At 33.6% G+C, this 126,657-nt stretch overlaps 2 protein-coding genes across 9 annotated transcripts; one reads left to right on the plus strand and one right to left on the minus strand.

The window, feature by feature from the left end:
• Nucleotides 1–358: 358 nt before the first annotated feature.
• Nucleotides 359–60,832, plus strand: LOC143235368 (uncharacterized). 8 transcript variants are annotated; one of them, XM_076473472.1, is made up of 10 exons: nucleotides 508–647; nucleotides 9,299–9,448; nucleotides 16,462–16,621; nucleotides 21,423–21,595; nucleotides 30,387–30,572; nucleotides 35,328–35,447; nucleotides 37,482–37,568; nucleotides 39,976–40,117; nucleotides 52,177–52,290; nucleotides 56,429–60,832. In XM_076473472.1, exons 2-9 carry the CDS (start codon nucleotides 9,302–9,304, stop codon nucleotides 52,266–52,268), a joined length of 1,107 nt encoding a protein of 368 aa, XP_076329587.1. In that variant the 5' UTR covers nucleotides 508–647; nucleotides 9,299–9,301; the 3' UTR covers nucleotides 52,269–52,290; nucleotides 56,429–60,832. The 8 variants fall into 8 exon arrangements, with proteins under 8 accessions (XP_076329582.1, XP_076329583.1, XP_076329587.1 ...); XM_076473473.1 differs by having other exon boundaries at nucleotides 528–660; XM_076473467.1 differs by lacking the exons at nucleotides 508–647; nucleotides 52,177–52,290 and adding an exon at nucleotides 359–498 and having other exon boundaries at nucleotides 56,429–58,363.
• A 32,462-nt stretch (nucleotides 60,833–93,294) lies between these two features.
• On the minus strand, nucleotides 93,295–120,738 carry LOC143235370 (heparan sulfate glucosamine 3-O-sulfotransferase 1-like). Its single transcript, XM_076473474.1, has 2 exons — nucleotides 120,719–120,738; nucleotides 93,295–97,801 (listed from the first exon to the last, which is right to left on the minus strand). The coding sequence occupies exon 2, from the start codon at nucleotides 97,783–97,785 to the stop codon at nucleotides 96,718–96,720; it is 1,068 nt and encodes a 355-aa protein (XP_076329589.1). The 5' UTR covers nucleotides 97,786–97,801; nucleotides 120,719–120,738; the 3' UTR covers nucleotides 93,295–96,717.
• Nucleotides 120,739–126,657: the final 5,919 nt, after the last annotated feature.

Here is a 126,657-nt window from a genome sequence, read left to right on the forward strand (position 1 = left end):
TTTTACTAAACAAAACCTGAGTGATAAGTTGAATAACCTAAAGTTTTTGTTTCAACTAAATATCACCCTAAAACTTTGAGTGTTATAACTGTCTTACCCGAGGTAATTAAAACATTATCATACAAAATTATCCTTCGTAAAATATAAAACTCATTTGCAATTGATATAATTACATTTTTAAATCACGTATTTTGGATATTTTACTTATTGTTGCTTCTTCCAACTCTTCTGAATGTCCAGCTCACCCAGCAACTTTTTGTCTTTTACTGTATTTTTAATGTTATTTCGCTTTTTATAAGAAAGTTTATTATTCTCATTTTCCCCATGTTTTATGTTTATTGTCGTACAGTATGTCGTCTTAGGTTGCCTCCAGTGGCTTAGCGGCATGTTTACGGACTTACAACGCTAAAAACCGGGTTTCAATACCCGTGGTGGGCAGAGCACATATAGGCCAGTGTGTAGCTTTGTGCTTAATTAGAAAACAACAACGTTTTAGGTGTATGTGTTTGGAAAATTTTAAATATTATTTTTTTACTTATTTTGACCTGCGTGATTGCATTGTAGGTCACCTGCCGGAATTATATAATATTAAAAAGAATATTGGGGAGTATTAAATACAAACTTGTAAATTTATGTTTCTGAACGCTGTAAGTGTTTGAGGTATTAACTTGTTACAATGGTGCAAGATATGTATATATATATATATAATTAAAAGTTAGAATTCAGTACCAATAATTTATTTAATTTATATTATTTATAATGTAGTAATAGTGATTACTTTTTATGTCAAATAATATTTTACCCGTATTAAAAACACAAATGTTACAACATGATAGTATTAAGTTTTTACTGGGTTATCCGAAGCAGTAGGCCTAGTACTATCAGAGACATTTCAACTATTACTGAATAATGACTCCTGTTAAAGTTAGCTTCTAATAATATTACATGAATCGATCAAATAATAATACTGATAATATTGATCAGAGTCATGCCTTTTTTAAATGTAACTAGTCTTTAACAGTTGAACTTAAAGTTAAATGCCTCAAAAAATAATAATTCTACTTTCTAGTTCCATTCATAAAATTTAGAGTAGAGGCAGAGTGGCATAACTTATTTAACTATAACTTGTATTTTAATTTTTAAAAGAATTAAAATACTGCCAAATTATTAATATTATGGAGCTCAATAAATATCATAATATATATTAATATATTACTAATTAATGAATTATGCAATTCACTGCAGGTCCCTGTGTGTCTGGATAAATGTTCACAACAAATGAAGCCTTGGCTAAATAATATATGCCTATTAACAGTGTTTATTGTAGGCTTGCACACCTGTAACTGTCTGTGTCATTCCAGTCCAATGATTATGGATCTATTACTATATCTAATTGTGTGATGTTTAATTACTAAAGTAATAAAAAAAATCATGTCGTACAAACATCAGGTGGGTCAACTTTTTTGAAACTGGTTCAAGAGTACAAAGCACCTACAAGTTTAACCATAAATCTATAACACGTAATAAAATATTATTGCCAAATGAATACCGGATGCTTTAAGTACACTAGACATGATCAACATCCAAGTTGCATTGTTTTGTATTATACAAATAATTTAGCCTAACATATTGTAGAGGCAGTTAGGGGTGTTGGTTTTACATTAGTATGCTATTATAAAACTCTCATTTTTCAAGTACATTTAATATAAGTTTCATCTGTTAGTTTTCAGTATGTTTATAAAATATCAATAAGTAGGAATAGGTTCACATAGACCTGCTGCTTTGTGATTTGTGTTTATGTGCACCATTTATCAACCCAACTCTCTGCTTGCATAAGCTAAAGTCTGAAAGTTTTCCAATATGTACAGCTGAATGAGAACACTATTCATGTAAAGAAAAATACAGTATCAGGTCCTATATAAAATAAATGGTGAGATTTGCAGCCACTGCTATCATTATTATTGTATGTATAGCAACAGGCCAGCTGTGCATTGCAAATTATAATGCAAATGTGGCCAGATTTAGCCCTGGTCTTGTCAACTAAATTGTTTTTTTATGATGAAGTTTGGTTTGCCTCTTACTGTAGTTTATTTATTTATCAGAATATTTCAGATGTACTGTAAGTAACAAATAATTGTCATTAATGAAGGTGGAATGCATAATTGATTATATGTAATATTGGAGCATGCTTCTTGAAACTGGCATAACTAATTAAGAGTTGACAATGACATTAGAAGTTTAACTGTTCATTATACTTTTTTTGTAAAATGTTGAGTGGCCTATATTAAGTTGTTAACTTAGTTTTGTTTCACAATGTTGGTGTATACATGTAACTATGTTCTGTGTGTTTTTTCTGACTTAATTACTGTTACATCATTATTTTTTTTTCATTTCATAGAACACTTGTTTTTAAAACGTGATCAAAATATTTTGATAGCCTTTACTTTAGAATGTACTTTAGATTCTGTATTGATCATGGAAAACTTAGCAGAGTTACAGTTAACAATTATCAGTTGCCATGCACTGATGATGCTCATGACTTATTTAGCAGATATAAATTTATTAGCACTTTAGATTTATCTTCTGATTTTTGCCAAGTGTCTATTAGCTTTAATATATAAACTCATTTGTTTCTGTTTAAAGTATTTGTGTTCACTCTTGAGTAATGCACTTTTAACATTTTAGAGAGTAATGAAAAGTTTTAGAAGGATTACTGTACAAATGTGTATCAGCATGTGTGTGTGTGTGTATATATATATATGGATAGATATAAATAAATAAATAATTATAATGTCATGCAAAACATTAATTGTTCATGGATTAGCACTATAAAAAAATTAATGAAATTAATATAAACCTTCACTGCCATTCCATACTGTTGTCCTTAAATCGTAACTTGTACCTTAAAACTTAAGGATGACAGCAAGGAGTGGTAGTGGAGGTATGGTTTTGAATTTCAATTTTATTATGTTGTTTGTGGCTTGGTTTACATGTATATAGGTAGATAGATGATATAGCTGCAGTTTTTGCATTTAAGCAGTATTTGCCAGACATTCCAACATTACTTAATAGGCTTGTCTCAGCAGGTTTAACAGTTGAGTTTGTTAAATGTTATATTTGAAGATTTGAATTTCTTGTACTTGAACATATCATAACTTGTATAAATGAATATCCTGATAAAGTAAGAGCTGTTAAAAATTTCTCTGTACCTGAGAGAATTAAAGAAGTGAAAGAATTTCTTAGTTTAACTGGATATTATCATATGTATGTTCCAAATTGTGCTATTTTAGTTTAATCATTAACAAAACTAGCTGGAAAGTCTTTTTATGGAGTTTTAAATTGTCCAAGTGCCTTTCAGGTGTTCAACTGTTTGTTTTAAACAACTAATCTTGACATTTCCTGATTTCCAGAAAAATGTTGTATTACATACTGATGCTTCAGATGTGGGTTTTGGTTCTATCCTAATTTAAGATGCTAACAATTCTTAGTTCATGTAAATTTTCCGTAATTGAAAGAAATGTCTAGTTGTAGTTCAGGCCCTTGGATATTATCTTTCCTATTTGTAATGATGTAAATTATAGTATTTTCTTATCATTGTGCTAAACTTGTGTGTTTAATCATCTAGAACTTGCAAATTACTTGGTGAAGTGGAGTTTAAGAGTGCAAGAATTTGATTTCACAGTTATTCATAAACCTGGAAAGTTGGATTTTGTATCAAATGTCTTGCATCAGAATCCCGTTAAATGTGACATTACTGAAGGCAGTCTTGCTGCTCTTTTTGGAATTGTATTGACTTCCACAAGTCTTAGAAAATAATTTATTAATTTTGAAGGATAAAACTCATGTATGAATCCTGCAAGTGGCTGATCGAATAATTAGTCTGATCTTCAAATAAATAAAAAATAAAGCCTGCAGGATAAAGAATTTTCCATAAAATGTAAGATAAGAGAGGGTCTCTTGTATGTTGTGTGTCAAGAAGAAATAGATCTTCTGCTACTCAAATGCATTTAAGGTTACGTATTTGTGAATTTTTATTAGCAAGAGAGATGAATCATTACCTTGATCATCCATTAGCTGGTGACCTTTGAATAGCTAGAACTATTTATCATACACAACAGTTTTCTGATGTAGTAGTTGATAACAAATAAAACAGTATGTTTGCTGTTGTTCTCTATGTCAGACTTCTAAACGGTCTTAAGAACTTGCTGATGGTCTTATGATACCTGTTGTTCCAAGATATCTGGAGCATTTTCTTGTCCTTCATTCTGGTGGTCAATTATCATGCATTACAAAAGGATACATTCTCTGTTCGTGGTGTATAGAATGAAAAGCAGTCATATAACCCCCAGTAACCTTCATAATCCATCACTTCCTTCTAAGAAAGTACCTTTGGAGCATTTAGCATTTACATGATGAATTTCCTGTTGTTTTACATTGTGGGAGAAATTTTGAAGTTTCCTACAGTTCAGTTATGTAAATTGCCATTGCTAAAATCATTATGAGAATATTAATTTTGAAAAAAATGTTACAATGAAGTTTCAGATCTTACCATTTCTTGTCTTTTAGAGATACTAATTTCAGTGTAGAATTGGTTGCTATTTATTATAGTTCATTTTGAGATATGATTTCTAAATTAAAGGGTGTACTGGATAGTATTTCTATCAGAAAATGTGGTATTATTCATGTTATAATAATACTTTGGATAATTCTAATATTGCAAAAGATACTGTTTTTGAGCAGTTTAAAGAGTGTATTTTTAATTAATTTGTTGCCTTATATTTAGATTTTTCAGCTTGTTTGATTGTGAGACTCTTGATACAGTTTGATGCAGGAACCTGAAGATGATTGTGCAAAAGATTCACTTAACATGATAACTAATTTACTGTTTCTCACTTGAATGGAAAAGTACCTTTGCTTCATATATTACCAACATGTGATCATTTCCACTCTGCTTCAACTAACCATGATGGTTACCATCCTTATAACCATTCTCAAATCTCAACTGAATTGTCCTCTTATTATTGAATATGACCTAACCATTATGATTAGTTGGATTTGTTGCTTGTGTTTGAGGATATAATATATCCATCTCTACTGGCTCATGGTCATCTGCAGTCAGACAACAAGATCCATAAGGTATTCTTTAATTTTTGAATACATTTCTTAATGTCATCAAATGGTCTGTATTCTTCCAAGTTAAGTAAGACTTAGAGGTTTAAACACACTAGAATAAAAAAAACACCACTGGATAGCTGAAGAACAAAATATCCAGAATGGTCAGAATTCAATCATGAATAACAAAAGAGCAGATTAAAAGTGCAAGGCCAGGTGAATTCCCATTGATCCAAAAATCATCTTGGTTCATAGGTTAAAAAGTGGTCATAACCCCCAGTTACCCTCATTACCCATCACTTCCTTCCAAGAAAGCACCTTTAAAGGCTGAGTAACTGATGGAATACCTTAGTCAATGAAAATATATGTGGAGTTTCCATGTGTTCATGCTCTTTTTGTCCTTAGAACACGTATTCCTGGTACCTGTGAATATTTTGGTGTACAAGTCTCATTGAGTCTGTGTTTGGACCAATACTGTTTTAGTCATACTGCCATCTGTCTGTTCTTATTTCTGAGACAATGATAAACATGCTAATCTTTTGATCCAACCAAACCAAATTTTAGTGGAAGGAATAAATAACCACAGTTAGTACAATTTATAAAATTTCACCGTGTGTGTTAATTTTCATGCATTTCACACTGCTCTTTACATCAGAATAATATTCATAATATATTTAGGAAAGTGTTTGTTTTGCTAAATATTTCAATCTGCATGAATGTCGGTGCAGCTTCCACCACAGGCCTCTTTCTATTTTGTAAACAGCTCAAAGTTACTTCTTCATAATGCATCACAACAGAAAGAGTGAAGAGATCTCTCACATCCAGATTTTGCTGTATTATCTTGCTGGGTAACTCTTACACAAAGTGAAATGCAAGGGAATTCTCATGTCACTGAGGTTATTGAGGGGTGTAGTCATACCATTCAAATGGTGTAGATTATCTGGTCAAGTGTTCTGTGATAACCTTTTTTGGAACCTTGAATTGTGCTTGATTGATTGCTGTTTTCACTTGTTCAAACCTTTGTAATTTGCAGTATCTTGCCTTTCCAGAGTTTTTCCTCATTCATGCACTTGATGGAGTCTAGGAGCAGTCTAAACTTGAAACCAGGCATTGTTAAGAGAGTCCAACCATTCCAGGGAAATGTTGCTATCACTTCTTCTCAATATATTTCCATTGTTGGCAGAACATGTTAGGAACTCTCAGGGAACTCATTGCTCTGACAAACAGTTGGTCCTTTCTTTAGCATGGCAGAATGATATGGTAAGATGTGCTTGACAGTTTGTATGTCAGTCATGTTCAGTCCCAGAGAAGCTCACCACTGCCCTATGGTCCACCTCACTTTGCCATTTGGTACAGTCATCTGCTGGGGTGATAGCTTTTGTTGATGGATAGTTTCTACCTCCAGTATCTTATCAGTGTTTTTATTTAATTTTGACCAGAGCTAGGCTTCTGTATGCTGTGACACCCTTCTGGCACAAAACTGCTCCTAACTCAACATTTGAATTATTAGTATGCAGAAAACAGAGTTTGCCTTTTTTTGGAATTTTTCAGATAGGGGATTCGTATAAAGCCTGCTTTAATTTCTGGAATACATCCTAACTTTGGGGGTTCCATTTCCATCTGATAAGTTTCCTTCCTATTTGAAACAAATGTTCAGCAATTGCAGCAAAGTTTGATTGTACCAAGTACACATACCCAAGAATATGTTTAATTCTTTGCAGTTTCTTGGAGTTGGGAAGTCTGTGATACTTTTCACATTGTCATCATTTGTATGTATTGTATGTTTGTATTTTCCTTTGTGGTTATAATACTGTTTTCAGACAAATCTTTGATGCCAGATTTATTGTTAAAACTGTTGGCATATTTCAGCTCAAGGTGTTTTAATTGTTGAGTCTTTATTCTTGAAATGTGAATATTGTACTTCTTCAGTCGGTATCTTTTCAGTTGTAGAGTCGTATCTAGCAGATTGCACATTTAATTCAAGAACATTTGTGAAGAAGTCTAAGGTTGCATTGTTTTTCTGAATGAAGTCTAATCCAGTAAGACAAGATACAATCAAATCTTTGACAACAACAAAACTTTGGTCCACAATAATATTTGTTATTAATATTTTGCTTCAAATTATCCTAATGGTTCACAGTTCATCATTTTACTTGCAAGAAATGTTACCTTTACTTGACAAAAAAGTGTTGGATCATTTCTCTAGATTTTTTGCCATATATTTTCATTTAGTACTGATTAAGTTAACACACTGTCCATGTGACTTACTACTTTCATGTCAGTAATGTGTATGGTTAGATGTGGCAGATCTGTTTTAGTTATTGTTAAAAAGCTGATAGAGGGTTTTACCTTCACAATACCTAAAACCTCCTCCTTTGATCCCTGCTCTTGTTTCTTGTCTGCTGTCCTTCATTTCTCTGTTCCAGGTTTATATATTTTCTTTTCTTGGGACAATGCTTACCCTGTTGATTGCCAAGTATTTCAGCTGCTGCAATACAACTCTAATGCTTCTTCATTTTGTAACTTTTTCATTATGCCATTTGGATTGAAAGTGAAACAATTTGTAAGTAGGTCAAATGCATGTATGGTGCTGACATCTAGCGTTGAAGTTAGGTATTATTGAGAACGAACTAACTCATCTGTGGCACTGTGTTACCAATCGGCTTGGACGCGTTATCTCATCTACGGCACTGAACAGGTTAAAGAAATGTCTTATTTGATTACAATTATAGCATCACAAAGGTCTATTTTGGCATTTAGTTTTAATGATTTCACTCTTAAAAGTTATTATTTTGATTATGCTTGTATTGTTTTGTAATTTTTAGCACATCAGCAACATATTTAACAGTGACATTCCAAGTATTTTCATAAAGAAACATAATTGTAATTGCACACTTCACAATTTCTCTTTCTATAGCTTAAGCATTCCATATTTTATAAGTTATCATATTTTTCCTAAATAACATCTCAACTCGCTCCCCTACATTACTGTGGCACTTCATACTAAAGAGTTTCATAGTCAATTTGATATTATTTAACAGTGCTGGGTACCAGTTGGTCAATGTTTCTTAAAATTCTCCCTTGTGTTCAAAAGTCATTTTTTTTCCAAAAGCCATCAACCATAGTAGTGGCCCTCCCTCAACAAAAAGTACAAGTTTACACTTATTATTTTTAGGTACTTGATGTATATAAAAATGTCTTTCTAAACTTTTAAGAAACTTCAAGACACTAAAATCTGACTTACTATCAGACTTCTCAACAAACAAGGGTAGTGGGTTGGCTACAATGACAAAAATAATAAATCAATGAATTTTCCACAGTTTTGTAGGTAGAATGGACTTTTGACATTTGTGATTTAGGTTAGGTGTGTATCACAGCACCCAATTTTTGTCTTATTTTTCCACTCTGTGGGGTATCTTAGTAGACTTGAGTCAACTTTCAAGCTTTTGATCATGAAGTTGTATTAAATTTCTTGCAAACTGAGTTGTGATATCAACCAGAATAATTGGATCAAACATGAAGTGAAATGCAAAATGAACAATTTTTATAATCACAATAAAAGTGTGTGTGCTTTTGTTGTTACTTACGTAGGACAATAGCTTTTTTTCTAGATACTCTATTTAATTGTAGAAGATGAATCCGTGTATCAGACTTGCCTTAACTTGAAAGAATCTTCACATTTATCCAGAGCAACTAGCACTATCCAAGAGCCTGATCATTACCATTACAACGTGAGTGAAGTGTTAACCTTGACATATCAAACAAACTACTATCTAAAGATGCTGCTATTTAACATCCTTGCATAATGTGCAGTGTATTGTAGTAATATCTTCCATGAAGAACACGTACTATCTATATAAGAATAGTAAAGGAACAAAGGTAGCTAGAACAAAATTAACTTAAAGGATTTCACAACCGTGTGCTACATGAAACCTACATATAATCAGAGGATAAATTCAGAATATAACAAGAAGATTGAAACAAATTTGTGTATTCATGTATCATGTACTTTAATCTTATTTCATAATTCAGAGAGATTATTGTTTGGAAATTACAACAGTTAAACACTTCCAAAAGTAGAAAACATGGTAGAATAGCAATTTATTGAATATTTTATCACTTTTTACTAGATTTTCTTTTTTAGTTGCAAAATGTAACAGTTAACTTTTCTCTTTTGTTCCTGCAGTAAATGGAGCATAACAAAGAAGAAACATCAAGCCCCTTTTGGCTTCCTTCCTCAGTTTCTACTTCACCTCAAGAATTAGACAAACCTATAACCTATGCTGACTTAGGAATTCCTGTAAAACACAAAACTCAACAGACAGTTTTGGGAACAGTAAGTAAATGTAAAACTGTATATAACTTACTTTTCTAAATATTGTAAAGCAATGAATACTCACAGTTTTGTGAAACTTTGCTTAGTGTAAATTTTATAAGGCTGCATGCACTCAAGATTTTTTAAAGATGTGTATCACATGGCTTACAATACAAAATATAGACTTCAGGTTGAGCAATTGAAAATGACTTCATGTATAGCATCATCTAGTTATTGAGAGACTAAAGTATCACTACATTTTCTTTCAGTTAGTCATGGTTAGGGAAGGAAATGCTACATGTTAGCTACGGTAATCAAGGTTTGTCATTTTATGCATTCATATATTATTGTTACCTGATGTTCCATAACTTTGTACAGCTCAAAGAATAAGATTATTCATAACCATCTCAGAAGAAGTACAAGAATGTGGGTCCTATAGCATCACATTTAAAAGTTTCTTTGAGTAAAGACAAGGAAGTGTCAATTACAACTGAAGCAAAACAGTGCATTTGTAATATAAACATTGGTAAAAATTCATGTGTGTTTGACAGATTGCTATTTCCACATGCTGATTTTAATTCAGGTGCTTTTACTTTGAAAGAATTTTGGTGCTCTTGTGAAAAAAAAAACTTTTGGGTTTAGGTTTTTGGTTTGGCTTCTGTTGCACTGACTATGATTTGATTATGTTGTTCATACTGTAGGCCTTTTGTAGCTATGTATGATGTAGGTTTTAAGAACTTTTTTATCCATAAGTGTTATCTTTTTAGATATTTTTCACTCGTATGAATTTTAAGTACTAACTTTCTTTGGTTTCCTTTTAGTTTGTTTTAATTTCAGTTTGAAACAGTATTTCTACTGAAAAACAATTTTTATCTGGTGAATTGCTGCAATAACCAAGGTTCTGGTATTTTCACTAACATTGCCCCTGTTCTGTGATCATTGATATTGAATATATTACCACCATAGTTTCTTGTGTCATATCTTTGTCCCTGCATCTGAAGTGTATTCCTGTTTCTGAACCAAACCATGAGGATGATGAATCTGATCAGCTCTTTCCCCCTCCTGTTTTCCCGTTTCTTGTCCTTTTACTGCTTCTCTCACCTCTCACTGCCACCACATTTAGGTTAGCCATTGCACAACTTATTGGTGACTCCTTTCTTTTGTATCCAGTTATCTCAGACCCTTGTCTGTTTTTATTTGAAGAAATAAAGTAAAGCTGATACAATTTGCAGTAATAACATGTGCTAATGTATCATGTGATGTACAATCACATTAGCAACAATGGAAAGGTAACAGTAATAAATGTATTACAAGACTATAATCATAGTGAAGAAAGGTTTCATGAAAGTATGAAAACAAATGGTGGCTCATTTGAGCATTTAAGCCAAATAACTATGTTTGTATGAACAGTAAATTTAGTTAAAACCACATACATACATTATTAAGCAAGGAATGAAGTGAAATATATTAAAATGTTCATTCATACATTAACCTACCATTTATAGTGGCAATGCTCTATTTATGCTAATTAGTCTTCCCAAATCTGAATAGAAGGAACACCTTGTACTTCCTGCCCAAGAAAATAAACCATGGCATTTTCTTTCTATTTTAATCTTAAAAGGGTAATCAGATTTAGGCAGACTGCTCATTAATATCATTAATAAAATATTTCCACTACTCTTTTATCAATATCACCCATCAAACACTAAGATGTTCAGTTGAACACACTTTTAAAGATCACTCAGTTTCTCCAGTATATATTTTTGCTACAAATACCACAAGAGATTCTGTAATTTTTTTCTCTACATTTCTTCAGAAGCCCTAAATTATATGCTACAAGCTGAGGTATCTATCCTTTGTTTGGGTTATGAACTTCAAAAAATGTTTAGGTGGATGCTGTGATAAGTTACACAAAAATCATAACTTTCACATAGTTGATTTATAACACAATATATTATTAACTGACCAAAAGTTTTGTATAGGCGAATTCAGTATGTATATACTTAACCCTTTCATAACAAAAGTTGATTAATGAATTTCTCTTTTACAACCATACATATAGTAACTGAATTTTTTTTTAATGTATCCTTTCAAAAACTGGTAATATTTTGTTAAACATCATAAGTATCTTGTAAACAAATAATAATGATTTTATAATTATTTTTACAAAGAATGTTATTTTTCTGTTGTATTTATTTGCACTCCAACAGTTAACAAATCAAGTGCAAGGTCATTCTCATTTTAAGTATGATAACACTTTTCATTATCTTATAGTTTTCATATTTCCTTTGTGTAATCTATAGAAATTTTTAACGTAAATATTCATATTTTCTTTTTCTCTGCCACATCACTAACTCCAGCTATCATCATCAGTATAAAATGCAGCAAAATAATTAAAATTAGGAACTAGAAAAAATACATAATTTTAATTTTTGTAGAATATCTTTAAAGATTTTCCATTTGTTAAATTCGTAATTTAAGGTATTTTCCTTTTCACATAGGCCCAGCATTGCCAGATGGTTAAGGCACTCGACTTGTAATCCAAGAGTTGCTGGGTTGAATCCTGTCACACCAAACATGCTTGTTTTTTCAACCATGGGAGCATTATAGTGTGACAGTCAATCTCAATTGGTAAAAGAGTAGCCCAACAGTTGGCAGTGGGTGGTGATGGCTAGCTGCCTTGTCTCTAGTCTTACACTAGTAAATTAGAGATGGCTCGATAACCCTTGTGTAACTTTGCATAAAATTAAAAACAAATCAAACCTTCTCATATGCATTTAATTTTTAATGTTTTTATTTTTCTTTTCTCATCATTTACATGCTATCATTCATCCTTACACAAGTCAATGGTGCCATCAAGGCATATTAAAATTCCTTTGGGACACATGCACAACCCATTGGCAAAATTTTCATTCACTTCATAATGTCCTAATCTTTGAGAGTGGAAGCAAAGTCTGATGTATGTTTAAAAAAATGTTTAAAACTTTTAATTATGCATTTTAAAACATAACTAAAATATAATAGTAAAACCTAAATACAATTTAAACTATATCTCTAATTATAACATATTTAGGTAAGAAACATTCCTAAGTACTATGGTATGTCAAGTAGCTAACAGTACTATATTCAATTTCATGTAATCTTTGATGCCAACTGTGTGCCACTATCAGCATTTCTTGTGCACAATGGTCAGGTGTAGCAGTTTGGGTTTTTTACCTTTGAACTGGCATCAGCATAGAATATGGGATCTGCTGATTCATACAAGCTATTTCTCATTACTTACATTCTCTAGTTCCATGCACACACCATTCACAGATGCTAACTATTTAAAATGACTGAGTGTAATGATTGCAGACAGAGCCCTTTATCATTTGCAGCTACTAGGCCTGACCAATGTCTCTGAGCTATTTATTATTATATTATTATTATAACTATTATTATTTATTACTACTATAGATTGCTTATTTATGACTGTGTTTTGTGTATTTAATAAATAAATTAAAAAAATTATTTTGAAATTCTTTTTCATATTCTGAATTCTTTCTCATAAATGTCATTATCTCCATTGTTTTTGTCTTCACCTCAGCCTTTTGTTGGTGAGATGCTGATTTTGTTTGTCTGGAACAATCGTTTATACCGCCATGCACCACAGAAAAATTGATGTGACAAACTGTACAAAACGCATGACTGTCACTGACTTTTGATGCAATGACTGGATATTTTGCACTATACTCTTTCCTAAATCTTTGCATTCAGTAGATGACTTCATTACTACTAGTACCATTTCGCCAGTTGCCAAAACAGCTTATCTGGATCATCTCTTCCTTCATGAATGGAGATACTTGAAGGCTGTATCACATTTCATCAAATCTGCCACTTGACTCTCTCTCTGAACTTGCACTGTTAGTGACACTTGGACAAGATCTTCTAGACTGAAAAAGTAGGCTATGCCCAACATATTTCTTAATTGCCTTCACCATCTGGTGATTTTGTGTCCATTGAAATTTTTTCCCTCCACTTGTCATTGTTTACCAATCTGTAATTGGTATGTACCTTTTTAATTCCTTACCTGTTTATAATGTATTGCCATTCACTTCTTATAACCCATCAAATGATTGGTGCTGTTTCTCAGGGTATAGATGCTTCCTCAAACCTGCTTTAAGACAGGGGTGGGTAATGAAAGGCATTAAACCCATCTGCCCTGATTCTTGCTATGTCAACATAACTTCCATTGATTATCATGGAAAAAGACAGTACTGAGGAAATATCTGCTCCTTGCTGGCTTTTCAAGTTAGCTCTCATGGTAACCCATTGCACATTCACCAGGGAAAGATCTTTATGGGTTTAGGCAACTCTCCAGTGTATCTCCTCCACATAAAGTGCTGCCCACCCTTGGTTGTTGAGTAAAATACAGGAGACCCTTCACTACCAGTTCCTTGCTGCTTTGATAGTAAACTTGAAGAGTTGCTTACCAGTTGTTTGATCCCTCCAGAGAGAGTCTGACAGGGCAGCAGAAAGCCATAGGAAGTAAGGCAGAAATGTCCATCTTAGTGTTGTGCATGTCTCTCTTGTTTATACAGTATGCCAATTTTCCAGTGGTTTGACCAACTGGATGAGGCAAAATGTTTTTCTTGTGTGACAGAAAGAGATTTAGTCTCTGTTTCTATGTGTAAGGTGTGTAAATTGTACAACAGAATACATACCAAACCATACAATCTGGTCATTATTCAAATTACACTACACCACATCCTACTGGTCTGTTGTGTGTAAGTGTTCATTTGGTCATATCTTCCTCTTCCCATCTCTAAAACACATTGGCTCATTTTGTCTTTTTTTCTTTCATCCATCCATCCAAGTGAAGACTATACCCAGTGTGGAAGGATATGGTTTCTCACAAATGTTATCCCTGTATAGGATGTCACACATCATGGGCTTCCACCTTTAGTTTTCTTCTCTGAAGAAAGGTAATCTAGATTTTAGCAAATTACACTGCCCTTTCTTCACATCAGTGAAGGATTATGGCTACTGTGTATAGAGGATAAAGGTAATTCTTGATCACGAGAAACCCACTTGAAATAAAAATGTATATCAGAACAGCTGGTATGAGTATTAACACTTTTATTGATAAGCAATTGCTTATTTTATTGCTTATCAATAAAAGTGTTAATACCCATACCAGTCATTTTGAGATACAGAGAACAAAAGTATTGTTTTAGGAGTTAACACTATCCTTACCTGAAAATATATTCCCAATTGATACTTACCTCTCTCACACCTTCCCAACATTCCTCACCACTACTGGTGCATTCTGTTTATGCCTCACCTAAGAATGAAGTTAATTTTGAGTGCAAGTCTAATGGGAATTTATTGTGCATGGAGGATGTATTACTCTGTTATTGGTATAAGAGCTGTTGTACATTATGTACTGGTACAGTTCACACTATAACACGTTTTGGGTGAGAAATGCATCAAGTAATATGTGCAAAATTTCAAAGTAAGATGTGAGGAATAGCTGCTGTGTAAAAAGGTAAGTATATGTCAGAAATACAATTTCAGGTAAGAAAAATTTGGTAACATTTGTTTGTTCATACTTTTGGATAACTGTACATAATTTTATGTATATATGTGAACATAATTTACATGCAAAACCTGTGGGTAGATATTTACAAGTTTTTCATTTTTCATATGATTTATATGGTTACTTGATAAATCCAATGATATTGGGTATGTCTGGTGACTAATGGAATTTACTAATTGATTCATTATCAGACTCATTAATTGATGATAATCTCCTAATTGGTTATTTGATCCTATTTGAAATAATTACAAATATTAATGATTGGTAACTAATTTACTTTAGTTCATTATTTTTGTCAGTTAAGACTAATCAGTGAATATAAACTATCTTAATCAAAAATCATAATGACATAATTAGTTGTTTAATTAGAATAATGAAAAATAGTAATAACTGGAAATACTAATTTCAATTAGTTGATTATTTTCATGACACTAATTGGCTTGAAAACAAGTTTGGTGGAATAATTATTTTATGTGACATTTTTCTACGTAAAATCGATGTTCATGGATAATTGATTGTATCATTCAAACAAGCTTTATTACTCACCTGAAAACAACATTGGAAGCTAGTATGTATGAGGTCACTGTAAATCATTTATATTTGACAAAAGTTTTGGTTACAAGTAATTTTATTTTGAAGATATTATTCAACATAAAGCTTTAAATTAATTGAAACATATCTGAAATCCTTGCTTGCTTATTCAAAACCTCAAGTAAAATTACTGCTGTTTTCAAAGAGAAGAAAAGTAGTTTTGTTGTAACTATATGTTTCATGTTTTTATAGTATATTTCTAGGTTTTCATAATAATTCTTATTCGTGCATATGGCTTATATAAATAACATTCCAACCACTGGTATGTTTGTTGTACTTCTGCCAGCCTTATGAGATCTGCTGGATAAGGTGTCATTAACAATATATGTGGCAGACATGCTGTTGTTGAAATACTAGTAAACACTTTTTACTGTAAAAAGATCCTTTTAAGGACTGAATAAAGAATGTAGTGTTTAATAACAAGTTGAGCCTAACAGATTTTATTATCTAACAAGTATACTTGTTTATATTTCTTTATCTCAACTCCCCTTTTTTGTCTGATAAATTTCCTCATGTATAGTAACTATTTATGAAAATGTGTGTATATATTTGTAATACTTATCCTAAAAAAAAGATGTAACTCTAAAGAGTTTTGAACATAGCTCAAAGAATAACATAATAGCAGTTATATGAATTTTGTTTTATTTGAGTACTCTACATGTTTTGTATAAATGTTATTAAGATATATCATTTGCATTTTAAATGATAGTTTAAAAGTAAACAAATTCTCTTTATTTCTAGTTTTTGATTAGTTGAATTCAGTTTAATAAGAGTTCTATGTTGTATAGATTAATTTGTTAGTTCTGTGTTACTTTGTTACTGCATGTAATAAATAAAATATTTAATTAGTTGTTTTTTTAATTAGACAAGAACATGGAACAGTCTTTCTAGATTGGAATGGTTATATCTTGTGGTGTCTTTGCTTGGTCTTTTTGCATCTTTGGGTGTGACAGTTGAAAGGCTGGTGGCTTTAAAGAAGGATTCTGATGACTATACTTTTGCCATGGTCTTGTTTCTAACACTAGGCAAGTTTCCATGACTTCATTAGATGTTTTATCATATGAAACTAGTATTTTTATTTTTTGGAAGAACAGCATTTGCTGGTAAAAGGAATATCGACTGTTGACAGTTAATGTTTGTCTGTTGTGAGAACCCTGTTTCAAATATAACGTGTTTCTAAAATTCTAAGAAACTATTACCTTTTATCTATTCATTGAAAAAGTTTAATTGGAAATGTTTCATTTTGTTTTAGTTGAAAAATTTAAATGTTAAAACTGATTGGATAGGTCCAGTGTAATAATTTTAATAACTGAAATAAAAACAAACTTTTCTAATATTCAGAGTAGAGATCATACTGGAGGTAATTGATTAACAGTACCATTAATAACTTTTAGCTAATTTTTATAGGCAAAAGGTTTATAAAAATCGTTTTTACTTGAGGCATCATAGGAAATGTTGTAAGATGTTTCCTTGCAGATTCATTTAGTATCATTGAGATTTGTCTGTTGTTTTAACTGTACTAATATTGATTGTGTATCATAGTGACATCATGGTAGAAAACTAATAAAGTTATATCAAACATTTTCTATTCTCTAAACCTTGTTCTTTTGTGTATTGTTCTATAATTTATGTATTGAACTCAAAGCTAACTATTATTACACTTGAAAACATGTAATAATTTCTGTATCTCTGATATATATATATATATATTATCTATATACATACATGTAAACAAAATATATTTGTATTATTTATTTTCTTGTGTAAACCACTTGTGTTGAAAATTAATGGTATAAAAAACTAATAGCCATTTTGGATTTTGTTTCACAACTCTTTCACCACAAGTTTGGTCCCATAGACTGATTTCATAACCATTTTGTACTAATAATAGTTTATAGTTTTCATACTATAACTTTTAAATAAGTAAGCATTTATCTCTTCATGAAATTTTGAAATTATCAATAACTATAACAAGGCTTTTGTATGCAAAATATCAGTTTTTATATTGAGTTTTAGACTTTTAAGTTGTGTTTTTCTTGTGCCTTTTTTAATGTTGACTTTACAGCATGCAAAGTAATTTTGATTTTAAGATTAAAAGTACTTTTATGTATCAGAAAATTTTAATATTTCAAATGCAAAATATTTATAACCTCTAGATAATTATTAAACACTTTTTTAAGGAAAACTTTATATTTTATCTGTTATTTTCACTATTGAATCTCTGTACAATTTGGTTGTTCTGACTGATCTTATAACCATCATAAAAAATTAGGAAATACATATAAATTGTGCTTTTTTCATTCCAAAATTACTACAAATTATAACACAAAGCATGAATATTTAGTCTAAATAGCTTAAACCTCATAAGCCCACTAAAATTATGGGCCATCGATTTTCCTCAGTGGGCTCAGCAGATAGCCCCATGTGGCTTTGCTATAAGGAAAAGCACAAGTTTAAACCTCATAAAATTAGACATTGCATATATATTTTTTATTATATTGACTTTTCAGCTGTGTTTGGCTAACATTACAGAAGTTGCAATGATGTAATGTACATGCACTTGTTACTGTATCTATTAATATAAAATTGACTTAATCTTTACAAAGTCACCTATCTTGGTTTTATGTCAGTGGAATAGTACTGTGTAAAAAGACAGTCACATTTCAGTTATAATGCATTATACGTGTATATACATTATTGTTATTTGCAAATACATTCTTAAATTTATGTTTTCTAAAACATACAGCAGTAAATAAAGAAGTATAGCAAACAACTATCTTTTCTAGTTATAATCTTTGTAAGGATTTGCTGCTTGCCACAGGTTGATAAGCCTTATCAAATTTCACAAATGGAGAATGTGAAACAGAATTTTTTAGGTTTTATATAGATATTTTGAAATAATAAAACCATAAATTATGATATTGATACCACAGAATTCCAGTATAATTTATAAAGCATACTATTTAAGCTGTATTTGGGTATAAAAAAATATTAAATTTTGAGGTCACTAATGTCTTACGTTACCACTTGAAAGATAGCGTGAAAAGATTAAGTTTGCTTCTAAAGTACTTTTAAAGGCTGAGAAGGTCAGACAGACATCACTAGGTGGAGTAAGTGTATGTTAACAGGTATTTTCAAACATCAAAGAGATGGGTGGAACCACATTGGTTGATTCAATAAGTATATTCTAGGTTATCAATATTAATAACTTGAATATCTAATTTGTAAGAAATTATATACGTTGTACTTGGGCATCACAAATATCTTATTTGAATCAATGCTGCATTCAACATACCATGTGACACACAAAATTCAATATTTAGTTGTTTTTAAAGAAATGACATGGCCCTTGACTCATGACCCATGTGAATAAGCTTAAAGATGTTATGAAAATTTTCATAATGATCACCTTTTATTAACCTAATCTAGGCTTAAATGGCTCAGAACTAACTTAAACCAGTAATCATTCTGAGGAACCCTTTGACTAAAAGAAATAGTTATAATTTTCATTAAATTAAGGTTGTGTGTTATAATCCATCATGTATGAAAGAAAAAAAATTAACTAAATCAAATATGATTCAGATCACATTATTTTTACTTTATAAGATCAAATAAAAAAAATTATATGATGCATTTGTGAAACTTTGTAGAATGGATGGCAACTGCCTGTTGTGGAGACACAAATATAGAGGATGAGGATGAAAGGTGGAAGACTTTTAAAACATCGTCTTCTACACTAGTATTTCCACAACAGGCAGTTGTCATCTATTCTACAAAGTTTCATCATGAATACTCTGCCTAAACAATCTATCAAAGAATGATGCATTTAATATGGAAATCCCATATATAACCTGTATGTTTTAGTATTGAAGAAGGAAACATTATATTTTGTTGAAAAACAGTACTGCCAGTTTGCTAGTAAGTCCACGATTTCTCAAGTACATGAAAATGGCACTTCAAAATCATATGACCTGTACTGCATGGAGAATTTAGTTTATTTTAGGCTAAATTATGTCCATATTTTTAATATGTAGTTGTAATATACTTAAATTGTCACGAACTGTTCTCTTGTTAAGTGGAAAACTATACAGTGGTCTGTCTGTTTTGTGTCTACTATGGTATAGAAAATCAGTTATTAGCATTCTCACAAGTACATTCTTCTTGTAGCATCTGGACTTTTCCTGTTTTGTTGTATATGTTATATGCTGTGTGTATGTGATATTGCTTTACACTTGATTTGTCTGAGGTAAAAATTCCCTTTCTAAAATATGCTAGAGTTTGTAATTTTAATACAATATTTATATTATGTTACTTAAGGTAGTCAAAAAAAACATCTCGGTTGAATTTTTTTTATTGTTATTATATCTTTAAATATATGGTCCTGAAATTTTAATAACTTCCATTACTTTGTGTATTTACATACTTATACATTTGTATATCTGAATTTCTAAGACCATTGTTTACCTATTTCAGAAAGTCATGTATTTGAATATCTAAGTAAATAGACTATACAGTTTAATAAAATAAACTTAGAAAACTACATAAGACTGACTAGTTTACTTTAAATACCATTAAATAATATTGTAATACCATGTTAAAGTTCAGTCTATACAATGATAGGATATGACTGTTTCCAGCTGTAAAATATTGATTGATATGTTAATTCTTTCTTAATAACAGCAAATTAAAACACATTCTCTCAAAAATCATCTTGGCAATTCTGAGAAACTAATTTTTTTTAATATGAAGGGATCTAAATGTAAAATCTTTCAGAAGCCCAAACCTCTGGTGTATTTTTGTAAGAAATAAAAGTTTTAGAAATGAAAACAGTCTGGAAACCTGTTTTTCACAATGAATTGGATCATACTTATGTACACATGTTAATTTCATAAGTATGGTGCACTTTTTCACATGATTAGAAATAATGAATCACACACACACACACATATATATATATATATTGTAAAGTGTAGTGTTTGTCTGGGCATTCAGCTGTCTCCTATTCATTGTGGCTGTTTCAGCATTGTGTGTGAAAAGCTGTGCACATAGGCAGAACTTGGTGTTCAGTTTTGAAATAATGAAAGAGCAGACATGAATAATGTTTATGTCAAGTTGTATTTCACAAGCAGGATATTCTACACTAAATTTTTAGGACTACACTGTCGTTCACATTTCAAAATGTAATGTAACTTAAAGAATAAAAATGCAGATTTACCATGTGTTATTGTTGGGCAACTCTTAATGTGACTGAAATGTTCAACAATTACTTTCCATGATATAAGTACCTTAGAGTTTTGGCTCTGAATGAAACCAAGAGAGCAACATATTTAACCTTTTTTAAGTCCATGAAGTAATTTAAACTGATGTATTAATTTCAACTTTTCCTGCCATTGGGGGTTGGTACTTTTGTTTTTTAATGTATTACTTTTATGTAATTATTCAATTTTTTTACCATTATCTCTTATTTCTCATGGTTTTCTTCAGTATTCAGGCACTTGTAACATTATTCTACTTTACTCTGTTATCACACTGAGAATAAGCAATCAAGTTACATTTCATGTTTAGATCTTCAAAATACTCCATACATACCAAAATGAAAGAATGCCATGACAACATTTTCAATCAACTATATCTTTTTGTTTTCATAAAAAACAAGCTATGAAGTTAAAGATGTGTATAATCTATTTGTTTATAAATTTGTATAATATTGTAACATCTTAAACAATATGGAATATCAAGAACTATGGATTGCATGTGTGTGTAAAAGGAACTTTTTAACAGTTAATGATTTACTATTTTCTGTTGTTGTTTTTTTTCCTTTTGCAGTATTTTGTTGTTATTATGTTATCCATGGTGTCTTCAAGGAGCGTCCGTATGAACTTGGTGTTTTTATCATTAGTAATTTTGTGGTACTGGTCTACTGCATCATGAACTATAGTTCATGTATTAATGAGAGCACAAACACAGCTTGTGAACAAGATATAAAAACCATGAAATTGGTAAGTTTTTAACACTATTCAGTATTTGTTCATAAAATAAGAAGTACATATACAATGATAGTAGGCCCATACATGATTATGATAGCAAATCACACATTCATTTATACAGATAATTCAATAAAACTGGGAAATTTTGTATAAACGTAAAAGCTGTGTTTTCTTCTAGTGCAACTATGTTTAAAATATGATAATAAATTAGTGTTAAAATATTGATACAAATTTAAATTTATTTTATGGTAAAATACACCACATCTACCCCAAATTTCCTATTAGTTTTTGGTAGAATGATTTTAAGACCATAGAAAGTCCCAATTATGGAAATTTCATAATAGTGTATTTGTACTGGAATTCCCTTATTGTCTCAGTTGTAAAAGTGAAGGCTTATAATGCTAAAACCCAGGTTTCAGTACTTGTGATGGGTACAGCACAGATAGCTAATCAACGTCCATAAAATACTGTCACATCTATCCACCAGTATTGTACATTGATAAGTTTGAAGGCTTGTAATTCTAAACTTTGGGATTCTATTCTTACATTGGACACTGTGCAGGTAGCCTGCTAAAACGTTTTGGCCTTAAATTAAATAAATATGATCTTAAAACTATTTTTAATCATGACACATCATTTTTCATATGTCATAACTTTAATATGATGCAGCAATAAACTAGTGAGCATTTTGGGTTACTTTCAAGTTTGTTAACCCTTTACATTAATAATGAGATTCATTGCTGCTGTTGTTTATTTCAATTGCAGTTTCACCATCTATTTGATTTTAAACAACCATAAGGAAACATAGCCTTTTTCTTTTCTGTCAAAATACCCATTTTTATTGAGTTGTCATTATGAGTTAATAGCATATTTTAAAAACATTACAAGTACACTTTGAACAGGTTTATGTGCTACTTTAACATAAGATAATGGTAGAAGAATGCATTAATCTAAAAGTTACCATGCACAGAATAATTGTATATTTTAGTATTTGTTTCACATGAAGAAAATCAACACCATTTTAATAATAACTAATTTCTAGTTATAATTATTAAATTCAATTTTTGTATAAGAGTTCCTTCTTAAGTACTCAACAATAGCTATTAACATATTTCTATATGGAGTGAAATGCCTATAATATTGATGGAATAAAATGAAATGAATTAACTAACCTCAGTGGTAATTTAGTTTTGGTAAACAGTACTTTTTTGCATTTTAGGAGGTTTCTAAGTACTTAACTGCTGCTTTGTTTCTTCTCATATTTAGTGTAATATCATATGAAAGCATTTTTTGTTGGAATTTCTGCTGTTTATTAGGACAAAAAAAATTCTTATGAAATTATATTACACTTGTTTCAATTCAGAATAAATTAGGGTCCATTACTTGTGAGTTGAGACTATGTAGAAAACTTGACCAAACATAACTAATCTCTAGATCATAAAAATTATTCTGACTTGTAGGTACTAAAATTGCAATTTATTTTTAACCCTTCTGCTACAGGTGAGTGGAGCCTACCTATTCCAAAAGTTAACCATAAAGCAGTTTTACTGTAACTTTACAAGATATACACTCAGTTTCATGACATTTTGCAAATTATCAGTAAATATTACAAGGCATTTGTGCACAATGTATCAGATGTTTTAACTAAGTTTTAATATTTTTGAATTAATTATTTGCTGATGCATTTTTTCATTCTTGAATATTGACTACACAACATACGAAGTAATTTTGATTTTAATATTAAATATTCTTTTATGCATCAGTAAACTGTCAAATTATCAATAAAATAAAACTGTACTTTAGTCTTTATAACGTGACCTTGTTTTGGCCATGTTTTTAGTGGATTAATATTTTGCAACATATGTAGTCACATTTCAGTTATTATACATTTTATATGTATATATACATGTATACATTGTTGCTATTTAGAAATAAATTTTTAAACTTATTTGTCTCAAAATATAGAGCAATAAATAATGAAGATAAGCAAACAATTATCTCTTCTAGCTACAACCTTTTAACTTAGTTGCTGCTAGACATAGGATACAAAATAAAATAGTTTTTTTTGGGTTTTATATATACATTTTGAAATAAAAAAATAATAAATTACTGTATTAATAATACAGAATTCTGACATAATTTATCAGGCTTAATATATATGCTGTACTTGGGTTTTAAGAAAATATAGTTTTTCAAGCTCAGTAATGCCTTACCTTACCACACCACTTTCCTATGTAAATATTTTACAGGGGCTCAGAAAAGTGTGTGGGGGGGGGGAGACATCCTGAGCTTTCAATTGTTTATTCAAATTATAGGGTGAAGTAAGTGTATGTAAGCGTTTTCAAACATGTAAGGCATAGACAGGACAACCATGGTTGATACACTATAGATAATAATATCTCAGAAAATAGAAAATGTACGAGGTTCTTATCTTATATTCTAGCTTGTCAATATTAATAATTTGAGTTTCTAATTCATAAGAAATTATAGACGTTTTGTTTGGACATCACAAGCATCTAATTTGAACCAATGCTGCATTCAACATACCATGTGACACACAAAAATCAACATGCAGGATTTTTTTTTAATATTTACTTTTTAAATAAGAAATTAATTAATGAATTTCTTATATTAAAATTTGAATTATAACTTACACTTTAAGGCCCAACTTATTGGCATGCATTCTCGCAATAGCAGCTCAATAAAATTTTTAATGTAAGCCTATAAATGCAATGACATGGTCTTTAACTCCGTAACCACAGGAAGACTTGTTTTGCTAGGGTTAAGCAGTGGTTCAATATGTGTATGTAAATGTTGAAAAAAATGTTTTGGGACCTTCAGTAAAATTGTCGTTTTTAAGAAGAATATCGTGTCATTATTCCACCATAAATACAGTTTAGTTGTATAGAATTTTTTTTATGGCTATTTAAGAACAGGAAGAATTACACTTATGGTTAGCATAGCTGTAAGTTTCAAGCAGTGCAACTGGAATAACTTGGTCTCAACAAGTTACATTTGTTTGGGAGATTTTCCATAGGTGTCAGATTTTTAATGGTGTTTTTTATATATGTTTTACCTGTTAACTAAAGTAGATAGAGACAAATCAGCCATTAACTGTCCCTCTAATTCCATTCTTACATGTGTTGTTTCTGAAAATGTCCAAGGCTATATTCAGCTTTATTGTTACTATTATAGAGTTGAAATGTTCACAAATGTGTACCCCCTTGGTGTGGATTCCTGTATGTGGTGAGAGGTCCTTCCAGGGAAGGTTATTTTCTCTCAGTTTACCTCCTCTGGGATCTAAACATCCACCCACATGTTTGCTATGCGTGGTGACCCTTGAAGGGGAGGAGGGGATCATGGTGGTTGAGAGGTCAAACCCTAACACACCACTTTGGCCTTGAATTCCTGTTGATGGGCAGCCTTGGGGTGGCCCCCCTTTGGTCAATTGGCTGGTCCACTTGGGCTAGGGTTAACCAAGTACCAGTGTTGGATGTTCTCAACATGTGTTGTGGATATTGTATCTGATGCTGGAGTTTGGGTATAGTGCTCATGAAACCCTGCCATTGCTGCAGTGTCCTTGCTTGGCATTGTAGTGCATCCCCTCGTAGGTCTCCATGGTGGGTGGGGTCAGTGGGCTCTGAAATATTCCTTTTTTTATTATGGATCTTCCAAATAAATTCTTAAATAAAATAGTGAAAACAGTCCATAGGTAAGACCATGTTTTGAAGATATTGAGCAGCAATCTTCAACATCTGTAACACATGTTGTACCTCATTTTCGTATACTACATTCTCTTTCAAATAAACCTTTAGGGCAAATGTCTCCCTTTCTCATTCAGAAGGGACTAGACAGACATGTTGGCTCTCCAAAGTCAGTCAAAAAGCTTTGCTCTGGTGAAATATTGGTGGAAACATCCACATCTAAACACAGTGAACTCCTCTTGCATTCAAAGGCGATTGGGGATATACCTATAGAGGTTACACCTCATGCTACTTTGAATTAATCACAAGGAGTTGTTGTTGAGAGGGATTTGAAGAACATCCCCAAGTCAGAGATACTTGCTGGTTTCGTCACCCAAGGAGTTTCTGCAGTGAGGCTTATCTCCATTTGCAAAGATGGAATTACAGTGCCAACCAGTGTCCTCATTCCAACATTTACATCACCATGTCCACCTGCCACCACCAAGGCAGGTTATCTTAATTACAGGTTTTGGCCATATATTCCAAACCCTCTTAGATATTTCCAGTGTCAGAGGTTCAGTCGCTCGAAGACATCATGTTGTGGTTCCCTGATATGTGCTTGTTGTGGTGGCAAGGACTGCCATGCCTATGAGTGTGAAACAGACCCACATTGTGTTAACTACAATGGTTCTCACCCTTCCTACTTTCATTCTTGCCCTAAATGGTTGGAGGAAAAAGAGGTGCAGTATTTGAAAATGACTCATAACATTATTTATCCTGAGGCTCGGAAATTGCTGTCCAATGCTTCGTCTCGGACATGTGCTGCTGCACTTCATTCCACAACTACAGTGGGAGTGCAGACAGATCTCTCTGTGCCTCCAAGAGAATCGTTCTCAAAACAAATGAAAAGCCTTTTGACCTTAATGGTTAAAAAAGTTGATGAATCAACTTCTACACCCATCTCTGTTCCTCCCATACGTTCCCACAAACCCCAAGATCCACATCCTTTGGTTTCAGGTACAGGCATTTCTTCAGATACATTTTTTCTGCCACCCCAAGATGCAAAACAATCATTCGTTTGTGTCCTCAGACACTGGAATCCCCTTCCAACAACAAAGACCTGCCCAATTGACCCAGGGCAGAATCCATGGAGGTCAATAGACCTCCGCCAAATAAGGACAGTAAGGAAAAAAAGTATGGTCGTAAACAGAAGGGTTCTCTAGCCAATTTGCCTACATGTCATTAAAAATGGTCACCTTGATACAATGAAACTGTCGAGGTTTATGTTCTAATCTGGATGACTGATTGCTTCCTATCATCCTGTACGTCTTTCCTTACAGGAAACATTTCTGAAACCTGCCGATACAGTCACATTTAGGCAGTTTTCTCTGTACAGAAATGACAGGCTGTGTGATGGACGAGTGCATGGAGGGGTGGCACTGTTGGTTGACCAACATGTGCCCACCCTGTCTTTGTCACTCAACACACCCTTGGAGGCTGTAGCCATCTGTGTTTCCTTGGATCATACCATCACTGTTTGTTCTTTCTACCTGTCACCTGTCATTGAACAGTTGCTGTCTCCCTTTCTAATCCTGGGGGACTTTAATGGACATCATCCTCTCTGGGGAAGTGCTGTTATTAATAGGAAGGGTTACTCTGTAGAGCTTATGCTCTCTGATCACCACCTTTCTCTTTTCAGTACTGGTTCTTCCACTTATTTTCATGCACCTAGTCAGTCCTTTACTGCTCTTGATCTCTCATTTTCTCCCCTTCATTATTCTCCCATTTTTCATGGAGGGTTGACAGTAACCCATGAGGCAGTGATCAATTTCCTATACTTTTGAGAGAGACTAACCATGATAGATGCCCCCCCACGTGCCCCAATGGAAGCTGGATCAGGCAGACTGGTCCACTTTCACTGCTCTTGAAGAACTTTATCCTGCCATCAGCCATCAGTAGACACACTGTGTGGCAGCAGCAACTGACTGTATTATACAAACAGCTGCTCAATGTACTTCTAAAGCCTCGACACATTTTCCACTATATCTACGTCCGTGGTGGAATCCTGCCTGCCACGTGGCACGGAAGGCTCAAAAACGGGCCTGGATACTTTTCATAGATATCCCACACTTTCAAACCACATAGCTTTCCAGTGGGTTCGTGCACGTTAGGTGGGTAAAACCTCAAAGCCAGAAGGAATCTTGGATTAAGTTTACAACTGGCTTATTTTCTACTAGCAGTTCCAAAGTCATATGGTACAGGGTTTGAAAGGTCAGTGGGCATTACAATTCTGTCCCCCTATCGATCTTATTCTCTGATGGCCAAGAAGTAGCTGATATCCAAAGCATCGCTGATACTCTAGGTGAAAGCTTTTGCCAGGTATCTAGCACTCCTGATTGTTCCTCCACCTTCTTGGCCATCAAGACTCGGGCAGAGTATTCACCTTTTTTCCTTCGAACTGATTGTGACTATAATTGCCCCTTTATACTAGTGGAATTGAAACTGGCCCTTCATCGGTCTGGCAGTACATCTGTTGGACCAGATGATGTACATTATGACATGCTGTACCATCTACCTCCTGCTTCTCTTCATATTCTTCTGATTGTTTTTAAGCGGATCTGGCAGGAGAATGTTTTTCCTGATGCCTGGTGCCAGGCTTTTGTCCTACCTTTCTCTAAGCATGGGAAGGATCCCAAGATTCCTTCAAACTACTGCCCAATTGCTTTGATGAGCTGTCTCTGTAAGATCTTGGAGAAGATGGTTAATGCTCATCTTGTCTGGTTCCTTGAGTCAAACAATCTCCTCTCACACACCCAGGGTGGGTTTTGACGACAAAGCTCCACTGTGGACCACCTGATTCGACTTGAAACATCAATCAGAGAAGCCTTTCTCAAATATCTTGTATCAATGTTTTTTGACATTGAGAAGGATTATGATACAACATGAAGGTATTGCATTTTGCGAGACCTACATATACATGGGTTACGTGGCAATTTGCCCATTTTTATTAAAAAAATTTTTAATGGACAGGAGATTTGAAGTTTGGGTGGGTTGGACACTTTCCCATTCTTTTCTACAGGAACTTGATGTCCCTCAGGGCTGTGGTTTGAGTGTCACACTTTTCAATATAAAGATTAATGCCATCACTGGACAGCTACACTTTTCAATATAAAGATTAATGCCATCACTGGACAACTACCTCTTACTGTTGCAAACAAGCTCTATGTCAACGACTTTCACATCTCATGTCAGTCGTTGAACATGAGGTATGTTGAGCGGCAGCTACAGACTGCCCTTGATCATTTACTGAAGTGGACTACAGCAAATGACTTAAACTTCTATCTCTCTCTAAAGCTGTTTGCATGCACTTTTGCTGCCAATGGGGTTTTCATCCCCAAACCTGAACTTCGTATTGGTGAAGTTGTCCTGCCTGTGGTCCCTGAGACAAAGTTCTTGGGGCTTATCTTTGACTGTAAGCTGACGTTAGTTCTCACCGATATTCAAAATTGATTGGTCCATTTCTCTTTAACATCTACTTTTATCCAGTTTTTCTGGATACCAGCGCACGTTATTATTCGCAGGAATGAGTTTGCCGACACCACAGCTAAATCTATCTGCCATGGCACTATCACTGCTGTACCTGTTCCATACATGAACTATAGTCCTGTATTCGAGGCTCAGCTCCGGGCCAGTTGGCAGTCGACTTGGAGTGAGCAACACGAAAACAAGCTTTTTCAAGTAAAACCCTGTATTGGACTTTGGCTGTCTTGCTTCCATAAAGATCGTAAAGAGGAATTTGTTCTAACTAGACTACGCATTGATCACAGCTTTTTTAACTCATCATTTTCTTTTATTTGGGACTGATGCACCAACGTGTTGTCTGTGTAACATTCGTGTTGCAATAAGCCACATTTTACTGTCTTGCTGTTGTTATGACTCTCAACAACAGCACCATTTTAAACATGTTCTGTCCCAAGGTTTATCCATAACGTTAGACAATGCTATTGGCGGTGGTGACACTGTCCACCTTGGAAATATTTTTAGTTTTTTAAAGGCCATTAATCTTTTTAAAGCTGTTAAGTGTTTTTAATTTATGCATTAGACCTTTTTCAATGTGATTCCATTTAGAGAATCGAAGTCCATCTAGTTTGATTTGAAATTAGGAAATGGCCATAACGGCAAATAACTCGAAACCACGACTGGGATGGCCAACTTCTGGTGACTAACACTACTGTTTGAACTACCCGTTAGTTATCCCAGCGAGTTATAATTAAAATTTTGCTGTAAGTCTTTTAAAACGTTTATTACTTTACTTTATGAAAATGACCATTATGTCAAATAACTTGGAACCAGGACTGGAAAGGCAAACTTGAGGTGGTTGATGGTGGTTTTGAATGTACGTGTTAGTCTTCCTGGCAAGTTATGGTAATTACAATTATGCTGCAGAAAGTCTTTTACAACTTGTATTACTGTAGTTTTTTCTTACCACTGTAGACTTGATGTAAAAATTGGTTTTAATGCTATTTATGTTATTTTTTTAAACTTTGTTTTGTTTTACCATATTTTCCTTTTATGAATTTTACTAAATTTAGTTTTCGCTTTTTACTGGATGTTTGGCACAGATAACCTGGTTACTCTGTGTCATAAAACACCAAACCAACCAAACAATCACAAATATACAACACATTTATGAACCAGAAATAACTTTATAATTTTATTGCTTTCTTTTTTTTTTTTTTTTTGACAACTGAGGACATTTATGTTCAAAAAGTGATAAAGGTTTATAATATTTATAGAGTGTAAATGATTCTGTTGCATTATCTTCACTTGTATTGAACAAATGATATACAGTTTGCAAAATTTTAAATTTTCGAGGAATGTAAGATTGGTTGAAGAGAATAAATTATGTGTTGAATGCAAGTTTGTGGTGAGGTAAATTGTGGAATTATATTATATCTGTTTCAAATGTGTCTGTAAATGTTTTCTTTAAAAGTTTAATAAAGTTATTTGCAGTGTTTTAGCATGCTAAATATATTTCTTCAAAATCATTGTTATCAGACAAAACATAAAAATTATATTCTGTTAAAAAGCATCATATAGAAACAATATTTAATGTGCAGGTTCGACTGATTTTGGCAGCTGTTTTGTCTCCTTGTTTGATTGTTGGAGGAATATGGCTTTTCAGGAATTATTATGTTTCGGGAAACCTTATATACAGAACAGTGGGTGCTGATCTTACTCTTCAGAACATGTGTCAAAACTTATTTTTGTGTTCAACTCTTTTAAAGTTTGATTTACAACTGGAGGTAAGTCAGATATTCTCAATACCCCTGTATTGCCACAAAATGGATTTTACTGCATTAAAATGAGATAATTAAATAATTTTATAGCTATGAATGTGTAATATACCATAAATTGTTCATTTACTCTTTTTATGTTTCACTGTTTATGTAGTTCTCTCCATGTTAATCACAGGTTGTCTACTATTGCACTAAATGTTTTAAGTATGACACATTTTCAAAGTTAAGGAACTATATATGTTACCTTTGATCAAATTCCAATATGGTACATTATCCCCTCTCATGTAAAGAGCTATTCCAATTTGGTGATGCATTCTTTTTACAAACTTGTTTTCCTCATGCCACAATCATTATGCTCCCACTTGTCTTACAATGGATTGATTCAAATGCATCTCTGATGATAATCTTTTGCAACAACCTGCCCCCATAAGAGTGTAATACACTCTCTTGTCACATATGACTTTCTCTGTTTTTATTCTACTGAGCTGTCCTTTCTCTTTTGGCAGTATTTATGTCAAGATTTTTTTTTGAGTTCTTCAAATTTGTTCAACATTGTATTTTTTTTTGTGTTTTTTTTCCAAAGTGGATTTTGTTACCAATTTTATTGTCATAGTTCTCTTTTAAGATAATTTACTTTCCCAGTTTTTCAAATTCATTTTCTATTTACAACTCATGTTTCATTTGCAATTTATGCAATGAATTCTGAAGTTCTTGTTACCATTTTAGATGTCAATCCTTCCACTAATAATCACACAAACTACAGGTAGTAGTGACATAGCTTTAGATATATATTAGATAATATTTGCCTTGAAATCAGTCATTATATGAGTCAACCTGCTTCATATGATTTTGCCCTCATTCCTACTGAACATACCAAACCTCTTTGGGTCAACGAAGATTTTGACAGCCTTTTGTCACCTAATTTTGTTGCATCTTCCTACTCCTTCCTGTGAAGTCAGCTAGGCCTAATATGGCTTCTCTAGATATGATTTTTCAAGTAGGTTCTAATTTATCCCTTTCCTTGATTTTATATGATCAACATCCTTCTTTTTATGTGATAACTCATCCTCTCAGTATTTAGTTTTCCTCTCTTCTCTGGATATTAGAATACATGCTGATCATTTTTTCTCAGATGGTTAAGGGCACCAGCCTGTCTTGCCATCCATAGGTTTCAACTCACATTGCCTTGACCTACCATCCACTTCTTGAATCTCAACAGTTTTGCTCATGTAAGGGGTGGGTCCTGATTGGTCTGTTCATTTACCCCACACTTAGTTTTTATGTCTTGGTCTTATTCTATCTACTTTTCTGCAATACTTGTCTTCCATCCACCTCTTTTGAAGGAAAGCCACACAGAGATTCTGAGGGTTTTGAAGGATTGTCTTTCCATAATTACTTCCATATTGGCACTTTTGCCTTATTTGGTTCTTGTCCTACACAGGTGGTTTCCATCTTGTTGCAACCTCCTGGGAAGGGACACAACATTGGTCCAGGTTTGTTTACTATTGCTTTATCTCAGGGACTTCTGTATGGCTCCTTTTCTGCAGAGATGTGTTTCAAGTAATATTTCTGACACTTTGTAATTTCTTGTGGAGGTGGAATCCTACCTGCAGTCAGCATCTGCTCAAGGCAGAACAAGATCTTCTCTTCCAGCAAACCATCAACTCTGTCAGTCATCCTTCTCCAGGTTTTTTAATCCAGGCTGTTAGTAGTGCCACAAAAACCAGAGATTGGCAGTCTATGATTGATTTGTCCTGCCTCAGTGAATTTTTGGTTCTACCCAGATTTACCATATACAGTCTTTTCTCACCTTTAGGTGAACCTTTTCTGTGGGTTTGTGGATGAACAAGATATGCATTGCAAATGATTATCTGCATATCCCAATATCTCTTCAGTTGAGACATTATCTTCAATGAATGACATTATGAGATAGTTTTTGTTTTTTTTTCACAACATTCACATTTCCAGCAATTGCATTTTCATCATTACATGGATGACTAGCTTCTCTTAGCTCAATTGGAGTTGTCACATCACAGAAATTGACTGCTCCTAGAGACAACTTAGGTGGAATGGTTACTCAAATTGGAGAAATCATTCCTTATTCATACTCAGCCTTGTTCATTTGGGCATTTTATTCTCCTTTTTGGTTTCAGTTGATGGAGTTTTCAGTCCTCCATACCCTTACTGTTCTTTTTCTTACATCTTACAAGGTTTATTTGCTCTTGTGGTCTTCCCTTTGTAACTATTCTTCAAACATCAAAATGACTGTGACTGGGTGAGTCATCTTTTTTCTTCTTTTTTTTAAGCTGTCTGGATCCCTATCTATGACAAGTGGTGTATGACCAGGTATATTTAATGTCATAAAACCTGCACAGTACAACTGTAATGACATAATTATAATTCCCATAGCCACTACACAAACACACTACTGAGATGGGGTGTTCCACAATATTTCATTTAGGTTTATCCTCATTATATATTTGTTTCATTAATATGTCCATCCTGTACTGTACTCACCCATGAACTTTGTGGATAAAGCAGAAGAGGATAGCTGCCCATCCGTGACATGCTTTAGGCTAAATAAATCAGGTGTGGTCTACTTATCAAAATAGTGCTTTTATGGTTACCCATTCAAATGTTTTAGGTGTTGTTGATCCTCCTGATTCTCCACCATGTTTTCTCCCTCCTTTTTCTTACCTTTTCTTATTACATTCCATTTCCAAGCCACTGGGGTGATGGAGCATGGAGGCACCTTTCTGAATGCAATAATAATAATACAATAAATATATTCATTCAAAATAATTAAAACCACCATATTGAGAGTAGGGTGTTGTTCTGCTGGTGTAGATGACATGATGTTATCTACTATATATGTCATTGCAGTGAATTATTAAAATTACAATTCACCTTTCCAATTGGGATTCCTTATCCTACCCCCATGTGGAAGTTAATGCCCATTGGCTGAGTTTTTTTAGAGATGAACCAATCAACACAAGTTCTCACATATGTATTGCAGTTTTCTCTTGTTTTCTCACTCAGTTATACTTTTGTTCCTCCATCAGTATCATCAGTAATGATGAAGATAATTGATGATCCATGTGGTTCTTCCTCTAATGTTGCCTCTCAATAATTTTATTTCAATGAGGATATTCACGCACTACAGGCAGTTTGTTTCTGTTGGTTTTATATGAGGTTGTTTACACTGTAGAGAAATCTTTACTTTACTAGATGTATGGTTCATGGGTGATTAATCAATTTATTATAATATTATCAGGTGTCACATTAATAGATTGGGGAGTACAGTATTTTGTCCAGTCTGATGAACTTGAAGTGAAGATAGTATGGTTGTCTTTCCAGCTCTCACATGGATATTGGTTCCCAGTGATCTGGATTTTGGATTGTGGTTGACTTGCCAGTAATATGATCCTTTTTCCTTCCCCTCTGTGGATGTAAGTACCCAGCAGTCTGGGCTTTGGATGAAGTTGACTTGCCATGTGCAGTCTGTTGCACTCTACCCACTCAACAAATAGAAGCTCATCCTTCTATTCTCATCCATAATAATGATTCCATGGTATTGAGATTTCAACATAATGTAGTTTGGATCCCTATCCAGTCATGGTTCTCTCCCCTTTGGATATGCTTTTCCCAATTTCCACCTGTGTCTATGACACCTCTTCCACACTGGGTGAAGAGTATGTCTGGTACAGAAGTGGTTGTTTCTTGCGTATGATCTTCTACTGTGAGGATCTACTTTTTTAGGGTATCCTTTGGATGCATTTAAAGGTTGCTTTCTTTCCCTCACACTTGTCCCTCTATCTCTTCAATGTAGGAATCTAGCTGTTTATGTGAAAATATGTACCTTATCAAAGTTATCATTTTCCTATACAGAAATTTATTTTCTAATAGGGATTTACCTCTACTCGCATTTCTTACCCGTCTTCCCCATTCAAAACCAGTGCTTCCATTTTCTACCGAAACTCAAACTGATAGTTCAGTATAATTTAATAGAAGGAGTCACTTTCATCAGGAGGGTGTGACACATTCTTGTTGGTGGAGGGTTGTTGCATGCAAGATGCATTTTAATCAATCAATTATAAGACAAGTGGGAACTTCAAGGTTTGTGGCATGAGGAAGTTTTTCTTTTCTGTATAGCACTGTACAGGAATAGCTATTTATGTAAGAGGAGGTAAGTAACATCTTGGAAATATATTTTCAGTAAAAAAATTATAACTTTCATGGAAATTATTAATTCTTGTACTTTTTTGTCTTATTTGTTTAGGTAAACATGGTTTAAAGTGCACATAAAACTAATTCCAAGAATTTTTACCATTATATCATTTTCCTATTTGAAATGCTTGATGTGTAACAAATAGCTACGATAACTGAAACAGATTTTATGGTTTTCCTGATAATAGCTGATAAATTCCAAGCTATTTTTAGGATTGTAATTTGATCTTTACAAATTATTTCCTTTGAATCATCAGTAATTCATTATTCATGGATATTTTTTGTGTTATAAAAGAAATAATTTTCTCATTTACTCAGTAATTTGGTTTTCTTTATAGCTCATCCTTTCTTTTTGTATTGTTTCTAAGACTTTACAGTAACTAGAATGAGTTTTATAAATTAAGTGTTTTACCAGAATATTAACTGTTTTTTCCTGTTTCCATAAGTAATGCATACACTTTATTTATTGAGAAATATTTGGTCAATCTTTCACATTGTGTGCACTGCAGTTAGTAACTTTATTTGATATTTTAGGGTAGTATGTTAATATTAGTATTAAAGAATGGAGCCACCATCACTGACACTTTCGAGAAAGTTGTGTTAGGAGTAGGAGTTTTCTTCTCTATTCTATGGATCATCCTGGGATTTTTATCAGTAAGGATAAAGGATTTTATTCTATTTATAGATATTGTTTCAAATATAATCTAGCCTCAAAAGGCACTAATTTCAGTTGATAACTTAAAAAATTAATCTATTTTTTAAATATTATAAATATCGGTGGATTAAGAGCAAATTATACTCAAAGTTCTTTCTTTTTATTGCTTTCAGAGTATCTTGATATTACAATATTGTTTTCATTGTATTTAATAACAATCAGAAAGAACACAATTGTAGAAAGAAAGAAACAGAGTTAGTTCTATACCTATGTGAAGAATGTAAGCTGGTATTAGAGCAGGGAGATAGTGGTATTTGCAGGTCAGCTAACCAACAACCAAGTGATCAAGTAATAGAGTTTCCCTCAAATAATGGTACATATGAGCAAATAAAATAAGTTGTGTTATCAGTCATTTGCTTTCCCTGTATTCAATAGTTCAAAATTGGTGAAAATGGGAAACTAGTAATTTCTTATAAAACATTATAAAAAATAACTTGAAAAAATGTACCAACTTCCAAAATAATAATTTTTATATTATGAATATTTAAAAACATTCAAACTGAGTATTTTCTACAATCTAAATTCAGACATTTTGAACTGGTAAACAAAGCTTTCATTACATTATAGGTATTTTTTTGAAATATGAGTAAACAAGAAAAGTCTAAAATTAGTAATTAATAACAATGAATAGAGTTTGATATAAATAAGTATACAATTTATTGATTATTATTAAAATCTGGAATAGGTAATTCATTATTTTTACTAAAATTATTTGGGGTTTCGTACTTTTATGTTTGTTATTACGATAGATACAACTCGTGTTAAAGGGGCATCATTAGGCCTGGCTGTGTACAGATGTATGTTTTCACATTTTTTATCCTCTGTGGTTCAGTTGTAAATATGAGGGCTTATAGTGCTAAAAAATTGAGTTTCAATACTTGTAGCATGCAGAGCACAGCTAGCTCATTGTATAGGTTTGTACTTAATAAATAAACAAACAAAACACATAATTTTGCATTTTTAGTTTTCCTGATTGACAGTTACTCTTAAAAAAATAGACATATTAAAGACTTGGTAATTGTTTCACAAATATTTAATGTATGTCAAGTATCTTAATATTATTTATACTTAATATTATAATGTTTAATATATAACATGGTATGTAAATCAGAAAAGGCAGGAATTTTGGATTGGTAAATTTCTCTCTTCATTTAAAAAATCCCAAGAACAGATGGTACTTATATTCAGTTGAATTGGGCACTATTATTGGAAGAACCTAGATGAGATTATTGGAGAGAGGAGAGCCTGGACCAAAGCTGTTTCCATATTTCTCAAGTATATATTAGTTTTGGTTTGGCATGAATTTCACACAAAGCTACACGAGGACTATCTGTGTCATCCATCCTTAATTTTGCATAAGACTAGTGGGAAGGCAGCTAGTCATCACCACCAACCACCAACTCTTGGGTTACTCTTTTACCAACAAATAGTTGGATTGACCATAACATTATAATGCCCCCATGGCTGAAAGGGTGAGCATATTTGGAGTTATGGGGATTCAAATCTGCAACCTTCAGATTGAGTCAAGTGCCTTAACCACCTGGCCATGTCAGGCCATATATATTAGTACTAGAAGCATTTATTCTCTTTTCATATGTACGTAAAGCTTAATATATTGTATTGTCTAAAGAATTTTTCTCATGTCTGTCTTTCTTTAAATAACATGCTGAGAGGGAACCTCCAAAAGACTTAAGAAATACTTTCTTCTTATAATAATTTAAACCTTGCTAATATACAAGCTAACTGTTTAGATCATTTTGTTAATTTCAAAAAGTATTAATTTGCACTTGCACATTAATTCTTATACTCCACACACACACACACAATTGAAAACGTTTTGAGGAGAAAATGGCAGAGATGTCAATCTGTTGACATTTACATTCTATACATGGTATCAACAATTTTAGAGATGGTTATTATAAATATATGTTTTTATTTCATTATATTAAATGTTTGACCTTTTTCATTACTAGATGCGTTTTGAACAAAAGGTGATGGTCTGGATCTTCCTGGGAACAAGCTTTTTTGAACCTGCATATGTTTTATATGAAATGATAAAAGTAAGTTATAAAACTTAAAACTCCTTTAGACTTATTATTACTGAAGATTTTTTAATAATATACTAATTCTATGTTTATATGCCACAGAGATCACAAATTGTATCGATAAGGTGGATTTGTCTCACTTTATAAGAAAATCTTGCACTGCAGCCAAAACCCACAGTGCTGCAGTTGTAATGTCTAGCACATATATATTTTGTGTACTATAAACTACCAATCATTGAACAGTGTCATATCATGGTGGGTATATTTGTGGCTGGGAATATAACTCTTTCCTTGGAGAGAATTCCATATAACAAGGAAATGTAAAACCACTACTTTTAAAAACAGTTGTCTATAACATAGTGAGAAGAGAAGAACATCACATTTGGAAAAACTTACAACAAAACATGACAATCCAGCAAATACCAAATTTATTCAAAAACCAGGTACAAAACTAAAGTCCATACTATATAAAAACTACTCTGACAAACACAACATCAACATAATTTATGAAGTACAATGCAACAATAGCCACGACTTCTGTATTGGAGAAACAAACAGAAAAATGGAAACTTGATTCAAAGAACACGAAAAACACCTATACACGTTTTTGAACACTGCAAATCAAATAAACACAACATAACCATAGAAAACTCCCAGATACTAAGTAGGGAAACAAATATAAACAAACACAAAATCAAAGAAGCCCTACTTAAAAACAACTCAAACCAAAATTAAACCAATATAAAGGAACACCTTTTATACCTATACTAATTAATAACCTTACATCCAACTGCAATGCCCCCTACAATCCCATACCCATTTATACTCTTGTCCATAAGACGTGCTTGGCAACAGTCAGTTGCAAACTCTCCCTTTGTTAACCTGAAGATGACCTAGGAAGGTCGACACATTGTTCTCTGCTCATCAATGAAAGTATTAATACCTATACCAGTTTTTCTGAGATATATTTTTATTTCAACTGGGTGTCTTGTCAACAGGAGTTGCAGGTGTTAGAAGTAAGTACAAACTGCAATCAAAACACAGGGGGTTTGAATGATATAGACTGTAGTTATAAGGAGTTATGATAATGAGGAAGGTGCAATGTGTCTTGTCCACCCTTGCTCAACCTGTACTGAGTAATATAGATTTCAACTTCAGTAGGGTGAAACTGCTGTGATCTTAAGATAAAATCATTTCTTGCTATTCTTAAGGTTTCAAAGAAGTACTAAAATGGTGTTTACTCTTTGCAAAACTGATTTATTATTTTCATTTAGTAACAGATAAGAATGAACAAGATATGTGTTGAAGTGAAAGTTTCCAATCAGAAAATTGTCTATTTTATAGTTGAGTGTATTCTGTTAATACAGTAGTTAACAAGCTTTACCTTCTAACCACAAAGCTTTGTTACACTTATTCATCTTTTTGTAGATTGAACATAATTTGTAAATTTGAGTATTGTTTTTTGGTACTCATTTGTCATGTTGAAATAATAAATAATGCACAACATTAAAATAAGTGAACAAAAACTTGCTCCTGAAGATGACATTGCAGTGGCAAAACATGTAGAGTCAACTTTTTATTAATCTTAATTAAAATGTTTTTAATTGTGTACTGTTTTATGTTGTGTGTTAGTTATCATTTTATTTGTAAAGTTATTAAAATATTTTGGTAATTCATGCACATTCTCATAGTTAAAAAGTGGTGCTTTCAGTATAACATAACACACACAAAAGATATAGAAACGTTGTATTGAACAAGATAAATAATGAGGAGGACATATCTTAAATAATCTCAAGATAGAGATTCAGGTGTCCACTGCTAGTACAGCAGTAAGTCTATGGATTTACAATGCTAAAATCAGGAGTTCAGTTTCCCTTGGTGGACTCGACGGATAGCTCGAAGTGGCTGTACTATAAAAAAAAAACAGAGATGCAGAGACTCATTTCTAACTTAGTTTTATTATTGTTAATATAACCTTTTTTTTAAAGAAGTAACATCAGGAATAAGATTAATGTTTACAAGTAGTTATGAAGTTTACAATGCTCCATGACTGCAGGAATATTTTTTGTTAATGCTTCCTGTATTGTGTTTAATTTCTGTAATTTATATTGATGTAGAAGAGATATTTTGATACTTGAAATAAATGGCTTTATAACACCAGATTGTTTTTTTTTTACTTATTATACACTCAATATTTTACTTCTCTAGGAGTGTCCATTAAAACATAAGCTGTAACTAACGGTTTCAAATCTTTATAAAATTTGACAGTAATTTAAAAAATCTTATCTTTTGTGAAATAATACATTATGCTTTGTTGTGAATGAAAAAAAAAAGTGTACCTAAGGCTTGTGATTATATTGTGTGTTTTTTTTCTGAATTTCACTGACTCCTTTTCTTTTTTTTAACTTGTACTTTGATATAGGCACACACCATTCAAGAATTGGATACAAACCTAAAAAATTGTATTTATCTGTGTGGAAGTTTTGCATTGGTGGTAAGAATAGCTGTTTTTGTTTACATGGTTCTTGTTATGAAAAACTTTGGACAAGGTCTAAGACAAAAAGGTAAAGAAAATTTAGTTTGATTTGGATGATAGAATAGAAAAACTATATACTGCTGTAATGAGGTAAAAATAAGTATGTTTCAAATCTGTATTCATATACTGAAGCTAAATTAAATTACGTTTTATCCTTTAATAAGAATTTAAACAGGTTTAGCCAACCATCTTAGAAATTTTATGAGTTATGCTTGGAACTAAAATGTAGTTTGTGAATGGTCATGAAAATATGAACCAAATATAGCTACAGATAAGCATAAACATAATTGAGAACAGAAAGTGGCTGATGCTAGATAAAGGAAGGCATAAACCTTTATGATACAAAGTTTTGAATCAATAGTATATGCATTCTGAAGTTTTATAATTGTTTTAGCAACTAATAGGTGTATGTATCTACTGTATGATTTATTGTATGGCTTTGCCATACCTTTTGAAAACTGTTGACAGACAATATGCATCAAATCTTTTTGGCAACTGCTTACAAGTATATTATCTGGTTTATTGCTGCCTGAAGTGACCTTTATATTGTGTATGAAAGGTGATATAGAAAAATAATGAATATACAAAAGAAATGGTTTTATAGGTAGAGAATAAAATGAATATCTGTGATTAGAATTAGTTATAAAATGCTTATTTAGAAAAAATTTAATGTAATGTTTCATGTATTGCCTAAACATTTATGAACTTGTATAAAATCATAACTGTGAGTGAACTATTAAATCTTTCATTCTTCTGTTTAATATATACATGTATAAACACACACATTAACATTGAAATTTATTAGAATACATCAAAAATAGTAATTTTATGAGCTTCACACACATTAGTAGGTGTGTCCTGAAGCTAAAGGCCTGGAACTGATATAAATAAAACACATTATCAGCTACAGGCCATTTTTGTTATTGTCGCTGATGATGTACACTGATGTTTTCTTGTTGTTGCATAAAATGTTATGATGATCAAATTGGCCATTGTTGCATAACTTTCACCGTTTTTTCAAAATATAGTTTCACAACATAAGGAATGATAGAAAACTGATCAAATCATATGATTTTTGAAAAGCCAAAACTATCTCCTCTATATGTATGTATGTGTGTGTGTGTGTATCTAAATTACATGCAGTTTAGTTGTATACTTCCAGTGTTAGAAGAAACACATCAAGGATATTTGAGTATTCCCCTCCCCTAACCCCAAAGGCTCCATGCTTGATACAAGTTTGGAATTTTTAGTGTCCATTCTGTTTTTTTGCAGATCTATTGATCTTTCTTTCTTTCTTTCTTTCTTCAAATAAGTTCAACATTTCTTGTAAGTGTTTTGGGGGTCATTATCTTAAGTTCTTCCCAGTCAGCTTCTATCCATGGGGTATTGTATGATGGACTGATGTACTGTGGTCTTTGTGCTCACTCTGATCTCATCAATTTTGTAAAGATGCCCAACATCATTTACAAATATTGTCTCCTAAACTGGTATGAAGTCTCCTGCATACTTCATTGTTAGTACAATGCACTTCTCATATTACCTTTCATTGACTCTCTGATAAACCTTCCATTCTAGTTGGAATCAAGAGTTCAGATTTAGACCTGTCTGTATAAAGCACCTTGAACTACTGTTACAAAGATCAGGATACAAATTATTTCTCAGAAGCTAAACTCTTTGTGCAGTAAGACTTTTTTTGCTGTTACTCTTTCTCAGATTCTATTATCATAAGGAAAATTTTCCTTTGTTGTTTTCATGAAGTTAATTTTTAGATAATAGACATCTCTTTCATCTCTGTCTCCTGTCTTTTTTTGGTGTTAAAGGACTTTGTACCCCAAGTTCACCACTATGTGACAACCCCAGGATTTACACTGACTCTCTCATGTGGAGGCCAGCTGCCTTACAGTAAATAGAAAAGAGTTGATGTACTGAAGTTTCCAGTGGTCTTCTGGCATTTATTACTCTTATGATTCTCTATATTTTTATTTTCCAAACTATACTATACAGTAATTTATATTTGAGCATCTCATTCCTTCTGAATGTTAATTAAAAATTTTCCATAGTTGACATTTTGATCTTCCTCAATTAGCTTAAATGACTTCATTATAACCTGGCACATACATCCAGGTGATGGTCTTAACATGCAGTGACTTTTCTTTCTTCCATATATCTGGGGATAAACCACTTTGAATTGTATGTTGCAAATACTATGTTGGTGGCACTCTGTTTGCAATGCTAAGAAGAACTTGCTTTGTGGGTTCCAATTCCATCCTTGTATTACATGTGGGAAGTTTGAATTCTTTTCCAGCTATATATAGAATGTTGGTGCTCTGTAAGATTGTGAATGCTTGATCATTTATTGCTCTGATAGCAGGTAACTGCTCTCTGTGATATTTTTGTAGGTGCTGACAGGCTTTTTCTTCTTTACCCTTTGATTTCTTCATTTTTTGTTTGGGCTGATTTATGCAGATCCTGGTAGTACGAAATGATTCCCTAATAGTGAATGTTTAGCATCTGTCCACCTGTTATTGTCTTCTTACATGCAGTCTTTTGCTTGTTTGATGTTTGTGGGGTTGTTATGGATCTGGAATGTGGGGAGCTTGATGATGGAATTGCATGGTCTTTATACTGCAAGGTTTTAGTGAAGAATGTTGCTTGTAAGTGATATTAGTCTTCTGTGATGCTACTAACGTTTGTGAGGTGTAGTTGGGTCTTGATGTTTTGTATCTTCTCAGTATTGAAATGGCTCTGAATCACACACTCTTACTAATCAGTGTTAGAGCATAATGAAAGGTTTTGATATAGCATGAATAAGTGAAGTTCTTCAGTTCTGTTTCCTGCTGCAGTTTTTAGTGCACTGATATCTTTCATAGCTCTGGTTAACATAATATTAATATGGCTGGTGAAGTTGAATTGTCTGTCAATGGTTGCCACAGGTACTTCAGTGGTTATTCCAGAAAGATGTTAGTACTGTTGAGTAAGTACATTATGATTCTAGATTTGGCAAGATTTGTGACCATTCCTGTATCATTCCACTATTTAACAATCCTGGTAAAAGATACTTTCTTTATATCTGTCCAATGCGTATTTTGCAGTTTTCTTAAACTCTGACTAAATCATTTCAAGATTTAAATCTGATTTCATCAGATTTTTGTCTTTTTGTTTTGACATTTTAATAGTAACACCATGCTATATTAACTGATACTGGAAGATGTACCTACATGAACAACTCAGGATGTAAAAATATTAAAATGATTTTCAGTTATGGGTGGTACAGGAACTAAAGGAAATCATACATGACAGTGGTGTGCAACATTTGCATTTAGATATTTTGAACAACCTTTAAATATTTTTTCACATAATAGTTTTTGGATATTTGCTCTTTTATATATATATGTATATCTTTTATAGCATATTAAAGTAAGGAAGCCAACAATTTGCATATCTTGATGTTTTTTCCAGCATTTTAAACTACAATGATTTTCTTTAATAGGGAAAACAAATCAATAGTACAGAAGCAATGTGGTGTTCATATAAATTTGTGCACTGACTGTATTTATACTAAACTACTAAAAAAAAATTACATTTGCTTTCATCCTTACTGTACTTGGTAAATCAGCATACTGTTGATGTAAAATTTTGGCCCGTGCTAATGCAGAAAAAAATATAAACATATGAATAGAGATTAGAGAAGAAACTATAGCTTATTGAACAATTATATTATTTTGTTTTACTAGAATTAGAACTACCAATGTATGAGTTAGATACAAGATAAAAGACAAATTACAGGATTTTATTTCCCTAGTTATAATTAGTTTTCAGTAAGGTGTGATTTATCAAATTTATCTAAAGTAAACTTTATAAAATTACCTAAACCATTTAAGGACACCAGAAGGTGTTGTTTTACTCTTTACCAATGTTAGTATTAGTTCATCACTATTATTTGTGACTGTAATCTCAGGTAAAAAAATCTTTGAATTAAAAGTAAATAAAGAATAAAAACAAGAAAGTGCAATATGATTTAGTTATTAGTTGTTAGTCATCTTAGTTGGAGCCCTTTTATTTTTAAGGTTTAGTTTTGTAATTATATTCAAGCATTAATGCTGTAATATGTAATTGGACTTGCTTTCATTGCATTTAGGTTTACCAGATAGTTACTTGATATTTTACTATGTTTAAAAACATTTAGTAGTTTTAGTCATTTGTTCTGTTTAAGATTAATGAATGCTTGTTAATTAACTAGGACTATAAAAAGCTTGTGTAATGTACATTATTTCCATAAGGAAATATAATTTTTACTAGTATCTCTTGTCTGTGGTTGTGGTTTGTGTGATCTGATTTATGTAAAAATCTTTTCCAAAGTTGCATTCTTACTAAATCTGTAGGTTGATATTTGAAGTTAACTTAAAACTACATACAATGCATGTGTTTGTGAATGAAGTTGAATTATGTGTTTTGGTTTCGCTTTCTTAATAGAGGTGTAACTTTTCTTATGTATACAGAGAAACTTGTACATGTAAATAACATTTCTTTTGCATTGCTACTACCAAGCATTTTTTTATCATAAATTTTCAAAATATTAAATTCATATTGTTATTTACACATATAAGGAACATTTATGAACAACATGCATCTTTTTGAAACAATGGTTAAAATTGCTTCACTACAGTTAGGCTTAAAGTACAAAATCTACCTATTTACTGTCAAAGGTATTAGAGTGAGATGGAAGAGAAACTTATAAAATGAATTATAGAAGTTTGTCATATTACTTATGAAAACAATAAATATAATTATGTAGCTCCTGCATTTTAATTTTCTAAACCTTCTATGCATCTTGAAGAAAACTTCCCATCTGTAATTGCAGATGTTCTCCATCAGTAGCAATACACCTATACTAGTGCAACTAGTTCCCACTGCTATTCCCACTTAATCATCATTTTCCCAATTAATTTTAGACATGTTTTATCATATGTGGCTACAGTTCATGAACACGCTTCTTTGTCACTTCAGTTTTGTCCAGTAGTTTTATTTTACTGTATTTGCATTCCCTTGTTTGAACTTTTTTTTTGCACTTATTTTATGTTACTGAGTTACAAGAGATTATATATAAGTTGCTATTAGTGTATCAACTAAGGTAATCCATGTTACAGTCATAAACACTACTAGTAGATATTCCAGGAATCTGGTTCAACTTATCTGCAGGCCTTAATTCGCAGAAAGCTCACTTGGTACGTTCAACTGATGATCTCTTTTTTTTTTTTTTCTACATGACAGTATTCCTTAGGAAGGAATATGATCAATCAGTAAACACTTTTGCCTCTCTTTTTTTTTTTTTTTTAGCATATTTCACTAGCTGTCATGCCACCACTTTATTCACATTGGTGGAGAATGTTCTTTTCCTCTTCCTTTCCTGTTACTTGCAGTTCTCTCAGGAGGTCTGTGACACATTTTTCAACAGGTACACTTCACTCTTGGTTAATATATCCGTAGTAGGCTCAGTTCAGATTCTCTCAGTCATCAGTGCTCAGTTTTGTAAGTTAGGTATTGATTACTTCTGTATTTGTTCAGTAAATTTAATCATTATTCACTTTCGTTAATGTTATAAATTTTGTAGTTTCAGCAAATTTTTTGGCCTTGTTGACTTGTTATTACTAAGTACTTTACCTAGATATATTTTGACTGTGTATCAGTTACATGTTATTACTACTAGTAACATATAATTCATTGTTCTATTTGAATATATTTTTTATCAGTGCTAACTGTGTGCCTTTTCACCCCATTTTGTTAGTGAAGTTTTAATTAAGTGTCCCTTGTTGTCCAGGTTAGTTTAGAAGAATTGTAAGTTAGGTATTGGTTATAAATATGTTTTCTAAGTAACTGTCATTGGTTTGTAGGTTCTTTATTATTACATACTTTATGGGCTATGTACATTTAGATGGTTTGTCCATTTTGTATTTATAAGTACTTTACTACCTAGGCATGTTTAGATGATTTATATCTTACATATCATTTTTTACTTGTGACATGTAATTTATTTGTCTCTCTGAATAATATTTTTTCATTATTGTTAACTATTTGCCTTATCATCCTGAGTATAATGTGTAATTATTTGTTCTTTGTTGTCTGGTTTAGTTCAGATGACTAGCAAGCTAGTTATTGATTTTAACATGCTTTCTAGGTAATTTTAGTTAGGTAGCACATTTATTATTATTATTACATTCTTTGAGGACTAAATAAATTTACCTTGTTTGTCCATTTGATATTTATCAATTCTTTGTTAATTAACCCTTTCACTACTGGCTCGATATGATATACACGAGTTCATCTGCACATTTGGATGCATTGAGTACTTGCATTATAACTTTTGATGTAGCATGTGTATCTTCACAAAATTTGATAGACTTTTAGTAAAGATTACAAGTATTTTGTACACAAAAAATATTTTTACTAAAGATTTGTTTGTGAAAATAGTCTGTTTCATTACTAGTCTGAGTGCAAAATTATTTCATGTTATAATTAAAAAACCTGTTCTTTGTGTCAAAAATCTCAAATATTATTTGTGTTGTCTCTAAAACTTCCTAAATACATTTCAAATGTTTGTTTTCAGTGAGACTTTACATTTTATGTTATTTTCTATACTCTAACTATGTGGGGTGTGTTATTTAACCAACCTCATAACCATCATTAGAAATTAGGAAATAAATGTAAATTATGCTTTTTTGTGTTAGAATGGCTACACATTATAACATGAAAATACAAATGTTTAGTCTGAGTAGCTTAAGTCTCATAATGCTATATATTTATTATTTTCTAATATATTGACCATTCCTTCTGATCCTTTGATTGAATGAATTGTGGTCAGTGTGTTTTTCAGAATAGGGAATTGCAAAAACCCATTACACTTTTTTGGTGTGATGTTCTGGACTCCTCAGTACAGTTACTGCTCTCTCCCCCTTTCTTTCCAATGGAGTAGAGGAGTCATTACTAGTTCCAAATTACTGGAGTAGTGGACTATGGAGGCTTCTTCCTGAGTGACGTAGAAATTTAGTTTAGCATACATCTGATTAAGAAGAGGGCACAGCTTGTTTCCCTCTTTCCATTGCCACTGATTGGAAGGGGTCTAGCCTACAACTCCAAAGTCCAACATCTTACTTTCATTTCCTAAACTAAATTTTGTTTGAAGACTGATGATCACCAGCATCATTAATGATGAGCTAGACCTGCTGTTAGTATGCATAGTGGTTTGATTGTCAGCTTCTACTTTCATACCTACTGTTGTTGGGATTTTGACTCTCATTGGCTCCAAAATGTGTCATAGTTTTACCCCTATATTTGAGGGTTCCAACTCCCCAGTATCAGCCCTTATTCCATTGGCACTCAGAGTAGATTTTCTCCATAAAGGTTTCATTGCTATGTCAAAATGCTGCCAGCAGTGTAGGTGATTATAGTATGGCTTCAGGATCTGTGGGGCTTGTAACTATCTTAACCACTTCTTCAAGATTATATGGGTAGGGGAGTCTTCTCATTAGTACACTTGTCTCTACTTTTACTTTCAGGGTCCCTAACCCCATTTTTACAGGATCCCATTGTGGAAAGTGTTGCCTGAGCAAATGTGCTTTCATTAAACCAATTCTGCACTGGCAACCACTAATTCAGTATACTTTATACAGGTTGCAACAGGCTGTATAGAAATAAGGTGTTCTGTGAGACCACCTAGAGGCTGAGTAGGTGGTATTACTCTAGTATGGTGTCCCGTTACTTATTAACTGTCATAAGTAAAGCAGAAGAGGGATCCTGCCCATCCCTGCTGTTCATTGGATTGAATAAATCAAGTTTGGTTTGCTTTCAAAACTGTAGGAAGCTTGATTAGCTTCTTGCACTAATTCCAAAGCATTGTTCTTCAGAACTCCCAAACACATATTATCACCCAGTTTTTACTAGAGGAGTTGGAGAATCCTTACCAGTTTCCAGTCACTGAGTTGTTGGACAGGGGCATTTCCTCTGGAGTGTTAGAGTGAACTTTCTCCACATGGAAAAGAGTCAGTGTTAGAGACTGCAGATTGAGTCAGTCTTAAAAAAAGTTTTAATATTATCTGAATGAGGATCTTATATACAGAACCAGGATAGAATATCACCAAGGGGTATAAAAGACTGGAGCAAGTGAGAAAAAAAATAATGACATGTTTAGATGGGCAAAGGAAGAAACTGGCAGTTGAGTAACAGCTGTAGTGGGAATGGAGGTAAGTATTATCCAAAATACATTTTCAGTTTAAGAAAATGTTAACTTTCAGAAGTATTGCAGTGCTTTATTTTGATCCTCAAGCACACCTGCTTAGTTTAATATTTGTACATCCAAAATGGCTCCTTCACCTTTGCAGTATGCATTTTTAGTTGTGTGTGAGAGGAGGTAAGAAAGTATCACACTTTAACATTTTTTTTTAAAACACTGAAAATGTATTTCCAGTAGTTCCCATCCTCCTGCTCACTGCTGGTGTTTTCCTTTTGGAGCCTGTTAATCCTCAAAAGTGAAAACTGACCAGGGATAGTAGAAGAAGTTATACATGATTTGTATGTGTTCAGAAATGGTGCAAATTGATGGGAAATATAGACTAGTGCAGTGAATATGAAAATTTTTTTAGCAATGCTTAGGGAGCAAAAAACATAGAGATGGCTTTGTGTGAAAGAAGATAAGTACCTACTGGAAATACATTTTGGATAAGACAAAACATTATCTTCTAGTTTAGTGTTAATGTTCTATTATGCTCTGAGTGTTGATCAAAATAAAAGTCCAGAATAAATGAAATACATAACTGAATAAAGTTTCAGTCATGAAAAAAATGAACTTAATTAAAATGTTAACGGCTTGCATTCATGTTATTGAAAATGTTGAATTTTAAAGTGCCTTATGTGTATGGATGTATGTCAGAGCTTACATAATGTTATAACCAAATATAATGTTGCATATTTGTAATATTTCACACAGAATTCAAGTTTAAATATAAAATAAATACTTCCTAAGCATGATTTATGCAAAAACTGTGGTCATTTGGCCCATTCTAACACAGATATGAAAACTGTTAGTAAAATTTCCTTCATCATTGTTTTTAAAGATTTTTATGTGCTTCCTTTTTCTCTCATGAATACTTACTAACTCACGCAATTGAAAGAATAACTGAAGTTAATTTCATTTGTAGTGTAGGATGGCTGCCATGCAATTTGCATATCTTAATTTATTTAAACTGAATATTTAAGGGTTACATTAATATTTGTTTTAGGACATTTATAGAACTTGTATAGAAAGTGTGAAATGTAACTATACCAATAATCCAAATCTTAATGTAAGGTAGTTGATGAATATGCAGTTTCAAAATAAAGTGAGTGTGACATTATTAATTTTCCTTTTAACAAACCTATTTTAACATCCTTAATCTTGTGAAGAAATAGTTGAAATGTTTCTTTTTTTTTAAGAAAAATATTTTTGATTCCACTAATTTAGTTTTTTTTTTTTTATAAAGAATTGGCACAATTGGTGACCAGAAGTAGTAGGTATCAGAGTTACCATTCGTATCTCATCAAAATTTACAAACAGAATGGAATAGCTAAGCACCAATTTATTTCAGATGTACATTTTGTGTCGTTGTGTATTAAAAAAAAAAAAAGGTTTCATATGAAGTTCTATGCAAAATTGTTAGGACAAAGTTAAAAATTAGATTTCAGGTTACATCCAAAGAACAACAGAAGGTAAATCACAAGTGAAACATCAAAATTTTATTAATCTTCATATTTGGTGCAATAGAAATTCAGTGAAAGCACTTGTGTTTAGCAAACATTTAATACTTTGTGTGTCCCTGTTTTGCTTTAGTATCTGAAACTTCTCTCAGGCATTGTTGAAACATCCAGGATGACAAGACCCACCTGAAATAAAAATGTATCTCAGAACAGCTGGTATAGGTATTAACACTTTTATTAGTAAGCAGAGAACAACGTTTCAATCTTCCTAGGTCATCTTCAGGATCGAAACATTCTCTGCTTGTCAATAAAAGTGTTAATACCCATACCAGCAGTTCTGAGATGCATTGTTGCAACATGTTTAATCAAAATGTGATTTGGGATTTTTTCAAATGTCTCTAATACACTCCCATAATGTTTCTTTGGAAGTAATTTTTGATTTGTATAGTTTTTGATCTACCAAATCCCAGATCTACTCAGTTGAGTTGAGATTTTTGGCTCTGTGGAGGCTATTGCGTCATTTGAATGACTCCAGTAGCTTGTTTCTTAGCTAAGTAATTTCTACATAAGTTGAATGAATGTTTGGGGTCATCCTCTTCATGATAGCAGAATTCTTTACCAGTAATATGCAGACAAATGGGTATACCATGACAGATCACTATCTGATGATACTTCTACTCTGGTCCATTATTCCATCTATTTTGGAAGTATCTCCTGTCACCTCAGCAGAACAAACCTAAAACCATCACACTGCCTTTCCCATACTTCATGGCAGGTGCTGTACATTGAGGTATCTTTCACCTTTTTTCTGCTAAACATACAATCCACTCTTTGAACTATATATTTCAAACATAGACTTGTATATCCATAACACATTTTTTAACTGATGTGTGACTACATATTCCATTCTCGTTGAGTCTTCTTGATATTGTATATCTGGACACTTTTCTATCAGGTCATTTATCTCATGCTTAAGATCAGTGGCAGTCTTCCTTATGTTCGAATGCTGCATAAACAAAGATACTTAACTTTGGTATCATTAAACTTAGGTGTTGTGGTCTTCCTTTCATATTTTAAAATTTGCCTGTCTTAATCTCACGATCTGTGGTGTTATTTGACAGTGTTTGAGAAGCATTTCAAGTGTGTAGCAATTTGTCGGATAGTCCAATCAGCATAACATAAAGCTTTTGTACAAACTCTCTTCTCTACTGACAGTTCTTTATGCTCTTTGGATTGTGACATAACAACACATTTAGTGTTAAACACTGTTTTTATCAAGGTTTATATGTGGAGTGCTATTACAGATTTTTATACCATATACCAGTATCATGTGTTAACTTTTTTCTGTACAGTTAAAACATTGTATGGGATATTACAACAGTTATTTCAGACCCTAAATTTGATCAGTATGCTCATTCAAGCAGAACCCTTATGACATGTCTGTAATACAAGTAAATGGGAATTATAAAAAATAAGTATTCCCACCCTAGCTCAGTAAGTTGTCAACAGGGATCAGTGAAGTATTTCTATTGTGGTGAAATCTACATTCTGTAATGAAATGGAAGAATTAGCCTATAAAATGGAAATAATGACAAAATATTCTCTCTTCCTAACACTTTTGCACCAAATTATTTGCAAGACAATTCTAAAAAGTAGTTTTAGCAGTTATAACTACTAACTGTTAGAATTTCAAGTAGATTATAGTTTTTGTTATTTTTTTTAGAAATAATACTGCAGGACTCACAATGTTCAGCTAAGATCATAATTTGCATGACCTATTATTATAGTTAAAAAATGTCAAACATTACAAAATGACTTTTTATAATCTTCTTTGCCTATAGCAAAATCTCTGTTTTGGTATACTACAACACCCTCTCTCTGATCAAAGTGTAAGCATATACCATTTTCTTCTCTTGACTTGAAATACTTATTAAAAAACTTCATTTTTTATAGGTATTTCATTGAGATACAGTTTTAATAGTAACTGGTAATGACAGTTTGTCACCAGTCTTGTCAGTTCTCTTTTCAAAAAGAAAAGAAAGAAAGAACATAATTTTATGATGTGCTTAAGAATACTTTGATTTCTTGTTTTTAAGATTTAAAGTAATGATCACATATAAGATAGTTATAATCAAACCTCAGAACAATGTGTCAGATTGTGAATGTTAATAGTGAAAGTGCTTTATGTGTTGGTACGGTGAAATGTAATTTGGTATGAAACTATATCATTATGCAGTAGCAATTTTGAAAACCTTGGTAGTAATTTAGAGAGAGGTTCTGCATAATAATATGTGTTTACTTTATATCCAGTTTTTTCTGTGTATAAAATTATTTTAGTTTTAAGTCCAATTTGGATTTCAGTTTATGGTGGTCCCAGTTCTGTGCCTTTGAAGCAGCAGCGGACTTCATACATTAAGTACACAAGTCCTGACTTGGACATCTCACAACAGTAACAGTCACACTTTTGTTTGCACTGTAAGTAGAAATTTTAGTAAACCTTATCACCACTAGACCATAGTTTCAAAGGCACTATCTTTCATTTGGTGGTGATCCTCAGGCTAATAAAACTAACAAATCTCCCTTCTTTTATTATCTCTTGCTTGCATGAAAACTATTCTTTCTAAGGAGTACTAATATTTTCAAATCTTCTGCTGCTTTTTGTTTCTGAATACAGTTTGCATATGTATTATTCTGTGCATTGGTTAGTTTTATTTAGAAATTTCTATTGAGATATTTTTAAGAATTAATCAGATGTAGTACATTACCCATGTTTTATTTGTTTATGCTAATATTATTGTTTATTATATTAGCAGATTATTAATCAGACTGTTTTTTAATACCAAGTATGGTGTGTATGTCTTTTACAAGCCAGCAAATAATGAATACAAATATATTGCACACAAGTATTGGACCTGTTATACTTTTAACACTCCATTTCTTATATGGTCCCTTAATAATTGTCAAGAATTAGAAGTTTGTATTATAATAATAATAATAATGGTATTTCTCCAACAAATTATTTGTTGTACCCATTGGTGCTGATGCTTTTCACTCAATCCAGATCTCCTAAGGGCAATTGGGATGCAACACAGTAGTGATCAGAACACTATTTATCTAAGCTTTTGATGCAACAGTTTTTCAACAGTTTGCTAAGTTTTTGTGTTTTTTAGCTTTGTTGATGAAAGAATATATTTGCAATTTTACTAATGCTGTTTTTATGGTGTCTCAAAAGTCACTTTTAGTGTTCAGAGTACTGTAGTATACCAACGATATAATGTGCTTGTTATAAACTACTGGTATGTGATTTTGGATATTGGATTTTATGCTGTGTGACCATAACACACCACACAATTGGGTACACTGGTTTATTAACCGACTTTTACAACATTCTGGCTGACAATTTCCTGAATGCAGTAATCTGAACAGCAGAAGTGACTTTTGTATTTTACTATTTGAAGTTTGACACTCAAATGTTTTCATGTGACAACATATCTGAACAAGCTAGCATTGGTAATAAATGATTATACACATAATAATTAACATTTCTGTTGGAAAGAAATTTGATTTAGAATTATATAATCATTACTAGTAGAAGTGTGTTTGTGTATCAAAAGGTTATAAAACATTAAGTTTGATACATGTGAACATAACAAGGGACAGCTTCCATATTTAATTGTTTTATTGTGAGCTAAATTTTGGTTAGTGCTTGAGCTAGACCTTTATTGCAGTTCACTTAATGACTACCAGATAATTCTGTTCAACCAAAGGGGAGCATTAATGAGCAAACTAAATGCAAAGAAATTTTAACATTTTTCCAATTAAAGTGAATTTCAGACAGGTATGTACAACTGAAATACTGGAACTGTTGTTCTGTTGAATCATTCTCATTCTTTTAACAACTACATGACTTTTTGTTCAGAACATGCATCACCTCACCCAAAGTTCTCTGCTCTCCTACCTTCTATGTAACTTACTGCACATGCACCAGGAAAACTAAATAAGCTCTTGCTTTCCAACCAAAAGTCAGATTTTTTTCTTGTTGACAATCCTTTTGTAAACTTTTCACCTTTTTTGTTCTACCATACCTTTTGGTGTCCTTGGCAAATTTGTGATTGTGCCAACACACAGTTTATGTGACAACCACCTTATTTTCATGTTAGTGAATAAGTCCAGTGTTTTGATCAAGCTTATTTGTCTTGTATAAATAGAGTAGAATTTGGCTGTTAGTCCTAATCTTGAAGAATCTTCTGATGGTCTTATTTCACTCTTTTATTCTGAGGTATTTATTATTTTAGATATTTGACACCTGTTTTGCCCAAGGTTGATAGCATTTTGGGTTGTTGCTGATACATTAAACAGTTAGCATAATATTAACCATCTTCATGTTCCTCATATATGTCATGCAGATGGCCTTTTAATAGGGTTAACTGCAACACAATCTTCTGCATAACTTCTAGACTAACCCCAGATCATTCTCTATATGTGGAGTGGTTCTTTCATGTGGTCAACTTCTTTGTCTTCTTGTTTATCAGTTCTCTCCCATGTATGCTATGATTATTTCATTTTGAGACTTTGTTCTTCAGCTAGTTATTGGTTTAATCAGGGTGAATTTTCTACTTTGTAGCTTTTGCTGTCATTGGTTTCATGTAAGTTACAACATGGGTTTTTAGCTTCTTTGACACTCTAGCCCACAGTATTTCAAAAAACCTTGAAAATGCATAATTTTATTTTTGTATGTATTTCAACAGGCTTAGCTTTGTATTCAAGAGAGTTGGTCCACGAGGAGCTTATTTGGATTCTAGTCTTTAATGTTTTTACATGTTTATCATTCTGGATATCTGATAGTTAATCATTGTTGCCATGTCTTACTTTTCTTATCTGCTTTTAAATCTACTACTTCTGTTTGTTTCTGTAACCTCAGTAGAGTTGCCAAGTATACAAAACATGGGTAGTTGTACTTGAAATACTCAATAACTTTTTTTTGGTTCCAAACATATCCTTCATCTGGATCTTTTGAGGTCTGTCTAGGTTTAGTTCTTCATCTGCAGGACCCTTGAGTTAGAGACTTCAGTCTCTTTTTATCTTTATACTTTTTGTATTCCTCCTCTTTCATCTCACCTTTTATCATTTTTGGTTCCATCTGATCCAGTTTGTCTGCAAGTTTTGAATTCAGATATTTTGGACTTGTTATAAAAAGAAGTATTAGAAATTGTCATCATGCATCTCCAGGTTTCTTTCTCCCATCTTTTTCTAATTCATTGGAGTTTTGTATTAATACATTTCAGGGGACTCCTGTCTCCTATGTTGCTGTAAGCCTTGGAGTTTTATGTATTAAAACTTCTGTTTGCTACACCTACTATTATAGGTTTTGTTTTTTTTTACTTTTGCTTGCATCAGGTACGAGACACTCAGATATTTATTTCCTTGATGTGTCACATACTGCATTTTCTTGAAAGATTCTATGTTGATATCAAGGTAGAACCCTCCTGTCCAAAATAAGGAAAGGTAATGAATATTTCTCATCTGTTGTTTTGCCAAAAAATTGCTGCTTATGTGTATTTATGGCTTCCCTTAATATCTAGCACACACTGAATAATTCAAGGGTCTCATATTAGGTTCTTTTTACCTTATAACAACACTTCTTGCATCATCATACTTTGATAACATTAAGAAATTAGTTGCTGCTGCAGTTGATCCATTTTGTTTACTGTGATGTACCTAAGTGACTTGAGATTGCATATAGTGTCATTTTTGGCATCCTGTTTGAATTACTCTTTGGAGAGGATTCTGCCAACTGGTATATGTACAAATCTGAATACTTCTCTAAACTTTCATTTACATCAAAATCATCATCTCTTCAGCTTCAGGATTCTGTGTTCCTCTTGTGGTGATACTCTAAGCTAGGACAAAATAATTATAATCAGGTAATTATCAAGTTAACTCCAATAAAGATTTAGTTGGTTTTGAGAGGTTAATTTTTTTCTTCATGGACACATTAATCAGATATGCTTAAACTTGAGCACATTATAGGCTGATGAAGAAAACCCTGTAGATAAGCATTTATTTTATAAAATATTTAACAAACAAATTCAGAAATAATAGAATAATAACATTTTTAATATAGTATACATTACTTTAAAATAAAGTTGTTGTTTTTTAAGATTTCAATGACAAATCTCAAGCTGACTTCATAAAATCTGAAATACCATTTTAATGACTGTAACAAATATTTCTATGAACCAATCAGTTATACATTTTTGATTAAAGTTAGAAATATTAAAGTTAAAAATTGGCACTAAAATTGAAATTAGTGGATTTTGGTTTCTTTATTTTGTTTGCAAACTTTTTTTTTTCAATACCTTTCTTTAGCCTTTCTTATAGGTCTAACAAAGATAAAGAGGAAAATACTGAGAATGTCTAAATAATTCATTTTCTTATGAAAGGACTGATTCTTATTATTTAAATTTTACTTGAAGATTACATGGTGTTAACTGAGGTTTTTTTTCTTGTATTCACAGGACAGTTTTGGTATTTTGTTTGTAAACTAGGCAGTTATTTGTGTATTATAGAACAGTTCTATTAAAAAAAAATATAATATTTCTTTATATTTTAGTCTATGGGATACAAAATCATTTAACCAGTGATCCATCTATTGAAACACAGGAAGCTAATGAAGTTATTGATCCAAATGATCAGCCTGAACTGTAGAGTCCAGAGATTGCTTGTAAAATCAAAGTTTTTATAAACAGAACTTCATAACAAAATATTTTTCTGATATGTTTTTCAAATCAGAAAATAAAAAGATTTCTTTGAATTTAGTGAGTTATTAAATGACATTCTTTGTGTAAAAAACTCTTTGAAAAGAAATATTCTTGAGTCAAAACATCTTTGATGCAGCAAGGAAGTTTTTAAACAGGATTTTTCTGTGAATGTTGTTGTAAAGTGTTTATAGAAAAAAAATTCATATGAAGTACTGCTACATTTAAATGAGTTTAATAAAATAATTTTAAAAAAGGTTCCAAGTAAGATCTTTATATAGGGAGAAAGTTTAAAAATAAACTTTTCTCTGAATAATTCCATTGCATAAAAGATGGTTCTGTTTTAAGCAAAGACTTTGTATTATGTATATAATATATTGAATGAAGACACTATATTCTAAAGAATGTATAATTCCCTTTGAAAGTTGTCATAAATCAAATTCTGAGTAATCACAAGGTTTGAAATGAATTTGTTTTGTGAGTAATTATTTTATAAAAAGATGCTTCGAAAAAATTAAAAAGCTTCATTTATATTTTGTGGTTTTTCAACATTCATGTATAACAATTATTTCTCATCATATAGAAACATTATCAGTTAAATAATTTTATTTGATAAAAAGTCAGAAAAATGATCGACTACTAATTGGCATTGATTCATTGAAATGGAAGAATATGCTACCTGTAAAAACCATTATGAATAAATGCATTAGTGCAAAACAAAATATTTAATGAATATTAATTAAAGTGTGCAGTTATATTTTGGAAAATAAGTCAAGGTAAAGTATGCCAGTGACTTTCAAAAATCTCTGAGTGTAATTTATAGTTAATTAATATTTTGAGAATGTCATGAATAAAAGCAAAAAATATATGCAAACTCCTGGTTTCTTAACTGTGAAAAGTTGTTTTTTTTAATTTGCACATGCATATGTAAAGAGTTGATATTTGTGGCATATTACTCCCAAATTATTTGTTGTGTTTATCACTTAAAATTTTGAAATTTATTGTGCATTACTCCTAACTTGTTCCTTGTTTTTATCACTAAAAAATCTGAAATTTGTTGTGTACTGCTTCTACCTGTTCCTCGTATTTACTGCTATAAAAAAAAAGAATAAGAAAAGAAATTTGTTGCCAAAAGTGCATATTGCAAGACTGATAAAATATTGCACGGTACATTAGCTTTATTACATGTTTTGTGAAGATGTGCTCATTCATTCATTGTAACACATTGAACTTTATCTAAGACTTTATTTGATGTGATATAGTTCTGAAAATTAAATGTATTATGCAGGTATTTTCCAGTAAAAAATGTTTTAGGTATGAAAACATGAGGTAAATTGTAAATACATTATTTTTCATATATAAGTAAAATGAAACCATGTAAGGAACTGTGTAATATTGATATTTAATTTTAAAATGTTTGGTTTTTTGAGTGATAATTTTTTAATTTGAATTTTACGTATATTTGTTGTAGGAAGATCTCATTCTGTCTAGTCTGATTTAGTGATTGTTATATTTTAGACTAACAAAGTTTATTAAACATTAATGCAGATAATAAAATTATCTGGAGTATGGAAAACTGAAAGCATAAAAATGGTTTTGGATTAAAGTAAAAATAATAGGAAAAATATATATATTTTGACTAAATAATGATAATATGATAATTTTATATAACAATCTGTTTAACTGTATGCTAAAATTACTTTCAAATGAAAAACGTTTTTTAAAATTATAAGACTTTAATTTGGATCATTGGAAGCAAATTATTTAAATAAAAATGTACCTTTTTCTTATTTTACAGGTGTATGTTTTTAAGAAGGCTAAGCAATTCATAAAAATTTAAATCTGACTAAAGGAGGTTAACAAGTTTCAGAATGTTTAATTTCAGTTGAATAGGTAATGTGAATACAGTCATTATAATTTCAAATTTGATGAAAGAAAAAAATTAAACCGGATACAGTCATTATGTTTGATGAACCTTTATACAGGGTGTTTGGAAAGTCACTGTGCACTTATATATTTATTAACAGACAAAACTGCACAGTGATTTTCCAAACACTCTGTATTTAAAGAATTGTCAGCTTTAAGAAGATTATTAAACATACAGTTACATCTATATCTATTTTGGGAATGAAATGGTAAATGTAAGAGTATTTTAGTTACATTTACTATTACTTTTTTAACATTTGTGGGGCCAATAAAATTCATTAAAATTAGAACCAAATATAAATTATTCAATTATGTATTATTTTACAATTATTAATCAAATATTTGTTTTTTGGTTTTCATAATTTAAAAACAAATTGTTTCTAGAATGTGATTGAAGCTGAAACCTGAAAGACTGTAGATGGAATGCAACATCAATATTTTATTAATGCCCTTAAATTATAAACTTGAATAGTAATGTATGTATATACAAAGAAAGTATATTAAAATTGCTGTATAAGCCATTTGGTAAAAGCAAGAAACAGTCCAGGCAAGTTTTTAGATTCTGGTTGCTGTAGTTTCAAAAGCATGTATTCAGCTACAGTATTTAGTGTTTAACATCACAGAGGTTTTACCAGTACTATAAAACTGTAGTTTCAAAAGCATGTATTCAGCTACAGTATTTAGTGTTTAACATCACAGAGGTTTTACCAGTACTATAAAACTGTAGTTTCAAAAGCATGTATTCAGCTACAGTATTTAGTGTTTAACATCACAGAGGTTTTACCAGTACTATAAAACTGTAGTTTCAAAAGCATGTATTCAGCTACAGTATTTAGTGTTTAACATCACAGAGGTTTTACCAGTACTATAAAACTGTAGTTCTGTTTTTCTATTAAAGCAAATTATCATATTTTAAGAAAGACTAAATTGAATAGTGTGTATTACTTAACAATGAAAACTGATTTATTTTTCAGTTAATTTAATTCTTAATATAATGAATACAAGGCATATTATGCAATAGAACAAATATTCAATACAATGTATATTTTAAGCACTAAAGGACATCTTAAACTTATTGTTTCTGGTAGGTTAGCATAAGACTGTGTTACAAGACTGCAATTGGATGTTACTTTTCATGGACACTTAAGGTTTATTTTTATATTTAGTGGAATTGATTAAAATTCTTTTATTTTTTTCTATGTGAGGTTGCAGATATTTTTTATAGTTTGTGTGGAATATTTATGGCTAAAAATCTTGAATATATTTCTTGTTGATTAAACTCTGACAAACATCCTGTGGAAGCTTGATTCAATGAAATTACTTTTGGTTTGGTTTTTGTTTTCACTTCAGCTGTTACATATGTATAAGGAAAAATTCAGGAAATGTCGCATCTTCCCCTTCATTGAAATGTTAACATGATTATTTAATGCTTAATTTCTTACTTTCAGATAAATAGAATGAGATTATGCTAATGAATAATAACTTTAGTTATTACCATTATTAAAATAATACCAGCTACCTCACCATATTAGGATGTATCACAACAGTAGTTATAGGGACTTAACTTTGAAAGTGAAGTTTGATTGCAGTTCTATTAGTGACTTTTAAGAATAAAACCTGGTATGAAAATGTTTATGGTTGCATTTAGGGTTTTACATATCGTGAAACAGAATATAATACATATAAAACACAGTTTTATATGTGGCTTATTCTTTACGTGAACTTCTGTTATCTTTTCATTGTGATAGCACTTTACATTAGTATCTTATGTTGAGTTTGTACATGTTTTATACTACTGAATATATACTTCTTTTCAAAGAGGTACTTTTTGTACCTTCAAAGATGTATTTTTCATGATGCTGAAAGTTAGTGCTTACAAGGAAAATTTTGTTTAATCATGTTTTCTTCTGATAAAAATACAGTAACAGGGTAAAGTTATATTAGTTCATTCATTTTCTCTCTTAAACAAATGTTGAAAATAATGAAAACTATGTTATTATGTAGCTGATATTGCTCGATTTTATAGTTTTTCTTGCTTAATGCAAATAGTGATTCTTTGCACTCCTGCATAATTAGAAAGATAAATTATATCTGGATGTATTTCTCATCAGTTAAAGTTCATAAAATATTAATTTTGTCACTAATGCTGAGTCTAGATAAAGGTTTTGATAGTTTTATGTTATTGGAATTCAGTGTACTGAAACCTGTTGTGTTTTTATGATAATTGTTTAATAACTATCTGGAAATGTTGATTTATCTTTTTGAGTTGGAATTTATCTTAATTTCAAGTGGAATACTGCAAATCATTAATTAAAGAAAAAGTTTCTTAACAATTTGTTTTATTTATTATTTTATATATGTAAGTGAAATAAGCCTTACAATAGTCACTACCAAAAATCTGCAGGATTTTAATATTTTTTTCTTAGGGATTATGTGTAATTATTATTTTTCTTAAGATTTTTTTCATGACACTTAAGTTTTATACAAAATCACTTTATAAGTTTTGAATAGTACTAATAAAAGTCAGTGATTTTGTTGTTTTTTGTTGCAGATGCAATATCTTAAAGCCTACAAATAACAAAAAACTCAGGTTTGCTGTATGTAGGTGTTTATATCTTGGAAAGTACAGGCTTGGCATGGCCAAGTGGCTGGGACATTCGACTCACAATCTGAAGGTCATGGGTTAGAATACCTATCATACCAAACATGATTGTCCTTTTTAGTTGTGGGGGCATTATAATGTGATGGGTAATTTCACTATTCGTTGATAAAATAGTAGCTCAAGAGTTTGAAGTGGGAGGTAATGACTAGCTGTCTTCCCTCTTGTCTTACAGTGCTCAATTAGGAATAGTTAGCACAGATAGTTGCCACGTAGCTTTGTGCAAAATTTGAAAAAAAACAAAAAATAGAGAGTACAGCAGTTAGTCTACAAAAAATGAGACAGGGCACAGATTTGACATAGAATACAAATGTTTTGTGAAAGCCACTATAGTTTTAAGTATCTTACTATGAAATTCAAGGTAATATCACACATTACAACAGGGCAAGTGAATGTGTATGTGTATTAAAAAAAAAAGAAGCAAAAAACCATTTGATTGGCTGAAGTGTCAAAGATTTTATTAAATCAAAAGCCCGTGCTGGCTTTTTTTTTTTTTTTTTTTGTAGCATGGACTAGCATACAACTGTGTTGTACTCTATGAAAGAGTGTCCTCAAGTTAACATGAATCTAGAGATCCACATCTAATATATGTAAAAGAAAGTGATGATAAGTATGCTGAACAAACTCTGTTTACTAGCTGGTACTGTACACCCTTACTCAGTAATCTAAATTTATGGACAAATCCACCCATCCATACAAATAAAAGTGGAAATTCACTCTAGAGTGAATGGTAAACTTGCAATGTTTTCAAAAGGAAAAATTATACGAAAGTAATAATATTGGTCTTATTATCACAGAGGAATACAATAATTTTAAAACATTTCACTAACTGTTCTGAAATCTCTTCAATAATCCACAGAAAGTTAGTAAACGACATGCAACATATGTAAACATCAGTATAGACTCTGTTAAAACTCTAAGGTAAATTTTGCCTAAAGTCTTGTAGAGCTTTTTAAATGTATGTAAATATCTCTCAAAACGTTATGTAAAATCTGCCAAAAATTCATTGAAATCTGTTAAATTTACTGAAAATCTGCCCTCTTAAATACAACATATACAAATGTGGCAATAAACTCTCAAGAATCTGACATAAGAAAGCACTGTTATTATATTATTCAACAAACATGTAGTGAAGATCATGTATTGCCAGTGTCTATTGCCTAATTTGGAAATAAGAATAACTGGGCTGGCTTGCTAATTAAAAAGCATGTAAGCATTTTTTTATTTGTGACATGAAAACACCTCACTTAACTCCTGGGGAAATTTAAAGATCGGAACTGTTTGAGCAAGGCTGTATTCCAACTAAGGGACTATAGAGGAGAAAAAAGAGAGTAAACTTTTTTTTTTTAGAACTAAAAGGAATGAAAGATATGAAATACAGTCTACCCCCTCGCTTTTCAATCTGTCCCTAACTTTAAAAATAAACAAAATCTAAATCAAATTTTACTTGCATAGTGATCAAGAAGTCAAGCTTACTCTTCCACCATAACTCACTTGCCCAGCAATACATAAGACACTACAAAATAAAACAACATTTGTAAGGGATGCAATTTATATCCAATCCATCTGTGGAGGGCTGGTCTCAAAGCCACATTTGGACTTTTCTCTCTTAAAATAACAAAAAAATATCCCTTAACAGAGATAAAATAACATTAATTTGCCTTTTAAATTTGATTTTACATTGGAAAATAAAGCCTGTTAACAGTACTGCACATTACATGAAAAACCCTTTCACAAAGACATTTCAAGATTAGACCCTTAAATAATGATGTATATTAAACAAAATATTTTATCACAGTTTCTTTTCTGAAGTGACACCTGTTGAATTGCAATACTGCATATATTAATGACAAGACCTGTATGGGGGGTTGCATAACAATCCATATGTAAATCACCAAGGAACTCTCTTCATATTTAAACTTCAATTTAAAACGTATATATTTTCTTTGCTGCAAAAAGAAATTAAACCTAAGAAGCAATTTTTTATTGGTCAGGCAACTCAGAATAGTACCCAAATGATACAAAGTATACTAATGATACGGGGTTCTAGAGTCTGCCCCCAGGAAAAGTTTATAATATAGGCACTTTGATACTACATTTGGTGCTAACTTTAATTTATTAAAATTATTAATAATTTAAAAATACTTCTCTATGATTCACAAAAATAGTTGCTCATTGGCATTTAATCTCACTGCATGATATCAAAGGTGAGCACGTGTGTGATTTCTTTCGGTGAATTATCCTCATTAGGGCATTACAATGAGTTTCTTTGATAATCACTTTTCTATGATTCACAAAAACAATTGCTCACTGGAAGTTATGCTCACCACAGCTGTGAGCAAGCACAAGTATGTACACATGTAATTTATTATGCATTGTTATATTGATTTGCACATACTATTATAAGTTTATCCATTTACCTTGGAACAATATTTGAAGTGTGAGCTAAAGTTTAAAAAACTGCAGTGAGTATATAAGACCTATATACACAGTAAATTTAACAAATCTATGTACAACATAGCATGAAAGGATAAGGTAGCTCACATAAAGTATTCTGATAACATCCATGGCCCCTTGAGATGAATTCTTGTATGTGGTGAGGAAACCTCCCAGAGAAGATTCTGTACTGGGCTCTGAACATCCACCTGTGAGTTTGCTGTGCATGGTGACCCGTGAAGGGGAGGAGAGGATCATCATGGTTGAGGGATCCAACCTATACACGTCACTTTTGCCTTGAATTCCTGTAGATGGGCAGCCTTGGGGTGGCCCTCCAGGGTCAATCTGCTGGGCCACTTGGGTTAGGGTCAACCTAGTATTGGTGTTGGACATTCTCAACTGGTGTTGTGGACATAGTGTTTGATACTGGTGTTTGGGTATAATGCTCACAAAACCATGGCATTGCTGTAGTGTCCTTGTTTTATCATCTTGTATGATGGGTGTGGATGGTGAGCACTGAAATGTATTATTTTTATGGTGTATACCTCCATCCAAGGAAAAAATAAAATAAAAATGAAAAATACAGATTATCAGAAAATAATCATGCATGGACATATTTATTGTACAATCACTATCACGGTTAGATTTTGCACTTATATTTCTCATTTTGCATTAATTATCTGAGAAATTCTTCGAGCAGATGTCTCCTTTTTCATTCAAAGTGGATTAGAAGGGCTTTCATGCTCTTCAAAGTAATTAAGAAAGTTGAACTCTGTGGACATTTTAGTGAAAACATATTCACTGCAACATACAAATCTTCTTTAAATCAAAGGTCATGGGGAATACACCCCCTGAGATTACTCCTCATGATACTTTGCATTCCTCAAGAGGAGTTATAGTAAAGAGAGACCTAGAAAACATTGGAGGTCCTTGCAGGTTTCTCCAGTCAAATCATTTCTGCAGTGTGTTGTATCTTCACTTGCAAGGAACTAATAATGCTAACTACTAATATTTAATTTTGATGTTTACATCGCCCCTTCCTCCTGCCACCATCAAGGCAGGTTAATTAAATTGCAAGGTCATGTATTCCCAACCCTCTCCAATGTTTCCAGTGCTAGCAATTCAGTCACTCAAAGACATCTTGTGGATTGTTAACGTGTTCATTGTGGTGGCAAAGACCATGGCTCCTATGAGTATGAACTGGAACCACACTGTGTTAACTGCAATGGTTCACATTCGTACTTTCGATCTTGCCCGAAGTGGGTGGATGAGAAAGAGGTACAACATGTAAAGACTTAACAATATCTCCTACCAAGAGGCTCAGAAGTTACTGCCTTGTTGTCATTGTGTTTCATTGTTACAGTGGGAGTGCAGACAAATCTCTGTGCTTCTGACAGAGTCATTTTTCAACCATGTGATGAGTTTTTTTTTTTACTCTCCATGATTAAGAGAGTTGATTAGTCAACATATACTCCCATCTCTGTCTCCGTGATCCACTCCTTGTAGCTCTGGCATTTCCTCAGGTCCATCTTTTTTCTCTGGCCCCAAAATGCAGAACTTTTATTCATTCATGCCCTCAGTCACTGGAATCTTCATCCACCCACAGAGACCTGCCTTCTCAATCCAGGGTAGGATCCATGCAGGTTGAAGGCCTTCTAATAAAGAGAAAAGACATGGTCAAATATAGATGGGCTCTCCAACCATTTCTTCTCCACTTAAGTAAAAATGGCCGCTTCAATACAGTGGGAACTATCAGGATTTCTATTCTAATTTGGATGGCATCAGTATGCTGATTCACTCTTATCATCCCATGTGTCTTTCCTTACAGGAAACGTTTCTGAAACATGCCGATACAGTTACCTGTTAACCGTTTTCTTTATACAAAAATGACAAGTTGTGTGAGGAAGTGTGGCACTGCTGATCTACTACTACGTGTCCACCCTAACTTTGCCACTTGATACATCCTTGAAGGTCATATCCATCCATGTTTTCTTGAGTTGTACCATCACTATTTGTTCTCTCTACCTGTCTTCTGGATAGACTCGTGATTAGTCAAACCCTGATGCTCTCATTGAACAGTTGCTGTCTCCCTTTTTAATCGTGGGGTATTTTAATGGGCATAATTCACTCCAGGATGTTGCTGATATTGATGGAAAGGGTCGTTCCATAGAGCATATGCTTTCAGATCATAACCCTTCTCTCTTCAATACTGGTTCTACCACTCATTTTTATACACGTAGTTTTTTACTGCTAATGATCTCCCTATCTTCTCCCCTTCACTTTTCTCATACTTCTCTTGTGGGTTGACAGTGGCCCATAGAGCAGTGAAAGAGGCCCAGTTGACCTGGTCCAGCATCGATTACAGTCAGTCTTCCTCAAAATGATAAGAAAATGATCACTGATCCGTGATCCTACTGTTACCTGAAAGCTGTTAGGCAACTGCATGGCAACAGTGACTAACTGTATTTTCCAAGCAGCTGCTCAATGTATTCCTAAAACCTTGACACGTTTTTCACGATATCCTCGTCTGGTGTGGAGAACTGCCTGTTAAATGTCGCAGAAGGCTCAAACATGGGTTTGGGGTATCTTTCATAGGTATCTCGCACTTTCAAACAGCTTTGCTTTTAAGCAGACCAATGCACGTGCTCAGCAGCTAAGACATGAAAGCGAAAAGGAATTTTGGATTAAGTTCACAACCAGCATTTCTTCTACCACTTGTTTCAAAGTCAGATGTGACAAGATTCAGAAGGTCAGTAGGCAGTATACTTTTGTCCCCATTTTGATCTTGCTCTCTGATGGCCAGGAAGTTGCTGATGTCCAGAGCATCATCTATACCCTCAGTGAAATCTCTGCTCAGGCATCTAGTATTCCTGATGTATTTACGTCAGTCATCAAACATAAGGTTTATTGAATGGCAGCTTCAGACTGCTTTCAATTGTTTACTAAACTGGACAAACAATTTTACCTTTTCTCTCACTGAAAACTGCTTGCATGCACTTTTACCTCTAAGGTGGTGTTTACATTAATCTTAAGCTCCGTCTCGGTGTAGTTGTCCTTCTTGTGGTCCCTAAGGCAAAGTTCTTGAGGCATACCTCTGATCGTAAGCTGACTTTTATCCTACATATCAAGCAGCTATGAGTCAGGTGTACAAGGGCACTGAACATCCTCCATGTCCTTTCTTTCACCTCTTGGGAAGTGGATCGATGTTCTGTGCTAAAGATCTATTGTGCTGTCATTTGATCTGAAACTTCGGCTCTACACAGGGACTTTCTCTGCTTTTCCAATCCAGAATTTGTACACCTTATGAAACTCCTCTACACTTCTGCCATGTGTAACTGTCTTTACTGCATACTTCAAAACTTCGATCCTTACCACAACACCCTGCCTAGAGTTGTCTCTGTTGGCCATGCTTTCTCAGAATAGGTGGTCTGTCATTGTTCCTTTTGGCCTTTGTATCTAGGTGCAGCTGGCTGAATTGGGTCTGTCCTTGGATGATGGTGTTGTCTCCACTGGTCAGCCCATCTCACCACGGTTTATTATCATCCCCACCTGTGATCTTTCTTTGAGTCATCTGAAGAATGCGTATATTCCCGATATTAAGTACTGTCATCTATTCACCAAGCATCTTTCGAACCATCCTTCTATTCCCATCTGAATAGAAGGTTTGAAATCAGCTTACTCTATGGGCTCTGCTATGGTTTGTTGTGGTTTGGTGGTTGCACACAGGACCCTTCTACAGTTTTTGTTTACTGCCGAATTGTATGCCATTTCTCTTGCCCTAGATCACATAGAAGCTATGCAATATGCGAATTGTACTATTTATACCAACTCATTTAGCTTTCTATTGGCCCTGTAATCTCTATATGCCAGTTCTCACCCCATTCTCGTCGATATTCAAAACCAACTGGCCCATTTCTATCCAGTTTTTCTGTATACCAGGCTATGTTGATATGACACTGCATCGAAGTCTGTCTGTTCTGGTACTATCACTGCCATACCTGTACCATAATGGACTACAGTCTTGTATTCAAGGCTCAGCTCTGCACCAATTGGCAGTTGACTTGGAGTGAGCAACGTGAAAACAAGCTTTTCCAGATCAAACCCTCTATTGCACTTTAGCTGTCTTGTTTCTGTAAGGATCAGAAGGAGAAGCTGTACTAATTAGGTGACACATTGGTCATCATTTTCTTTTATCTGCACCTGGTGCACCACTGTGTGGCCTTTATAACACTCAAGTCACAATAGTTCAAATTTTACTGTCGTTATGACTCTGAATGATGGCACCATTTTAGACATGTTTTTACCTTAGGTTTACAACTAATGCTGCACAGTGTCATTGGCAATGCTGGTACTGTCTACCTTACTTCTGTTTTAAATCTTTAAGGGCCATTGATTTTTTTAATTCTATTTAAGTTTTATCTAAAATTTAGCCATTGTTTTATTTTAACATTATCTATTTTTACATGCTTTAATAATTTTACTTTTATTTTTACCAGTTATTTGGCGCAAATAACCCAGTTGATTTGCTTCAATAAATGCCAAACAACCAATCAACAGCCAAGAACTACCGTGCGCCAGGGTTATCTGCCACATTATCTCCTTGGCTTTTGCAAAAGCTTTTTCAATTTCATTCCAGATGCTTTTGGAGTTGACAAATCTATTCCAGCTACACTGGCAGTTTTTATGGCTTTAATAAATTATCTTCCTCACGATTGGCCCAACATGGCCAGGTGGGTTAAGGCGTTTGACTCATAATCTGAGGGTCGTGGGTTCGAATCCCCGTCGCACCAAACATGCTGGCCCTTTCAGCTGTAAGGGTGTTATTATGTGATGGTCAATCCCACTATTCGTTGGTAAATGAGTAGCCCAAGAGTTGGCAGTGGGGGGTGATGACTAGCTGTCTTCCCTCTAGTCTTACACTACTAAATTAGGGATGGCTAGAGCAGATAGCCCTGGTGTAGCTTTGCACAAAATTCTAAAACAGGCAAACAATCCTCACTATTATAAAGCACCCAGGTTTCTATTCACCTCGGCACTTAATCCTCGCAGTGGCACCTGATCTGTTATGGCTTAAGTCACTTACATATCTTAGTCAAGGGCTTTATCATGAGCTCTACCCTATCCAACGTCTTTTTGGGGGATGAGAATGGTGAAGTGGTTGATTCAAATGTCATAGTACTGGTCCCTTTGGTCAGTTTTGTCACAACTTAACAACCCTCATGGTTGTAGCCAAAGTGGTGACTGTCACTTATGGAGTAGGCTCTACTGGTATTGTTGTAGTCACTGCAGTTGAGGTGGTGAAAGGAGTGTTTGTGTCAGAGTCGAGTTCTTTTTTGACTGATTTTAGTAGCAGAATGCTGTATCATATGATCCCATCAAAGGTGTGCACACATACTGTGTCTATTATTTATTTCAGTGAAGCATTCTCACCAGGATATTGCAACGGCTTTTTTTTTTTTTTTTTTGGTAAACCAACTTGCATCTTTTCTTTTTTAAAAGTTTTTTCCGTCTCTGCTTTATGTCAGCTTGGGGTTCTGGGGTGGTCAGTAGCTGATACACTAGACGTCAGTGTCTCCTTCAAACTTACTCTTTGCAACTCTTTAACATCAAATATTGGCAGAACAATGGTAGTTGATATCTTAGAATGCTCCAAAGTCTGGAGAGGCCAGATTTATGATCGCTGCCTGCAAAGCACACATTTGCATCATCCAGCAATGTGTCTTCATCCATTTATTCTGAAGATATGAAAGTAGTTCCAACCTAGGTGTGAAATAAAGTATATACAACTCTTTAATATCATTAAAGTCAAAGAGAAAATACCACTAGTTCCTTACATATCACTAATGTCAGGGAAGTATCTGCAATGGAGAATATTAGTCAGTTCTAAAAGTAAAGACAGCTAGTAGGATTAAGAACTTGATCTTAAGTAGTGAAAGTCAGCATTTAAACGTCAGGGTTAAGCAATACCATCCTCATTACAAAATTTCAGTCCATGATAACCCATCAGGAAAAGTGAAAAATAAAATGGGTTGGGTTCATATCTATGAGCTAAGTGCACTCATGTGTATCTAGCCCCCAACACAATCCCTACTATCTCCAGAATCGGAAATCATTTAGTCACACACACGACCATGAACTTTGATACTTCCTTAGTCAGTATGATTTCACTGATTGTCTACAGCTATCTCACACTCCTTTACATTTCCTTCAATACTATCCGGTTGTTAACAGGGCTTGGTAGGAAACAAATGGGGAAGCGAGAGTATCCACATTTATGACCAATAAGTACAAACATGGCAAGGATGTTGACCTGATTCCTCTAGCTGTGAGAATTCGTTATCACTTGTATCTTTTCTCCATATTAACTTTGATCACTAACATAGATGTCATATCTTGCCCTTCAAAGCTTGAATTTTCATTCATAACCGAGTTCATACTGATTTATGTTGATAATATATTCAGAAAGTAGAGTTAATATTTTTCAATCTGTCAATCAAAATATTCCTGCATCATAAAACATTAGGTTGCCCAAAGTTTAAATTCTTCATGCCCAGACTTACTTTTTTAAAATTTTGCTTTTCTCGGACAGTTTAATTTTACTATTTGTGCTTCAGTAGTTCGAAAATGAAACTATCTGCAAACAGTTGTGAAGCATAGTTTAAATTATGTTAACATGCATGTATAGTGGGACACTGCGTTACTTTTGTCTCTTCTGGTAAAACTCAGTACCTGGATAACATTACAATGTAAAATATTGAATCATTCTTTCCTTGTGATAATGGAACCAGCAGTATACTTGCTTCTTCATTTAATACTTGTCAGACCAATAGCCACAGCTAACTTCATACATTGTTAACATCGTGGTCAAACTCTCATAGCTTCCAATATAGGTTTCCTACTGGGTATGTTTTCCTCTTTATGTTGGTTAACACACATGAATAATGTATATCACACCTCGCACACGCAGTTGCAAATTCACAGTTTTCTATAAATATGCACCCAACTCGAATATAGCCACATAGAATAGTAGACTGACAGACTTGTCAGTTAAGTTGTCTTACATAAACCAGAACGTTGGTGGTGAGATCCAACAGATTCTTCTGACTTGCAAAAGTGCTTCTTGGCAGAATTTATCAGAATTATCATTCATCAAATATTTACAAGTCAGCACTAAACTGCTACCACATTGCACATCAACATGTTGTGCGACACAGACTATACCATAACAGGAAATCACTAAACCTACAACAGAGCATCTGCTCGTTTGAGGATCTCGTGGCTTATTTAGGTGAACTACTGTTTCTCCAATAAAGGCGGCTATCAGTACTCGAGAGATCAGTCAGCCATCACAAAAAAAGAGTGCAACACCAATTTCGATTGTTGGTATCACAATCAGTCATCATTCCCAACTATCACACTGATGGCAAGCATACAGTGTAATGCTATACACCTTATTGCACATTACTGTTCAGGAGCTCAGAAGACAAGAACTGCTAGGCTTTTTCATTTATTGGTGGCATAGCCAATAACTATCCAAGTCATAATAAAGATTCTAAAAGTGATTGTGGAGAATCCACTCCTTCCCCATTTGGTGGTAACCTTCTATTAGAAAATTACATGGATGTGATTTTCCTTTCAGTCATTTGTTTTTCAACCAAATTACTATCCTACCTTGATCGTTACCTTAACCCCATGATTGGGAGATGCTTCTCGCCAAACAACTGCAGCCATGTGGTTGGTCCTTCCTGTAGACCACTTGACTGAGAAAGCCTAGTGCTCTATAGGTTCAGTTTCAGACATTTTACTACCTGTCCCTAAAAGAACTCATACGAGACAGTGTCCTACCTAGAAACATACAGAATATGACCCAGCCCTTTGATTGCTTTACTCTTAATCACCAGCAAAGAGATCAGACTTGCTTCCACCACAGGCTTAAATGGCTTGGCAGACTCAAAGTCTATCTAGGAACTAGATGATTCAACTTGATATGGAAGTCACAAAGAAATCACATTTTGTGATACCTGGAGTTTTCACAACAACTCCCTCGTCTCACAAGTGGTCATGCTTCACAGATGTTATTTATCACTTCATTGGGAGGTAAAATGAATCTTTTGGATTGCACTTCTGATTTCTCAGTTTGTAGAGAGGGCATATGCAATGTCACTAGATGGTGAAATGTATTACTAAGGTGGATTTAATCCACCCCAAATGTCTCTCTTCTCCCTCATAGGTCAGTTGGGTACTCCTCTTGGACCAGTACCCTACCCCACACAGTGAGGATCAAAGCATCAGTAATTATATGTCTGACAGTGAGGCAGTAGAGCTCATCCATGTTTAATGCCTGCTTTCTGACATTCCAACGTTTAACCTCAGAGGAAGAACTTTTTAAAATTATGTGGATGGTCTAGATGGCCTTCTTTTCTTCATCTTTTGAGTTGGGAGTAGCAAAGAGATGGCCTGTTGGAATCTTCAGAATAACAGCAAAAATCACATTTCCGGGTGAAGGCTTCTGAATCCGACAACACTATATACTTACCACCTTCTCTAAATTTATGTCTCAATTTCAACAGACTGTACACCATTCAATATACAGAGAATGCCCTCTCTACTCGTCTTATGCATGGCTTTGATGTCTTTACAATAAACTAGTGTAGTTTGAGCCTTATTCTCAGTACTTTACACCCTCAAGATTCAAATCATGGAACCAGAATTTTTTTTCATTCATTTTCTACTTGTAGTATCAAGAACTTCCTTTAGAGTAAAGGGATTAGGCCTGTAATAACAAAGGTTAAATGAGCTTGAATGTTGGTGTTTATTTAAATAATGCTAAACAGGCTAAACAAACACTGTCCTCACAAAGATGAACTTATCAATCTTACTCAATAAACTAAATGTATATATAAACCCATCAGTCTGTACAAATGAAACTTAATTCAGGAGTCGCTGAAAAACTTACGATGTTCTCAAAGATTAAAACTGTACAAAGATAACACGTTAACTTTGTTACGGTAGAGGAATGCAAAATATGAGTTCTCACTAATATAATTGAAGTTAATTAAGGAACTCGCAAAAACTTAATGACGATAAAATATATGCCAAACTGACAAATTTGATAGTAGAACTCTCCTAAAATTCTAAAGTAAAATCTGCTCTTAAACTATGAAATATCCTTTGAAATCTGTACATTTTTTTCTCTGAAACGTCATAATTGATTTAAATGCAACACTAAACTCAAGTTTCTTTCATACAAAAATAGTAATTGGTCACCAATGAACAGCGAAGATCATGGGCTAGTCCAGCCGCAACTGTTGCCTGATTCGTCGACAAGAATAATTAAGTATGTTGCAAGAGGATCAGAAATGGAAAGGACCTAATCTCAACTTATCCTAATTAGCCTCTGGGAAAAGTTAAAGTTGGAAACTTGTTTAGTCAATGTTATGTTTCAACTGCGAACTATAGGAAAACAGCAAACTTTACTTTCAAACTAAAATGAGTGGAAAACATAGTTCAGCCTGATATTACACTCTTGTAATACAGTTTTATACTAATTTCACGTAGAATAATTTTTCATTACATTTATTATACAATACAATAGTCTTAATGACAAATTTCTTCGCTATTATTATAATTTGCTTTAAATAATAGTTTAGTTTAACTACACGTGTTATCTACTATTCAACTTGAATATATCCGCATTTTAATTGAATAAAGTAATTCAAACACTATTACTGTACATTACGTAAGAGAGCTATCACAATGAACAACTGGGAATGTTAAGTTTCTGTATATTTTTTGTCAACTTACTGTAAGGATAGACCGTGCGCGACCAACAGTTAAGTTTATGGTGGATCTAAGATTCCATGGTTTGCGCCCAATAATGTCACAAGAGTAATCTGTCACTCTGCATTTTGAAGCTAAATTCCGCTAATATATTACAATAATCCACGCGTGGGTGGTAAGTGGTGTTGCTTTCTTCCGTCTAATCCATTATTTTAAAATTAGGGATGGCCAATACCAGAGCTGAATTAAGGGCGACTGATGCCCAAAGCACAGCCCAACAATGGTGCCCCCTTCGGCCCCTCCCTTGTTTAACTGTCAACACATTAAGACTTAATAAGTGCAAAATAAAATAAAAGTTTGAAAATTTATAACCCTTCTTGTTTTGTTTTTTCCAGGCCAGACCCTACAACTATATTAATTAAACACTTTTTATTTTATTTGTTTAACAGATAGGGCATGGATCAAAATCAAGCAATGATTGAATACTTTTGTTTAGAAATGATAAGCGAAACCACTTCTTTGATTAATGATAATTAAAAAGAATTATTTTTACTGTATATTTGTTTTCACTCTGAGTTAACAATTCCCATTTTGATGTTAACAATTTCTCACTTTGAACTTAAAACTCTATCAGCAAATTACTTGCTTATACCTTAATATTTATTTAAATTTTAAAAAGTTTTCTTCTAGAGTTTTTTAATTGCAAAGTCTTTGATCAAGTTCTCAAAACTAATTTGGCGTAACAAATCTGCTTCTATACTTAGCAGAGACAAGGCATCCAGCCTGTCTTGTCGCATAGTTCTTCTGTTGGGATTTTTAATATGCTTGAATTGGGAAAATGAACGCTCAGCTGAGCAATTTGTAACCATTAATGTTAAAAATATACGCAATGCAATGTCTACGTTTGGAAATGCACACTCAATTTTGTTTTCTGAAATCATTTTATAAAGTTCAGCATGACTGAATCTGGTTTTTACAGTTTTTGTTGCACTGAACTTATGGCGCACATACGAGTGAAGTTGCAGAAGTTCGGCAGAGATTAGTGTCCAAGTCTTCTGGGTAAATATCAATTAGCTTTTGGGAACACTGAGAGTACCTTTCAGTGTCAGCAGATGAAGTGACGTCATTTGGCACATCATTTAGGAAAGAAAATCTGTTTGCTATTTCTTTGTACACCTCTCCTCTTCTTCACATCTGGGTTTATAGTTTGTCAACAATTGTGTAGAAGGCAGTGATACCAAATTAATCTCTGGCATTCAGATCTACTTCTTGTGCATCTCCGTCATTAAGTACCTTCTTTTTGACAAGGTTTCGAGTTTGAGCTCCATTGTAATCATCTGATAGTATTTCCTTTGCAACTGCTTCAAATCTTTCAAAGTCATCCCTTAAAGTGTGTAGTTGGTCAGCTAATGGCCAGTACAGATCTGCACATGTTTTTAAGCTCACACCCTCATTTTGTAGAATTAGACTTTCTTTATGAAACTTTTTCAAAATCTCATCCCACATGATCAACATAAAAACAAATTCTAGTTCTTGCAACTTATTTGCAATATTGTCTGCTTCTCTTCTAGTGCCTCCCTTTTGTGACTGGTCTTCAGCTAGACATTCTAAAGCTTCCAAAATCTTAATGAAAGACTTCAAAATTACTGTTATTGCTATAGCATATGCCTCCCATCTGGTATCAGAGAGGGAGTTTAACACACTTTCATTTCCAAGACAAGCTTTAAGAATTTTCCACCGGCTGGTTGAGGCTGAAAAAATGTATAGAGCAAATGCGTTGTAGAGAAAAAATTAACTACCACTTGACAGCAGTCAACAGCGCTCCGGCCTACCAGATTTAGTGAATAGGCTGCACAGGGCACATATATGGCAAACGTATTTTCTTCTAAAATCTTTTGCTGCATCCCCTTATAACACCCAGAGATGTTAGCAGCATTGTCGTAAGACTGACCCCTACATTTTGAAAAATTAAGTTTGCAAACTTCACGTAAGTAATGCAATACTTGGTTTGCCATTTCCTCACCGGTATGGCTTTTTAGTCCCAGAAAGATGAAAGAGCATTCAATAGGCTGCCCATCTTTTAAGTATCGACGTACAACACCAAACTGATCTATATGTGATAGATCTGACGTCGAGTCAACTGACAAGCTAAAGTAACTAGAAGAATTTTATTCATCAACGATGAACGCGTGGACCTTCTGAGCCATTGGTTCAATAAGTTCTTCACAGATGGTTTGGACAAGTAAGAAGGATTTCCTTTTTCAGAATTTTCATATTTCGAAATGTACCCTGCTAAAAATGGATCAGACTGACTTATGAGTTCAAGCAGTGAAACAACTTTTTATTCGTTCCTCGAAAAGTAAGGCCACATTCAGCTAACGTACGAATAACAGTTATTACATGCTCCAAGACATCATCCCAGTAATTGCATTCTTCTTTAATTTGTTTCCAACTCTTGACGCAAGCCTAAACCTTGTCTGCGAGTTAAGTATGTTATCACAGAGTCTCGGTGAGTAGTGCGTCTTTCATGATGATCAAATACAATAGTATTTCGCCAGTTACTGAACCATTCTCTTTCAACAAAACACGAGGAAAATTTATGGGCAAAAAGTTTACAAACAAAGCAGTAAACTAGCCCTGTTAATGGTGAATACAATAACCACTCTCTCTTGTATTGCTCACCATTGGCTTTTACCCCAAAGCAAAGTTTTTACAAACAGTATCTCGTTGGTTTGCTACTATTGAAAATCCGGCAAGATTTGCCAAATTGCCCATTGTGGTGTTGACAGTCAATGGGCCCACAAGCAATCCAATAAGCCACATCATCAGCAGAGAAGTCGAACCACAACCCTGGATCTTTTGCTTTAGTTTCTTCATCTTTTGTGGACTAAAGCATTTTACCATAGTCCAGTAGATTTTCATTTTCAACTTCAGACTGTCTTGTATAGCAACTTGCATCATCATTAACACTAGAGATATTAGGAGAATTTACAGGCAAAGTGAGATCAGTTGTGAGACATGTGCCAGTTAAACCAGCCTATGACACCTCAACGTCATCATGATGTTCTGATCTTGAAGTGGACAAAGTGGTACTTGTAGGTGTGGAGCTTGGTTCAACTTCAATCTTGTCAGAGTCAGATGCAGTACAAGTGACTTCTGATGGCGGAGATGGGTTTTTATTTGGAAGATCATGTTGTGTGTCTTGAGTGAAAAAAATTAGCCAGCTTATCAGTCTTGGCTACTAAATCCAAAACCTTTTGCTGGTTATTTTTTGTCACTTTTTATCTTTTGTGACTACACTTAATTTAACACGTTTCATCTTGCAGAAACAAAAATAAAATAAAAATGCAAAATAATATGGCTCATATATGGTTATAATGATTAAAAACACTGAAATTCATAAAGAAAAACGTTGGTAAGACAGTCAAACAATAGCAAAATCTAGATCTATATTTAGACAAAGAGTGTCAGAAAGTTATCCTAGGACCTAGGTCCATCAGCACATAAACATTAATTCACAAATACCTTTATTGATTTGCTGCATTCTGATTGGTTAAAAACCATTCGAGACTGGCTTCAATCCATTTTAAGATAATTAGTTTTCAGTTATTGCAAAAGTTTCATTAAGGTTGTTGCTATGGTAGCTGTGTGCAAGTTGCAATGCTCTTAACATATGTTTATGTAATTTTTTCTTAAAGTATTTGAATATTCTGCTTAGAAGGTTGTCATGGATTTCCACCTAAACCAAACGTACGAATCCTATAGGATCTCGCGCCATGATATTCCATGTCATGAACACCAGGAGCGTAGCCAAAGGGAGGTTAACCCCCCATGGACCCAAACTTTTTAGACAAGTTCAGTTGCCACCTGTGAAGTTTCATAAAGATCCGTGATTGCATGGCAGATAATTTCACACACAACACATGGTCAAACGCAAATTTCTGATTGAATACACTTTTAATACAGCAAGTTTTGTCAGAGCTAGAGAAATACAATCAAATATCTATGAAAGGCTCAAACGCCTGTTCGTTCTTGCCAGGACATCTGTAACACAGTTTGGTTCAACTTTAATATCACAGTGAATGTATAATGAGGCCAGGCTATTCAATCGATCTTCAGTTGTGATATTTCTCAAATACGTTTTGAGTCTTCTGAGAGTTAAAAACGAACGTTCCACTGAGTTCGTTGACACAAGCAGCGTGGCAAAAAACAGTCTAGAAATGACTAGGAACATTTCTGCATTGCACATTGCATATGCATCTATGACATTTTTTGGTCTGTTGTTCGCAAGTGATTTGTACCAAACCCTAGGTTCACCTACTGCAGCTAGTGAAGTGCTGTCAATGTCAATCTTGTATGTATTGACCAACTCTTTAATTTGATCACATTGTTGTGCAGTAGGTTCTGACCATTCTGAGGTAGATCCTGATGGTAGTAGACACATGGAGTTTGTAAGGAGCGTTTTGTGACTAAACAGACGGTCACATAACAAATGGTAGAAATACAACAATACGAAAGTACTCCTCAGGGCTAGTGGTTTGTGGGTTAGCACGGTATATCTGTCTTTTAGCCTGCCTTGGCATTATGATGTCAATTTGAAGGTCACTACACAGAGTTTGAGCCTTACAGAAAATATTTTTAAATTCATTCACGGTATTATTTCTGAGTAAACGGATTAAATCTTCCACTATTTCTGCGTGATGCATCGCAGCACCTAAATCAATGTTCTGTTGCTACAGTAAGTTGCACAGAGGTTAACTAAAGGAAAACAATTTAGCAATGGTAAGTAGAGTGATGATGAATTCTGGCTGTATTATAGAACACAACAGTTGATTTGCTCGCATGGCAGAATCTCTGTCTCGCCAACCTGATATGGTCTCAAGGGGATCTGCAACCGCATGGATTAATTCTAGAAAGACAATGGCTGAGTCATGCCTCTCAAACCACCGTGTGGGGCAGAGACCTCTCAAACGTTTGTTTTTTTACGATTCAGGTGCTTTATTCTCCACCGAAAGAGCCAAAACGTGGTTTCGTTTGGTTGTATTGAGAAAGTTTTCAATGCTAGAAATTACTCCCATGCAATTTCGCGCAGGAATTTCTTTAAAAGCATCAGAAATTGCCACGTTTAGGGAATGGGCACTGCAGTGTACATAGGGTGCAAGTGGGAATTTATCAGTTATGTGTCTCTGGACACCATTGAATTTCCCACTCATAGAGGCAGCACCGTCGTACCCTTGTCCTCGCAGGTAAGCCATGTCAATACCATATTTTATCAGATTGGTTATGATAACATCAGCCAAGTTTTTGTCTGTCACATCATAAACAGATATAAATTGAAAAAAAATCTTCTCTCGTTGCAACAGAGTTTTCATTGGCATGCAAATATCTAACACACAGCGAAAACTGTTCAATGTCTGAAATATCTGTTGTTTCATCAGCTAATATTGAGAAACACTTTGCAGCATTAACCCTGTTGACCAAAGCATCAAGAACATGAGTATTACAGGCATTGATGATTTCATTTTGAATTTGAGGACTCAGATACGTAGCATTTCTCTTTGTACTCTTAAGGCTTGCTGAAAGCTTGACATCACCCTTTGCCCTGTAGCGCAAAATTTTCTGAAAATTCCCATCATTATTGATGGGCTTCTCATCGGTTTCACCAACAAACATTGGACAATAATCATATTTTCCCCTCAAAGCTAAACCCTCTCCCACACAGCAATACAGTATCAATAATAGGCATTAAATATTGCCAGTTCTGTTCAATTACTTGCTTGTAAGTTGCATTAAGCTGCAAGTGCACAGATGAACTTGTGTTTACAACCTGTAGAAAGTTGTTAGCTTTTTCTTTGCTGTCTTGGTGGTACTGTTTCAATTCATGTGCCTTGAAGTCTTCAACAGCCTTCCTCCAGTTTGTGTATGGAAATTTCAATAGTTGTCGCAATTTCTGGCTTCCAACACCAACACCATCAGGAGCAAAAAGACAGCAGTAGTTGCAGAAAGCACCCTTTGCATGTTGATTGTAGAGTAGTCATCTCCACTGTGAAAGCCAATGATGCTGAAAACGCAGCCTTCTTGGACCACACTGGAGGAAAACATAATCACTCCCTGGCTTCCAGGCATTCTCAAAGAGGCATTTTTTGGTTTCAGCATTTATCTAAAAGAGACAGAAAGACATAGTTCTAATTAAGTTATTTTGCACATAGGAAAGTTTGTTATGAGAGTACAATAACCTCGAAGAGAAAGGCTTAGACCTGTACTTCATAGAGCAGGCCTAACATCTTGTGGCTGTAGGCCTAAAATCACTAGCAGCAATGAATATTCAGTCTAAAACTCATCAGAGTGTTTGCATGATTTTTAATATGAAATTAATATAATGAGGAGTCGACTTACCTGTTTACCAATGCTGACATCATCAGAAATCTAATTTCCAATGTCTCAGACTGGACCTGAGGTGATAGTAACAGCACTGGTAGAAGGCCACGGTGATGACTCTGACAATTCAGTTGACAATTCTGATTCAACCTGATTGGCTGCAGCAGATTGATCAGGTTCAGCCTCATGAATGGGTTTAAATAAATGCAGTGTCTTTTGCTTTTTCAGACTTGACATAGTGAATGATTGTTTATCGCAACTTCTGTTTGTCAACATCACATTCTTTTTGCTAACGTCACATTCACAGTACCATTGGCGCTAATGGTACTAGGTTAGTGCCATGGTGCTGCCAGCCTGCCACGGTGCCACCCACTGTTTATTTGTGAAGTTAATTCTTGAAATCCAGGGAATCTGATCATACACTGTCCATGATATTTGAATACAGATTATAGACACTGTACATATATTTTGCACTCTCCTGAGTGACTCTATATTTTATATGATGATGACAGGAATGTAGGCCTACTTTGCTGGGCCTGATAATTTTAAGTTATATATTATATATATACAGGCCTATATATTTATTTATGATCAAAAAATAAGAGAAACACCTCAGTGTGCCATTCTGAAATTTGCCAAAACGGTGGTCTCAGAATGCATAATTCAGGCTTTTCTTTTATGTTTTTATTAAACAATATCCAGGGAGGCATGTCCCCGGACCCCCTAGCATGGCTTCGCGCCTGCGATGCTTGCATCAAGCACTAACCTCCCCCAATGGCCATTTCTGGCTACATCCCTGATGAACACTTATGACCTTAAATAAGGTAAGCAGATGTCTCAGTTTTATCTTTTTTGAAGAAAAACGCCGTTTTCGCATGATGAGGAACTCAAGTCACGCTTTAACGAATTCTATTACCAACGAGATACCATGATCTATCTGTTCGCGTGCATACTTCGTGAAATTTTTTACGATATTATTTATTTTACCTAATCTTAACTAGCCTAAAAAATCTCTACTTCTATATTTAGTTTACTTTTATGATAGTAAATAAAGCATAAACATGAATATCGAGAAAAACATACTTACCCTACCTTTTTTGTTGCTGTTGATTGTCGATAACAGTTAACCCTACGTTTTATACTAATGGTTGTAATGCACTAAATAAATTTTATTTATTTAGATAATGCTCAAAAAAAACATAGACTAATAACATGCAAAAGTAAACAAGTAGATAGTTTCAAATAACTGATTATCCCCAATAACACTGCCTTACATAAAACGTTACAAAATACTTGATATGCTTTCATACCACAGAAACTACCCCAATAATCAAATTTCTAATTATCTAGACTATGCACTTCAATCGTTGGTTATCTCTCTCCCCTTCGAGCCCGGTATGGCCATGTGAGTTAAGGCGTTTGACTCGTGATCTGAGGGTTGCGGGTTCGAATCCCCATCGTACCAAACATGCTCGCCCTTTCAGCCGTGGGGGCGTTATAATGTTTCGGTCAATCCCACTATTCGTTGGTAAAGGAGTAGGCCAAGAGTTGCCGGTGGGTTGTGATGAGTAGCTGCTTTCCCTCTAGTCTTACACTGCTAAATTAGGGACGGCTAACGCAGATAGCCTCGAGCAGCTTTGTGCGAAATAAAGAAAATAAGCTCTTCCCTCTTTGTCAATGACACTATAAATTCTTCCTAAACCACTTTCAACACATAAAATGTCAAGCTATAAGTTTAGAAATATTACAAGATACCATTACCTATTGAAACGTTCATATTTATAATTTATTTGAAAATTGTTTAAAATAATAACGAACAACTTCAGTGTATATTACTGTTGGTTTTACTTCACTGTTAGTTAAATGCAGAACTTTGTGGGTTTCATCATCCACTTGTTTGTGTGCTTTTAATTTCGCGCTGAGCTGCACGAGTGCTATTTGCGCTAGTCATCACTAATTAATTTAGCAGTCTAAGACTAGCGGGAAAGCAGCTAGTCATCACCACCCACCGCTAATTCTTGGGCTACTATTTCCCCAATGAATAATTGGATTAACGTTATCATCCAAATTTTGCTCTCCTAAATATATATATATTTTTTTCATTATCTTCTTTTCTTCAACAAGTGGAACTGGCTAATGGAGGTTAAAACTGGTAGACGGTGTATCCTCACCACAGTGTGGGTCCGAATTCCGCTGTCTCCTGCAAAATCCAGAGTACATTTTGTATCCCATATTCTATATACAGTAAAACCTGTTTAACCTGGAAATATCAAAATTTTGCAGCATTACCTTAAGATTTCTCCTATAAAAGGCGGAACCTGTGTAACGCGGACCTACATCATATATCAACAAGTAGGATCAGAACTTGAGTAAGGGGGAAAAATGTTTATGACTAAATATTAATTTTATTATTTAATTAATAATTTGTTTAAATATTAATAAATCCTTGCTTAATTAATAATTTGTTTAAATATTAATAAATTCTCGGACATTTTGTTACAATAAGTATTGTTTAAATATATTCTGTTCTTTTTTTTGCTGTAATTATTTTTGCGGTTTAATTAGATTCAAGATTTGTAGACATATATTTGTCTTTTAAGTGCAAAATTCTACTCTTTAAATAATTCTCACGAAAAAAAATAAATTCCTGTCTTCCCTAATTTTAAAATTTAGGGAAAATTTCCCATGAGTAAGAGGTAAAAGTGAAAATCCACGCTGTTTCAAAAATTTAAGGAAAAATCAACTATCAACTTCCTGTGGAATGGAAAGCACATAATAAAGCATGGATGACAGTGCTATATTCGAGGAATTTTTGAGCAAATTAAACAAAAGAATGGAACAAGAAAAAGAGAATATTCTACTTTTCCTAGATAATGCAACTTGTCACCCAAAAGTTCAACTTTCAAATGTTCGTTCAGCCTTTCTACCTCCATGTACAACATCAGTTCTACAGCCACTAGGTAAAGGAATTACACAATGTATAAAATTGAAATATAAAAATTTGATGTTTCAGCACTTGATTTAACGACTTAAAAATGCAACTGCGTAAAAGATGAATACGTAATAAAGTGCTTCGAAACTGCGGATTGGTTTTTGAATTTTGCGCAAAGCTACTCGAGGGCTATCTGCGCTAACCATCCCTAATTTTGCAGTGTAAGACTAGACGGAAGGCATCTAGTCATCACCACACACCACCAACTCTTGGGCTACTCTTTCACCAACAAATACTGGGATTGACGTACGAAATAATACTTTTCTACTGCACGTTGCCTCCCGGGCTCTAGAGGCTAGTAACAAATTTATTATAATTCATTTTAAAATTTACCTAAGAGTCTCCCCATCACTGCTACCATATTTATTGCAACACCCTTAATTCCTTATATATGTAACCAAAACATTAAAAAAACACTACAAGGCTACAAGACAATTTTCCTGCAATTCGAGCTCACCAATGTAACAAAAAAATTGCTTTTCCTGACTGCACGTAACTTTGGTTTCAGACCTAGCATGGCCAGGTAGTTAGGGCGCTCGACTTATAAGCTGAGAGTCGCGGGTTCGAATCCCTGTCACACCAAACATTCTCTCCCTTTCAGCTCTGGAGGCATTATAACGTTACGGTTAATCCCACTATTTGTGGGTGGTGATGATAAGCTGCATTTCCTCTAGCCTTAAACTGCTAGATTAGGGACGCCTAGCGTACACAGCCTTCAGCTAGCTTTTGCGCGAATCAGTGTATCAGGATCCACAATCTGCATTTTGAAGAAACAACTCATGGACTCGACAATCCTTTTCTTAAACACTTTAAGTTTGTTCAAGAAAGCTCCATTGGTTTTGTAGTTACAAGGTACTTTATTTCTCATGATCACAATTATACCTTAGTCATCCAAGTTTTTGTAATAAACAACAACACTCAATGAATTAAAACGTGAAAGCCTAGAAGTCGAACACGTCTTCCAACTCAAAACATTATTTATTGAGCTAAAAAAAACGTTTCAAATAATTCTGTCGCCAGTTTTCGCTATCCAATTTTTCTCTAGATGAGTTCAATTTCCTTTGTAAAATCCCCCTCGCTTATAAATACTTCACTGTTTTATATATTTACTATCTTATGTACACGTTTACTCTTTTTCGATTTTTTTTCTCAGAAGCTTAGTTTGACCATAAACTGTTTCCCTTTACTACAATTATCCCAATTGTTTCTTGATTTGATCGTGCCAAATATTTTCCATATCTTTCTATTATAAGCAACGTGTTCTTTCTAGCTCTGTCACTGAATTATTTTTAGTTTTATTAAAACCTGTTTAATAAATGGCGTTAGAAATTGTGAATTTGAAATGAAAAGCAGAAGTGGCTTAATACTGTAAACACGCCATTTTTTTAATTCGGATGCTAATCAATATCACAAATCCCTCATTTAATATACAATAACATTGAAAAACATTGCTATAGATTGGATCATTAAATAAAAAAATTAACATAAAATCTCAAATCAACTGAGATTTTGACACGAGACTTCCACATGAGAGTTAGATGTTGTAACTACTTGCACACCCAGTAGCTTAAATCCAATGGTAATAAATATTAATTTAAAATATCACAGTATTCGTGTTTTCTCACATATTGAAAAGGATTGCTTTAAATACAATACTAATTTTTAAAACAACAACAAATATCAAGCAGCCATACTGGTATTTGAACTTTTCACTCCCATCTTATGGTGTTCTAACAACTGAGGTGGTTTGAGTGTTATGAACAGCGGGTTTCGTACACATTTTTAACGATATTTTCTGTAACAAATTCTCTATTTCTCAAACTAAATAATTTATTTTCTCTTGAAAATTTCAGTACATTAAAAGTTGCGGTTTAAACACCAAAAGCTAGCTAAGCATTAGAAACGAATATGCCCAAGATTTGTGATAAAAATGTATGTTACTTGCATTTTTTTCACACATAATACTCTCAATTTGCCTGTGCGCATTCAAAATCAGGGAAATGTAAAAATACCATTTCAGATTTATCTTTTGTTTAATTAACTGTATTTTTGCATCTTTGAACACTTCTAATGATAATTTTTGTGATATTTGATATTATTATATCTTTATTTCCACTTATCTCTGGCTACTTGCACCGATAAGGATAATTGGTTTAATATATAGTGACAGCACAAAATGGCATTTGTGTATACAGCTGTCGTTACCCTCTACTAGTACAGCAACTCTATTCTAGGGCATTTCAGAAAAAACTGAAAATTGTCCGACAGATTTTAGCAATGCTTTGAATTTGGTTAACATTTTTACAAGCATTTCCTGACTTGTTTTTATGTGCTGAGACTACGTTTTAAGCTCCATACTCAGCTTGAAGAACTCAGCATGGAGCTGAACTCTTCTTCCTAACACAGTGGAAAATGGCAGACGTTAGTAAATATGTTCTTTCCTGTGATATGACCTTTATTGATATATATACCACAATACCTAATGTGGTTTGTTTTGAATTTCGCGCAAAGTTACACGAGGGCTATCTGCGCTAGCCGTTCCTAATTCAGCAGTGTAAGACTAGAGGGAAGGCAGCTAGTCATCACCACACACCACCAACTCTTGGGCTACTCTTTCACCAACAAATACTGGGATTGGCCGTCACATTATAACGTTCCCCACGGCTGAAAGGGCGAGCATGTTTGGTGTGACGGGGATTCGAACTCACGACCTTTAGATTACGAGTCGAACACCTTAACTAACTGGCCATGCCGGGCCCATGGCACATTGAAAGCTGCCAAATGTAAATAGGGTGTGTTAGGAACAACATTTTACTCGAATGAAGACGTAAACAGCACATAGTTTGATCAAGTTACCCAAATATAAACAATTGTTTTTCCCATTGGCCAACTTCTTTCCTTCAGATAAATTTAAAAAACAACAACAAAAAACTAGCTTTTCTTCCTTTGCCATAAATAATATTTTCAGGTCTTCAGGTCATTGTCTTCATTAAAAATATATCAGGACATTCAGTTTTATAATGTATAGTCTTTACGAATTAAAGTTCAAAGTGACTTTAATGTCAGAAACCAACTATAATGAAAAATTATTTTCAGACTGACATTATCACAAACAAAGAGAACTTAACCTTCCTTTTTGCTGCTGCAATCTACAAAAACTCTGCGTGGTAAACTATAATAACAATCGATCCACAGTTCATAATTAATACTTAGTTCTCACAAACAATTTTAAAATATTTTATCCAGAATTTCTCTCCCCTTTTTTTTCTGAAATGAAAAGATCAACTATAGATCTATAAACAAAAAACTGATCACAGTGAAACTCATCTTTGAACAAAGACCACATAAATTGTCAGGCATACTATTATGTCACATATATAACATGTTTATATAAACTTATGGAAAAGGAAGATTTTTACAGTCCTCATGATTACTTTTCATAATGACCAGAACATTTGCCACTTACAATACAGATATCTGAAACTGTTTTAATAAAGTTCAGTTACAAAAATTTATTAAAAGCCAGCAGAATATTAAACTAAAAGAAAAAACTACATAAATCAGTTATGTTCACTGCAGTCACCTTTAAAAGATATAAATGTACTGTATCTCAATGGCTCATTTTTAACAGTGGAATATTGTATTATTTATTTATTTGTCTCTTGACTGTCATCATGGACTGTTTGTTGTCAGCCTTTTAAATTTAGCAATATTTTCATCAATATAAGAATAAATGTTGTCTTCTGTAAAAATAAAATTATTACTACTGTTAGAGACAGAGTTGATTGTAAACTGAAAAGTAAACGATATAGTTGTAGAAAATAATACCTGATAAAATGAATATATTATAACCCTACACATTATGGTAGTTATAGTGGAGTGCAGCCTTCACTGAGATCCGTGAAAGTGTTAGGTATATCCGCTATTGTAAAACAGGTTAAAGACAAATATTGTTTTCAGGGATTAATGAACGATGGCAGGCTAATTTGGTAAATCTCTCTAATCTAAATCAATATAACAATCAGTTCAAGTATTTACTCACGGCTATCGATGAGTTTTCTAAGTATACATAGTTTGTTCCAATGAAGATTAAGTAACATTTATAAAATCTTTCAAGCAGATTTTAAACAGGATAAAATATCTTATAAAGTTCAAACTGATGCTAGAACAGAACTTAGGAATCATTTGTTTTAATGTTGTCTTAAGGAATAAGATATTCTCTTCTTTAATGCAAATAAATAAACAAAAGCATTTATAGTAGAAAAATTTAATTGCTTGCTTAAAACTAGAATATGGCTTAGTTTTACCCATTGTGGAACTTGCAAGTATATCATTGCATTGGATAATCCTTTCATTGCCTTATCATCACAGCATTAAAATTAATCCAACGGACATTACCTTAATCAGTCTGTTGTGTGGAAAGCACTTTACAAAACACCCACAAAATTTAAATTTCGATTAAAAGTGGATGATCAAGTACGTATTAGTAAAGTAAAATAAGGTCTCAAGTTAAGAAAGGTTGTATGTCTGGAATAACAGATAATATCTTCATGATTTACGTGAGAATAGGGAGAAACCGACCAATCTATAAGCTTTATAAACTCATCATATTCACTACAAGAAGGAAGTGTCAGTTTCATGACTGATCAATGCACTACTAATATGGTCGGTTCAAGATGGCAAATAAATCAAGTGCCAGTAGTGATCGCAGCATGTGACAAACATCAACAGATGGTGCAAAATTACAACATGCCAATAAGTGAAGGATATGTCGGAGACAATGGGTACAATGGTGCAACAGTGAGAATCAGTCTTGTATCTGATGACCAGATGACGAGCATGTTATCTATATGTGTGCTGATTGATGCGACAGTGAGGAAGTTTCTTATATCAAAAATAAGGATGGATATTCCATATTACGTAAAAGACCTTGAGGCCATGGTATGAAGGCACCAGTATATGAAATGGCGATTGGAAACATATCAGATACTAGAAATATGGAATGAATAGACAGAAAGAGAGTTGGTGAAGCATCTGCAGTCACAACCAGAGTTCAAGAAAAGAAGAGCAAACAAGGCATCAAGTCCTGAATGTAGGCTTGCGGGAAGGAAAGTACAGAAGAAAAACCTTTCACTGAGAAAATTTGGGCCAATGCCCAGAGAAAAAAGTCGAATACAAGAAAAAGGGGAAAGATACTTATAGAATAGAGGACTGAAAGGTAGTGCAATACCAGAACTGTCAAGACCGTTATACTTGGGAAGTTAAGCAACTGAATATCGGACTTATGTGATGAAGTTCGCTCATGAATCAATTGTAGAATTGTAGAATCAGCTAAAAATGAAGAAGATGGCAGGCAGAATCACCAGTAACTTCCATTATCTGGGAATCATTGAAGATGTGAGTGGATTCTGCAGGTGTTATGACATATGCCAAAGGACAGTATCTAAGGACAAGGTAGCTAAGGTTTAATTGAGGGAGATGCCTCTCATATAAGCACCATTTAGTAGAGCAGCTGTAAACTTGACTGTTCCGCTAGTACCTCCTTCTCACAAAGGCAACTGGTATGTGCTGACAATAGTTGACTACGTGACACGTTATCTAAAACCTATAGTACTGGCGAAGAAAGATACAGTGATAGTGGCAAAAGCCCTCCAAGAGGTATTTTGCAGAGTAGACTTTCTGAGAGAAATCCTGAGTGATAGAGGAACACAGTTCACTTTAAAATTGATTCAGAAAGTGTACAGCTTCATCCTCGGTAGCTCTTTACTACCCTGCACTGTTTTAAATGTAATGGACTTTATGAAAGAGTCAATGGAGTTTTAAAGAGTATGATATAGAAGATGTGCCAAGAGAGACCACGTGACTGGCACAGGTACTTACAAATTATGTTATTTGCTTATTGAGAAGTCCCACAAGCAAGTAGAGGTTTTCATCTTTTGAGTTACTGGTCAGAAGTAAGGAGCACATACCAGTATGTGTTATATCTCAGAAACCAATTGGAGGAAACCTGTCAACTCACTCGACAGAATTTTCATGTAGTTCAAGGCAGCCAAAAGCATTTCTATAATAAGAAGGCCAAAGATTGACGTTTCAAGGTCGGACAGAAAGTCTCAGTTCTACTGACCACAAACCACGCAAACTTGCCCTGCATTGAAAAGGATCTTTTGAAGTAGAGGAAGTACTCAACAGAATAGACTACAAGAAAAATGAGAACGGGAATACCAAGATCTACCATCCCAATCTGTTGAAGAATAATTTTGGGTGCAGTTAAAACATTTTGGATACTATAAAAACATAAAGGTGGCCTATTTCCTGTAATACATGTAAGTGAAAAGCTGTTAAGTAGTGAGAACTGGTCTCTGATTGAACGAGAGTGTCTGGAATATTTGCCATTCGAAAGTTCCAGAAGTATCTGTATACGAAGATATGAAGGAGTTTATCATTCAGACAGACCATCAACTACTTGCACAATTCAGAGTACAAAATCAACAGTGCAAGGATCATGAGGTAGGCGTTGTACTTTCAAAATTACATGTTCTGCCATCAAGGGGACTGCAAATGTTGATACAGACTGTATTAGTAGACTTTATGAATGACTGAGAACAATCTTTGTATATAGTAAAAAAAAGCATTGTAACTATTTCTCTTGAAATATGTCATATATAAAAAACTGTTTAGTGTAGAGTAATAACTAATTTATTTGTGAGTTAATATTTCATGATTGTTTAGTTTTTGTTTATTAAATAGTTAATAACAACAATTATTGCGTTTTTAAGTCATTGATTTCTAAATGGAGATTTCTAAAACGTCTCAGTTAGAAATATAAATAGAGACTTCTAGACGAGTGGAACACAGAAAATGGGAAGAAAGCAGAAAGTAAAGCCACGGGAAAGGGAAGTTCGGTTAGAAAAGTTGGAAACGACTTAAGTTAACCATCGTAAGAGTCAATAGCCTAACGGTTAATATGTTAAAGTGGGATTAACAATTTTCTGGCATTTTAAGGAAATAACTTATATTATCAAAATGTTTTTTAAAGCAACTGATCCCGTCTATACGGACTTCGACAAAACTTCTGAAAACTGACATACGCCTAACTTAGTCACATTTTTGATAACCCTCACTGTATACCTAGCTGGAACACTACAACTTAATTGTTGATTACTCTTCAACTTCTTATTCAATATTCATTGATTCTCGTACGTATAATACGCTTTATTTCTACAGAGTAAACCTTTAAATCTTTAACCTAGCTAACAATAACTTGATTGTTGTTAAGCGCAGTTTCCTAATGAGCTAAGGTGAAAAGAATTATCCAAGATTCGTTATAGTTTTTTAGACACTTCTTAACAAACGATTCTTTCTTGTTATGGCATATAAAACAGTTTATTGGTTACATAGGTCACCACAATACTAAAAAGTATTTGACAAAATTCTAATTATAAACGTTTGCTTGAGGTGGTAATATATAGGTAGCCTTATTATATTCACTTGTGAAGACATTATTCTCAATACTTCATTATCTTCTTATTGTGCTCTTTAAGACAAACTTATTTGTTTCTTTTAAACGTTGGTACACAATAATTAATCAACGTACAGAATAATTAACGAAAAAAGATTATAGGGTAACAAAACATTTTATTCTTCAAAAACAAACAGAGCTCTCCTATAGATATTTCTTCTTAACTATTATCACACCAAACTTACTCGCCCTTTCAGTCGGGTGGGTATTACAATGTGACGATCGATCCCACTATTCGTTGGTAAAAGAGTAGCCCAAGAGTTAGCGGTGATGACTAACTGCTTTCCCTCTAGTCTTACACTGCTAAATTAGGGATGGCTAGCTTTGCGTGAAATTCAAAAAACAAAAAAACAACCTAGGGTGTAACAATGAGTTACTTTCACCCGTTACGCTGAGCGCCTGAACAGACATTTCATAAATATTGAATTGTATCTTTGGACTGTTCGTGTCGAGTGATTAATTCAGGAAGTTTGTCTCTCGTTCCATGCACCTCAAATTTAGAGTTTTCTATCTGTAGCCCTGTAGAAAATTTATAGCTTTACCTCACCGCAGTCAGCCCACCACCCACACCTGTTTGAGTTGTTCGACAGCAAGTCAGAATATAATGTCTTAAAATTTCTTAATAGTGTGGAAAAACAATTTAACTTGTATCAGTTACCTGAGAATAAATAAGCAGAAAATTGCGGCTTCTTCTTTGACGGGGGATCATTAGAATGGTGTAAGACTTTTATATATTAAATAGCTTCGAACACTAGGGATAATTTAATGAAATATGGATTAATTTGTAACTAGCGGAGTCGGATATCTAACTTTTGGAAAATCATTTATATTAATTTTTTCTAGCTATTAATATTTCGATTCATAAATATACAGGCTATACGCTAGCCAAATTCGATCTTACGCGAAATATCTTCCTTCTTTGGGACCAACTGACAAAATACCGAATAGTACCACTAATAGTTGATGAAAGAACAGCAGAATTATAAGATCCGTACGTTGAAAAAATCTCGGATGTGACAAGCCTACATCTATAACAGGCGTCCAAACCCCTCTAATATAGAATTGATTTGATATTATTAAGGATAGGTCCTTTATTTTCTACAATAAATTATATTACTACGAAATTTGCTTCCTGGTGGGTTGAACTTTTCGCAGTTACAAAATGTCTTTTTTCCATTAGTGTATGAATTAAAATATGTTAGTGGTATTATCAGTAACAGACGTTTGCTTACAATTATATTCAGTTGAAATATTCTTCAGACAAGTATAAATTTTACATCTATAAAGTTAAGAGTACAACGCTTAAATAATCGCACAAAAAATAATTTATTCAAAAATACATCAGTATTAACATACCTTTACATATTTCAACGTTATTATACCTGACAAAGGCAAAGTAAGAACACAGGTGTTTTAGGGATGGTTCCTCTTTTAATAAATTATTTATTGTGTAATTATTCTAGTGTTGTACTTATTTTAAATTTGTATATATATTGCACAAGTTCCTGTCTAAATTGTATTTAAATATGATTTTTGAGTTACTCAGTCTTACGTCGTACAATTTTTAAATTTCACTGGTTTTTATAGATGGAATCATGCCGAATTCTAGTTATGTTAATCAGCTTGTAAGCCTTTGAACCTGGTTCATTGGTAATTTTTAGGTGAACTTCTGTAATTCTTATTAACTTTGGAAAACTAGTGTATCACTGAACACAATACAATCATTAATGTTTTTTTAAAATATTCGAAATCTGTTGATAATATATTCATTTTTTTAAAGTCATTAAAAATATACCTTCATTTTGTACCTTATTTCTTAAAACTGTTTTTTGAATTTATAAATAACGATATCTTAAATTATTAGTCTTCAGAATGTACGTTATAATTGGTGTATTATGACAATGAGCTTGAACAAGTTCATCATTAAGGGATGACATTGTAAACCTCCCCTGGATGATATTTCTTACTCCTGACCCTACTGTCATGTGCCTCATATACCTTCCAACTAGTCACAGCATGGTATTTTTTAACTATGGTAAGCTAATGTGCATAAAGAGATGATCAAACCATGAGTGTCATATACAGTTAGAATGCTAGTCAAACCATAACTGCTAAACTTAGTCAGAAAGTTAAGCAATATGACATACCTAGTCAGAAATCTAAACATGCTATATCTAGTTTCAAAATGATACAATTCAAATATATTGTCAATGAAAGTCTTTTAAAATTATTATAAAAGTGAAATCTACTCAGATTTAATTTGTTTCTGATTTGATATCAACTTTCTGGGTTTGGCTTCTGAATTGTAGATACAAACTGGACCCCTTCATGCTGTATTATTCTAATATATTTAAAATGATAGATGCATTTTGAAATTAAAATAAACTTTAAAACAGAGTTTATGATGATGAGAAACCCACTTGAAGTAAAAATGTATCTCAAGACAGCTGGTATGGGTATCAAAACTTTTATTAAAATAAAGTAGAGAACAATGTTTCAACCTTCTTAGGTCATCTTCAGGTTAACAAAGAGAGAGTTTGCAATTGACAGCTGCCAGGTACATGTCTTAGGGACAGAAAACTAAACAACATGCTATATCTAGTCTCAAAATGATACAATTAAATATATCGGCAATGAAAGTCTTAAAAATGAGTGTAAAAGTGAAATCTACTCAATTTAATTTAAATTTGATTTGGTATCAAATTCAACTTTCTGGGTTTGGCTTTTGAATTGTTGATACAAACTGGACTTCTTCATGCTGTATTATTCTAATATATTTTAAAATGACAGATGCATTTTAGACATGTGCCTACCAATGGTTAGTTGCAAACTCTCTCTATGTTAACCTTACGATGTTCTAAGAAGGTCGAAACTTTGCTCTCTATTTTATTTTAATGTTTCAATACCCATACCAGCTGTCTTGAGATACATTTAAAACTGAGTATTTCATGAAACCAATTTAAAATCCTCAGAAAACTGTAATACGTAATTTTCTGCTACACATTTAATAACATTAAAAGTTCCACACACATAAGATCATGAAAAAACTTTATTTGTTCTATATCCAAAAGACAGCCTGCACAAGTTAGAAATATGTTATAGAAAAGTTTGTTTTCAACACTAGCACAATTAAGCAAAATAAAGGTATATAAAACATTCCCTGTAAGGCTTACAAACAACATCTGTCTTTACACATACACCTCATCAATCAGGAATGAATTTTCAGCTTAACGTGTGCATAAACATAACCAGTTGTTTCACTCACTTCAATAAGATTATATTAATAATATATTAATATCTCGGTAGAATATGTCAGTCAGTTTGGATACAAAACAAAGACTAATTAAAATAATTTAAGTGATTAATGTATATTATTATAAAGAAAATGCTTTAATATATACATAACTAATAAATTGAATATGTGCATTTTGCAATATTATTATTCTATAACACAAATTGTAACAAATACTTCACTACTGTTTAACAAAACCATAAAAATAAAGAACATTTATACTATAACTGTGTAATATTCAATAACCTAGCTGAATTACCCAATGTTTTAAGTCCTGCAGTAATAAGTAAGGTTTTAAACACATACAGTAGCTGCCAAAATGAGTAGTGGCCACAATTCAAGGAATATTTCCAGTGGTTCGACAAGGAATTAATTCTTATTACAGATCAACTTGTAACTTCATCTGTTCTTCACTTAAAAAAATATTAATAAAGAAAATTGAACAATTCAAAGTCCACACTGAAGTAAATTACTGTATTTTTAATACAATGTGAGGTCTATAAGAAACTTTCCTAATAACTGACAATTATTCCATATTAAGTAATAATTTTTAATTGAAGACACTTAACAAAAAAACAACTAATTTATAAGCTGATGGAACCAATTCTATCAAACAAACTGACAAAAAGTACATATGTCATAAAACAATGGATGATAAAAACAAATTTACAGTGATGAAAATATATTGTACACTACTTATTAATTTCTTACAACTAAGTAATAACACAAACAATAAGCACTAGAAGGAAAGTAAATTCTAAATAAAACAGCAGCAAACATATCTTTCATAAATAACAACTGCTTTTAAAATTTTTTTCTTTTTTTACCCATTGTACTGCAGATTTTATGAGGAAAATAAAATTTAACAAAAGAAAAAGCTTGCAACAATAGATTAACATTAAGTGTAAACAAATTAATTACTACACTTCAGAGAATTTGTTTTCCTTACATATCCTTATTAACTTAAAAGTTGCCAATGTGAGGAATTACAAATTTAAAGAAATGTTTACCACAAATCTAAACAAGAAAAAATGACCAAACAGTTTCACAATGCATGAGTCTCAACCAGGTCTAGATTTGTCCTACTGTCTTACACAAAAGGACTTGCCTTCCTAAGATATTCACTCTTGACTTCTGGGACAAGTTCATCATTTTTTACTTCCTTCTCATAAATAAAGGTCTAACCAAGGATGAACATTTCCAATGGAATTCAGCAGCCCATGTTTCAGAGAACATTCCAAAATGTTAAAGAACTATTATACGCGTTTATTCCTGAAAATCTCACCAACATCTTTACAAAATATAAGATAATGTCATAGCAATGACTATTAATTTACTGCATAAAGTTCCAATATGGAACAAAAGAACACTTCCAATATGAAACAAAGAGCCCTTTATATTTTGGTTTAAGAACATGAGAGTATTGCCACCCTACCTGAGGTTTGCATAAAATCCACTTATTACATGGATATAAAAACAATGGGTATTTGCACTGAATTATCAAACACTGGAGACACATACAAAATTACCAGACACCAGGTACTTTCACAAAACTGTCATGGGTACTTGTTTCAAATTATTAAGTACGGGAGATCTGTACCACATTATGAAGCACTGAGAATCTGTATCAAACTATCAAGCATCGTGGATTTGTACTAAGTTATTAAGCACTACTGACCTGTACCAAATTAACAAGCACTGTGGATCTGTATCAAATTATAAAGTACTGTTGATATGTACTAATTGTACAAGAAAAATAGAATCTTTGCATTATTATAAACACTGTAAATTGAAAACCTTGTATTGGTAGTCCATATATACTGCATGTTATTGTGTATTTACTCTCTGTTGACGAAAAACAATTTGTTTTTCATCACTTTAAACACAGTAAACACTGGAATGAACCTGATGATGACCGAAGAAGGTCGAAACGTTGTTCACTCCTTTACGTAAAAAACAAAATTCTTCTCAACCCAAACGAGCTGTTTTTCCATATATATTTCTCTACAAGTGGGTTTTCTCTACATCACTGGAATGAAATGTTTTCATTTAAATACAAAGAATTCATTGAAACCTGAGAGTTCAAATGTTGTTAATCCTTTCAGTTCGTTTCAAACAAAATCATATGTTCTAAAGTTTCTAAATAAATGATCTCTTTACAATTTCTCCATATGCACTACAAGGTTTATGATCAATCATCCCAAATTTTTAAGAGGAAAAACAAAACATAACTAATATAAACATTTTGAGTAAGTTTTGGTCTCCTTATCTAACAAAGGATACTGACTTAAAAAATAGTATCAAAATGAGCAGTACCAGAATGGGTGTCTCATGGAAACAGCTCAAGATCTATTACTTTCTTTTGAGACTGACAAGCCTATTTAAAAGGTCAACAGTGTGTGTGTTGTGTTTCCTTATGGCAAAGCTACATTGGGGTATCTGCTGTGTCCACTGAGGGGAATCAAACCACTGATTTTAGTGTTGTAAATCCAAAGACCACTGTCCCAATGGGGGATGAATGAGAGGTGAATAGGATAAAGGTTTCAAGGTTCATTATTCTATGTTCTGAAGACAAAGGATAATAGGACAGAAGCTTAACACAGTTATTGGTTTATATTATGAGCTGCTATCAGAAACACTTAAGGCCAATGTTTTACTTGAATTTAATAGGAGAATCTATGATTTCCTGGGATAAAGTTTTTATTCTTTTTGAAAAGTATGTGTGCAGTGACAGGCTTGAAGAACAACCTTGCTGTCTGTAATGCTATCTTCATTTGTTTAAATATATACTATAGCAGTTCCATAAACACGTTTCACAACAAACATTTTTAAACTAATGATGCAAGAGCATGATGGTTGAATCAAATTTCTTCAAGCTTATTTTTATAGCAATTTTGACACCACAATAGATCAAAAAAAGAAGAAATTCAGTACATCTGCCAGGTTAGCTAAGCTTCCTATACTACAGATATTAACTTATGTAGATACAAACTGAAAGGGTTACAACAAAAAATAATTGCAGACTGTGAGTCTATTTTTAATAAAATGAGATTAGCCAGAAATCTTGACCATTGTAGATCAATATTTAAAATAAATATGGTTTAAAAAGACCTTAATTTTCAAATAAATGTAAAAAATATCATATGTGTAACATGCTATTAATTAATAATCTTCTGGCCATCCAAACCTTCTACCAACTAACTGATAGAATTCTTTATTATATGGAGCATAAAATCTTTGTAATATAGATAAGAGACCAGGTGAGATCTCAGGGTGTTTCCTTCCCTTACTGTCATTCAAACATTTGTTTAAAGTGTTATTCTGAACACAAAAAAAACCTTTAGTCTTGTTGTAATAGAAGTTCTCTCTCTTGATGCGATGCTTAAGGGCTAGAAAATCTTCAATATGCTGCAACTCTATAAACGGGTCACGTATTAATTGGTCTCCATTTACAACCAGAATCTGATGACGGCTAAATACTTTTAACCACTTTTTCATATATATGGAATACATACTGATTTTAACAGCTCTGTAGTTCACATTGACCTGACCATCTCGGTTTAAAACTAACTCCTTAAAAGGTGGTAGAATTTTCCCTTTCTTAGCCTTGTTAGCTGCTAGTTGAGAGTAATCAGAGAGCAGGCGTGTTACTGGATCCCTAACAATGAGAAGCAGTTTAATGGAACTGTTCATTTCATGAATGCGTTCTGGAACTTTATTGGTGATAAAGTATGATGGACTTTTTTCTATGGTGATTTGCTCAGGAAAAGAGAAAGGCATTTGTCTTCTGTACCACTCAAAGCCTAAAGAATGTTTAGCATCATTATCAAAAAAATGCACCTCACCAGAAGACTTCTGAACCATAGGGTGAACATTCAAAAACTCTAGAAGAGCTCGAGTACCTCCTTTACGCACACCAATAATGATAACCTGTGGTAGCCTTCGTCTGGTGTGGGTAAACTGAACTTTTTCTTTCAAAATGTCCAAGTTTATAGATTCTTCATCATGGTAACTATCCAGTCTCAGTTTTGTGTCTTCTAAAATCTCCCAACGCGAATAATGAGCTACCATGCAGAAGGAGAAGGTAGATAAGAACACAAGAACTGCAAAAAAGTGACTTTTAGTGAGATTCCAAGTACTTGCATTCTTAGATGATGGATGATAATCATCCACAGACACCAAGTTATTTATTGAAAGAGATGAACTTGTGGTCTCCTTCGTAACTGACATACTGAATTCAACCCATCTGTAGATAAACAAGAATCTTGATCTTAATACTGCTGACAAAATTTAATCCACAAACAAAACAATAAAATTTCTTAAATGATAAATACAATACCAAAAGATGATGTTATTACCCTTTTATAAGACATTAATACTTCCTTTTCTGGTCCACAAAAGAACACTGACCTATTTTCAAATAACATTGAAGTTATTAGTTTGTGAATTTATGAATCTCCACTTAACCATTTCATTACATGGTTGGGTGGAATCCACACCCAGCTTGTAACCACAAAAATAATTAAACTATGACTTTTGATAATGTATGCATATTTTTCCCAAATTTTGCAGGCTAGTGGTAAACATTACAAGGTTTTAAAACACAAAATATTAAGGTTTTAAATTAAGTATTCAGATTTACAATTAAATATTTTCATGACTTTTTTCTTTCATGATGTAAACTATCCAACATGCAAAGTAACTTTTATTTTAAGAGTAAAAATAGTTTTATGCATCAGAACATTATTAAATTTCAAATGCAAAATATTGATAACCTCCAGATAAAAAAGTTTATATTTTGTGTTATTTCCACTACTCTAACTCTGTACAATTTGATCATTTTTATGACCTGTATAAAAAAAATTAGGAAATAAATATATAGTTTTTTCTTTTTACAATGATTACAAAATATAACATGAAAGCACAAATATTTAGTCCCAGTAGATTTTCTTCCATAACATCATGCATTTACACACACACACACACACACACACACACATATATATATATATATATATATATATGTTTTGAAAATAAAGCTACCTAGAATAAATATTTGTGCTTTCTTGTTATGAATATATATTTACTGTTCAGTAGTGCCAAGCTAACATAAAAGAAGTTGCAATCATGTGGCACGTGCACTCATGTTTCCATATCCAACAACATAAAATTGGCCTTTACAGAGTGACCTGTCTTGGTTGTTTCAGTGGACTAGTATTTTGTTAATTACAGTCACATTTCAGTTTTAATACATTATATATATGCATATTAATTTTTACTAGTTACAAACTTATTAAACTTATTTCACTTAAAACATAGAACAATAAATAGAGAAATAAAGGAAACAATTATCTTTTCTAGTTATGACCTTTGTTGGTTGTCTCAGATTGCTAAGCTTAATATTTGTATAAACAGTTTTAGATATTATTTATACATATGAAATAACCAATTAATCATAAATTACTATATCAATACCACAGAATTCCACTACAATTTATCAATGTAAGTAATTAAGCTGTATTTAAGTCTAAAAAAATATGAAAATTTGAGCAGACTAAAAACTCAACTATGGTATTTGATTAGTTATTCATGTCATAGACAAAAGTAAGCTTATATAAGGGGGCTTTTCCAAAAATAAAAAGAGGTAAACAGTACCACTGTTTGATTCAGTACATAAGTCTTATCTCAGTAAACAGAAAATAAAGGAGTTTCTTAGTTGATATTCCATCTTGTCAGTACCATTAATTTGAGTTCTTAATCTGTAAGAAACAACAGACGTTGTATTTGGGCATCACAAACATCTAATATGAATCAGTGCTGCATTAAACAAACTATGAGTCACACAAAAATCAATATTTAAGATTTATTTTTTTAATATTTACTTTTAAATTAAGAAATTAACTTATAGACCAATGTAAAATATGAGTTATTATCTACAATTTGATACCAAATTTAGTGACTCACATTCATAAAATAGTAGTTAAATAAAATTTTGAATGTGAGTTAACAAACATGATATGACATACCCTTTGACCCATGACTTGTCACTATATGGTTAAGGTTAAAAAAAATAAGTTACAAAGTTACAACTTGAAAACATTTTCATAAATCAAAAACCTATTTCCAATAATACTTACTTCCAATGACACTTACCAGATAATCTCAACATTCATGGTTTTAACTTTGCCCATTTCAACATTGGTCTGATTTCTTCTCGCTTGCTTTAGTCTTACCCAACTCAATCACCCTTGGCAACATACTCTCCACATACATCAATCCTGGTACTCTATATAAGCACCATATTTAAATAATTACATCACTTTTGCATGACTGACACCATACCAGTCTTAAGACTGGTTCTTAGTGAGAAGGAATGGCAGGCGAGTGTCAGTGGAGGTAAGTATTATTGAAAATACATTTTCAATTTAAGGGAATGTTAACTTTCAAAACATACCTATGCTAACATTGATAGCCAGAATTCCACACTGAGAAGGTGGAGAGGCCAGTGAGGGCATTATCCATAAAGAAATCATTTCCATAAACCAGGGGTATATAAAGATAAGAGTTATGCCCAAGCAGGGGAATTGTACTACATCCAGAACTTAATTCCTGTATCAAGGGTGAAATAGTCTATAAGTAATTACCATTATAGGTCAGCCCCAACCAGAGAGTCAAGGTTCCACAACTCAAGAGTTGGAATTAAGGGGGAGTTTTGGTCCATATATCTCACAATGTCATACACAGATATATTTTTGATTGGATCTCAACCTGTAAGCATAGATTGATGGGTTTCAAACTATTGGAGTAATGCTGAAGTAGACAACCTTTCTCATCCACCTGAAGAAGTCCCCAGGCTTAGAATGATGGGATCATATACGCTTTACCAATTAAAGAAAAAGAACTAATCCAGTCTGGAATAACTAGCATTCATCTTCATTTCCCAATTGCATTGGAGTGGAGCATTCTACATGCCTCTGGAATTATGGAAAAGATATAATATTGTACTCAACCAAAAACACTCTGCATTTGGAACTAGAAAGAAATAATGAGCTTCCTTCAAAGAACAATACATTAAACTGATATTGATAAAAAAGAAGGGCCACGCACACCCCAACTGGATAGCTTAGCTTCAAATCTGAATTGGTATTACAAACAGGATCCTATGGAGGCTGGTGCTGTTCCTATAGACATCATGGAAAAATATAAAGAGACCTGAGTAGGAGTGTTCCCCCACTTTGCCTAATTCTCAAAGAGTGAAGAAAAACACTCAAACAGTCTAGAGAAAAAGCAACTGTCCACCATCTCAGTAAATGTAAACTGGGCATGGTAAGAAGTTCACTAGTAGAATTGCAATGGTAAGTCCTCAGGAACAGCATTCTGGAAAGAGTGCAATGGGTGAACAAAGTTCCCTAAATTTTTTAAAAACAAACTTATCCTGAATTATTCCATCTGATGATCAGCAGTGGTGCACAAGTTGGTTGATTTGTTGGCTTTTATTGGTGCAAAATAACTGGAGTATCTGCAGCAAACAACCAGTAAAAAAAACTGGGAAAGTAAAATCTCGATAAAATATAAAAATGAATCACGGTAAAACTGAAGAAAGTTAAAAAAAAAACAGGTAAAATATTTAAATAGAATTAAAAATGGCCAATGGACCATAAAAACTTAGAAACATAAATAAAGTCAACAGTGTCACAATCACCAATGACACTGTCTAGCATCAGGGGTAAACCTCTCGAAAAAACATGAACCAATGGCATGACAGTAAAACATTAGCTATTGGGACTTGAATGTCACAAAGGCCACACACTAATGTATCAGTCCAAGAAAAAAGAAAATAAGAAGCTATAAAACTGTGACCAATGTATAGCTTAGCGAGGACAACTTCCTCCTTTTTATCCTCATGGAAATAAGGCTGTCAAAGAGCAACAGAAGGTTTGATCTGGAAAAGCTCATTATCATGTACCTCACTCCAAGTTGACTGTCAACTGGAATAGAGCTGAACCTTGAATATAGGACTGTAGTCCAGAAGCAACAGCACCAGAGAAGATAGACTTGTTCCTGCAAATACTAGTATCGCCAGGTATCCACAAAAAATTGGACAGAAACATAAGATCAGGAAAAATGGGCCAGCCAGTTCTGAATATAAATGAAAACAGGGCAAGAACTAATGTGAAGCAATTCTAAGGCCAGCAGAGAGCTTAGAAAATTAGTATAAATAGTACAATTTGTTTACTGCATAGTGTCTATGTGAATCAGGGCAAAAAATAAGGTATTCAATTTGGCAGTGAACACAGAAACAGTAGAGGAGATCCTGTAAGCAACCACCAAACCACAATAAACCATGGTAGAGCCCATAGAGTCATCTGATTTCAAATTATTCAAATAAACAGGAATAAAAGATTGGTTTAAAAGATATTTGGCAAATAGAAAACAGCAATCAAAAGTATCTGCCTCACTCAGATAACTGAAAGAAAGATCACAGGTGTGAAAACTAATAAATGTAATGGTGGAATGGGCTATCCAGTGGAGACAGCAATGTCATCCAAAAGGTGGCCCAATTCAGCCAACTGCACCTGGACATGAAAAACAAAAGAAAGAATGGAAGACTGTTTATTCCAAAAGAGCATAGCCCACTGAGGAAAGAAAACGTGATTTCAAATAGGATGCTGTGGTAAAAATCACAGTTTTAAAGCATACAATAAGGAAGGCTGCAGATAACAGAGGTGAAAAGTAGGTTAATGGGATTCGGTGTACAAACTCTGATTTTGAAAAGTGCTGAAAGTTCCTTGCACAGCTGAAGCCCCAGATGGTGACTAGGGTCCAACATCTTCAAGGCTGAAGCCTTGGTAGAATCACAACCATAAACCCATAAACCACTTTTGATTGAATGAATGCACTACATCTTAAGCATCAAACATCAATCTGCTCCACAAGAGGTGGTAAAGAGAACAAGGAGAATGTTCAGTTTCCTTGTACACTTAACACATAGCTGTTGATGTGTGGTATGAAGATCAGCTTATGGTCAAAGATAAACCTCAAAACCTTTTCCTCAGGGGCTACAAGAAGAACAACATCACCAAGATAGAGCTCAAGATAAGGATGAATACCTTGTTGGTGGCAAAAGTGCATACAAATAATCTTAGAGAAGAAAGGTATAAACCATTTGCTATGGTCCACTTCAACATTCATTTCCACACTTAAAAGTGTGACACTCAAGACACACTTGAGGAACTCCAAGTTCCTGTGTAAGAGAATGTGAAAGTGTCGAGCTCATGCAGACTTGGAATTGCCAGTCCATTAAAAAGTTCTGGATAAAATTGGGTAAGAGGCTGTGCAACTTGTATAAGTGGAGGTCTCACAAATGCTGTACCTTCTCAAAGTCAAAAATATGAAAAGCAGATGTTGACACTTGAGTAAGATTTCAGTGATTGACATTTCAAGTCAAATCAGGTTGTCCACAGTGGAGTTCTGTTGTTGGATCCTACACTGAGTGGGCAAGAGAAGGTTGTTTAATTTGTGGAACCAAACAAAAAAATATTAACCACCTTCTCTAAAATCTTACAAATATCGCTTGTCAAAGCAATTGAATGATAGTCAGAAAAAATTTGGGATCCTTTCTATGCTTAAATAAAGGGAGAACAATAGCCTAGCACCAAGCATCCAGATGAATAACAAAAGAGGCAGGAAAGACATAATACAGCATTTCCTAGTGAATATGATCAAATCCAACTAATGTACTGCCAGACCAATATAGGGCAATCTAAAGTTCCATCAGTATAAAGGGTGATTACAGTCATTGAAACAACTGGCCTGAAAGGAAAGAGCCAAGTGTTCTGCTTGAGACATGATGAACAAGAAGGTAGAGGATGAAACACAAATCCTAAATGCAAGAGAAAAGCTCTCATTGAGAGTACTGGTAATGTTCCAGGCATCAGCAAATTCCTGGTCATTAGAAAGCAAGATTGAAAGGTGGAGGGAAGTATACTGCTTACTGACCTTCAGAATCTTGTCCCAGATGGTTCTGAAACTGGTAGCAAAAGACATACTAGCTTGGTACTTAATTCAAGATTCCTTCTAGCTTTGACATCTCAGCAGCTGAGCATGGGCCTACTGAAAAGTAATGAAGTATGAATGTGCAAGATACTTAAAAAGGTATCCATTTGACAGGCAGGACTCCACAAAGGATGATGATACTGTGGAAAACATGTCAAGATTTTAGGAATAGAATGGACAATATAATAAATTTCTGTTATGACACAGCCATCTACTGATGGCATACATATAACAGCAGTAAAAGAGAACCAGTTAGCCTGGTCCAACATCCAGCAAGGCACTTGGGCCAGTTTGGCAACAACCATGGCTAGTATTCCTCAAAATGATCATTGCCCCATGGGTCACTGTCAATCCTCCAAGAAAAGTAAGAGAAAATTGAAAGGGGCAGATAGTGAGATCAATAGCAATAAAAGACTGACTAGGTACATGAAAATAAGTATAGAAACCAGTATTGAAGAGAGAAAGGTTGTGATCTAAGAGCATACACTCTATGGAGTAATCCTTCTCATTAATATAAGTGTCATCCCAGAGAGGATTATGTACATTAAAGTCACTCAAAATTAAACTGGGGAACAGCAACTGTTCAATGAAAGCATCAAGGTCTTGTTGTTCATAGGTCTTTCCAGAAGACAGGTAAAGAGATCAAATGATGATGGTACAACCCAAGGAAACACTGATGGCTACAACCTCCAAGGATGTGTTAAGTGGCAAAGAAAGAATGCTACCCATTCATGCACTCATCTATCATACAACCTGTCATTCTAGTAGAAAAAACTGCAGAAAGGTGACTGTGTCAGCAGGTTTCATGTTTCCTGTAAAGTTAGTAAAGTTGGTTGGTTGGCAGTTTGGAGTTTTATTGTGCAAAGCAACTTTCTTGTAAGGAAAGACACACAGAATGATAAGAATCAATCAAAGACTTAATGTCATCCAATTAGAATGGAAACCTGGACAGTTCCACTTTATCATAGTAGCCATTTTTACATACATGAAGAAAAACTATTCTGTTTTTGATCATAACATTTTTCTTTAGTAGGAGTGGGTCTATAAGCCTCCACAGATACTGACCTGTGTCAAAAGAAGATGGACCCAGGCAGACACCAGAACCTGGAGCTGAAGGAAGTGGATCTGGGAAGCCATTGGAAGAAATAATGTAGACAGAGATGAGTTAACATTGACTTCTCAACTCTTTTAACTATGAAGGGCAAAAGACACTTCACATGGTTAGAGAACAACTCTGTCAGAGGCATGGAAAGATATACCTGCACTCCCACTGTAGCAGTGAAATGTAGTGCAACAGCATAGGTCCAAGATGGAATGGGGGATAGTAACTTTCAATCCTTGGGGTAGGAGATATTGTTCACAATTTTTAAATGCTGGACTTCTTTTTTCCTCTACCAACTTGAGGCTAGAACAAAAGTAAGAGGGATAAAAACCACTCAGTTAACACAAAGAGGTTCCAGTTCACACCAGTAGACATTGTGATCTTTGCCATCACAACAAGCACACAAAGAACCACAACATGGTGCCTTTGAATGACTAAAATGTTGATATTGGAAACAAAGTTGGAAATATATGGTCTTACCTCACAGTTCAAGTAACCTGCCTTGATAGTGGCAGGTGGATGTTCTTTAAATCGCTCTCAATAATAACTCCTCTTGAGTAATCCAAAGTAACATGAGGAGTAATCTTGATGAGTATATCCCCAGTAGCCTTCAGATTCAGGAGAAGTTTCATGTGCTGTAGTGTAGATGTTTCCATCAAAATGTCACCAGAGTGCAACATCCTGACTGACCTGGGGAAGCCAGCAAGCCACTGTAATCCTTTCTGAATGAAAAAGGGAAACATCCACCCTAAGGATTTCTCAGATAACAAATAAAGAACGAGAAATCGAGGTATGGAATCAGACTATGATGGTGACTATTCAACATAGTTGACCATGTGCAGTCATTTTCCAATTAATGTATTTTTTCATTGTTGTTTTGTTGTTGTTGTTTTTTTTTATTGCAGATTGGGATATTCATAATAAATGCAGAAAATTTCAGTGCCCACTGACCCCACCCACCATGGAGCCCTACAAGGAAATGTACTAAAATGCCAAACAAGTACACTGCAGCAATGCCAGGGAATGGTGAACACTATAATCAAACACCAACATCAAACATAATTTCCACAAAGCCTGTTGAGAGTGATCAACACTAGTATTCACTTGCCCCTAGCCCAACAAGATGAGTGACTAACTCTGGTGGGACTTATCCAATACTGCCTGTTTGCAGGATTCCAAGGTTAAAGTGGTGTGTTGGGGTTCAATTCCTCAACCATCTAGATCTCCTCCCCCTTCATGGGCCACCATGTGTGGCAAACATGTGGGTGAATGTTCAGATTCAAGAGGAGCTAAACTAAAAGTACAGAATCCTCAGAAGGAGAAATAGCCATATTGTGTAAAGATGGTATGAGAAAAGCATTATGACAAAGTCACATACCATCCCACACAATGTCCTCCAACACATAGTTCAAATGGCAGATAAATGCATAAAAATGTGATAAATCTGATAAGATGCAATTCTCAGAAATTTCCACATCTGCAAAAAGGTCCAGAATAAGCAATACAGATCAACTTTAAAAGCCACCTCATCAAAATAACTGGGGATAGATCTTGGGAAACTGAAAGATCTCAGTGAATAAAAAGTTGAGTTCTATCACCTCGAAGTTAGTGTGAGGTACACAACACCTCAAGACTCTAGCAGGACATAACAAACAAGTGTCTCATCAGTTTTAGAGAAAGAATTATTTTCTTCACTGGCTGCCAGTCTTTGAAAAAAAGGACCTATCACAATACAGCAGGACCAAAGTGAAGTGACCAATGACATCCACATGTCAGCAACAACAAAAAATATCCTTTAAGGGAAAGGTGACAAGTCACACATGAGGCTATAGGCTCTAACTGATGTAAAGACAACATTCAATTTCACCCTAATATTCCAGCTGGGTAAATGTAAAGGCCATCTGGGAAGGACTAAATAATTGGAGAAGGCTAGATAGCACTGGGGAGTAAAAAATTTTCTAATTTTTAGAGTAATGAAAAGTAGTCAATAAAGTTGTTTTTTCATAAAGTTACAGTATGTGAAGTTAAACCACAGTCAAGAAAAAAAAAAAGAAGAGAGAGAGATATTGTAGATACATCTGGGTGAAGTGGGTTGAATTTTCTCATGAGACACCATAAGCTAGAAGTGTGTAATTTCCATAAAAATTTTTGGATCTGAGAATAGACTGAAAAACTTACAAGGCAATTTTAGAAATTAAAACCCCAATGTCATACAAGTGCCTGATAACTTCCATATATAAAGTTTGAGCTTGGAAAATTTTTGGTGTAGAATGTGGGATCAAGGTTGCCTCAACAGAGATAGCCAAAGATGAAGAAGATAGATCCTTTTGAAGATATTGTAGAAGAGGAAACCATGGTTGGGCTGGTCAATCTGAGCTACCAACAACTCTCAAGAAAAGGATCAAATCATAACCAGAACTCTGGGTAACAGACACACTGGTGGAAAGGCATAGGGATACAATCCCATCCAATTTTGATTGAATGCATCTATTGACAAGATCAAAATATGAGGTACCAGGAACCAAAAAAGCTTGTAGTTGAGTTTCAATGCATGATGAATGCACTGATCATCAGAATCCTGAAATGAGAGCAAATCCACTGGAAAACCTAGTAATGGAGCATCTATTTGGTGAGGAGAATTTGACTAGGCCAAGACAGGTGATCTGTTGTAAAATTCATCAGCCCTGGAACTTGGAAAGCCAGGAGGGTGATATAATGGAAATGTGCCCGGTAAAGAAATTCAATGTTCAAAAACAAATGTCCCAAGAATGCATACTCCCAGGATGGGAGATGTAAAAGACCACTGTGGAATTGATGGAATAAATCATGATGATTTTCCCTTGCAACAGACTTAGACCTTGAACCACTGTCTGTTGGAAAATCAGGATATGTCGTTCTGCCAACTGACAAGATGGTGCCAGAAGTAACTAGTCATTCACGAAATGGAGTGTGCACAAGCCCAAAGTACGAAGTTGACAAGAAAAATGTATGACTCTGCAAAAGACGTGGTGTAGATGTTATGATGCCAAAAGGTAGAACCTCAGATTAATGTAGAAACCAATGATAGGCTTCCAACCAAGCAAACAAATCCAAGAAATTGTGATTTGTTTAAAATGATTTGATCAGGGTCCAGTCTGGAACTCTACATATCCAAAAGAGAATCTAGTCAGTAGAATCAAAATATTTGTCCATCTTGCAGTAATAGAAGCATGCTACTCAGATAAAAAGTGGACAAGGTATATCTATTTTTCACATAAAAGAGCAGTAAGTCTCCTAACATGAACAGCAATATCAGGTGGAGGAAGAAAAACTAAGCAATCATCTTCAACCATCAAGGAAGGAATAAATATGAGGCAACCAGAGAATGTCCCCAAACCTCACAGACTAACTGAAGAATGAAGCAGGAGATAGCTAATCCCAGTTGGCCTATTAAACAAAAGCTAAAGAGTCAAAATTTTCTCCAGCTTTTCATAATCATGAACAAAAGAAGCCTCAAAACCCTCTAGAGAAATGCCTCTGGACTGAATATGCATCTCTATCCCACAAAGAAAGATCTTGGATGGTTTCAACTGACACTGACACCACCCCCCAACCTCTGAGAGATGCTAGAGGAAAAATAGTGAAAAGGCTGATTTAACCTCTGTGCTTCAAAGGGTAACCTATGAATTCATGCCTGAAAATGGCATGCCCCAATTTATTTAGTTTTTCTAAAATAATAATTATTAAATATAATTTATACAGGAAGCCACCAGAAAACACAAAAATTACAACCATGTACATTAATTATTAAAAAATTGTATAGAGAAATGTCTGTCTAAATGCTTTATTGGGAAAAAGTCACAAAATTATCTGAATGTAGTGCTTCTATACATTACCAGAATAAAGGGCACATTGGCACAGGTGGAGAATATATATCAAAAAGCAAATGAGTGAGGTATAAAAGATCAAAGCAAACAAGATAAAATCAGATCAATGCTCAGATAGTCAAAGTTAAAACTATTCAGCTTGGTGAATGGCTATTAGTGTCAGCAGATGGTACATTGTGGAATATTTTATAATTGCGACAGTAAAATAAAAACACATTGAATATTACTTTAGAGAATAAAAGAGTTATGAAATGTACTCTCAGTGTCTGCTAAACAACTTAAGATAAAATTATTTACCTCTAATTCTCTGTTCCATAGCAAGTTTTGTACCATAGCAGTTGTCATGTTAAACTCAAAACAAGTAACATGCACCATGAGGTCCTGTATTGTGGCAGTTTTTATACTAAAACTAAATATATACAGTTAAACAAAACAGAATCCAGAAGCCTACCTACAAAAATGAAACAAGAACAGACTGTGACAAATACTTTCAGATCCAAGTACTGGCCCAAAACCCAGAAGTCATATGTGCCCAACTTCACTTCTATTTGTACCAGGAAATGGGGGTTACATATATTCACTTACTTTCACAGCAACAAATGGATACTAATGAACACATGATATCAACAAACACTTGATACTATTGCCTGAACCAACTATTTTTGGTCCCATACAAGTCTAAAACGTGTAGTGATTGACTGAATAAAAAGAAAAAAAAAAATCAAAAGGGCAAAATATAAGTAATGTGTTGTACAACCACAGTGCTTCATTCCTGACAAAGTGCTGAATCTGCCATTAAAATTTGAGAACTCAATAACTGTTCTAAATAAGCTTTCTAATTAGCACAGCCATATGCAATAATAAAATTGGAGAAAACACTTAAGTACCAAAATAATTTTAAGTCATAATGGTGACTTAGCACATTCGATTTCTTCAGGCCTGAAAAAGAAACACTGCCCTCAGTTTTATGAGTTGATACCATTCAAATAATTTTGTTATATAGACAAGGGGATATATTTATAAAATATAAATGTAAGAAAAAATATCAAAATCTTAATGGTATACTAACATCAGAGAGCAGAGAAAATTACAGTATGCTGAACCATAACATGGTTTCCCCTACCTCTCCTGTTAAAAGGACTGTTACTAAGAAACAAAATAAACACAGCCATAAAACTATGCTCACCAGATAAAATTAACGACAAATTAGACAAAATAAAACAATACTTCATCAACATCAACAAGTTTCCTCCACAAATCATAGAAAACATTATATGCACACACCTAGAGAGAAAGCAAAATCAACCAACAAAAGTAAATATATCTCATGAATCAAAAAAGCATCAAACCATATACTGCTGCATACCATATATTCCCGACATCAGCAGAAAAATAACCAACATTTCGCAAAAAGTAGCAACAAAATATGACATTCCAGTTAATACCAAATTTATTCGAAAACCAGGCACAAAACTAAGGTCTATACTATGTAAAAACTACACTGACGAACACAACACCAACATTATTTATAAAATACAATGTGATAACTGCCACGACTTCTATATTGAAGAAACAAGTAGAAAAATGGAAACCAGATTAAATAAACACAAAAAGTCACCTTCAAACGTTTTCGAACACTACAAATCAAATAAACACAACATAACCATAAAAAACGCCCAAATACTAAATAAAGAAACAAACATAAACAAATGCAAAATTAAAGAAGCCTTACTTACACAACAACTTAAACCCAAAATAAACCAATATAAAGGAACGCCTTTATACCTATATTAATATAATAAAATAAAAATTATATATTCAAACATCTAACACCGCCCTCTACATTCCGACACTCAGTTACACAACCCCTTCCAAACATGTGGTCAGCTTCCGGTTAGTTACCTCTTTCTTTCTTTGTGAACCTGACGATGACCGAAGAAGGTCGAAATGTTGTTCGCTCTTTTATGTAAAATATTTTCTCAACCCAAACAAGCCATTTTTGCATATATATTTCTCTACAAGTGGGTTTTCTCAACATCACTGTCTATGATTTGTTTTTTACCCTGGAGTGATACATAACATTCACGAGATAATGTAGCCATTTTAAAACACTTACAGAAAAAAGAAAGATATTCAAACTACATCAATGTCATACACTCTAATATTTATTTGAAAACTGGAAACCATGAAAATTTCCTCAGAAACATTATAACAATCCAAATCATAGTGAAAAAATGCAGCACTGATACATGTACCATAATCATATAAACTCCAGGAATTAAGACCTGAAGTGCATAACTGCTAACAACTGTTCCACTGTGAATAAAAACAAGAGTCTTCTACACAATCAAATGAAATAACTGAGAAACATTTATATCAGTTAAGCATGAAAAGAAATGAGCAATATGCTTAAGAAACAACCTTTGTATTTATTATATTATGAATCTTAAACTCAACCATACCTGCATATCTGTAATGCATACACAATATATTTGCATTGCCATGTGATCTAACTAGTTATGCCAATAAACTTGTTTGGAAATGAATTCTTTCTCGTTTCTAACAACTTCGTTATTTAACATGGCTGGTTAGAATGTTTCAGTGGGATTCATAAAATTCTGATGTGTATTTTTCAAACTTGTATGGATATATTTGCACACAGTAACACACCTAAACTGAATTTTTTTTAAAATAAAACATGTGATCAGAGGATACTTTACAAAATTATAACTCAAAAAGTAGGGATTAATAAATTCCAAAATTGTATGGATATATTTGCACACAGTAACACACCTGAATTGAAGTTTTTTTTTCAAGTAAACAACATATGTTGAGAGGATACTTTAAAAAATTGTAACTCAAAAAGTAGATTGAACACCATCCTGATTTTTTTGTAGATCATATTCAGAGTTGTAAGAATATATGGTAAATATCTGAAAAGGCTGAATAACTGGTGACATGGTCAAACTGTGGCCTGAAGTTGGGCTATTTTTAGCTAAATCATAAAAAGTTGCATGCAACTAAATTTTTTTCAGATCTAAGAAACTTTTAATTACAACAATTGTTGATTTATCAACTGATATGTTATAGGATATTTGAAAACAAAATTCAGCTTTGTATCATATTAAGTCTTAGAGCTATGGCTTATTACATAAACCAATGTTTTTTACGATTTTGGGTTTTCAGGTGATTTTACTGCCTCACTATGCAAGTCCTAAAAGAGATAAACTTGGTTTGAGACCATTTTTGAATTCTGTGAGTTTAATTCAGTCAGTGTAGCAAATTTCAGCCTTCTACCACCATTACTCTTGCAGCTTTAAGCAGCCAAAGTTACCCAAAAATGAATTCACCAAAAATAACAAAACATTAATTAAATTTTACAGGACTGTGAATCAGAAACTATTAGAGATATTGATCTAATCTTTGGCAATTTTTCATTATATGGGTAGATGAGTACATTTGAATTTGTTTGAAAGCATTCTGATGGGGTTACCTAGAAAATTTTCCAAAATCTGGATGATTTGACATTGAATGACCCCCTACAAAGGTTGAAATGTTGTTCTCTGCTTATCAATAAAAGTAAGAATTCTATCATTATAAAACAAAAGTACCCCTGTGATAGTTACTGGAGGTAACAATGAATAATGATGTCAGGGAAGGTCGTTATAGCTATATTCAACACAAAATCCATCAGAAACTATACATAATTAACAGAACAGTCACAATTATACTACGTGCAATTATGTAAAAGTGTGTGTGTGTGTGTGTGTGTGTGCGTGCGCATGTATATACACACATATACATTGTCACACACTAGTTGCAAGATGCACAGTTCTAACAGTTCCAAACATATACTGATGGTGAACAATAATGACTAAATTATCACAACAATGTAGCTGTATGTCAATAACCACACAATTTAACGTTTTTGTTATCTTATTAATCCTTTTGCAACAGGTCATGGGTCAAAGGCCCTTTCACCAAGTTTATTGACTTGCATTCAAAATTTCATTTAACTACTATTTTATGAATTTATGTCAAGTTTAAGATCAACTTGCAGATTATAATTCAGACTTTAATATTCTATGAGTTAGTCTTCATTTAAAAGGAAATATTAAAAGAACACACCTAAATATAGATTTTATGGATTCAAGTAGCATGTTGAATGCATCAATCACTGTTTAAAATTAGAGGTTTGTGATATCAAAATACTAAGTCTATAGTTTCTCACAAATCATGAATTCAAACTACCAATATTATTGAATCAAACACAGTGGCCCCTGTTTGCCTCTTTCCATTTTTGGAAGCTATCCCTTAAATACACTTACTTCAATACATAACACGTGAATAACCAATCTACAGCTCAGAATTTCCCCCTAGTGGCTTCTTCAGCCATTTTAATCTGTGTAAAGACTACCACTTTCTTTTAAACTAACATTTTGAGAAGGTAGGCTGTGTATTTAGTCTGCTTGAAGTTTCATATTTTTTAAATGTAAATACATCTTAGTTGCAAGTCAACAAACACAAAACATGACCTTTGACCCATAACTCATCACAAAAGGGTTAATTCACATAAACAGGTGTTTAACTAAATTTTGAATGTAAATGTAATTAGTGACTTGTGCAGAAAAACATATAAAGGGTCCCCAATGCAAAAGGGCTAAAGCATTAACTTGCTACCTAGCTGACCATGTTGAATTTGAGTAAGTTTGTATGTATCATGAGACTGATGCCAGTTTTCCTAGCAGTTAATACAAATATCTATAATGATGCATTATATTATGTAAATTTATGATCACAAGAAATTGCAATTTTATGGTCTAATGTGTCAATAAAAGCCATGTCCTGAGCTTCAACAAGTAAGCTAGCAATAAATAGCTGACAGGTGTTATTGCTGATTATTACTTGATGTTGCTAGTGATTTTGTAATGTTCAAATACAGAACACTTATCTTGAATCAGGTTTTTCTTTGTCTGGTTCTTTTACCAGATCCCTTTATTTATTAAAATAATTACTAACATTGATATTCATGTAGCTCTGTTGTTAACATTAGTATCAAGTGCTGGACATGCACATATTTTGCTACTGCATTTTGTTACATTCTACTCTTGGGCTTTTTCACTTACTTGAAAGTTTCTAGATTTCTGTGGTTGTCAAAGTTTTATAAATATGTTTTTAGTTATGGTATGAAACACAAACAACAACAACATGGTTTAAAACACAACATCTTCAGGTAGTATAAAAAGTTTCTCTGTAAAACATTATATCCTATCTGTTACTTTTGCTACAATAATTCTTTATAGACACAGTCCATTTTCTATTTATCAGCTATATAACAACCATAACAAATAATACAAGGGCTGTTCAAAAAATACGCGGACTGTTTGAATTGCACAGCTCCAGTTGGTTCCAGTGGAATCCACTTGGTGTCGCTAGGTTTGCACAGATCAGCTGATTACGACGCCATTTCCCGATTGCAGATATCTTCATTTGTGTATTAGCTACGCAGTTTTAAGTGAAGTGCAATTTTTTAGTTTGGCAGATTTCAGAATGAATGACCTGAAGGAGCAATGACTTGCTGTGAAATTTTGTGTTAAACTTGGAAAATCTGCGACTGAAACTTTTGCTATGCTTAACACAGCTTACGGTGATGTTGCTATGAAGCGTACGGCATGTTTCAAGTGGCATGAACGTTTTAAGGATGGTCAACAGTCCATTGAAGATGATGAGCGTCCTGGACGTCCTTCCACGTCAACTGAAGACCCACACGTCGACAAAATTAACACCCTGGTGCGGGCAAATCGACATCTGACTGTCAGGGAGTTGCTGAAGAGTGTGGGATATCAGTTGGATCTTGTTACGAGATTTTGACCGAAAAATTGAAGATGCACCACATTGCTGCGAAATTCAGCCCTCAGAACTCGTGAGTTTTTGGCCAAACACTCAATCACTGTTCTTCCCCACCCCCCCTACTCACCTGATCTTGCTTCTTGCGATTTTTTCTTGTTCCCCAAACTCAAAAGACCCTTGAAAGGAAGAAGATTTGAGACGATTCCCGAGATTAAGGCAAATGCGACAAAGGAACTGGAGGACATTACAAAAGAAGCGTACCAGGACTGTTTCAACAATTGGAGACACCATTGGGATAAGTGTGTGCGTTGGGGAGGAGAGTACTTTGAAGGGGTCCCAGACCTGTAACTTCTAAATAAAGTACATTTTGTTTTATGACGTCAGTCCGCGTATTTTTTAACAGACCTCGTAAATAAACCTCTAAATTTTTTTTATTTCTAGAATGACTGCAGAACGTAATAGAAAATTACAATTATTTGTCATAAAAAGCTTCAAGCTTGGAACAGTTTTACATCATTTATTTAAGTTTACTATTATATTGCTCTTGCAACTGTATTTAACTTTTTATCTTTGGTAGCAAAAATGCAAACACTTAGCCAGCAAACGGTTCAAGTTAGAATAAAACACAATGCTGAATTATGTGATGCACACACAGCTCACATGCATATTTCATTGATAAAACTTAACTTTTTCATTTAAGTTTTTTTTATCTAACCTAGTAAGTTTAATTTTTCACAAGTTAATTACTTTTATCACAGAAATTAAAAATATACATAAAATTAATTTTACTTTTTACACAGCTTCAGTTTCAATAAAAGTGAACTTTAACTTTTTTAGGGTTGATGTCAGTATTTGACTAAATTTTCATTTACTTAAAATGCTCAATTGGAACCAAAAAAATGCAGAAAGCATATAATTTCTTATAACTATTAAAATTTAACTGGCTTTCTAACTAAGCTATAAGTGGCATAAAGGAGTTGATTGAAAAGAACTCAGCAAGAGTTTTTGAAATTTAGGCCAAATGATTCAAAAGCTGTCATGAGAACTAAATTCTATTACTAATTCAATATATTAGGTTATTCTATTTCTACTGGATAAAGTAATGTGTCATCACATATCAGAGAGAATGACTGACCTTTTATGAAAGATAACATGTAACTGTGTGGTTTATAACTCTGTACATCAAGATAATTAGAGGCTATAACCTTAGATGATATTTGTGATGTTAGATAAACATAAGTTCTAGAAGTCTTGATAAACTGTTGTTGTTTGATGTTTTATGGCACAAAGCAACCATGCTATCTGTGCCAAACAACTGTTAAAAAAAATAAAACAACAGTAAAAGTATTATAAAGTGTAAAGGGAAATGAAGTTAAAACAAACACAGTGGCTCAACACTGGATAAAAAGGCCAATGGCCTTTAAAAAACTAAAAACATTTGTCAGGTGGACAGTGTCACCATTGCCAATGGCACTGTCCAATCTCAGGGATAAACCCATGATAAAATGTTACTGTTGCTCACGGTCATAATGATGTCACAACACTAAAATATGGGCTATTGTGACTTGAGTGTCACACAGACCACATACTGGTATATCAGTCCCAAATAAAAGAAAATAATGAGTTAAAAAACTGTGACCAACATATACCCTAGTTAGGACAAATTCCTCCTTCCCATCTTTGTGGAAACAATCCAGCAAAAGTCTAAAAGAAGGTTTTATCTCAAAGAGTTTGTCATGTTGCTCACTACAAGTTAACTGCCAACTTATGTGGAGCCGAGCCTTGAATACTGGGCCATAGCCCATGAATGGAATAGGCATGGCAGTGACATCACTAGAATAAACAGACTAAGTTGCAGTGTCAGCGAGCTCATTACCATGAATACCGACATGGCCTGGTATCCAGAAAAACTAGATAGAAGTAAATAAAGAGAAATGAACTAGTCAGGTTTTAATATTGATGAAAACAGGGTGAGAACACAAAGTGATTCCAGGGCCAGTAGAGAGCTAAACGAGTTGATATAAATAGTACGATTTGTTTACTGCATCGTTACACACAGTTTCTGGTTACCCTCTACAGTTTCTGTGTTCAATGCCAAATTTTATGCCACTTTTCTTGCCGTGGATCATGTAGAAGCTATGCAGTACACAATAAACCATGTTAGAACCCACAGAATACGATTTAGAGCCATCTGTATAAATGGCAATGAAAGGATGTTCAGCAAATAGAAGGCAGTACTTCCAACTGAGAGTACCTGCCTTCTTTCAGCAACTCAAAGAAATGTCACACTTAGGGATGGTAATAAGCCGTGGTAGGATGGGCAGACCTGTGGGAAAGAATGGGAAAGTGTCGAGCCCACACAAACTTGGAAGCACTGGTTCATTAATATATTTTTGATAAAAATGGGCAAATAGTCATGCAACCCATGTGAGTGGAGATCTTGCAAAATGCCATACCTCCACATAGTATCATAAGCTTTCTCAAGGTCAAAGAATATTGATACAAGATGTTGTCGTTTGAGAAAGGCTTCTCTGATCAACGTTTCATGTCGAATAACATGGTCGAATTAAAAAGGGAGATGGCAACTGTTCAATGAGAGCATCAAGGTCTGATTGATCATAGGCTTCTTCAGGAGCTAGAAAGAGAGAACAAACAGTGATGGTACAACACACAGAAACATGAATGACTATGATCTCCAAAAGTGTTGAGTTGCAAAGACAGGGTGGGCACATGCTGATCAACCAACATGCCACCCTTCCATGCACTCATCCATTACACAACCTGTCATTTCTGTGGAAAGAAAACTGCCAAAAGGTGACTGTATCGGTAGGTTTCAGAAATGTTTCCTGTAAGGAAAGACATACAGGATGGGAAGAAACAATAAGCATAATTCCATCTTTGCAAATGAATATATGCCTCACTGCAGAAATGCCTTGGGTGGAGAAACCAGCAAGAATCTCTGACTCTGGGATGTTCTTTAAATACTTCTTAACAATAACTCCCTGTGAGAAAATCAAAGTAGCATGAGGTGTAACCTCAATGGGTATTTCAGCAAATGCCTTGGAATGCAAGAGGAGTTCACAGTGTTTAGAAGTAGATGTTTCTACTAATATGTCACCAGAGCAAAGCTTTTTGACTTACTTAGAAGAGCAAGCAAGTCCTTTCTGAATAAAAGAAAAAAAAGGGAGACATTTGCCCTAAAGATCTGTCTGAAAGAGAATGTAATATAGGTAAATGAGGTACAGGTGTTACAGACATTAAAGATTACTGCTCAGAATCTTCAAGACATGGTTGTTTACCTATGGACTTTTTTTTTTTTTTTACTGTTTTAAGTTTTAATTTGGGGGATCCATAATAAAGAAAAAATATTTCAGTGCCCACTGACCCCATCCACCATGGAGCCATACAAGGGAATGCACTACAGTGACAAACAAGTACACTAGAGCAACACCAGAGTTTTATGAGAACAAAACCCAAACACTAGCATTAGATACAATGTCCACAACCCTGTTGAGAACATCCAACACTGGTACTTGGTTGACCTCAGCCCAAGTGGACCAACCAACTGATCCTAGAAGGGTTGCCCAAGATTGCCCATCTGGAAGAATTCAAGGCAAAAGTGGTGTGTTAGGGTTGAACCCCTCAACCACCAGGATTCTCTCCTCCCCTTCATGGGTCACCATACTCAGCAAACACATGGGTAGATTTTCAGATCCTAGAAGAGGTAAACTAAAAGTACAGAACCTTTTGTGGGAGATTCCCCTCACCTTGTACAGGTATCCACCTCAAGGGGAAGTCTTGATAGTAAAGTACTATTGTTATCGTCTCATTTCTGGTACAATGTATCAAAGGCAAGAAGGTATGTGAAAAGGTGTTAGGGATATTTTAGTTTAGAAATGACTAAATATATGGTTTAAATAAAAAAAGGTGACACTTGAAGACTGATTGAAAAAGATATTACAAAATTTATAAAAACAGATGAAAAATTATTCTAGACAAACAGTAAGTTTTTGGAAATTCAACTTTCATATTACATGAAAAATAGGCAAAGAATAAAATTATTTTTATGACAGAGATGAAATCAATGAATGAAGGTCACTGATTCCAGGATCTAGATTAATTCCAAAAGGTTAGATATTGTTTAGATTAGTTTCAAAATTTATTTCAATGCCAATGAAAATAACATCGTTAACAACAATCATCTTCCCACCTTAGAATCATCCAATAGCTCTTCACTTCCAAACCCTGTCTGATAAGAAAACACCCTCAATAAAATACAGAAATCATAACTGTGTTCTTTTAGTTAGTGGCTAGGCTTCCTTTTACAAAGTCCAGATTACTGACCCCTCCAAGCTAAACCAATAATACCAGTGACCCAGTTTAATTGAAAACTTGTTGTTTTCTCTTATTCAACTACCCTACAACTCAATTAATTAATATTTTTCTCACTGATGTAATTTTATTTTGCATGGCAACTTATCAAAGGATTTTGGAAAACCTAAGTACACCAAGTTCACAGAATTTCCATTATTCAGATAAAGTAGCATCCGTAACAAATTAATAAATTAGTAAGAAAATTAAGAATGGATACATTTGATAAGTATCTTATATATCAAAATAAGTATTATACATTATTAGTTATACAGGTATATTAAATTAGCCACATTAATTGTTTTTTTAATTATGATCTACACAGACCAGTTGCTTTGATCACAAAGTAAATCATATTTATTAAACAAGAATAGGGTGCCAGAAACAAAATTATCTGTATTAAAGAGGTGAATTGCTAGAGTGATACTGTGGATAGACAGGTTATCTACTTGTCATACAAATGTATGCTATAATAGCTATATTTTTCTCTCTTTAAAATAAGGGGCTGGTTTGCAGTAACGTAATAAAAGTATACAGGACTATTAAAACAATTAATAACATTACTACATCACTTTTTTTTTTAAATATGAGAAGTATGACCATAGTTAATAAATTTTAATATTCAGACATGTTTCCAGTTCAAGCAGTTTTATTTCTCCAAAAGAGCGATAAATTTGTAGAACAAATTTCTATATAGTGGTAGAAACTGGAACTTTAAGAGAAGTTAGAAAATATGTGATAAACAATTCTGGTACCAGGCCTGGGGTTTAGCAATTAGTGTTTTGTTTGTTGAGGAAGGTTAAAAGCCAAAAGGTCCTTTGATATCCCACAGCTTGTATTGAAATAAATACAACTGTACTAATCTTGTTCATAAGAAGAACTACAAAACACAACTACAATCGAATATCAATCAGATACAAATAAGAAGTGTATGCTATACTAAATAGTCTTTGTAGCTCAGAACAGCTGGTATATGGACATTAACACTTTTCTAATAAAGCATAGAAAAATGTTTTGACCTTCTTAGGTCATCTTCAGGTTAAGAAAAAATGTAAACCTTTAGATGACCTAAGAAGGTCAAAACTGTTCTCTGCTTTATTAGTAAAAGTGTTAATGTCCATACCAGCTGTTCTGAGATATATTTTTACTTCAAGTGGGTTTCTTATCATCATAGTCTTTAACTAATGTTATAAAGCAAGGAAGAAATACATTATCCAAAACCTTTGTTTCAAAAAAATCTATGGTATTACCTAGACTGGTTAAAGAAACTTTAATATTACAGTAACAACTTATAAGTCTCTGGTTACTTTCTATCAACTGTGTATAAACTTAAATAAAAGGGTAGAAGGATATTTACCTTATATACTTTATTATTCTATGGTATTTTACAAGCCGACTGTTTAACTTTCAGACTGATGTTTGGTATACTTATCATATAAACGATTCACACAGTCGGCTAAATTTTAGAAACTTTTACCTAAATGACACTTTAAGAAAACAGTCATAATTATATAATAAAATATATGAAATATCAGCACAAGCAACTTTTTCCAAAGATACAATTGGCACAGAATAGTGCACAGTTAACTAATACGACCATTGCAACTTCGTTTGCGGTTTATTCGATAAAATAGTTTTGTAAATCGCACTTTTTTTTGTTTGTGGAAGTATGCCAACATTCAGGCAACAAGCCCTCCTATCAACATCATGGCGCATGCTGTTAACCTATCTCTTTAAGTATTGACAAGTACCAAGGTATACACTTAAACACAAGCCTAAAACTCAGGATTTACACCTGCTTTTCTTATATTTTTATAAATTTATCTGTTTAAAGTTTGAGAGTTAAGAGTTACCAACACACTTCGGGAGTTAGAATTGTTTCTATTTTCACTCGCTAACAAGGAACGAGTACTAATACCTAAGCCTTGTCTGGATTCTACTAACTTTATTTTAAGATGTACTTCTCGAATTTTATTTTGTAAAATGGTTAATAATTCTCCATAACCTAAAACTCACTAAAACTGAAAATTAAACCTACCGATTTATATGTGCGTTATCTATAATTCTGATATACTGTAACTTCGCGTAGATCCTGCAAACAAACAGAACAAATATCACGTGATATCAACTGAGCTCCGATTGGTTCGCGGTGTTGTTGTGATCCAAGACGAAGACAAAAAACAACAAACAAAAAACGACCTTCACTTTTTTCAAAACAACTAAAAAAACTTTTTATTTTGCAGCTGCGTCTTCATCAAGGTTATAAAGCTCGAGAGTAAAGTGTGTTTTTTTAAACTTTATTGCTAAAATATCTAAGTCCATCTCGTATAGACTACTAATTCTGAAAAAACAAGCTAGCATTAGTAACACAAATTAACATTAGAAAATCCTATAAGTTCTTGTTTTCTCTCACAATTTCAATACCCTCGGTCAGAAAATCGCCCCCTCTTGGCGTCACGTCAACTTTTGAAATATTATGTCACGGAAGGCGCTGATTGGTATAAATCAATTACTTGACTCTACTAGTCAGTATCTTGTTCAAATTTGAAATTCGTGAAATATGAAAAATATATACCGCTGTATATAGCATTAATAGTTTTAGAGGCTTCAGTGTTTCCATCTTTTCCAGAATCAACGTCATACACCTTGGTTTTTTCTAGTCTAATTCAATCTCCACTTTAAGCATCATTTCTTCGTTTCCAATTAATGTGAATCCAAAGGTAAGCATGGGTAGTAGTTAAGAGTTATACTGGTTAATTTAGATAACTAGATGAGACCCTTTATACTAGTATAATTCGTTTACTGGCTACCAGGGGCGTAGATTGGGGGGGGGGGTTTGCAACCACTTATGTGGCCTGTTCAATTTGCAAATTGGTAATCTCTGATTACGTGAACCTGAAAGCTGTAAACATGCAGTCACAGAGTAATCTTGTTGCTACGATACTTGCATGTATACTTGGGCCTACTGACTGATACGAACTGTCGTTAAGATCGAAAAGCTTAGAAGCACGCTTATATTAAAGATGTACATTTCGGCTACTGAAAAAGCCTACATCTAGGCCTAATTATGTAATTCGATTGGTAAGAACACGAGAATCATAAGAACAAGCACACAATTTGTAGCCTTATGATGCAATAAAACAATTCAACAGACCAAACTGTAGGGGGGGATGGTTGTATGCATCATACCCCCTACCTAAAATGAACGCAGGGATGTATCCTACCCATCTCCCCCAGGATCTACGCCCCTGCTGGCTACCAATTAGTGCCTTTCTACCATAATGGGGGCTGCAATGCTAACTTCAAGAGGTAAGTTTAACTTACTTACCCCTAAATGGTAGTACTTTATTTTTATTTTTCAATTACATTTTCTTCGTTTTTATTTTTGAGAGCAGTCGCCTTTTCACAACTGCCTGAAATCTGAAATCGACTACACATCCACTCCTAGTTTGCCCCTAGTCCTCCCTTGCAAATGTACTGCCCCCCGCTAATACAGCAGTAAGTCTACGGATTTGCAACGTTAAAATCAGGGGTTCGATTCCCCTCGGTGGGCTCAGCAGATAGGCCGATGTAGCTTTGCTATAAGAAAACCACACGCAAATTTACTTATTTTACTATATAACTTCATTTTATATAAAGGAAATTACGATATCTATATATTATATGTTGATTCACCTTTATAATGTGAACGTAAATGAATAAAACTATTTCAAAGAAACGTCAATTTTCATTCGAATCAGAACAAATGTTTCGGGGAGATAACTTATACAACAAAGGATAAAACATAGGCAACATATACATGGTGTAATGTCAAAGTTAACTGTTTTGTTTGTTTGTTTTGGAATTTCGCACAAAGCTACTCGAGGGTTATCTGTGCTAGCCGTCACTAATTTAGCAGTGTAAGACTAGAGGGAAGGCTATTTGGTCATCACCACACACCGCCAACTCTTGGGCTACTCTTTACCCAACGAATAGTGGGATTGACCGTAACATTATACACCCCTACGGCTGGGAGGGCGAGAATGTTTAGCGCGACGCGGGCGCGAACCCGCGACCCTCGGATTACGAGTCGCACGCCTTACGCGCTTGGCCATGCCAGGCCCAAAGTTAACTAATCAAAAACACTTTCGGTGTGAAAAAAGTGTGGTAAAAAAAAGGTATAGAGCGCGTGACATAACGGGATAAAATCAAAAGCGGCGACCAAACTAGTAACTACTCTCATAGCATTGATACGAATTTTACATAAAATATTCATTCATTTATTAGTTAGACAGGTCGCTTTTTTTTTCGTTCAACTTGAGGTATGTTTGTTTGTTTGTTTTTGAATTTCGCACAAAGCTACTCGAGGGCTATCTGTGCTAGCCGTCCCTAATTTAGCAGTGTAAGACTGGAGGGAAGGCAGCTAGTCATCACCACCCACCGCCAACTCTTGGGCTACTCTTTTACCAACGAATAGTGGGATTGACCTAACATTATAACGCCTCACAGCTGAAAGGGCGAGCATGTTTGGCGCGACGGGGATGCGAACCCGCGACTTTCAGATTACGAGTCGCACGCCTTAACACGTTTGGCCATAACGGGCCCTTGAGGTATGATGGTAGGTAAAATAACAACGCAGCGTAGCTAGATTTTTATGCGTATACGTGCACGAACATGGTCAGAGCTGAGCACTTTTTGTCGAATAACTTTGCACATTTAACACCTAATTGTAGGTTTTAAATATCTATTAGTGTAACTAAATTTAAATAAAATCCATAAAAATTAAGTTTTTCTGTAATTTCGGTGCAAATGAAAAAAAAAAAAGATCTTTCACTAAAATTGGAGATTTTATATCTCGTCCATTTTTCAATGGATTGCTTTGAAATCTAGTTTGTGAAGTAAGCGTCCAATGGAGCACATCGACTACAAATATGTGACAGTTTGGATTACCGCAGTTTGAGTTACAGAAAGGCGCTTAACTATCACTCCTTTTAATAACACACAGCGTATATTCGCATGTAGTTGTTTTGGACGCATGACACGTTTCCGTATGTTTTAATCAGGGCTTGTAAATACCAAAATTAATACCGCTGTTTTCATCCTCAGCTGTTGATGTTTTAACGTGCTTAATGTGGTTTGGTTTGTATGGAAATTGGCACAAAGCTACACAATGGCTCTCTTCACTAGTCGTCACTAATTTAGCGGTGAAATACTAGTAAGAAGACAAGTAGCCCTCACCACTAGCTTTTGGGATAATCTTTTACCAACGAATAATAAGATTTATCCTCACGTTATAATGCCTCCACGGTTGAAAGGGCGAGCATGTTTGGCGAGATGGGAATTTGAACCAGCGACATGCTGATTAGGAGTCGAACACCTTAAGTACTTGATCATACCACGCCTGAGTGAGGTATTTCTATAGAAATTCCTAGTGGTTTGTTTCATTCACACGCTCTAACTCGCAATTTCAGGAAGTCTTTGTGTAGAAAATGTCGTCATTGTGGCTTAATATGTACACAATTTTCCACAGCCAATATGCTCGTTGCATTCCATATGTATTACGTGTCATTTATCAGTTGTTGTTGTTTTTTAATGTGTACTTTTATAAAAGCCATTTAATACAAAAACACTAAAGCTAGAAACAGAGGTTAAGAGCGAAATAATGCGAACAAATCGTAAAAATTATTTTTCCCAATGGTCTTTAATTCACATACTTGTTACCCGAGATGCAATTTTTAAAAATTCAATCTGTACATCACTCAAAACTGTACTACTTTAATTAAGAAACAAATTATCACATTTCTAAAAAGAAACTGTTGTCTAAAGACAACGTTTCTATAATTTGTGTTCAGAATACAGAAGGACTGCTTTTAAAAGTAATTAGCGATAATACTTAAATAATGAAAATCACTAAAACAGATGTTCATTATTTAAAATTATTGAGAAAGATAAAATTAAAAAGCATGGTTCAGTATTCATATTATAATTGCCATTACAAAAGCTGGAATAGCTACTAATTTCACTCTTGCATAACTAGTAAAATAATATCTTATGATTCGGGATTTCAAAAGATTAACCTGAAGATGACCTAGAAAGGTCAAAACGTTGTACTCTCCTTATCAATAGAAGTGTTGATACCCATACCAGCCGTTCCGAGATGCATTTTCAACAGTCCAGTCGCATTTTAATTTAATGTCTATATCTGGGATTCTAAGAACACGGGTGAAAGCAAAAGAAAATACATATATTAGCAACATGTTTATGAATTTCACTCTAAAGCTACTTTAGATATGTCACAGTTTAACTGATTTTTTTTTTACACGATACTTGTGTCATTTTTTTAAATGAAATTCTTCTGAATTATGTATGGGAAGGATTTTTCCACTGAATTCTGTATTAGTAAGTTCTCATCTGTAATAAAATGTCACATTTTGCTTGCTAGGAATAATGAACTTATTGTTGCCCTCTTTCTGGTCGACCCTGGTGCTCCACCTTCCCTCGCATTTTGTTTCCAATATTATTGCGAACAAAGGGCATCCCCATCTTGGAAGTTATTAATATCTAGTCTGGAAACATCTTTATAATCTGGACATTAACATTTTGTGTACGTAAGTTTTTTACATATCCTTCCCAAAAGCAATAAATTTTTGATAACATCACACTTACTTGCGAAAATATATTTGATATACATGCAGTTCGACCACAACCCTATAACGGCTGTGATCGCCACATGAATTTCTGATTGGAACATTCAACATCGGTGTACTACAACTTACTCAACGCCTTATATCATTTGTAACTGTTCTTGTATCCACTTCGTGGATACTTGTACAAGTTGGTACGAATTTGAAATTTTTTTCTTGTCTTTATCTCGTTCAGATGTGGAAAATAATTCATTATGTCTCTATTCTATGAGAATATGTAGAGTACTTCTTAAGCCCTAATATCCATCTTGCATTCAAACGTCAAACAACTAAAATGTTGCTTTCCTTATTGTCCAATTCCAAAATTATTTCTCCAGTGTGTTTACGGAATTTGCATTCTTGAAAGAACCTTTTACTTATGTACTGAATACCAGTAGCCTCAAATACGACAAAACCACCAGTAGTGTAAAGAGGATGTTCAATCTGAGTAGTTTGAGTATTTAAAAATTTTTAAAAATGCATGATGTCAGGAAGCTTATGTTATATATAACAAGTTAAGATATATACTGTGTTGTTGTTGGGCTTAGGATTATTCTACCATAGGAGTCTGTGACTTGTGATAAATTCAACAATAAATTAAGAACACATACTTCACTTGTTTTTAAGATAACATATTAGTTTGTCATAACCAAAAATAAAAAACGCTGCACTAATTGAAATGATCCCAAGGTACAAGCCATAATGTGGGATATAAAATGTACTTCAGGTTTTGGGGATGACTGTGAAAGCAAGACCCACATTGCAGTGGGATACACTGTCTTAATCTCCATTCACCAGTTTCACATAAAGAAATTAAATGAAGTAAAGGAAAAGCAATAGAAATAATAGATATAGAAATTAGAAGAGCAAGATGAGGATGATCAAGCCCACAATGTCCTACATCTATATCACCCTTCACTGCCTGCAGATAGTTATGGGAAGGTGACTGCTCTCCAAAGTAAAAAGAAAAATACATTGAAAATTAAAAAAAAGAAAGAAAAATAAGGTACTACCATTTGTGGGTAAGTAGTTAAATAAACTTACCACTTGAAGTTAGGTTTCCAGCTCCAATGATAGTAGAATGGCACTAATTGGTAGCCCAGTAAACAAATTATACTATTTTTTTTAAGAGAATATTAATACTGATAGAGTTAAGTAAATTAAAACAAAATCAAAAGGAAGGACTGTGTTAAAA

Source organism: Tachypleus tridentatus, chromosome 12 (genome assembly GCF_004210375.1).
Source record: "Tachypleus tridentatus isolate NWPU-2018 chromosome 12, ASM421037v1, whole genome shotgun sequence".
Taxonomy (NCBI): Eukaryota; Metazoa; Arthropoda; class Merostomata; order Xiphosura; family Limulidae; genus Tachypleus; species Tachypleus tridentatus.

Coding starts and splice junctions, on each gene's coding strand:
- LOC143235368 (XM_076473467.1), top strand. CDS start 9,302: ATGGAGCATAACAAAGAAGAAACATCAAGCCCCTTTTGGCTTCCTTCC. Junction 30,573..35,327: donor AGTTTGATTTACAACTGGAG/GTAAGTCAGATA, acceptor TTGATATTTTAG/GGTAGTATGTTAATATTAGT. Junction 37,569..39,975: donor TTTTATATGAAATGATAAAA/GTAAGTTATAAA, acceptor ACTTTGATATAG/GCACACACCATTCAAGAATT.
- LOC143235370 (XM_076473474.1), bottom strand. CDS start 97,785: ATGTCAGTTACGAAGGAGACCACAAGTTCATCTCTTTCAATAAATAAC.